The 141752-nt window shown below is 37.3% G+C and overlaps 3 protein-coding genes across 15 annotated transcripts; 1 reads left to right on the plus strand and 2 right to left on the minus strand.

Annotated features, from left to right (window-relative positions):
• Positions 1–10640: 10640 nt before the first annotated feature.
• Positions 10641–12809, minus strand: RBMXL2 (RBMX like 2). The gene has a single exon (XM_033206377.1). The coding sequence runs from the start codon at positions 12425–12427 to the stop codon at positions 11243–11245; it is 1185 nt and encodes a 394-aa protein (XP_033062268.1). The 5' UTR covers positions 12428–12809; the 3' UTR covers positions 10641–11242.
• Positions 12810–29639: 16830 nt separating this feature from the next.
• On the minus strand, positions 29640–81352 carry NLRP14 (NLR family pyrin domain containing 14). The gene is made up of 12 exons (XM_033204647.1): positions 81019–81352; positions 62504–62813; positions 61663–61731; positions 57505–59080; positions 54664–54828; positions 51677–51844; positions 43691–43861; positions 43094–43264; positions 41466–41636; positions 38838–39008; positions 30707–30877; positions 29640–29986 (listed from the first exon to the last, which is right to left on the minus strand). The coding sequence occupies exons 2-12, from the start codon at positions 62790–62792 to the stop codon at positions 29851–29853; spliced, it is 3258 nt and encodes a 1085-aa protein (XP_033060538.1). The 5' UTR covers positions 62793–62813; positions 81019–81352; the 3' UTR covers positions 29640–29850.
• Positions 81353–81436: 84 nt separating this feature from the next.
• On the plus strand, positions 81437–103082 carry ZNF214 (zinc finger protein 214). Of its 13 annotated transcripts, XM_033205146.1 has the most exons (6): positions 81437–81704; positions 82081–82143; positions 82673–82759; positions 88703–88802; positions 99055–99201; positions 100359–102324. In XM_033205146.1, the coding sequence occupies exons 5-6, from the start codon at positions 99075–99077 to the stop codon at positions 102050–102052; spliced, it is 1821 nt and encodes a 606-aa protein (XP_033061037.1). In that variant the 5' UTR covers positions 81437–81704; positions 82081–82143; positions 82673–82759; positions 88703–88802; positions 99055–99074; the 3' UTR covers positions 102053–102324. The 13 variants fall into 13 exon arrangements, with proteins under 13 accessions (XP_033061037.1, XP_033061038.1, XP_033061039.1 ...); XM_033205147.1 differs by lacking the exon at positions 88703–88802; XM_033205148.1 differs by lacking the exon at positions 88703–88802 and having other exon boundaries at positions 99059–99201.
• Positions 103083–141752: the final 38670 nt, after the last annotated feature.

Here is a 141752-nt window from a genome sequence, read left to right on the forward strand (position 1 = left end):
TCAAGTTATATCCTGACAACTGTCACTAGAAAGCAGCCATTATGAAGGAAGTATGCCCCACTATTCTGACACAGCTGAGCTTAACTCTGGATTTGATACCAAACAATACCATAGACTTTTTTTTTTAAAAAAAGCATACATATCTGTTCCATTCAAGATTCACTGTGAATCTTGAATTCTTAAATTCAAAACAACTGTCAAGTTAAACGATCATGTGCTAACTGTAAGGAAGCTAATGGTCAAAATAATTAAGAATCGTCAGTACCCAGCAAAGAACAACACAGCAAATACCCAGGATGTCCTCATGTCCTACCCATGTATCTTTTCCATGGAGGAAGTATGAAGTGGGAGTTATAAAAAGATATTAACATATTGGATGAAACTAGATCTTGTGTGGGCTTTATCTTTAAGTAATCTATATGCTAATTTTTAATGTATTTCTGCTTCTCATTACATATTATTCTATAATATGCATGCTTATTAAATAGAGAGTGAATACTCCTCATTTATAAATTTTTCCTAAGACTTTAGGCTGAGAACTGAGCTACTTAGATTGATACCAAAAAGGAGAGATCTGAGCTTTTATGCTATGGCTTACCTGGCACAGGTAACTTGGAGGCAGTATAACCTAGTGGGTAAAACCTTAGGCTCTAGAGGTCAGTTAATCAGATTAAAGTTATTATTCTACCAATTTTCTATTCCTGTAATCTTGGTCATGTTACTTAATTTCTTTAGGCTTCAGTTTCCTCACCTGTAATGTGGCTATAAGAATGATATCTACTTCATAGAGTTGTTAAGAAGACCAAATGAGGTAAATTATCTTGCAGGTAACATCAGTGATACCTGCTGAGAGGAATCACTCAAAGATATTAGTTATTTCTATGACTATTACTAGAACCAGAAAGGTAACTTAGAGAACAGATATGTAAAAATTATTTTAACTTCTCTCAACCTCTAATTTTTAAATTTGAAGAATACTAGGCTAACAGACTAAATGACTGCATAATTTTCACTAATAGTCTATTCTTTATTCTAATTATACCAACTACTTTTTTCACTGTACAGCCTCTTTATAGCAATGCTTCAATGTGAATTTAGACTTTAAATGTATTAAGAAATAAAATACATTAACATTGTAATCTATAGATTGAATTGATCTGTACTAAATGAGTGAAGAGAAGGCTGAGAACAACGCCAAGTACAAAGTGGTTCCCTGTCATGAGCCTCTTCATTCCTCCTCAATAGGTGAACATTTTCCTGAATACCAGTAAGCATCTGAAAAGTGGAACTGCATTTCCAGGCTGTCTAAATATACCCAGGGTGATTATTTTCCCAAGAACATTTCCTCCTAATTGAAAATATAAAAATGGTTTCTTTTTCCAGATCTCTGATATAATCTCTATATTATATAACAAAGCCCCACAAAACCTCTATTTTATTCAATATTTTAGTATCTTTTTTTTTTTTTTTTTTTTTTTTTTTTTTAAACAGACAGGGTCTTGCTCTGTTGCCCAGAGAGTGCAGCGGCACAATCATGACTTGCTGCAGCCTTGAACTCTTGGGCTCAAGGCATCCTCCTTCCACCGTAGTCTCCAATGTTTTAGTATCTTCTTAAAACTTGTATTGCACGTTTCCTCCATGTTATAAACAAGCATGGGATGGCACTCCCTTAGTTAGATTATGCCATATGACAAAAAAGATTGTGTTGCTATGGTATATAAGAACTGCATTAGCAGATTGGAGAGAGAGACTCTCTTGCTGCCCTTGAAGAAATAAACTGCCATATTGTGAAAGGATCTGTGAGAGGAGCACATGGCAAGGAATTGTGGGAGGTCCCTAGGAGCTGGTGGCAAGGAATTGTGGGAGGTCCCTAGGAACTGACAGCAGCTCCATTGCTGAAAACCAGCAAGTCCTATAACCACATGATAATGAATATATGATAAATTATTCATATATATAATAAATGAATGAACTGAGGCTTATTTAGATGTAAACACAATTTTAATCTTTAGGTAATAAAATTTATCAATATATAACTTGTGATACCTCCTTTACTGTTGAGTTTAGAAAAATTTTCCAAAACTCAATTATATCAAAACACAAATAGATCTTCTTCTAAACTTTTTATTGTTTCTATTTTTTACATTTAAAAAGTTAATCTGGCTGGGTGCGGTGGCTCACACCTGTAATCCTAGCACTTTGGGAGGCTGAAGCAGGCAGATCACGAGCCTGACCAACATGATGATACCCCGTCTCTACTAAAAATACAAAAATTAGCCAGGTGTGGTGGCACACGTCTGTAATTACAGCTATTCAGGAGACAGGCAGGAGAACTGCTTGAATCCGGGAGGCGGAGGTTGCAGACAACCGAGATCACACCACCACACTCCAGCCTGGGTGACAGAGCAAAACTCCACCCCCCCCCCAAAAAAGCACGTTAATCCACAATTTTGCAAGATGAAGAGTTCTATGGATGGATGGTGGTGATGGCAGCACAACCATGTGAATGTACTTAATGCCACTAAACTTGTGCACTTAAAATGGCTAAGATAGTAATTTTGTTGTATTTTACCACATTTTAAAAAAGTTTAAATCCTGTCTAAAAAAAGTTAATCCACCTGGAACTCATTTTGGTGTATAATGACCAAAATCATTAGGACTTTTTTCCAAAGTGGTTAGCCAATTAAATCAGCATCAGTTATTGAATTACTTTTCCCACCAATTTGAATGCTTATATATACTTGGATATACTTCTGCTCTTTTCAACTGTACATAATGTGCAGTATCTGATTATATGGGGATTTCCAGTTAAAAGCATAAGCAGCACCTCGCCTAAATCCACAGACCCTGGAGTCCAAGTTCCAGGGAGTAGGTTCAAGAAAGGAACCATAAAGCGCCAATCCTTGAGCTTTTGGTGACATCTAGTGGACTGTTAGCATATGGTAACTTCTGTTCAGTGTCAGGAAGCACGTTTTCCTCCACTCAGCCACTTAATCAACTAGGGCAATTTTAAATACAAAAAAAAAAAAAAAAAAAATGCAAGCCTTAGTATATTTAGGATGGCTCTCTCCCTCCAGGCTTTTCTTCCGTCCATCTCTCAGGTGCCAAACTGCAGCTCAGATAATTACTCCCATCTTCAGAAGTTTCAATAGTTTCCATGTAGATTAGCAGAGATGGGATATAAAATCAACAAGATGAGGACACTCCTAAAAGTAATTACAAATAGAAACACATGAACCTAGCTGTATTTAAAGCAGATAACATACACATACTAAAGAGGAGTTTCCCTGTTTCATGGAAAATCTTGAAATTCCACAACCTCTGGAAAGCCTTCTCCTAATCAGAATTGGTTTGCTAAGTACATTGCTCACGCCTTTTTGATAACATTCCTTGCTCTGTTTTGCATTTTAGGTAGTTTATGCAGAAAAATGTTACCCACACTAAACTCTGAGTGCCTGACGGATAAAGAGTGTCTGATTCATCTCAGATTCAAACAACCCTGATGCCTTTAAAAGTGACTTTCTCTGTGAACTTGGCTCTGAGACTTTAAAGGGGGTATCAGTAGTTATTCCCGGGGCATTAATCCAGCCAATCCTTGTCTTTTTGCCAACTTCTTCATTTTATCTGTTTTTTTTTCTTACTAGTTTGACCTTGAACTGATCTCATATTATTTGCCTCTCTTATTTGTTAATTCACATTTTATGTTTCTCATTTTTCCTCTCCTGCAAATCAACCTCAAGATATGCTCTCTTAAATTTGTGTCTGTTACTAATTCATCTGCATTCCTTCACCTTTATTTATATAGCACAAACTCCCAGCAAAAACTACTTTGATGTGAAAATAGAATAGCTATAAGAAAATCAGTCTCCATTCATTGAGGGTTACTATGTGCTACATGCTTTTTATATATTATCTCATTTAATTTTCATAGAAATTTAGCTCTTATATGTCCTTCACACCTTAGTTCAATTATCACTTAAGGATGCATTCTCTGGGTGTCCTACACTATAGTGGTCCCCAACCTTTTTGGCAGTTTTGTGGAAGACAACTTTTCCACGGACCAGGGAGTCGGGCAAGATAGTTTTATGATGATTCAAGCACATTACATTTATTCTGCACTTTATTTCTACTATTATTACATTGTAATAAATAATGAATTAATTATACAACTCACCATAATGTAGAATCAGTGGAGGCCCTGAGCTTGTTTTCCTGCAACAAGATGGTACCAACTGGAGGTGACGGGAGACAGTGACAGATCATCAACTATTAGACTCTCATAAGGAGCATGCAACCTAGGTCCCTCACATTTGCAGTTCACAATAGGGCTCATGCTCCTATGAGAATCTAATGCTGCTGCTGATCTCGAAGGAGGTGGAGCTCAGGCAGTAATGCAAGTTATGGGAGCAGCTGTAAACACAGATGAAGCTTTGCCAGCTCATCTGCCACTCAGCTCCTGCTGTGCAGCCCAGTTCCTGGCCCAGGAGTTGGGGACCCCTGTTATACTATACCAAGCTTTCAAAAATATGTCTCATAGTGTTATGTATCTCTCTTTCACAGTACTTGTCCTGGCTAAAATGTTGCTTTTTGTATGATAATTTAACCAGTCTATCTTACCTTCTGAACATTGTTCCATGTGAGAATTAATAACGTCTACTTTGGCTCACCAATATGTCTCCATTGCTTAGCTAAGAGACAAGGATTAATTTATCCAAAACTAATCCACAGTAGATTGGCACCTTGGAAAGGATTGGCCTTCTGCAAATTTCACTGAAAACTGGTTTTAGCCAATTTTTAATGCAATCAATCATGGTTAGCTGCACAGCTTGGGCCACAGTTACCCTTGCAGTTATAATGTTAGCACATTCCCAATCATGAATGTTGATGTAGCAAGTCCTGACTCTAGTTTGCTGCCATACAGCTTCAATTGCAAGACTTTGACTCCAGCCCTTTACCATCTTAGATAAAAGTATTATTCACAATAAACATGTTCTTCTCAGCCCCATTTATATTCTACTGTCTCTCCCTTCTCCAGCTGTTGACTGCAAGGTTCAGTGACCCATTCTTAACCTAAAGCAGACTGATGTTATTATCAAGTCCTCAACTCCTGCAAATCCATAACCATGAGCACTGAAGTGACAGGGTTATAGCTATTTCTGCCATGACATATTGCTATTATATCCAAACCCCTAATTATTCCACGGTAGGGGCTGGAATCTCCTATACTATGCAACTCAAAAGCCCCACAGCCCAAATGTGGGAGTTCCTGTCTCAAAGCTGATGTCCAATCCTGCTAAATCTGTGTATTCCCAGAGAATGCATCCTTAAGTGATAATTGAACTAAGGTGTGAAGGACATATAAGAGCTAAATTTCTATGAAAATTAAATGAGATAATATATAAAAAGCATGTAGCACTAGCAACTACTACTGCACTGTCTCTGTGAATCGTCCTTAATGAATACTAATCTGGCAAACAAGTACGATTGCATTCTTGTCCCTATTTTATAGATAAGGGAAAAAAACAAAGAGCAACATGACCAAGATCATTCACTAACTGTGATCTTGGTGCTGGTTTGCTGTTTGCCTTAGTTGGCGTGATATTAGCACAGTGTTTGCCATTTGGTGGGTACTACATAAATAAAAATTAGATTCAATGAACAAATGGATAGATGGACAACCAATCTCATGAGGTGAGCATTCGTGCTCCTATTTTATAGGTAAGGGGAAAAAAACACAAAGGGTAATTAAGTAACCCGACCAAGATTACAGTTAGTGAATGGTGGACGCAGGATTTAAATTCAGGTCTATGAGATTACATATCACTTATTCTAAATTACTACACTCTTCAACTCAGAGATTTCTTTAGGTGCCTCAAAGCCTAAGTCAACTGTAAATAACAATAAAAATAGCTACATTTTAAGAAAATGTAGGCACTGCACTAGGCACTTTATTTCTGGGGCAAAATTGAGTCTAAGACAATTATGCCAAAGAGCAATAATTCTAAACCCTACTAGATAAGAAGGAATCAAGCCTCTACAATAACATCAACCTGCCTTACTTTAGACTGGTTAGGAATGGGGCACTGAGCCCATGGCAGAAGTTCTGGTCCCCTCAACTGAAGAGGTGAAGAAGGAAGAGGCAGCAGAAAATTAATGGGGACTATAAAGAGTCAAATATATGTTCAAGATTTCAAGCTGGATGAGTGCAGCTTGAGTAAATACAATTAAAACACTCAAGTGTAATTTTTCTTAAGACTTTTGAGTACAGAAGCAATTTTACGAGGAATATAAATGATAAATTCCAAAGGAAAGTCTGTGCTACAGCTTTGTAGAATGCTGTAATACTACCACTTAATGAGCCCCATTGCATTCCAGGCATTGTGCTGGGTGCTGTATATGAGTCATCTTATTTAAAACTTCCACAAATATTATGAAACTGTATTATCACCACACATGAAAAAAACAGAAGGTCCAAAGTTTTAAGAAAGTTGTCCAAATTACACGAATAACAGAATGAGAGCTTATGTATATGACCAAAAGATTATCTCTCTACTATAACAAGCAGCCTTCAAACCTGAGAAAGCTTTACTATTTCTTCCTAAAGTTTTCTCTAAAACTTTCATAATAGGTCCTCATATTTTTTATTCCCCTTGAGCAATTCAATAAATATGATAGTGAGATACGTTCAACAAGGACATCATTGCTATGTAGTTCCTCTAATTTTCTGGGCTTGATATATTCATTCAATATCACTAACAAAATATTTATCAAAATCATTTTAAAATAATTCTTAAATGTGCTACACTGTCTAAGAGTAATTAGCTTCAGAATAAACTTCACCACAAATAGAACATGTAGGTTCTGAAAGAAATTTCCATGAGTATTGGATATCACGTGTGCACAGCAACAGCAATATAGCCTCATTTTGCTTGTTGAGTTCTTAAACACATTCTAAAGAGGAAAACATTTATGAGAACATAGTAACTATCCCCAGAGAGAACATTTATATGGAGGAAAAGAAGGAAAGTTACATCACTTTTAAAATAAAGGCTAAAAGGGAGGGGGCATGGAAACCACATAAAGGTTGAAAATGTTAGAGGCCCCAGTTAGGAGGAACACTAGCAGAAAAGCCTTCTCTATCTCACTTGGCCTGAGGCAAGGGGAAAAAGGAAACTATTGCCCTATGGGGGAAAAAAAAAAAAAAATTCTACGTCTAGCACTCCAAGATAGTCCCAGGAGCCACAGTAGGATTCAGGTTGTGATCAGAAACAGAAGATGTTCAGGCTTCACCTTGTGGGTGATTCAGTAATGCTGTCAGTTGCCACGTGGACAATTTGAATGCTCCTGAAACCATTTTGGAAGGGAATATGGAGGAGATGGGGTTTCAGGAGTAATCGGAGAAAAGTACATGATAGAAAATATAAAGGTTTTTCACTGAGATACACATTCCTTACATTTTACTCAGTGGGTGAGTTCTGGAAAACATGTGATAAGCTCTCTCTCTCTCTCTCATCACTATGAAAGTGATTATAAAGAGTTCTCAATTGACAAGACCTCTGGCATATTTTCCTACAAAGATAGCTCTAATAAATTAATTTCCAGTAAATACTGAGACTGTTGTATTATGAAAGCTCTACTACCTTTGTATGCTATAATCTCTTAAATTAACTCATTGAACTCCAGTGAGTCTTTATTTTCCTAATGTTAATACTTTTTTATTAATAGTTTCAATATTCAGGAGATTACTCTTCAGAAACAGCTTATTTGTTGATTGGAAAATGTTTTTCATCGCTGTTACACTTCAAAACAGACGACAGAGGGAAAAATTGCATCTTCCTCTAAGATCTGGTTCTCAGGTATTGCAGGTTCTACCCTTGAGATTATGGTAAACAAGCTGTGGGCACAGTCCAGGATAGAAAGGTTTTAATAACTCATTAAAATAGAATAAGGCATCACCCATATTGATGAAAGAACAAAGCCAGGAGAAATAATGATTGCCAAGAGTGTTGCAGCTGAGTTTCAGCATATTAATAACAAATGTTTTTCAGTAGTTACATGCTTGGTGGTATGCTAAACTCTATTTTTTAATATTAAAATTTGTATTATAAAATATTTTGAACTTACAGAATAAGAGATGTCAATGTACAGATGACAGAAATTTAAGATGTTAAACTTGTCAGTTTTGCTTAAGAGCCATCACTTTTAAAGACATAAAACATTGAGCTGAAGTCCACTCCTCATCCCATCTTTTTCCTTTCCTCTTAACTCTAAATATCCTGATTTTTCATGCTATCATTCAAATTCTATTTTTTTACTGAAGTCCACTCCTCATCCCATCTTTTTCCTTTCCTCTTAACTCTAAATATCCTGACTTTTCATGCTATCATTCAAATTCTATTTTGTTTTTTCCTATACCTGTATTTATGCAATTTGCCTTTTCCACCAAATATTAATAATTTGATATTTACCCAAAATGATACATGTAGACCTGGCTGATTAATATTGGCTTCTACCCTGAGCTTCATCATAAGAGTAAATCTCAGTTGATCCACTCCAGGTAGACTATTTTTGTTGTAAACATTCAAAGAGTGCCTTACTGACCAATCTTGTGCATATCTCCTTGTGAACATGCGCAAATTTCTCTAAGTCCATTCCTTGAAATGGAATTTCTGGGTCGTAAAGTATGCACCTTCCAACTTTACTAGGCATTACTAAAAGTATTTCCAAAATGATTCTATCAATTTACACATCTATCAAAAATATAAGTCCTTTGTCCATTTTTTTCTTGGTATTTTTTTCTTCTTACTGATTTTTAAGCATTCTTTTGGAAGTCATTTCAATGTAAATACATTCTTCCAATTTATGGCTTGAAATTTCACTTTGTTAATCGTCACTTTTATCATTAAAATACCTTAACAATAATGTGGAAAATGTTATCAATACTTTCCTTCTAAGTTTGTGCTTTTTGTCTTAAAATGGAATTCTCGACCCCAATGTGGTGAACATATTTCTTCATCTTCTTTTAAGTGTTTAAAAATTTCCTCTTCACATTTAAATCTTCAAACCATCTGGAATGTATTTTTGTGTATGCTGTTATGGAATCTCAGTTTATCTTTTAACAGATAGTCTTTTTTTGTTTTTTTTTTAGAAGTTCATTTTGCCACCAATACTTTTTAAAAATTACCTCTGTTGTATAATGTGACAGAAGTGGACTCATTTCTAAGATCACAGTTTTGGTCTATTGGTCTATCCTTGTTTGCTGATACCATACCATTAAATTGCTAGACCTTTGTAGCAAGTCTTGGTATCTGCAGGATGAGTCCTTCCTAACAACTGTTCATCTGAATTGATTTGGCTTTTCTTGTTCTTTATTCCACCATGCAAATTTGAGGATTAGCTATCTCTCCCAGTAGTGTCTCTTTTCTAAATACTTGTTTCTTAATAATTTGTTGGTGGTGAAATGAAGCTATTGATATTTTTTGTGGTTGGTTTACCAAATCTTTTATTATTCCATCATTGATCAACACAAATAAACGGTGTTATTAGGCAAGAGGGGAGGTGAGCTGTGTGAAAGAAATCATGAAGTGACCTCATTTAAAGTTGTATTGTTTTCCAAATTAATTTGATGAGGTTGAGAATAGTCATAATAAAGTCTTCCCAACCATGAGCATATCAATCTCTTATGGTTCTTCTTTTATGTCCTTTAATAACAATTAATTTTTTCATAAAGATCTTATTTTTGCTAGATTAATTCCTGGATCATATTTTAGCTATTTCTTGCATTTGATCTTCTGAGCCACTAGTGTGTCCTCTCCTTTCATGCACCTACTTTATTTTGTCAAAAAAATCATATTTTTAAAAGTTGTGTGTGTTGCATTCAGATCCCTTTAAGTACTTTTTGTTGTTGCTCCCTTATCTGTTTCCTCCAGCAACTATTACACTGAACATGGGTCATACTCCTTAACCCGATTCTTCTTTCTCTTGTTGCTACAGTCCCTTGACTGTAAAATTACCTTTCTCACAGATAAATTAGGGAATCCACAGGTGCTGAATGGAAAAGATGTTTAAGAGGAAACTTACGTTCCTCCTGACATACCTTGGAGAAAGACTCTAATCTTTTTCGGTTGAAGCCCTTCTCCCTACCTTAGAACTAGGAGACAACCCATCCAACCCCTCGCCTTTTGTGGACAGGAAAACCAGCCCCTTCATGCCAGTTTGAGATCCTCTGAGGTTGAAACGCCAAGCACTTTCAGGGATTCTCTGACCTTTGCTCCCCAGCTCTGAAGCTGCTCACTTTTGATTCCTCCACCCCTAAGGGAAGAAGCTCAATCCTCTCCACAGGACTCAGGGGCTGGCTCTAGAGCCAAAGGCAAGTAGCTTGGAGTTAGGAATGGAAGCCATTATGGTCCCCAAATCCACCACTGGTTTATTTTCTACTTGTTTCTTAATAATTTGTTGGTGGTGAAAATGAACGCTATCAATTGAAGGATTTTGGGTTTGCTTGTTTTGTAGCTTTGTGGTTGGCTGGCCAAACCTTTTATATAGTATTCCACTATTGTTCAAAACATAAATAGTACTTTTGGGAGTGAGGGGACAGGTGATCCTGTAGATTCCCAAAGAAAAGGCAAAAAGGCAAAACATGGCCAACATTATCCATTTACTTTTCAGATTTACTGAGTGAATATAATTTTCTTTACATAAACATTTGATCTAAATCACTTTTGTTGTTGTTGTTGCTGGTTGTTTGGTTTTTAATACTGGAAACAGAGATTCAGTTTGAAAGATACCCTGAAATCTTAAGAGTAGCATACACCAATCCCTCCCACTCTCCACCCAATATCTAGTTGGTTGAAATGAGCAGAATGATCCATTTTTCCATTTTAGGTGAGCAGATGTTTATGAAAGATCTTAGGACTGTTTGCCTCATTTATCAGGAAAATTTACAAGGGAAGAAGCCATTAATCGAATTTCTACTTGTAAATATAAGAAGACTAGTACTCAGGTTCATATACTCTTAACATGACCTTGTTGAAAGAAACGTTAACAATTCCAAAACTAAATTAAACGAATTTTAAGTTTTTTTCTCCTAAAAGCATAAAAATGGAGACGATCTTAACAGGGAATTCTTAAAAGGTAAAAACAACTCTTCCTTGTACTAGTCCTTGGGTAGTTACCATACAACAGGTTCTTCTTTTTGTTAGTTTCTTTGAAAAGGGATTTTTGGTCCCAAGTCTGTTCCTGCTTAGTATCTGCTCTGGCCTCCTCCTCTCTCCATGCGGCCTTCTAGACGGCCTCCGCCCCTAGGCACCCTGCAGCCCGACCGGCTGTAAGAATCACGCCGGGGAGGGCAGCCCCTTTCCATGGACAGAGACAGCCCACGATCTGGTCTGCCCACCCGGTCTCGGCCCCTCGAGTAGCGGTAGCTCCGACCATAACTGCTGCTGTAACTGTCGCGGCCGCCGCTGTAGGCATCTGGTGAGCAGCCCCGGTACTCCTCGTAGCGGCCTCCTCCTCCTCCGTAAGATGGCGGTGTCCCCCGTCCTGGGGCGCCACCGCGCAGGTCTCCGTAGCTGTCAAAGGGCTCTCGGTAGGAACCTCTGCTGGGATGATCCCCGTAGTCACGGTCGCGACACCCGTAGCCGTCTCGGTCGCCGTAGCCTCTCAAGGGACAGTCGTCCCGGACACTGGAGTGGCTGTATTCGCGGTGGGTGTACTCTCTGGGCGAGGGGGCAAAACCCCGGGGTTCGCGGTAGTCTCGGCTCGAGTAGCCGTCTCTGGACGAGTAGCCCCCATCCCGCGGGCCCAGGTACGGGTCGCGGCGCGGGGGCGGCGGCTCTCGGCGAGGTGGGCCTGAGTAGCCGTCTCGCCCCCGCAGGGCCAGGGCCCTCCCGCGCATTCCACCGCCGCTGCTGCGGGCCGGACCCGACGGCGCGGCCCTCTTCGGGGGTGGGCCGGCCCTGCGCGGCGGCGGCGGCCCGCGCTTCATGGGCATCGGGGCCCTGGAGGACCGCAGGTCGAAATCTCCCGCGTAGCCGCCGTCGTCATCTAGCCCGCCCCGGGAGGGGGAACGCCGCGGGCCGCCGCCACCCCCGCGGGTTCCGCGCAGGAACCTCGGGCGACCGCGGCTGCGGGGAGGCGGCGGGCCCCGCCGACTGCTCTCGAACGCCGGTTTGGTGGCCTGGGCCACCTTGATGGCCTTACCATCCAGGCACTTGCCGTTCATGTCTCTGGCGGCGGCCTTGGCGTCTGCGGGGCTTTCGAAGGTGACGAACGCGAAGCCCCTCGACTTCTTGGTTTCTCGGTCTTTCATCAGAAGCACCTCGACGATGCGGCCATACTTGCCAAACTCGGCTTCGAGGGCTTTCTCGTCGGTTTCGAGGTTGAGGCCTCCAATGAACAGCTTCCCCGGGCGATCCGCTTCAACCATGTCTGCCGGTGGAACGGTCGGTGGCGGTGGGAGGCGATGAGGCGGCGCCAGTAGAGGCCTTCGAGCTCGCTCGTCGAGGGCGGCTCCTACCGGTCGGGCGGCGCGTAGTGGCTGAGTCCCCGGAACCGCTGCCTTAGCCCGCTGCAGGGCGCGCCCCTACTGCCTGTGATTGGTCGGCTGTCTCCGGAGGGCAGATTCGCCGTCGGGAAAGTCGGCAGTTTTGTGTCTCCTTTTTAGTCTTTAACTTCCTATTCACCTGACCCGGGCTTAACGGCTTTCATTAAAGCCTCCTGAAAGCTCAGGGAAAAGCCGTTAGGTGGAAAAAATTTTTTTCTATTACTTTTAATGAGAACAATTATAATGATCCCAAACCTAAGCTACTCAAACCATTTTCAAACAGAAAAAAAAGTATGAATTTTAATTATTACTAAAATTATTAAGTTAAAAATCATTTTTCAGTTATTGAAAAATAGAGTAATAACAGTTTACAAGTTTAAATTTTATCTCACTGATCTTTTAAAAATAATCAGCTTTTAGCCGTTTTCGATCCTGTTTTGATTTTATTTGGTGCTATTGTCTTTATTCTTTCTACATTTATTGGATTTATTGTTTATATTATTCTCCTAATTTTTTAAATAAGGCACTTAGCACATTAAGAGTTTAAAAATATTTCTTATAATTGTTATATTTAAGTTTAAAACTTATTCTCTATGCACTGGTTAATATCATGCCTTGAGCAGTTATATATGTTGTTTTCACTGTTGTTCAGTTCCTAATATTTTCTCATTTTTCTTATTTCCTTTTTGGACCATGTGTTAAAGAAGTATGTTTGTAAATTTTCAAACATATGTACCTGTTGGTTATTTTTTAATATGCTCAGTACGATATCCATTGTTTTTCATTGAGACTTGCTTTGTGACCTAATATAGTGTAATTAATGTTCCATATATACTGAGCAGAAAGTGTATTCTCTAAATGTTTGACAAAGTTCTTTCTTATTTTGTGATATTTAAATCTTCCCTTTTCTAACTTATTTTTTATTTGATAGAATTGGCAAACACTAGCACTGTCTTAAAATTTACCATAATTGTGGATTTGTAAATTTCTCTTTGTTTTTATGTCTGGTTTTTCCTTCATGTAATTTAAGGTTATATTTTGAGATATATAAAAAATGAGAATTGCTATGTATTCTGGTGAATACCTTTTTTATGTAATGATCCTCATTATTCGTAAAAATCTTTTTTCCTTAGTCCATTTTGTGTGACGCTTATATCTTTCAGTACCGTTGCGATTTCTTCCTAAATCTTTGCTATCAGCCATGCCTTTCCCTCTTCCTTTTTTCCATCTTTCATGCCTTTTCTTGTAGTAAGTGATTTGTCTTTGTTTCTTTTTCCTCTACTATGGAAAAAGTTATGCCTTCTATTTCTACTTTTTTGAATGACTGCCCTTAATGTTTTTATTGAATGCTAACTTAAAAATGCTGTCTATAAATTTACTTATAAAATCAATTTACTTTATAAGTAAATACTTTATAAGTTACTGCTTGATTAACTTTTACATATGTGTATATCCATGTAACCATGACCCACATTAAAATCTATAACATTTCCATCACTCCAGATGGTTCACTTGTGCCACTTATTAATCAAACCTGAGATATGCTCTCCTGGCACAATAAGACCAGATATCCACACCAAGGTGTGCAGCAGGAAAAAGGAGGGCATTTATTTGCAGGGCTCCAAGCAAGGAAGACCAGGCAGCTACTCTTAAATTCTGACCTCCCTGATGGCTTACAGGTAAAGATTTTTAAAGGAAAATGTAAATTTCAGGAAAACAGAAGTTACAGGCAAAATCATAAGTCAATACATGGAGGTTACACATTGGTATTGGCCCAAAAGAGAGATATCTCTTGAAGTGGGGGGGCTTACAGGTCATAGGTAGATTCAAAGATTTTTCTGATTTGCAGTTGGTGAAGGAAGAGAATTTGCAATCAGCAGAAAAGAATGAGCTTTGGCTCCTGAGTGTGACTCCATCCAGGCCCCTCAGGAAGATATTTAGAACAAAGAATGATTGTCAGAGTTTAGTCCTCAGTTCCCTCTTATCTGAGGTCTAACTGCCTGTGGAATTGTTTGGTGGGATCTGGGTTTCTGAAAGACAACTCAAGGACATATGTTAAGACATTATATTTAGTGTCTATAGGGGAACAAAAAATCTCCTGACTCTAACTTCTATGGTTATTGTTTTAGGTTCCTATTACTTTCTTGCTTATTAATTTCCTTATTCATTTAAGAAATGTGATGAAGTTCCTTCACTTCATTCCTCAGGGCTAGCTAGGTGCATGGAATTTCCCTTAAAGGAACTCCAGATTTTCCTTTATTTCCATGTTTGTGGGGGAGGGGTTGCACAGGCCCCTAAAACAGGGTCTCTGCTCTGCAAAAAAATGATAAGATCAAGATCAAAGTTTGGGCAAAAATTGGAATGCTTACATGGGCTTTATGTGAAATGATTGTGTCTCTTTTACCTGAATGTATTTTGGGAATGGATATTGTGTCTGACTGGGGAATGCTTCCCTACCTAGTGTTATAAAACACAAGGCATATAAATTCCACCTTTAAGCAATATTGATTATATTTGCTAAATAGGAAGGAACAAGATTGTTCAAGCCCACACAGTGTAGAATAAAACCTGAAGTGCCAGGATGCACAAATTATGTGTACAATGGACCCGTGTGGAGGGTAGATTAGGGCTTGTGGCAAAAGCCTGGAGGGCCTCCAACCAACAACTACAGGGACTTTGAAGTGGAGAATTTACATCTGAGTCGATTACTAGCTCAATTTCAGACATTAATTGAAACTGCCTCATGACTGAAGAAAATGTAATAATCTTATTATCTTTTTTTTTTTTGAGACGGAGTCTCGCTCTGTCACCCAGGCTGGAGTGCTGTGGCCGGATCTCAGCTCACTGCAAGCTCCGCCTCCCAGGTTCACGCCATTCTCCTGCCTCAGCCTCCCGGGTAGCTGGGACTACAGGCGCCGCCACCTCGCCCGGCTAGTTTTTTGTAGTTTTTTTTAGTGGAGACGGGGTTTCACCGTGTTAGCCAGGATGGTCTTGATCTCCTGACCTCGTGATCCGCCCGTCTCGGCCTCCCAAAGTGCTGGGATTACAGGCTTGAGCCACCGCGCCCGGCCATAATCTTATTATCTTATATAAATTAGGATAGTTATTGTCAAAAGCACAAAAAGAATAAGTGTTGGTAAGGATGTGGAGAAATTAGAACCCCTGTGTAGTGCTGGTGGGAATATAAAATGGTACAGCCACTATTAAAAATAGTATGACAGTTCTTCAAAAAATTAGGAATAGAATTACCATAGGATTCAACAACCCTAATTGTGGATATATAACCAAAAGATTTGAAAGCAGGTTCTTAGATATTTGTACACCCACACATGTAGCAACAGTATTCACAATAGCCAAGTGGGAGCAATGAAAGTGTCCATTGACAGATTAATTAATTTAAAAATGTAGCATAGTCAGCCCTCCATATCTGTGGGTTCCGCATTTATGGATTCAACCACCTGAGGATCAAAAATATTTCACAAAACACTGTGTATGTACTGAACATGTACAGACTTCATTTTCTTGTCACTGTTTCATAAACGATACCTTGTAAAAACATTTCTATAGCATTTACATTGTATTAGGTATTATCAGTAATCCAAAGATGATTTAAAGTATATGGGAGAATATGTGCAGGTTATATGCAAATACTACATCATTTTATATCAGGGACTTAGCACCCTTGGATTTTGGTTTCCTTGGTGGTCCTGGAACCAGTTCCCCATAAATACCAAGAAACTATTCTATATACACATAATGAAATGTTATTTAGCCTTAAGGAAGGAAATTCTGACATATACTACAACATGGATGAACCTTAAGGACATTATGCCCTGGAAGCTCTCCAAAGCCAGCCTTTTCGGGATTTTTATGGAGGCTTCATGACACAGACACAACTGATTAAGTCAATCTATAGCTCATTTCACCTCCCTGGAGGATGGGGTGTGAGGCTAAAAATTATCCATCTCTAATCATGGCTTGGTATTTCTGGTGACCAGTGGCCATCCCAAAGCTATCCAGGAGCCCGCCAAGAGTCACCTCAATAAAACAAAGCGTACTCGTATCTCCCAGGAAGTTCCAAAGGTTTTAAGACCTCTGTGTCAGTAACTGTGAGCAGAAACGAAACATATTTCTTATGTCACAATAGGAATACACCACTAGGGGAGCAGGTAGATTCTTTTCCCCAGGACTGACTTTGGAATATTGTGAGGAGGTGTCAGATTCTATACTATGGATAGTACCCTGTGAATAGTTCTCAGATGACCAGCAGAAAGTTGTTTGGTTTATAAATAGCAGTTTCAAGGTAAATGGACAGCACCCTATTTGGAAGACCACCTCTATGTTTGAAGAACATAAAAACAAACCAGTTTGATGGGGAACATTATGTGTTACTTTCCTTATAGTGATGGAAGAATTGAACAAAGATAAAAATCCCCTGCTTGAGTTTTTACTGCTTTGTGGATGGTGACCAGTGGCCTGACCATATGGCCACACAGAAAGCAATGGAAAACTGCCTATTAAAGGCATACCCATAGGAAAACCAGCAAGGGAATTTGGGGAGGAGTGCATTAAGGTAGAACACATTGATACCCAACAGAAGAATACATTTGTAGGTTCAGCAGGTGACTGCAATTGACCAGTAGATATCCCAGTATGCTTGCTTGAAGTGGCCACCTGGGTCCATGAAATGAGGGGACACTGGGGGCCTGCAGCAATGTAGAGATGGATTAACTCTAGACATATTCCTCTTGCACCTCTGAAGCACAAAATACCACTAAAAACTGTTTTGTCTTCCAAAAATAAGAGACAGACACTGCAGATGGTTGTGTGTCAACAGTTCCTGGGAGAAGACCTTGAACAAGCTGGTAGGTGGGATTGATGCTGGCTATGAGTGGGTCTTGACAGGAATAGACACTGGACTTGGCTTTCCTTACCCAGTGATAGATGCAAATGTTCAGAGAACAGTCAAAGAATCAGAATATAAGATATTGCATCAATTTGTACTACCAAGTAACATTTCTTCAGACTGAGAAACACCTTTCACAATCTATAATTTCAAGAATGGGCAGAGAGATATTTTCCTCAGAGTAATATAATAATTCAATAGAGAATTGGAATGGGCATTTGAAACATTGGTTGCCTAAAATGGGAGAATATAAAAGCATGAAGAGCTGGCTTACACGCCTTTGCAAATGTGTGCTCACACTCAACAAGGAGACAAGAGTCTCCTAGATTCCTGGTTTTCTGGTAGATCAGCAGGATAGGGAGTGGGAGAAGATGCTGGTATGACTATGCAATTTTTCCCACAGGAAAGGTGACTGATGACTATACTTTCTTCCCCATGTCACCTTAACTTTGTTTTTCCTACTTCATGGCCACAGGCTCAAGGCTGCAACTGCAAGTGCTGAAGGCACTGATGATTCCTAAACAATAAAGTATAGCTGCATTCTAAACTTTATGTCAGAATTCCTATGGGCCTGATGGGGCAGATTGTGCCTTCACCTCATCTAGAAATAATGGGATTGACTGTGAATGCAATTATATTGTTTAATGGTAAAAATAGCCCATTTATATAACTATTTAACACTACCTATATGAATGGTAGTGGGCTGATGGAGAGGTACTTACTAGATTAGTATTGCTGCCTGCAATTAGACCAGCACAGTGGTTGAACCTAATGTCCCTTCCAAAGGTGGAAAATTTTGTATAAATGGAGAGAAGGAGAAATAGTAGATGAGGATAATGCAACAAATAAATGGGTTCTGTAAGGAGGGAAACTCAGTAGTACTTTAACACCTTGAAAGAGGCTCAGAGCAAAAGATGTTATTATCTTTTACTCAGTTATATCTGATGCCTCGAAGGGTGAAACCATCTATTGCTGACACCAATCCTGCTATTAGAACTAGGCAGGATCAAATGAAACCCTGCAAACTGGAGTGACCTCATCCCAGGAGACATTTTCATGAAATATGATAATAGACTGAACTAATTATTAAGGACTGAATGGGACTCTACTAGTATGCCACCATTTTTTGATTTTTATTTTTTAGTTACATCTACCATAATGTAATATTGTTTTACACTTGCATTGTTGGTAAAAATGATAATACCAATATCGATAGTCAAATGAATTGGAAAAAATGAGTTAAAAGCCTCCTATTCCTATACCACACTCCTTCCTCAAAATGTTGCTCAGACAGGTGATCCTTTTGCTATAAAGAATCCATGGTCAAAGACCAAGGGGTATCCTGTGATATAATAAAAATATATATATTTGGTCTTTGTCCTGGTTCGTGGTACAGAGCTTCTAAAACCCTTGGAGACTCCTGAGTGGTAGGACTGTCTTTTGTTATCCATAAAGAGCCCCTTTGACCATACCTGAGTTTATGCTAATGAGGTGATTTATAGTCAGGGCCCTGGATTACTGTAGGATGGGGGCTGTTCACCAGAGAAACGAACTCTGTGAATGGGGGGTCAGAACTTTAGCCCTACCTCCCACCCTGACTTCCAGAGAGAGGAGAGGCACTAGAGGTTGTGTTTAATCACTGATGGCTAATCATTTAATCAGTTACATCTATATAATGAGATCTCATACAAAAACTCCAAGCAGTGGGATTTAGGGAATTTTTAGGTTGATAAACGCATGGATGTGCTGGGAGGGTGGCATGACACAGAGAACATGGAAACTGTACACTTTTCCCCCTTCCCTGCCTTATGTACCTCCTCATCTGGATGTTCCCTCCTATCCTTTATAACAAACTGTAATCACAAGTGTATAGAGCACCCTTGACATAACTAACTCCATCTTAGAAAAAGACTCCACTTTATATTTCATAGGACACTTTGCCAACAAGGATGTTTTGTTTAATAAGCAAATTAAAAAAATAAAGATGGCATCCAATCACATAAAGACACAAACAAGAACTCTTCCACTATCAGTTCTCATCAAAGGACAATGTGACTATAAAAGATTAGCCCTCCAGCAGCTCAAAATGGCCATCTTGGGTGATACTATCTTGCAGTCAAAGACTCTGCCTTGGGCTGGGCATGGTGGCTCACGCCTGTAATCCCAGCACTTTGGGAGGCTGAGGCGGGTGGATCACCTGAGGTTGGGAGTTCGAGACCAGCCTGACCAACATGGAGAAACCTCGTCTCTACTAAAAATACAAAATTATCTGGGCGTGGTGGCACATGCCTATAATCCCAGCTACCAGGGAGGCTGAGGCAGGAGAATCACTTGAACCTGGGAGGCAGAGGTTGCGGTGATCCAAGATCATGCCATTGTACTCCAGCCTGGGCAACAAGAGTGAAATTCCGTCTCAAAAAAAAAAAAAAAAAGACTCTGCCTTGCAAGACCAACAGACCACCCAGACCACTTGGCTCAGACCAGGACTCTGTCTTCTTCACTTTCCCTGGACTGATTCATTAACCATATCTCCTATCTGACAGAGCAGGAGCATCACCATCTTGGACAAGGCCCTAATTCTAAAGTTCACCTTAAAAAAAAAAAAAAAAAAAAAAAAAGCCTAAATCCAAAGGGCATCAGCCTAATGGCTAAGGTCAGCATGACCATAAACCACAAATAACATCTCCAACCAGAAACATTTCAAACTCCTCCCCAACCAAAGACATGCTAGCCCCTAGATAAGACCCCTCTGACTAGGAAGATTCCAGCCTTGAGATAACCCCCCTCCGGGCCAGAAAGATTTCTGCCCCAAGACAACCTCCCCTCCTCCCTGAGAGATTCCAACACCGCCATAAACTTCTCCACACACATAAACATTCCAAGCTTGTGATAAGCCCCCTCATCCTAAAACCAATATATACTCTTAGTCTGTAAGAGAAAGTGCTCCTGACCACAATCGGCCAGGAGCACCTTTCATGTTTTAACTAAAGAAAACCTGTCTTTGACTGCCAAGCCACATTTCATGTTTCTTTCCTCTTTAACTCTTACATTTCTCTTTTTCCTCTTGGTGATAAATATTATTTTGCTTTTGTGAAATGTTTAACATATAACATTTAAATATTGGTTAAGCACACTACTATGTATGGTTTGCCATATTGACTGACTTGTGGAGTGACTTGAACCTGTGTGACCATAGCTCTGGCTAGGGAGTAAACAGGAAGTGCTATGGAGAATTGTCTCCATGGAACTCCAGGTGGCATTTGTGATTGAAATAGCATCAATAAAAGTCTGACATTGTGGAAAGACACACACATGCATGGACCTGGTCATTTCTAACCTTGCATTGCTCGTGACAAAATGTATAGTACTTTCTTGAGTCCTGTGAATGGTTCTAGTGAATTATTGAATCTGAGGGGATTGTAGGAGCCCCCAAGTTGGCTGGGAGACTACTGTAGTAATCAAGGATAGATAGTATATCATTTTCCAACAGCAATTCTTAATTTTCCAACACCAACCATATGTCCTACAATTCTATTCTGACACTAAGTACCAGGAATTAGTGCAGACCCACACTTTAAGGGTTTAGTCCCAATAAGGCTGCCCTCACTTCAGATGCCAGCTGCAAATGGGGTCCCCAGGATACCTAAACAGTTGGCAAGTTGTTAGATACAGTAAGAAATTCTTCTTCAAAGGTTTAGCTTGCTGAAGTTTCCTTGTCCTTTGTTCCCTGCTTTCAAAGCCAGACTTCCTTACTCTCTGTGTTCCCCCTTCCCTGGTAAACAACCTTCTTGCCAGTCCTATTCTATAGAGCCCACATTCCACATCTGCTATCCATGCTATGAATTACCCCTCCCATCGCAATGGCTTCTCACACTGACACTGATCTTCCTGCCTTCCCACCAATGTAACTGCATTCCTGCACTTTTCAAATTAGCCAACTGGGTTCAGCTTAGATTGTGGGGTCCAACCCTAGCCAATAGGGGAAAGACACAGAAACAGAAGTTGCATTAGAGATAATAAAAACCCCTGCTTTCCTTTGTTCTATGTGCTCTCGCCCTTGCTCTATACATGAGATACACCCTTCTGCAGAAGTAAATTTGCCTTGCTGAGAGACCCTTTGTCCTTTGTCTCAGTGCTAGTTCTTCTTTGTGGCACTGAGCATTTGCTTCCAACACAAGTCAACTGCAATGAAGAGGTTCTAACATATATGGGCTTCATAAATTCTAACACCCATGGTCTAGACCACTTATTTTGAAAAATTAAATAATAATTTAATGTATACTTATAACTACTTGAAATTGCAAAAATATAATCGATGAATATTTTATGTGTTTACACACTGTTCTCTGTGTGACCATGACAAAGAATGACTATTTTTTATTCCTTTTACAACTAATGGCAGAGAATTGTGGTAGATATGAATGATGAGTGAAGGTGTGAATATCGGTGAACAAAGAAGAGTACACCAAAGGAACGAGAACTAGGCAAAGAGGGGGCATTCTCTACAGAGTATCTTAGTGGCTACATTGGCCTCAGTATCCTCCAAGAGAGTAACTGGAACAGGTAACTCTAGATGGGAGTTTAGGGGGCAGAGAGGCTCCAAGATGAGGAAGATAAATGTATCCACCATAGAGAAAGAAGAATCACCTTCCCCTGGCCTCCCCCCAGAAAATCTGCATAGGGCTATGTCCTGACAAGAAAAAGTTGGAGAATGCAAAGAATTGTCTTGCAAATCCCTATCTCCTCAGGGTATAAGTCCCTAAGACAATTAAAGGAGACTCTTTCCAACTAGAAAGGTCAGGGAAATTTCCCTGCAGCAGAACCAAGTGCCTATGGCCTGGGACCCTTACTTTGTTTCCACTATCTTCAGGGATTGAGTTCTGGTTCAATGGTCCAGACATGTGGAGCAACCCCATGGCTCTATACCACCCCACAATTCTTCAGTAGTAGGGAGGGGGACTCCCAATTTGGATACCTACTAGTTTTTAAAAGTTTTAATCTATTTTTTTTTTGAGATGGAGTTTCACTCGTCACCCAGGCTGGAGTGCAATGATGCGATCTTGGCTCACTGCAGCCTCTGCTTCCCGGCAATTCTCCTGCTTCAGCCTCCCAAGTAGCCGGGATTACAAGCACCCACCACCATGCCTGGCTAACTTTTGTATTTTTAGTAGAGACAGGGTTTCACCATGCTAGCCAGGATGGTCTCAAATACCTGACTTCAGGTGATCCACTTGCCTCGGCCTCCCAAAGTGCTGGGATTACAGGTGTGACCCACCATGCCCAGCCCTCTAATTTCTTTAAAATGTAATTTAATCACTCTTTCCATTTTTTTTTTTTTTTTGACAGAGTCTCACTCTTTTGCCCAGGCTGGAGTGCAGTGGCATGATCTCGGCTCACTGCAAGCTCCACCTCCTGGGTTCACACCATTCTCCTGCCTCAGCCTCCTGAGTAGCTGGGACTACAGATGCCCAACACCATGCCCGGCTAATTTTTTGTATTTTTAGTAGAGACAGGGTTTCACTGTGTTAGCCAGGATGGTCTCGATCTCCTGACCTCATGATCTGCCTGCCTCGGCCTCCCAAAGTGCTGGGATTACAGGCGTGAGACACCACGCCCAGCCTAATTCAATTTTTAAACTTAATTTAATCTATTTTTTAAATTGTGGTAAAAATGCACATAAAATTTTCCATCTCATTTTTAGATGTATAGTCCAGTAAAGTACATTCACGTTGTTGTGCAAACACTCTAGAACTCTTTGTCTTGCAAAACTGAAACTCTATACCCATTAAACAACCCATGTCCCCCTACCCCACCTCCAGACCCTGGCAACCACCATTCTTTTGTCTCTATGAATGTGACCACTGGGCACCCCCTCTGATATGGTTTAGCTGTGTCCCCACCCAAATCTCATCTTGAATTCTCACATGTTGTGGGAGGGACCCAGTGGGAGGTAACTGAATCACGTAGTCAGGTCTCTCCCATGCTATTGTCATGATAGTGAATAAGTCTCACAAGATCCAATGGTTTTAAAAAGAGGAGCTTTCCTGCACAAGCTCTCTTTTCTTTTCTGTAGCCATGTGAGACATGCCTTTCACCTTCTGCCATGATTGTGAGGCTTCCCCAGCCACATGGAACTGTAAGTCCATTAAACTTCTTTCTTTTGTAAATTGCTCAGTTTCAGGCACATCTTTATCAGCAGCGTGAAAACCGACTAATACACCCTCATTTATTCAAACAGTATGAACCAAAAGAGTGGTTGACTTTTAATTCACATATATTTATATTACTTCAATGAACGGTAAGCATCCACTTTTCGGGAATTCATTTCTGTCTTTAGGAGAGTGGCTTCAGAGACTGGGACCTCGGCTCAGATTGGCGAAATTGCTCCCTGTGGACAAGGAACTGAGAACTAAAAGGAGGAATGCTAGTGGTTGTGGGCTCTTGGCGCTGTCCAGGGTCCTGCTTTCTCTGGTGATGGAGAGCAAAATTGGGGTCACCTCCTTTCCAGCTGCATCCACGCCCCTACCAGGTGCCCCGCACTGAGTTTTGAGGGCGTCTGGCTCAGGGACACAGAAGGAGGAGTGGAAGGTCTGGGCCTGAGAGCTGATTCATCACACACAATTAAAGAAATGTAAAAAGACAACCAGAAACATGGGGCACCCTGGGACAGAATCCCAGGACTCCCACCGGATGCGATTCTAGGGAGTCTCCAGAGAGCTAGGAGTCTCAGGCAGTGACTTCCCAGGCTGCTGGAGTCTGCAGGGCTTCCCATGATAACCAGATCACCTACTTCACCGAGTTGCTGGGAAGTTGGAAAATAATACAAGTGTTCCCTGGAAGAGTAGAATGGTTTTGCTTCTATTCATTCTTCATTCATTCATTCTTGAATCATAGCCCACATGTGCAAGAAGACACTGTGCTGTAGGCTGGAATAAAACAATGAAGAAAAGGCCCATAGTTTCTGTTCTCACAGAACTTACATTGTGATGAGGGAGATAAGCGATGGGAAATAAAATAATTACATATCTGTGATAGTGGTAGAAAAAAAAAGAAACACGGTGCTTTGGTAGGAAACGGGAGGGGGAGATGATGATATATAAGATGGAGTGTTCAACCTCTCTGAGGAGGTGATATTTCAACTGCTGTTTAAGGGATCATCCAGAGCCAGCTTTGTAAGGAGCAGGAAGAGGAGCTGAGTGGCCAGAGAGGATCAGCTATGCAAAGGGAAATTAATTGCCTTAATGCTTATAATAAAAGAGAGAAGGCTGGAAATCAGAAGAATCCAACTTAAGAAGTTAGTATATTAACAGAATAAATTTAAAGAGAGCAGAAATAATGCAATAACAATTAACAAAATATTAAAAAGAAAACAGATAAAACATAAAGAATAAAAAAACTAAAGTTAGTTTTGAATATTTGCTTTTTTGACAATCCAATTCGACTCTGTTTATAATTGCAAACCCTTTCTTCCCCAGAGCTGATTTTAGCATGAGAGGAGTGACTTGCCTGATGCACAAATTTAAGGAGATACAAAAAAACTTAGTAATCAAAAGAAATACTGTTTTTGGAGATAAAAGTTAATGCAAAAATATCCATAATGATCAAAATATCAAAATTTTCATTTGACCTATTCTAACCATCACCACTGTTCTACAGCAGTGACACTGTTGTAGAACCCCAAAATTTAAGTTCATATATCTGATGTGCAGTAAGTAAAACACTGACACATCAGCACTTAGGAGCAGAGAAAAGTTTATTCAATTTGGCTAAAGTGAGAGGGCAGGAGAGATGAGTTCTCAAATCTGACCTGCCTTTGAACATAACTGTGGGCTTTTATGAGTAAGGTAGATGTGCAGGAGGGGAGATCCCTGATGATCAAAGCTATCTGTATCTCTAGGGTGATCAAACTTCTGGATGCCATCAAGGAGGTCTGCATGACCTAAGGATCATTGTTTTTTAAAAGAAAAACGAGTTCATTAATCCTGCTGGTTGCCCCCAGAATTTAGGATACGAAGTTAAACAATTACTAGTGACTATATTCTCTCAAAATGACTCTATACTCCATGCTTGCTTGCATGGAGGAAGAAAAGAACAAAGACATAGTAAAATGAACACATAATGATTTTTATAACATAGGCTCAGTTATACCACAGGCATGTTTTTAACATTTAAGTGCTAATGCTTCTAAGTGTATTGCTATTAATTTAAGATAAACATTCCTCATGTTATGAAACTACCCCACAAAGAGATTGAATTTTATTCAACACCTTTTCAACATAAATTGAGGTAATTGGTTTTTCTGCACCATCCAATTAATGTGATAAATTATAATATTCCTAACATCAGCCCACTCTTGCACTTCTAAGTCACATTAATCATAGTATATTTTAATTAAATGTTGAAATGTTCAAAAATTTTAATACTGGGTCTTTGCATAGTCATAAGTGACATTCATCTTTAAATTTCTTGATAGTGTCATTAGGCTTGAGAAATAATAAAATCCAAAGCCCCCAACTGACTGAATGAACTCCCAGTTGGCCAAAGGAACCCTGGAAAAACCTCAGAAGCTGAGTTCCCATTCATGTCAGGAGAGATGGGAGGTCAGACATACCACATTATTCCCTTCCCTTAGCTAACTAACATTAGGCTTTCTTCCCTACAGTTTAAACAGAAACCAGCCCTTTCAAAAGACTCCACACTGATAATGTCAATGACTAGTTTATCTTCCCAGGTACACCAAAAAGACATAGATTAATTATTCCTTCACTCCTGAGACATCTGCTTCCTGTATTCCTTTTTTCTTCAAATGTTTACCTTATATAAAATGTAGATTTACTGGGCACTAAAGTCAGAAAACTATATAATCATTAATCTCACTGCCACATCCCCCTTTTAAAGGAAAATATATAAATACTAAACCTTTTGAGACCTTCTAAAGGAAAAACAGCCACAGATGCACCTGTGACCCCTATTTTTCCCAGATTCATTCTCAAGCTGGCTCAATAAATCCTGATGATTTGAGACTTATGCCTCAATCACTCATTTTGGTTGTCAGGCTCTATTATCAATAGTTTTCATCTTTAAAAAATCAATTAGAAAAGCTGTCTTCCTCTATAATGCCCTGAAATGCTTTCAGAAATATAAGAATTTTCCTTTTTCTGACAGTCTGGTAGAAATTATCTTAAGAAACATTTACCTTTGTTGGAATTTTCTTTGGGCAGCTTGGAAATCCTGTTGTCTGTGAAGGATGAGATGGTGACTACAGCCCAAGGCTATCATGTGAAAGAAGTCACCACTTTGGTGTATACTTTCTTTTCTGTGTTTGGTATAATAGCGCCGGTTAGCTTTCTCTAACTAGCAAGACTGTCCTCACTGGGAATCAATTCAGTAAAGCCACCTCTCTATGTATCACCTATGCCAAATGTCAGCAGCAGTATTACTGTTCTGTGTGGATATCAGCACCAGTAACATTACTTGCAAATTTTTACGAAAACCATTTGCCCCCTCTGACTGCCAAGGTCTATGCTCCAGTCCTCCACATTGACCCACGGGATATTATACAGTGTGATTTTCTGGCCCCTTTCAAGGCACACAGGTTCCAAAACGTTGGGAATATTTGAAGCAATAAGTGTTTTTGTATGCTAATGAGATGGCTGGTAGCCAGAGGCTCCTGGATAGTCTCAGGATGGGGGCTGGTTGCTAGGAGAACCAACCATGTGATTAAAGGGTTGGAACCTTCAGCACTCCCCATCCCGACCTCCAAAGAAGCAAGGGGGTGCTGAAGGTTGAGTTTATGACAATGGCCAGTGACTTAATCAATCATGCCTACCTAATGAAGCTTCCACAAAAAGATGTGATTCAGAGAGCTCCCTGGTTGCTAAACACATCCATGTGCTGAGAAGGTGGCACAAGCCAAATGCATAGGGATAGAACCTTCCGAACCTCGCCCTATGTGTCTCTTTCATATGGCTGTTCATTTGTATCATTTGAAATATTCTCTTATAATAAATGGGTAAACATACGTAAAGTATCTCCCTGAGGTTTGTGAGTCATCCTAGCAAATTATGGAACCCAGGGAAAAGAGAGTTGTGGGAACCCTGACTTATGACCAGTTTGTCAGAAGTACAGGTCACAACCTGGAACTTGCAATTGGTACTTCAAATAGGGCAGAGTCTTGTGGGACTGAGATCCTCACCTGTGGGACATGATGCTACCTCCCTGATGATAATGTCAGAATGGAATTGAATTATACGATACCCAGCTGGTGTTGGAAAATTGCTTGGTGTGTTAAAAACCCACATATTTTGGTGATCAGAACTGTGCAGGAATTGACAGTGTTATCAAAGAAAAAGTGTTGGTTTTTGCCTTACAATAAGCTAAGAGGCTTTATTTTCTCCCACAGACAAGGAGAAAAACATTAAGTTTGTGGTGAACTAAGGAAGGCCACAAATTCTTTGACACTACTCCCATCAACAATTGATTGCCCTAGAATCTGAGCTGGCCTGTACTACTTTCACCAATAGAGGATTATGGAAGTGACTTTATGCCAGTTCTGGGCCTAGCTTTTAAAGTAACTGACAGCTTCCTCTTGGCCCTTTCAAATCCTGAATCCCTACCCTGCAGAAACCACATGGAGTGGTCCTAAGACTAGAGGCAATGTTAGAGTAGGTAGTTAGACAGATATGAGAGCAGGGCAGGAGAGAGGCCCCCCAGGAATGCCAAGCAATTTTTGAGCCATAGTCAAGCAATCATAAACCTTTTCCTCTGAGATAATGAACAGGACAAGGGAGGGTCCCCAGAAATGTCTGGCTTTCATCAGGTGAAGGACAGGTGAGCATAAAACTATCCCTCTGAGACAGTAAGTGGCCACAACTGCCACCAGGAGGGAAAGGAATCCTGCAACAGATGGAAAACACCTGGAGCCAGCGAACCACAATCCCTGATAAAGTTTCAAGTGTGTGCAAAGGGGAGCAAGATGGTGGACTTTGACCTGTATATGACCTTCCTGTATATGACCAGTAAGGAAAAGTCATCCCAAAGGAGCATGCATACAACTTCAGTAAACACACTGTGCACGGGACCCCTCACAAGTGCTGGCAGGCCACTGCACACGGGTAATCAAGCAACAACCTGCCCAAGGGAGGGATCAGCAGGGGAGAAGAGCCTGGAAGATGAGTCAATGTATAAAGTCTCAAACCAAGGATCAAGAGAGACACTTGAATCTCTCAAGTGGCCTGCTTGATTTCTTTAAAGTGTACTTTGCCTTCTTTAATAAACTTTGCCTCTGCTTTAAACCTACTTCTGCCTCTCAGTTGAATTCTTTCCTCTGAGGGGGCAAGGACCAAAACTGCTGAGAACCACTAGACTTCTGGCTGATAACAGGAAGAGGGGTCTGGCTCAACCCAGCCTTTCAGCCCTCCCTGCCAAGGCAGCAGACGTATAAAAGTTATCTAGGACCTCCAGAGCAATCTGGTTGCCAGGTGAATACCACCAAGGGACCCCGAGTGATACCTTATGGAGTATAAGAAATGCTCAGCTGGGCCCTTTCTGAATTCCAATCCAAGTTATGAGATTTAATAAAATCATTATTGTTTTAAGCCACCAAGTTTTGGGATAGTTTGTTATATAACCAATAAATAGCCAGAACAGTCTTTCACACACAAAAAATTTTTATTGTGTCATGTTTTTGCCAAATGAAAGAATCTGTTTCTAGCTCTAGCCCAAATAACCTTATAATCCCTTAAAGGAAATTAATCCTCCTTATCTTTACAATAAGCTATAGAAAGTGTTCATTGTAGAAGTAGACTCCCATTTCTACTGAAATTAGTTATTCTCAACTATTAGTATACTTAATAATTTGCCTGGGAAATTATCAAAATGCTGGTTTCCAAGGACCCTTACCCAGACATTCTGATTTGGTAAGTCTAGTGTGGGGTTCAGGAATCTCCATTTTAAGACAGATACCCAAGTGATCTTGACACTGGTGATCCCAAGAACACACAGGGAGACACATTTTAATAAAAGGTGCCAGAGACAGTGGGGCTGTGAACTAAGCCATGTCAGTGAAAGTAAGGAAAAAACTAGGCATTTTAACTGATCTTCCCTGTCCGCGTCCTCCAGCCTCATATCCAGGCTTCCCTTACCTGCATTCTTAAGCTCTGTATCCAATTAAAAACATATTATACTTTTCAGAGAGTTTTATGCTTTTTATTTTATTTTAGCCTCTCAACCACTGTGTGAAGTACAACAGACATTTTACAGAGAAGTGGGTATCTGACAGCTGCCAAGTACACAATTTATGGGCATAGAGTATCTGAAGTTAAGCACCCAAGTCTGGGTATATATGTATGTATGTATGTATTTACATTTATATTTTTAAAGGAATGTCAGTTTCTTCAAATCAGAAACACCGCCACCAAGACCCATCTTCTTCATTATGATAGTTACAATCTGGCTTAATGATTAAGTGTGGATTGCTAACTCCCACAGCTTCCAGCAGCTTCTGGGCTTCCTCATCAAATGCCTCTTTGCACAACCTGAGAAAACAAGGGAACATCTCTTTTCCTGCATTCAATTTCCCTACAGCCCTCCACTTTCTCTGTAAAGGATTTATTTCAGGAGAAAAAAAACTGTTCTGTTAAAATAGAGAGAGAACATTATAACATGGATGAGGAGTGGGGAAGGGAACTGAGAGAGATATAGTGAGGGAGATACAGCAGTTGAAGGAAGATAGGAGAAATTAACAGAAGAGAAAGAGAAACCTATTGAAATTAAAAAGGATCCTCCAAGAGCCTTTTCCTATCCAAGCAAAATTAATATTACTACTGATAATAATAATGAAAACAACTAACACATTTATTGTTTATTGTTATGCTAGGCACCATTCTACGTACTTGGTCTATATTGACTCAGATGCTCATAATAATCTTACAGGTTGATTTTATCATTTCACCCATTTTACTGATAAGCAAATCAAAACAAAGAGCAATGGAGGACTAGCCTTAATTAAACATTTAGTAAGTGGTAGGGACAGAATTCAGACTCATCTAGGCTGGTTCCAGGGTGCTCAGTATTCAACTACTGTGCTATATTGTGTCTCTCAAAATTCAGTGTTCTATGAGGGAAAAACAAATAAGTGTCTAGAAAATACCCAAGGATACATAATTAGGTTGATTCTGAGACCTGTAGTAAATGAGTGGCTCCCCAAATCCCTCATTACAGGAAATGCTCCCCCTGAGAAACCAATGGAGACTTACCCTAGAACTTGTAGTTTACACTTAGGAGACTTCAAGACTTTATATAACTTCGTAATTCCTTCATACCCTAAGGTATTCTGTGTCAGATTCATTTTTATCAGTCTTTGGTTGCAGATAAGAGCAGAGGAGAGATCTTGACAGCAGAGAGATGTCAAACCACAGTATTCCAACCTGTAGAGAAGAGAGACAAAAGACAAAAATGAATTTATTCGATGACACAACAAAGCCCACAAGAGATCTGTGAACTCAGAATGGAGGATAATTCCAGAAACTTTAAAAAATGAGCACAGTATAAATTCAAGGACTATAAATACCTATAATATTCATTATTACCAGATATTTCCAGGCTGAACTTATCCCTTCCAAAATCATGAATTACAAATTCATAATTATTAAGGAATAAATAAAACATGCACTCACGTTACAAAATACTATGAAGCAGTTGAATCCTTGAACATCACTAAAAATACATCACTGTAACTAGATATAGGAATTTTGGTAGTGAGTGTTTAAAAAGCAAGGAATAGGCCAGGCATGATGGCTCATGCTTGTAATCCCAGCATTTTGGGAGGCTGAGGCAGGCAAATCACCTGGTGTCAGGAGTTCAACAAGGCCAACATGGTGAAACCTCGTCTCTACTAAAGATACAAAAAGTAGCTGGGTGTGGTGGTATGAACTTGTAATCCCAGCTGCTTGGGAAGCTGAGGGAGGAGAGTCACTTGAACCCAGGAGGTGGAGGTTGCAGTGAGCTGAGATCGCACCACTGCACTCCAGCCTGAGCTACAGAGTGAGACTCAGTATCAAAAAAATAAAATAAAATAAAATAAGCAAGAAATATAACAAGGTCTCTAGCATCATGCCATTGATGCAAATAAAAATGCAATTCTATGGCATATTTTGAATACATTAGGTCAGCTGCCTATAGGTGGGAAAGGAAATGGCTAATTGAGATAAATTAACCAACCCACCTATCCATCAGTCAAGGGCCTCTGCACAAGCTGATAATAGTATATACATGAACTGAGGAAGCATGTCAAACTCAGCCTTCTGCACCTAACATTCTCCTAAACAATTTGAATCTAATATTTACCTTATGCTTACCTGGCCATTGAACAACTGAGTGCCTATGTAGATGCTGAGCATACAAAACTTTTTTTTGTTAAGTGATAACATTTATGTGATGAAGAGATGGTCCCACTAATTATGAGACAGGATATGTAAATATCACACAAAATCTTCCTTAGTGGAAAAAGCATCATAAAACATAAAGTGTTATCATGAATTCATCAGGAAATATAATCATTTTATATTTTCAGTCACAAATTACAGTCTCAAAATATAGAAGACAGAAACGAACAGAACTGCAAAGTGAAAGACTCAAATCTAGAATTTTAATGAAAATTTTAACATTTTTCACAGTAACTGAGTTATCTGGGAAAAAGGTCATTAAAATTTAGATAGTTTAAACAGAATTAATAATCTTAATCAACTGATACAGAATACTGCAACTGCCCGGGCACAGTAACTGGCACCTGTAATCCCAGCACTTTGGGAGGCCAAGGAAACAGAGGAGCTTGAGACCAGAAATTCAAGACCAGCTTGGGTGACAGAGTAAGACCTCATCACTCCGCCCCCGCCCCCCACGCCGGCCAAGAAAAGAAAAAAAAATAGCCAGACATGACAGAAAAACCCCCTGTACTTAGAAAAACTAAAAACTAAATTAGAAATAACAATTTGTCATGTTCTTAAGTATGTTTAAAAAGTCGTATAGCAAATGAAAACAAACTTCAAAGAACTGTACTCATGCACAGTATGTTATCAGACAACAATTTTACAGACTGAATATAAAAAGAAAAGCCTCGACCGGGCACGGTGGCTCAAGCCTGTAATCCCAGCACTTTGGGAGGCCGAGACGGGCGGATCACGAGGTCAGGAGATCCAGACCATCCTGGCTAACACGGTGAAACACGTCTCTACTAAAAAAAAAAATACAGAAAACTAGCCGGGCGAGGTGGCGGATGCCTGTAGTCCCAATCGGGAGGCTGAGGCAGGAGAATGGCGTAAACTGGAGAGGCGGAGCTTGCAGTGAGCTGAGATCCGGCCAGCCTGGGCGACAGAGTGAGACTCCGTCTCAAAAAAAAAAAAAGAAAAGAAAAGCCTCATGTTTAAAAATTAAGGAGTATGTCTAAAAATAACCTGTTAGTTGAAGAAAAAAGTTCTAGGGAAGTTTACAAATATTGTGGACTCAAAAATAACAAAAATACTGCATAAAATATCAAAATTTTATGATTAAGTTAATGCAGTCATTTGAAGGGAAGTTGTAACCTTAAATATCTTTGTTGGAGAAGAAGAAAGGGATTATGTATGTCTAAGCATCCAACTCAAGAATTTAGCAAATGGTAAAATAAACCCAACAAAAGTACAAGAAAAAATAAGATAAAAACAGAAATTAATGAAACAGAATGTAGATGTACAACAGAGTGGATCAATGTGTTCTTTGAATACAAAAATAAAGAAGGGGTCAAATTCAATATCAGAAATGAGAAAAAACATATCACTATAGATGATTAAGAAGTTAAGCAAATAATAAAATATCAGATGCTTGCCAATAAGTTTTAAAATTTAGATGAAATAGATAAAATCAACTATATATTTAACAAAAGTACTCTATGAGAAAGAGAAAACCTAATTATTTAAAAAATTGAATCAGAAGTCAAAAATCCTACACACAAAGAAACTCCAGCTTAGACAGCTTTACCAGAAATTTTTACAAAATTCAAGGAAGAAGTAATTCCAATCTTACAAAAATCCTCTCAGGAAACTAAAAAATAAGGAACACTCCTGAACTCATGAAAATATGGTAATTTTGATGCAAAAACTTGATGAAGACTGCAAAAGAAATTATAACCTATGTCCATTATGAACAAAATGGTTAAGTGCTGTCAGTAATATTAACATTAATGAAGTAAAACACACAATAGGAGGTATGTCCAAGTTGGTTTGATTCCAAAAATGCAAAGTTCATATAATGCATACATCAATGTGATTCATCACATTTGACAAAATTTTTCAGGGCTAAGCAACTTTAGCAAAGTCTCAGGATACAAAATCAATGTGCAAAAATCACAAGCATTCCTATACACCAATAACAGAGAGCCAAATCATGAGTGAACTCCCATTCACAATTGCTACAAAGAGAATAAAATACCTAGGAATACAACTTACAAGGGATATGAAGGACCTCTTCAAGGAGAACTACAAACCACTGCTCAAGGAAATAACAGATGACACAAACAAATGGAAAAACATTCCATGCTTATGGATAGGAAGAAAGAATATCATGAAAATGGCCATACTGCTCAAAGTAATTTATGGATTCAGTGCTATCCCCATCAAGTTACCATCGACTTTCTTCACAGAATTAGAAAAAACTACTTTAAATTTCATGTGGAACCAAAAAAGAGCCCATATAGTCAAGATGATCTTAAGCAAAAAGAACAAAGCTGTAGCCATCATGCTACCTGACTTCAAACTATATTACAAGGCTACAGTAACCAAAACAGCAAGGTACTGGTACCAAAACAGATATATAGACCAACGGAACAGAACAGAGGCCTCAGAAATATCACCACACACGTACAACAATCTGATCTTTGACAAATCTGACAAAAACAAGCAATGGGGAAAGGATTCCCTATTAAATAAATGGTGTTGGGAAAACTGGCTCTGGACCCCTTCCTTACACATTATACAAAAATTAACTTAAGATGGATTAAAGACTTAAACGTAAAACCTAAAAACATCAAAACCCTACAAGAAAATCTAGGCAATCCATTCAGGACATAGGCATGGACAAAGACTTCAGGACTAAAACACGAAAAGCAATGGCAACGAAAGCCAAAATTGACAAATGGGATCTAATTAAACTAAAGAGCTTCTGTACAGCAAAAGGAACTGTCATCAGAGTGAACAGGCAACCTGCATAATGGGAGAAAGTTTATGCAATCTATCCATCTGACACAGGGCTAATATTCAGAATCTACAAGGAATTTAAACAAATTGACAAGAAAAAAAAATCCCATAAAAAGTGGGCAAAGGATATGAACAGATATTTCTTAAAAGAAGACATTTATGTGACCAACAAACATATGAAAAAAAGCTCATTTTCACTGGCCATTAGAGAAATGCAAATCAAAACCACAGTGAGATACCATCTCCTGCCAGTTAGAATGGTGATCATTAAAAAGTCAGGAAACAAAAGACGTTGGAGAGGATGTGGAGAAACAGGAACACTTTTACACTGTTGGTCAGAGTGTAAATTTGTTCAACCACTGTGGAAGACAGTGTAGCGATTCCTCAATCATCTAGAACCAGAAATAACATTTGATCCAGCAATCCCATTACTGGGTATACACCCAAAGGATTAGAAATCATTCTACTGTAAAGACACATGCACACATACGTTTATTGCAGCACTATTCACAATATCCAAAACTTGGAACCAACTCAAATGTCCACCAATGATAGACTGGATAAAGGAAATGTGGCACATATACACCATGGAATACTATGCAGCCATAGAAAAGGATGAGTTAATGTCCTTTGCAGGGACATGGATGAAGCTGGAAACCATCATTCTCAGCAAACTAACACACGAACAGAAAATCCAACATCCCATCTTCTCACTTGTAAGTGGGAGTTCAACAATGAGACCACATGGATACATGGAGGGGAACATCACACAACAGGGCCTGTTGGGGGATGAGAGGCTAGGGGAGGGATAGCATTAGGAGAAATACCTAATATAGATGATGGGTTGATGCGTGCAGCAAACCACCATGACACGTGTATACCTATGTAACAAACCTGCACAAATTCTGCACATGTATCCCAGAACTTAAAGTATAATTTAAAAAAAGAAAAAGAATACTCCTAGCAAACTAGGTGTAGAAGGCAATTTCCTTAAATTGATAAATTGGTGAACCACTGAAATTGTGCTTTAAACATTGGGAATAACATATGAAAGTTCATTATCCCCAGACATGTTAACATTATATCACATATATTAACAGCTACTAAGGCATGTAAAAAAGGAAAAAAAGAATATAAGAACAGAAAAGGAAAAAATAACTACATTGTATTATTCCTAAATTTTGTGATTGTATACCTAAAAAATACAAAAGTATCTACAAATTAGCAACTAGAATAAGCAAGAGAATGTGGCAGGCTTTGGATAAGAAACCAACTTTAAAAAAATACTATGTTTCTATGTATAAACACAATGAAAAAAATAACTAAAACAATCATTTACAACAGCATGAAATATAGCAAGCACTTTGGAATAAAGTTAATCAGTAACAGAATACAAGACCACTCAAGAAAAAATTACTAAGCTTTATTGACAGACCTAAATAAATGAGATATGTCTTTTTGGTGTATCAGGAGACTCACTGATAGAATAAATGCAATTTGATTCAAGACACCAACATATAGGTAGGTTGGGGGGCAGTACATATGTATGTAACTTGATAAGTTGATATTTCCAATTTATTTGCCAATGTAAAGGGGAAGGAGAGCCAAAATTCTCTTTAAGAAGATGGGAAGACTTGCTATAGTGGGTACCAGGGCTTATTATGGAGCTATATTAATTAAGACAGCATTGTTAGAATTGGGAATTACAAACAGGTCAGTGGAAGAGAAAACAGAACCCAGGAACAGATCCATGCACCAATGAAAATGTGGTTTATAACAAAGATGTCCCTACCAAGCAGAGGGGAGAAAAATTTCAATACTTTTTGCTAGGAAAAAAAATGAGTATATAGGAAAATTATAAAATAGAATGTTACATCTACCTATATTTTTAAAAGGTAGATTAGAGGCTGCAAAGCTTCATAATTTGCCTTTGATATTTCAGAGATAATAATAGAATTGGAATATAATGTATAAGATATAATGGGTTTCTGTAAATATTGTAAAGATGTTTTTCTCTCTCTCCCATTTGTATGATTCCTCCAGACCGAAGGTCTCCATGCAAGTAAAGGATAATTGGAGAACAGATGAAGTTCTAGCCACTAGGATGGGACAAACTGATTTCATTGGTGTAGGGGAAGAGCAGCAACAATATTTGGAATGGAACACCTTAGAACCTGGAGGTGTGGCGAGTGAGGAGAACAATTCATGCTCTATTTTTTCTCCTAGATCCAAAACTTCGGCCTGGCAAAATAATTATGTGGTCCATGGAGTCTACGCAGCAACTGCAGCTGACAGACTGACCCACAGCCTGGTTTGTTATGCCTGTCTATACACTATGGAAACAGAAAATCTAATGTAGACATAGCAGGTCCTGAATTGCTTTGCTCTGTCTGATGCCATCAATAGCAGCCTCCTAATATGGAGCCTTATCATATGTATACAAATACAATCACTAGCACAACCTTGTTTCAATTCGATACAAATCTGCAAGCTTCTCTTGATGCCAGAACAGCCTTGGAATATACCATGTATGAGAATGAGGCAGCTACAACTACCAGTGAGACTGCTCACCTAGCTTAATCAAACTAGTGCAATGGCTAACCAAATAAAATATAACAGTAAATCCAAAATTAGAGTGACCTCTACTCCTTTCAGTTACATGTTTGCTTGTCGGGAAGAGTGGACTGCTAACTGTCTCTTTACTGGGGAGGAGGACTGCTTTTGGCCCATCTTTATTTATTTATTGCCAGTGACATCAAAGAATGGCAGGTCATTTTAGACTCCCTTGTATGGGTTCTAATGCATAAAAGACCTAGTAGTCCTTCCTGGAACTTACTCAGTTGACTGAGTCAGACCCCTGTGGGAATGTTTGAAATCAGTACTACACATTGGCCTCATCCCATGCTTGGAGTTTTGTTATTAGCAGCCTTAATTAAATGGTACATGAGATTAATTGAACAGATTTGGTCCCAATCTCTGTTAATGAGAGTGGCCAGTAGAGTAGCATATTTATGTGAAAATTCACCAGAAGCCAAGATTTTACTGTGTAGAAACAATGGGTAGACATTTTGGGGAGATATTCTTCCATAGGTCTTTCTCTCCCCTACATGTTTGCTAACAAAAATAGAAGGCCCTGACAACTCTTTACCTGGGCCATTTTCCAGGGTTGCGTTTGTAATGAGCAACCTTGAGGGACAAAGAGCAGGCTTATTACTGCCTCCTGTAAAATCCCGGGTCTCTCAATCTCTATCTGGACCCTCTTCCATCTGGACCCTCTTCATCAGCCCTGTGAGACTTGGGGGACAAAAGGAACTGACACAGACATGCTAATACTCATGCTTTGCTCTGCTACAAGCAATAAAGTCCTTTGTCTCTGATAAGTCTTGTGAGTTTGGTTTTGTTTTTTGGCTAGCATCCATGAAACAATAACAGGTGAATTTATTAGGTTGTAAGTAGGATAAAATTAAATCTCAGACCTAACAGTTACATCATTGTCATTGCTATTATAAAAATATATAGTCAATGGAAATATAAAAGCTTCATTTTCTTGGAAGAGTCAGGGGAGATTTCTCTGGAAGACTGTTAAATTTCTAAAGGATGATACATGTCATTATGTCTGAGCTTCCCACACACAGAGCACAATTCTTGACCCTGAGGTCAATAATTCATGTTGTATAAGTGAAAATGTATTAGCCAGTATCAGTTCAAAATTAAACAAAAATCTAAATACAGAATTGAACATAAGAAATGTCCACAACACAGAATGTGATTTTATTAGATTACAAGCTCCTTAAGAACACAGTATTTTACAGATAGAAGATAATTAGTAAAAATCTTCAATTTAATAAAAAATTAATTCAAAAACAAGTGGACTATCTGAAGAATGATAGAACATGGAAGACCCAAACCAGGTACCACTTGAGTACTAAGCATCTGTCCAAGGTACTAAAGGGGACACAAAGAAATGTGAAATACGGCTTCTATAGTAAAGAACATGCAGTACATTCATCCATTTATTTGAAATTAGATTCTTTTTTCTGAGAGTAACTTACCTTCTAGCCCCATTTAGTTTGTATCCTCTCTCCATACACTAATTATCTTCTAGCTATACTAGCTACCAAATAGGCATCATTTTCTTAATGGAAAACTATGAACTCACCCGAGTCTCTGAATGCTACAGTTTGAGTATCTCAAAGCGTCACATAGAATTTTCACTCCATCATCCTGCAAATTGTTGTTCCCAAGGTCCAGGCTCCTCAGGTTTGGGTTGTATACAATAACAGAAGCCAGATCCAGACAACATGCATTAGTGAGAACACAGCCCATCAATCTGTAAGAATTACAATAGGAAAAGTGAATCCTTCCATTGTGAGGCTTAATAAGTTTCCTCCTAGGAGATACACCCAGGTATTTGAACCTCTTTTCTATCTACAATCCAGGACATACATGGGAGGGTCTAATTTATCAGTAAAAACAGATGGGATTTCTTAATGAGCAGAAGAAACCAGCAGGTAAAACTGTTGTCTTCCACAAACAGGTTGTTATCTACAGAGCTTTAAAAATCAAGGGTATAAACATTTATTTTTACCAATACTTAAAAAAAAATGAATATAAGCTTTCCCAAGGAATCAATAGATCTCTGTGCTTTCAGTTTTTAATATATCTTTAAGTGAAAAAAGTTTCCTAGAATCCATCTCAAAGTATTATCTTCAGAGAAGAAAGCTACATATAAAAAGATATTTATTCCAGGTCCTTTGCGTGGTATTCAAGCGCACTCACAATCTGACCTCAAGCTTTCTCTTTCCATACTTTGTCCCCACATTATTTTCTAACCACACACATGAATTTTTCTCCAACTAAACCATATTTGTTGTTGTTTCTCTTCTATTCTCTCTCCTTTCCTTCTGTTTAGCATATCCCCACATAACAGAATCTTCATCATGTTTCTAGCCTAAAGTAACTCTGTCTCCACTGAGAAGTCCCAACCTTAATCCCTGAGACTGTTGTCATATCCTTATAACACTGTATGGAATATATTGTAATTTGCTTTATATTTATTTCCCTGTAATCAGCATTTTACGTTATTTGGGGACAAAAGCATCACCTTAGTGACTTTTAGTTTCCTTAGCATCTAGTTCATACTGGTTGAAAATATTGGTTAAGAGAATTGACATGGTCTGCACAGAGGCTTTGGAAGGTAACTAAGAAAGTACAGCTTTGTTTACAGCATTGCTAAGGAGAGAAAGTTGGCTAGCAAAGACCTTGAGTATATAGGTCACTTAGAAATTGTATCTCTGTAGTTAAATGAAGACATTGGATTTAACAACATCCATTAAGTAAATCTTTGTCTTCCAGTTGAATAATGATGAACAAAATTCCAGAGAATCACAAAATAACCCATATTATCTACACTTTCCTAAAGTAAGTAAAGGTATTGATTGGACTCTACAGTGTAATTGCCTTCGTGTTTATAGTTGTCACATTAAACTATTAAACTCATTTGGAAGTTTAGTTATCATGAGTCAGTCTGGTCACGACAAATACTTCTGGGTCTACCAAAGAGCTTGACTTTACAGATCTGAAAAACTATGCTGGGGTTAGACCCTTAATGGCTCACAAAAGTTACTGGTCACTTGGGAGGCCCTGGTAGGAAAGGGAGCTGAGATTGCTAAGTGATGCCTCTGTCTTGATTCACGCCGGCCAAAGTATTTATGCAATGAAATACAAAATACCATACAGTCATTAAAATAATCAAGAAGATAATTTGAAATAAGTATTTAAATGTATTTCTTCTTTATTCTCAGCATGCACACCTTGATAAATGTATTTCTGAAATACTATCAAGTGAAAAGGAAACCCCAAATCACATCCATACAGCAATCAAAATTATGTATACACATGCAATGCATATGTATGTATACTTGCTCACAGACTGAGAAAACATAATATTAATGAAAATGGTTGGAGTTTAAAAATGTGTAGGACATTGTTAAAAATCCCCTTTCCATTTATTTGAAAGTTTACTTAATTATAACCTGAGTTTAAATATAAATCTAAAAGAAAAACTAGTAGATCACAATTTCAGCTTCATGGATAAAAGTAAAAGACACACAGTAGATTCACTAGGGCACAACCAAGGAAAGAATAAAATGGCTACTGTTCAGCAATGGATTGTAGGATGTTGTAAAAATCCCCTTCCCAATTTCTTTGGAAGTTGACCTAATTATAAACCTGAGTTTAAATACAAATCTAAGAGAAAAACTAGTAGAGAACAATTTCAGCTTCTGGATTAAAAGTAGAGGACACACAGTAGATTCACTGGGGCACAACCAAGGAAAGAATAAAATGGCTGCTGTTCAGCAGTGGAATGTAGGATGCTGTAAAAATCCCCGTCCCAATTTATTTGGAAGTCGACCTAATTATAAACCTGAGTTTAAACATAAATGTAAGAGAAAAACTAGTAGAAAACAATTTCAGCTTCTGGATTAAAAGTAGAAGACACACAGTAGATTCACTGGGGCACAACCAAGGAAAGAATAAAATGGCCACTGTTCAGCCTGATGCCTCTGGTCCTTATTACCTGAGGAAAGTTTATTAGAATTACTATGGTAATTATTTTCAAAAATCTGATGAGCAGACTTCCCCAGCTTGTCTCAGGCAGAAGAGAGAGGGAAAGTCAGCTGTATATTCTTTTCTCTGATAGATACTCAGTTCTCAGCCTTTCTTTCAGTATCTCCCCAGACACTGTTGTTGAAACTACACAAAAGGAAAGCAACAGAAAACCTACTCCAAGTCCTGAAGATTACAGCTTGGATGCCGAAAGACATCACACAGAAGCTTCACTCCATTGTCTTGTAGCCAGTTTGATCCTAGATCCAGATGTGTCAGGCTCTTGTTGTGTAGAAGAGAAGTTGACAGATATTCACTGCTAAGTGAAGTGAAATGGCAGTGCCTCAGCCTACAGGAAGGACAATGTGAAGAAAGATGGAATTACTGCTGTACTGTCCAGAGATTTCTCTCTTTGAAAAGATTTCATGATTTGATCCCTTATCTATTTGTCAACATTCCATTTCAGATGAAACACCCTCACTGCCAGCCTGTCTCACTTGGGAAACAGATTTACATCAAATTGGGCTACAAACTAGACTCATATTCTTCAGCATTTTTCTTACAATAAATCAAATGCTAATCTCATTACATTACACATATACATAGTACTCTACTGCAGAAGTAGCTCCATGGACTAGAAGAACAGGTAGATGGAGTAGAATAAGAGTAGTCACAATAAAGTAAGTACTCTTTGTATGTAATAGAAGCGGCATTTTCAAACAGTAAGGAAAATCCATATTATGCCATTATTGCTTTGGTACAATAGATCTGATACATGGGGAAAAATAAGTTTAAGCCTTATAACAAAATAAATTTGGAATAATTTAACATGTAAATGTTAAAAGTAAACCATAAAGAGTATGAGATGATATATGTGTATTTTTTAAAAAAGAAAGGTATTTCCAATTACGACAAAACTTCTTGAAGTCGTGAGGCAGAATTTGACATCACAAAAATTTTTAAATTTATCTATTCTAAAAATGACCATAAAGTTAAAAATAAAGCAACATGCTAAAAAATTGTTTGCAATATATATAAAATAATAATGTATATGTGATATTAATAACTATAATATATAACATATATAATAGAAAACATAAGGAAAAAACAGCCTATGAAGAGGAAATTCCTAAATATAAAGGATCAAAAACACTTGAAAAGATGCTCAACATTTAAATTACTTTAAAAGTTACTTTTCAACTATTTAATTAATACAGGTCAAAAAGATTATAGATGTCCAATGAGGGTGTTAAAGTGCAGGTCCCCAGACTGCTGCTGGAAATATAAACAATCTATCTGGAAGGCAACTTAACCATATTTAATCAAATTAAAACCTTGGCTTATTAATTCAATGTTTAGAAAATTATCTAACAAAAATGAATAGAATAATCACAATGTGATTCAGACATACAACAGAGTGCTGTATTTCTGTTCTGAGCTCAGATTATAGAGTAGGATAGGTGGTAGGCTTTAGTTCTGAATTCATCATTTTCTTGTGAGATATTAAGTAAGGTGCATTATCTTCCTAAGGCTCACATTCCTCATCTGTAGAAGGAGGCCCCTCAAAATAGGGTGGCCAATTTGACAGCATCAGATACTATTTTGCAGAATAAGCATGTTTAACACATGATCCAGGGTAGAGTTAGGACACAATAAATGTCAATTATTAATATCATTTTCACCTTCTTCTTCATTAAGGATAACAGGGAAAAAGCAAGGAACAGACTGTGTTCATAACATTTTACTATTTTAAACATATTTCAAAATGTACAATATGTATTGAGGATAAAACTTGAAGACACTTACACAAGGCTCTGCAGAGTACACTGTGCATGTTGCAGGGCATCACTCATAAGCTTTACTCCACCATCTCCTATGACATTGTCTGCCAAGCACAAATGTGTCAGTCTTTTATTGCTGATGAGAGCCAAAGAAAGATCCTCGCAGCCAGCCTCTGTGAGACCACAGCTTTCTAAGCTGAAAAAGAAACAGAGATGAGAAGGGATCTGTCAATTCCCAAAGCTCATGCTTCTCTTCTCCTTCACAGGGAAATCAGTGGTGCTTGTAACCCCCATATCTTGACTATAAAATTAACCTCAACAAACCTATTTAAATTACGAATTCCATTGCAGCTGTTTGCAGGATATAAAACATGGAAGGGGAGAGGGGAAGCTTAGAAAAGAATGAAAGTAAAGAGCTCAATCAGAAAAAAATGATAGGTCTAAAAGTGAAGTAAAAGAGAGGGAAGTAGAGGAAGAGAAGGGGGATACATGTAGAGCTTATTCAGGATTGACAAATGAGTCAGTTAGTGTCAAGACCCAAGCAGTTCCCCCATCAGATCATAACTAAGCTACACAGAACCAAGCAAAATGACTCTATGGAAAACAAAACAGAAACACTCACGACAGTCTCTCTAGATAACACTTTGGATGTCTTAAGGCCTCACACAAAAGCTGTACTCCATCGTCCAACAGATTATTGGTTGACAGATTCAGAAATATCAGGCTCTGGCTTCTGATGAGAACATTAGATATACTTAGACAACAAAATACAGTTAGGTTGCAGGATTCCAACCTGGAAAACAACACAGAAAAACAAGAATGACCATTCCTTAGAGAAGAAGTAGAACCAACACCCACCGAGCCCGAAGGTAGGAAGTTTCCTAATCTTTGGGATCTTGCCTGAAAATCCAACTTCTCTACATGGAAAAAAAGTTGTTTAACTAAAGCATAAGGCTCTGACAGAGTTAAGGAGGGAAGGGAAAGAGATTGTTTATCACATTCCCACCCCCTTAATTCCCTATAAAAATATATTTGAGAGCATTCAAAAATATCTTTAAAAGATAATCGTTTTTAGTCTGGGAGGAATTTCCTCAAACTACAACTTAGAAGATATGGCTTGAAGGATGACTGTATTCTTCTATACTCTGACTTCTGAAACAGAACAGAAATAGACAGGAAGTTGGGAGCAAAAGCTGTGTCTCCCGTGAACTCATTTATCTATGAGCCCATGTTTTCTGAGGAATCCAGTCCTTAAGAGTGAAAAACAATAAGTAAATCATAAATAAAACAAAACCATTTCTAAAGATTAAGAGAAACAGAAAAAGCACATGTAGAGAGACTCATATTTAGAGACAATTTGTGCCTTGTACATGGTTGGGAGTAATACTAACCCATTGTAATGAGCCAGGCAGCAGCAGCAGCATTTCTGATATTTGGAATTTCTCTGGGTATTCCTTACTTACCAACTTGAGTCACTCAAGAATTGTTTCTTTTCATCAAAATCCGGGTATATAGAGGAAGGAACAGGAGAAGCTTCCTCCTAAGCCCAGAATTAGATCTTAATAGATGACCTAGAACATAGCCTAAGGCTGAAAAAGCTCAGCTTGCCCAAAACCACAATTACTTTTGCACCAACCCATAACTAATAATCGTCTTAAGTTAAAAACAGGCAATAGTACTTGGAAGTTTCTGGACATAAAGGTACAGAAAGAAAAATGAAAGAAAATATATCCCACTTATGAAGCAAAAATGGTACTGAAAACATTTTTTAAAGTTTCTAACTGTAGATACAAATATTAAATAGTTGGTAGTTCATTTTCTGGTATCCTTCCCATGAGTTATGAGTTTCTTGAGATTTTTTTTTTTTTTTTTGTATTAGTGCTGATAGAATTTCAGCTATGGGACTGCCTAACTCTTTATGTATGAAATCTTAGCCTCATTAAAACAAAATGTTCCCTCTTTTCCCTGCAGCTGCAAAGAAAAGCAGAGAGTATTACAAATCAGAAAATCTTTTATAAGGATAATTTTGTTTTATTATAATAATTAAATGTTATAAGAGACCTGGACTTTAGAAATTATTGCTATGCCTTGTGAAAACAACCCTTACTTACTATTAAGTCTGTACTTTTTATCAGTTGTCTTACTTTGTGTCACTGGTGTAATATTCACATTGATATTCCTGAATTCCTAAATTTTACAAATATTGAAAAGATTTTTTCAAATCAGAAAAAAATCATTAACACTCTCCTCTCACATGTATAAAGTAATAAAAAATATAACTCTTTCCTAATTTTCTAGAGTTTGGAGGTTTTTTCTCACCTGTATTAATATGTAACATCAGTCACCAGTGATTCAATCAAAAGGGAAGCCAAAAGCTGAGGATTATGGCTCCAAACTGACCCCTAAATATAAACCAGCAAAACGGGAGACAAATTAGCTTATCACTTATATTTAGGTCCTTCTTAGGAGCCTGCACAACTTCCTCTTAATAGTGCTACCAGAATGACACCTTAGCTAAAAATTTCCAAAGCCCAAAACTCCTTAAAAGTAAGCAAGTTATGAATGTTTTTGTTGTCCTTATTGCTTGCTGTCTGTAGCACTGACCGGCTGTTATTGGGTATAGGTCCGTAAGATGGTACAGATGCTGTCGACTTAGAGAACCCATGTTCCATCTACCTGGAATATGCTCTTGGTTTGAGAGTTGGTCAGGGTAGGATTTTAAATGATGCAAGACACTAGAGCTTTCTTTATGAGTTGAGCCCTGTTGGAGTAAGTTCTCCTGTCCTGCTAGCAAACAAGAATCAGAAAACTGCCATTACCTGAAAAAGGGGCCACTTCTCAGTAAAGAGGAACTGCTACTCCTGAAGATGAACTCCCAGGAACTCAGAGACACTGTGTAAATGTATTTTTCCCTTCTGAAAATGTTTGCTGTGTAATTTCCAGGTTGCTCAAGAACTTCATAATTTATTTTTGTTTTTTGAGTATGAGATTATTTTTCTGATATATATTAGAAATTAAGAGATAACAGGAGAGTTGTTGCTGAAGCTATATGGTTTCAGGACCTGTTTGTTTATAAGGATCAATATAAATGTACTGCAGGTGACAGAGGAATGATATTTCCAAGAGAAGGAGCATTTCCACTAACAGGATAGGCTTCATGGGCCTATTCTAAATCAAGGTGAATCATTAGATAAACTGATTGGCCCTGTAATTTGAGATTTTGATTTTACCACAATGAGAAATAAAAATACAACATGCAGAGATAAACCTACACATCTACAGTGGATTCATTTTTGACAAAGGTGCCAAGAACATACATGGCAGAAAGGACAGTCTCTAGTAAATGGTGCTGGGAAAACTGGATATTCATATGTAAAAGAAGGAAACTAGACTATCTATCCACATATACAAAAATCAAACCAAAATAGATTGAAGACTTCAATCTAAGACTTCAAACTATTTAACTATTAAAATTAAACATAGGGGAAATGCTCCAGGACATTGGATTGGTCAATGATTTCTTAAGTAATACCCCACAAGCAGAGGCAACCAAAGCAAAAATGGACAAATGGGATAATATCAAGTTAAAAAGCTTCTGCACAGCAAAAGAAACAACCAACAAAGTGAACGGACAAGCCAAAAAATGGAAGAAAATATGTGCAAACTACCCATTTGACAAGGGGTTAATAACGAGAGTATATTATATAAGGAGCTCAAACAACACTACAGGAAAAAAATCTAATTATCCAATTAAAAATGCACAAAAGATCTGAATCGACATTTCTCAAAAGAAGACATACAAATGGCATATGCGAAGGTGCTCACCATCGTTAATCATCAGAGAAATGTAAATCAAAACTACAATGAGAAATTACCTCACTCCAGTAAAAATGACCTATCCAAAAGTCAGTCAATAACAAATACTGGTGAGGTTGTGGAGAAAAGGGAACCCTCTTACACTATTAGTCGTAGTGCAAATTAACACAGCTATTAAGGAGAACAATTTGGAGATTCCTCAAAAAAAAAAAAACAAAAAAAAAACAAAACAAAACTAGAGCTACCGTATGATCCAACAATTCCACTGTGGAGTATATACACAAAAGAAAGAAAATCAGTGTATTGAAGAGATATCTCCACTCCCATGCTTACTGCAGCACTATTCACAATAGCCAAGATTTGGAAGCAACCTAAATGTCCATCAAAAGGTGAATGGATAAAGAAAATGTGGTACATATACACAATGGAGTACTATTCAGCCATAAAAAAGAATGAGATGCTGTCATTTGCAACAACATGGATAGAACTGAAGATCATTATATTAAGCAAAATAAGCCAGGCACAGAAAGACAAACTTTCCATGTTCTTATTTGTGGGAGTGAAAAATGAAAATAACTGAACTCATGGAGACAGAGAGTAGAAGGGTGGTTATCAGAGGCTAGGAAGGGTAGTGGGGGAAAGAGGGGAAGAGGGGATGGTTAATGGGCACAAAAAATAGTTAGAAATAATGAATAAGACTGAGTATTTGCTAGGACAACAGGGTGACTATAGTAAACAATAATTGTACATTTTAAAATAACTAAAAGAGTATACTTGGATTATTTAATACAAAGGATAAATGCTTGAGATGATCGATACCCCATTTACCTTGATGTGATTATTATGCATTGCATGTTTGTATCAAAATATTGCATGTAACCCATAAGTATACACACCTACTATGTATCTACAAAAATTGAAAATACAAAAGTGAAAGTAAAAAATGCAGAATCCTCTCAGAAGAAAATACAAATGATGGCTTTTGAGATCACAAAAGGTTCTATATTTCTTTAATGAGAAATCTAAATTAAAGCATTTCCTAAGTATCCTACAATTCTCCTGTAGACATATTACTTACACTAATATTTTAAAGTATATATATATAGCAATATATATATAGCTAGGGCTATAGATATAGATATAGATATGAGTTAAATGAGTTAAATAAATGACCAGCATCTTTATAAACCAGAAACTTATAAATCTGGGAATCAGCCAAAATTATAAATATTTTATACTATCTGGGTCAAGTTTTGTGGTATCACATTATTTAGCTATATTGTTAGTTATCAACAGTGGTTATATTATTCCTAATATTAACTTAAATACAATTTCCAAACTTGCTGATTTTGAAATGTTGAAGTAATATAGCATTTTAAAGATTAGTTCACAGTTTATCTAAATGTTTCTAAAGAGGTTTAATTTCAAAGTGGGAAAATAAATTTCAGTCTTACCACACAATTTGTTCTTTATATTAAAATAAAGACAGCAAAAATCAATATATTGCCTTATAATCCATGTTATTTCTGTTCAAAAAGTTATGGTCTCAACCTTTAAAGGATATTTCACTTAAACTTTATTTGGTATGATTATGAAGCTGTGTATACATATATGTCATGGTTTATTAATGAGTAAAAGAAACACTTTGAATGGAGAAGAAGACTGGTAGTTTAATCTCTACTTGCTGGGTAGTCTGCCCAGGTGGCAGAACCTCGGTTTTAAAGTGTGTATGCTCATTTCTCCAAATTCTGTTTACATTTATGACTCATTAGACACTTCATGATTATAAACAATTGTAATGAGTCACAAAGGTTCCTCACTCCTGAAGAAGCAAAAATTTCTATTGGTCCATATGCTATCTACCTGTTAAGTAATATTTCACTCTAGTTGATAATGAGACACAGCTGTGGATATTTGCCATTCTCAGGCAAGTTCCTCTTAGCCAGCTTATTTTTTTTCTTTCTTCCTTCTTTTTGACATTTTTTAACACAGAGTCTTGCTCTGTTGCCCAGACTGGAGTGCGGTGGTGCCATCTTGGCTCACTACAACTTCCGCCTCCCAGGTTTCAAGGAATTCTCTTGTCTCAGCCTCCTGAGTAGCTAGGATTACAGGTGTGCATCATCATGACCGGCTAGTTTTTATATTTTCAGTAGAGATGGGGTTTTGCCACGTTGGCCAGGCTGGTCTTGAACTCCTGGCCTCAAGTGATCCAAAGTGGCCAGCCTCCCAAAATGCTGGGATTACAGGCATGAGACCCCACACCTGGCTTTATGTAACTATTCTAGATGCCCCCCTTCTGAAATATTAGTCTTCTAATTCAAAGTATATGAAGATATAAAGAGTGCTCTGCATTTATATGCCATTTTGGTACCCTTCAGATGGCTGTGCTGTGGAAGCAACAATCATTCCCTTACCTTGCTTATGAAGCCCCAGTGGCAGTGCATATGCAAACTAAGAAGAGATTCTGGTCACAATCAGAAATTATTGGACGATGCCAAAGTTTCTGTTTTTGTTTTTGGCCTCTCCTTGCTCAGCAAATTTTAAGAACTCACCTTAAAGCGTATTTTAAGACCCATTATAAGGCCTATACTGTGGAAAAATCTATCAAGACAAAGAGAATATATCTTTCTCCTCTTCTTGAGGGAAGCCTTTGGTAAATATTATAGTAAGGTATTCTCACAAAAATTAGTGATTATGGGTCAGGTGCGGTGGCTCACACCTGTAATCCCAGCACTTCGAGAGGCCAAGGCAGGCAGACCACAAGGTCAGGAGATTGAGACCATCCTGGCCAACATGATGAAACCCCATCTCTACTAAAAATACAAAACTTAGCCGGGCATGGTGGCTTGGGCCTGTAGTCCCAGCTACTCAGGAAGCTGAGGCAGGAGAATCGCTTGAACCCAGGAGGCAGAGGTGGAGGCTGCAGTGAGCAGAGATCGCACCACTGCACTCCAGCCTGGGTGACAGAAGGAGACTCTGTCTCAAGAAAAAGAAAGAAGAAAATTAGCGATTATGTATCCTTTCAGTATGTTCATGTACAGGGGCTCATGTGAGCAATTTAAAGTTTTAAAAGATATTTTGTTTATAAATTAGCCAAGTTCTAATAATAACTGGGGATCATATGTTGCAGGCTGGCAAAGTCCTACTGATGTATCAACACTACTGATGTATCAACACTGCTTACATCATCTAGAAACAGAGAGAGTATAACACCAAAATGCAATTCTAGAAACTTGTGCATGGTCTATACACAAACCAAACTAATGAGGACATTCATACTACCTGTGACTCTTATAACATGAGATATGAAGCAAACAGAAAACTGGACCTTCTCCCACAGGAAATGTTAATAAGACCACTGATTACTCCTCAGTGGCCACCCACACTGGCAGAACATGCGGTCCCACATAATGGAGTATTAGATTATTACAAAGCTCTGATGACTTTTGCCAAAGCATTGTATTCACTGTTGGAAGGAGCCCTACTAGTTGACTCAGAAAGATGATTTTCTATTTGAAATCCTGGCAACCTGGTCTGTATCAAGGCTTACCAGCAGACAACCTTACTCAAACCTCAAATGGAAGGGATCTTATCAAGTCCCACTGGTCTGCCAAGCGCCAAGCTTTTTTTGTCTTGGATCCACAGCTCCCACTGTAAGAAAACATCTTTCCTCTTTTCCTCAATTTAACAGCTTTTTGCTACTAATACATTTTATTTTTAGACATAGGAATCAGTGACATACTTCTCACCTGAGTTTCAGACCAGAGATGTAGATTACAGAAAATTCCTCATAATATCTTAAAACTACTTAGTAGGTAAAACCTTTACTCTGACCTGCCCTGCTAACAACTGAACTCAATCTATGTTTGAGAATTACCCAACGACTTTCCAGATGTGCTGTAAGTGAATTCCATCTTACAAAAACTGATAAGAGTTTAAAAAATGTCAAAGAAAGTCTTATTCCAGACTTCACTTACTTTTCCTACACCTGGATTGTAATTTGCTTCCTACAAGTACAGATCTACTTTGTCCCTTCATGCATCAAGCTTCAGTCTTGGCCACCTTGAACTGAGTCCAGGGCTTATAAAAACTTCTAATGTAAAACTTACTGTAACTATTTGTTTTGTCTGGTTTTGTCAGAAACCTATTTCATTGCCTTTCATTGGAAAATAAAATCTTTCTTAAAACCTGTCACACAATGTGGAGAACAGTATGATTGCTAATCCTCTCGCTTTCATCAGCCAAAGAAGAGTCACCACTAAGATCAATAGTGTGTGGTAGCCAGCAAGCACCTCGAAAGAGAACCATTTCCATGCTGTTCTTTCTCAGCCTTCTGGGCTGGTCACTGAGTTGCAGTTCTAAATTGAAGGGGAGTCACCATCAAAAATCAAATAAAAGTGAGTCTGTCCCAGCACTGCCCCCAATTACTTAAAGAACATCCCCCAGTGTGTTATTTTCTATGAGAATTCAAAGATACAACAAATCTATTCTAGCACTTAAATGTTAGAGGTGTTAAATGTTTATAAATTCTGAATCTGCTCTTATTCCCTCCACCAGCAGATTTAGGAGACACAGAGAACCACACAATGAGAAATCTTCCTGGGGAGATAGGAGGAGTGAAAGTCCTACCAGAACAAAATCAGCTTGATTCTACTGATGCTTGCTACCCCATATCATGAAAGTAGATTTAAGCCAGTCCTATAAATAGCAAATCCAGGCTATAAGAGTCTACTTGGATAGACAAAAACCTCAATTATAAAAACAAAACAAGAGAAAACAACTCAAAGCTTACCTGAGAGTCTGTAGTTTACACTCTGGGTGTTTCAAGCCTTCACATAATGACTTTACTCCATTATCCCCTATATCACTCCCTTTTAGGTCAAGATGCATCAGATTCTGGTTATGAATCAAAGAAGTAGAGATATCCTGACAACCATCAGGGAAAGTGATACATTTCAACCTTCAGAAGAAAAATTTGCAGGAGGTATTACAAAATCATTTCTCTCCTTGGTTACAGGATCTCTTTCTTTTCAATCTAATTCTTGGATATTACATGAATATTCTTTTATCTTATTTTCATCCAAAACAATTGAGTTATAACTTCAATTTCTATTTATGTCCTGATAATTGACACTTCCAAGTATTTTTTACCTTAAGGGAAAAGAAGGTGATAACATCATGAAAAGCAGAAGAGGAGCCTCTTAAACTTGTAATCCCAGGAATGACTATCAAAAATTATCAGGGCCATTCCAAGTACTAAAATAACATTAATTCACAATAGCCAAATCTTTAAATAATCCAAGGTTAATTCACAATTAGCATCAACTGTTTGATGTGCAGTAATAACAAAACACTGTTGCAAAACATACTGTGTCATCTTGGGGACTTTGCTAGTTGTAGGAGGCAGGTGTACAGAGGCAGCCCAAGCAAAATAATGAAGTTAAATCTGCCAATTTTTGTCCTACTTTCTACCTGCTAACTCAGTCAATGTCAGATATTTCTGATTCTTCTATAGTGTCTCTGCTAGTCCCCAATGCCCTTCTGTTCACTGTCCAACACCTCGCTTTGTAACACCACCTTTCCTCCCTTCTGCCCACCACCCACCCTCCACCCTCACTCCCCTCACCCCAGGCAAGTACACACAGGAAAATAAGGATTTTACCCATTTACAGCACTAACCATCCTCATCTAGTAAAAGTGCCTAAGGCACTCAGTAAATATAAATGGCACCATCTCATTTATTAGGGAAAAGGGACCACAGTAAGACCACATTAAGGTGGCAGACTGAGAACACTCATCATGGCGTCCTCCCACTGATGCAACCCTCCCATTCTAAGAAAGGAAGTCAATTAACCCAGAAGGGATTGGCTATTGTGAAGATCTGAATTGATGACATCCTGTGAAGGGACAATATGGGGTAAATGTTTAGGGATGAGTGGAAAGGACTTCCAGGAACCCCTTAATCATAACATACATCTAGTTGCCTTACTACATCTATATGGAAGACCAGACCTACTCTAGATGCTTGAAATCCAATGTCAGAACTCACTAAAAATACTGAGATTGGGAGGAAAATATTGGTGAGAAGCCTGTCCCCACCCCCTGCCCATAATAACATCTATTTTTAGTACTAATGGAAACAAAGATCTATCATTTGTTCAGCATTCAGTTCATACTAAACGACAAATGTACCTTGCACACATTTACAGGCACAAAATACAGAGGAGATTAGGATCAGTTTCAGCTCCTAGTGGAGTCCTTACAGAAAAGGGTAAGACACATGTGAACATTCAACATTTTAAAGTGATTATCTAGAATCAAATTAAGATTAAATTTTAAAAAGACTGACAGCAGCAAATGTTGGCAAAGATTATCCTTATTCTTAATAGGTTAAAAACTGGAAACCGCCAGGGGTCTATTAATAAGAGAATGAATAAACAAATTATAGTATTGTTATACAATGGAATACTAATCAGCAGTAAAAAAGAAACTACTGAAAGTTGCAACAACATGGATAAATTTTAGAAGACCTTTTGTTGAGCACAAGAAGATGGATACGGCCAGGTGTGGTGACTCATGCCTGTAATCCCAGCACTTTGGGAGGCCAAGGTGGGTAGATCATTGAGGTCAGAAGTTCGAGACCAGCTTGGCCAAGACGGTGAAACCCCGTCTCCACTAAAAATACAAAAATTAGCCAGGTGTGGTGGCACGTGCCTGTAGTCCCACCTGCTTGGGAGGCTGAGGCAGGAGAATGGCTTGAACCTGGGAGGCGGAGGTTGCAGTGAGCCGAGATTGCACCACTACACTCCAGCCTGGCAACAGAGCAAGACTGTCACACAAAAAAAGAGGAAAGAAAAAGAAAGAAGATAAATTAAAAAAAAAAATACTGTGGAATCAATCAAAATGATTCCAAAAAGACACAAAACTGATCTCTGGTGACAGAGATTAGAAAATGATTGTCTCTGGGACTGGATGGGGTGAGAAAATTGAACAGAAAGGGACAGGCTGGGCATCGCGACTCATGTCTGTAATCCCAGCGCTTTAGGAGGCTGAGGCAGGAGGATCTCCTCAGCCCAGAAGTTTCAGACCAGCCTGGGCAACACAGTGAGATCCTATTTCTATGAAATAAAATTGAAAAAAAATAGCCTGGCATGGTGGTATATGCCTGTAATCCCAGTTACTTGGGAGGCTGAGGTGACAGGATTGCTTGAGCCCAGGAGTTCCAGCTGTGATGGCATTGTTGCATTCCAGCCTGGGCAACAGAGTAAGATCCTGTCTCAAGAAAAAAAAAAGAAAAGGGGTATAAGGGAACTTTCTGAGATAAATGAAAATATTTTCTATCGTTTTGGATGTGTTGATTACAAAGATGTTTACATTTGTCAAAACTCAACAAACTGAACATTATTTGTGCACTTTATTAAATGCAAATTTTTCCTCAATAGAGAAAAATTTAAGAAGATAGTAAGTTCCAGAACATGTCCTTGAAAGTGCATTGGTAACCTGCCTAGAATGTTTTAGCTCTGTGCTCTTCACTTAGAAAGTTCCTAATCAAGCCTGAAAAACCCATGTAAACAGCTCCTATGCCCTGTGGAATCACTCTGAGAACAAGTTAGTAATGATCTCATGTCCCCAGAGGATTCCATTGTTCCTGTTTGAGTATTTTACACAGTGGCTTGTAAGTATTTGTTAGCATTGGCTTCCCCTAATGAGTATGAGTGGAAGGTGGAACACAGAAAGAAATTAGAATTACTCCATTAAATTTTCTCATACCAGACTTACAGTAGCTTTTGTAGTTTACACTTTGGGTGCCTTAGTTCTTGATGCAGGATATTCATTGCTGATTTATCAAGGTTGCTATGGCACAGGTCCAGTTCTCTCAAATGTTCATTTGTATGAAGCACAGAACAGAGATCTTGCCACCAGTGAGTAATGCTATCACCATCCCTTTGCATAAATAATTGAAAAAAGAAAAACAATGCTGATTTTATTTCAGCCTAGGCAACTCTCAGAAGATAGTATTGGGGTAAAAGTAAGTGTATTTTGGAACGGCAAGAGCATACAGTGCAGCTCCACCGTGGGCACAGTCCACAAGGAAGTCTTCCTCTGGGCACTCTAGAGGCCTTATTTGTCCAGTAGCTCTCCCACTTCCCATCCACTCCCCTCAACACACACAAAATAAAAACCAGAGAGGCTTTACTTTAGATGAAGCAGCTCAGGAGGGATAAGAGAGAAGTATTCAAATACTTGAAGAGCCAATATCAAAAAGAAAAATAAAATTTGGCCACAAAGAATATGATTAGGATTAGTGGGTAGACATTAGGTGTAAAGTGGTATAGATTAAAAACCACAAGCCTGAGGCCCAGGTCTACCACTTACTAGCCATATTATTTTAAGAGAGTTGCATCAATTCTTTAAGTTACAAGTTTTCATCATCTATAAAATGGAAATGTTGTCTCCTTTCACAGAGTTGTGGAAATTTAATAGTGCATTTTAAAGGGTACACAAAAGCACACTGTAAACTTTAAATACTTTATGATTTAATTATTAGAAATATTATCAATAAACTCATGAACAAATAAAGAGTAATAAAACAGGGGACAACCTGGTGATTATAAGCTCAACAATGGAGCAGCTCTGAGACCCAATTCAGCTCTGCCACTCACTAAACTGAGTTATTCTGGAAAATTTACTAACCCATGAGAGCCTCAGCTTCATCATCTTGATAAATGAAGATAACAGTATCTATTTTTTAGGATTACTGTGAAGATTCAATAAGGTAATATATAGAAAATGCTTAGCAAATGTCTCATGCTATAAGTGTTCCTAGTAATCAGTAACTGTTATATACATATGTGTATATATTAAATATTATATTAAAATATATAAAAGTCTAGTATGTTGCCTTATATATAATAGCTACTCAATAAATATTCATTCCCATATTTTAAATTGGAATGAATGACAATTCATAGTGATGTTCTATATCACTTGAGGTCTTAAATTTATAAAAACAAGATTCATTCAAGCATTCAAGTGTTTCCTCTGTGCGAACACTAGATAAAATGGTGAACCAAACAGAGCTCCTGCTCTCATAAAGCTTACAATGTAGTTATATTATAGAAGAGACTGAGGTCACCTACAGTTTTTCTTTCAAAACTTTGGGTTCTCTGGCTCCTTATTTTAGCAACAATGCCAACTCTAGTACTGGATAACTCTACAACATAGGCAAGGAAAGCTAGCAGGAGAACTGGCAATCTAGTGGCCAGAATACTGTTCTAACATTTACTATTAGGCATAAAAGACGTTTTAATGCCCTGTTAAATCACATATTCTTTAAACAGAACTCTGAAGTCAGAATTAAGAAAATTGACTGAAGATTACTCACAATTTTCCAAGGTAGGTAAAGGTCATAGCATCAGGGCCCACAATTTCTACTCCCACAGTTTGCAAATAAATGAAATGTATGCTCTAATAAGAAAGGAGTGCTTCTGAATTGTATATAATGGTACTGAAACAGCTTGGATAAAGTTAGCAAACCAAGAAATTACAATCAGATGTGTGAATTCAGTCAAGTTATATGCCTTCTTGGTACCACAATTTTGTCCTAAGTAAAATGGAAATAATAGCACCTACCTAATAGGACTATCAGAAGACTAAATGAGATCAAGGACTTAGAAGACTGTCAGGTTATGTGACAAGCACTCAGCAACTTAATTATTATTTGATGTGTGCTCGAATCAGGAAATTTTCTAGGTATATGTCTCTGAGTTTTGTAATCTTAAAAATACATAGAGATGGTTGCCAACAACATTAAATTGGATATTATGTTAAATATCCAATTCACTATACAACTATATAGCACATGGGAAGTCCTCAATTAACTTTATATACATCTAGGAATGAATTCCATAGTTCAATTCTTTCCTCAGATTTAGACAGGTAGTCAGAAAAGGCAACTTGAGAAAGGAGGTAGAGTAGAATATACATAAAACACTTAAGGTTCATTTCTTTTTTCAAAAATGTTTATTTAACACCTACTCTTTCTTACTAACCTCCAATGTCTTCAGATAGGCATTAAAGGGCTGAGACCGTTCACAAACTACAAAACAAAGGCCAAAATTGTCTGGGCAATGGGGAAAGTAAGCTAGGTCAGTAGAGTGCAGAGGAATGTAATACAGAGAAATAACCTGTGTTTACCAGGTTCAGAAGGAAATTTCTGGTCCCTTATTATTCTGGATGACATTATCTTTAGAAATTAAACATACTTATTATCATGGATGCAAGTTTGTGCCATGCCACATTCCTCCTTGAAGACTGAAGTGCTCATTCTCCCTGAGTTGTTGGGATTGTCAACAATTGAGAGTCCTCAGCCCAGTCCCTCTCCTGGTATTGCCTTCAGGCCAAAAAAGCCATCTCAGGAAAGTTTTTGCCCACTCCTCACCAGTAGCCATGATTGGTCAATAAGGGGTTTAAATGCTTAGCCTCCCTGCCCCAAGATGGGACAACTCTGAAGGGTTATCTCAGCTCTGGGACCTCAGCTAAATAACTCCTCCCTCTGACAAAATCTACTTCTTCTCTGCCTTACAGGGCACTTCCAGGAAATGGCCCTAATACACTTACCAAGTGTTAGTTGGGAGGCTTGTTTTCAACGTCTTCTTCTCAAATACCGTAGTTACAGACAGCCTGATGGTCCTCAAACACCGGCAGTGCTTAAGGCAGAAGGAAGATACAAGCAAATGCATTTTCTCACAAATATTAATGGCAACCTTTGGGAAATATCTCATTGCCTGGCTTATAAATGCTTTATCTTGAGTCTCATACAGATAGTGAAACAACTCCAGAAACCCCAGCTGTGATGGAGAATAGTCACTGTTTCCTAATACTTCCATACACTGAAGTAACTTTGATTTTATCTTCAGTGACATTTTACAGTTAAAAGTCCTCTCCAGTTGTTTTACTCGATCTTCATTCAAAAGGCCAAACAAAAAGCACTTCATCTGTCTCAGTTGGGGGTCTTTATAACTTGTGCTTTGAAGTAATGACTTCAAGTCTTCAAAAGGCTGGCAGGAAGGGTTCCCAGCTTCCCAATTGCCTTTCAGCATATAGAACATAGCTGCAAAAAACTCCTGAACATGAAGGTGGGTGAACACATAGCAGTTTTCATACTCTGTGTCCTTTTGAATAATATTGCTGCCCAGAAAACTTGAGACATCAGATTTAGTTAACCCAAACCTTCTGAGATTTTCTCTGTAAAACACGTAAGTCATAGTCCATATTCCTTTGGCAGCGACATGGCACAGCCTTCTCAGCTGGACTTGGTTGGGTAGTCTAGGAGAGCATCCGTCTACTGGTGTGAACAAGCTAGAAATATAGGAGGTAAACAGAGCTGTGGTTGTTTGGCAGGTCAATGTGACATCACCACCCTTCTCCATTTGCTGCTTCAGACAAGTACAAGTGGCCCGGCACACTAGTGGGACTTGGCACATGCTAAACAGCATCTCATTGCTTTTTAGTGAACTAAATGCTTTCATGGCCCACCTCTTATCTTCAAAAAACTGGTAAATATACTCCTCTCTTGCACCCTCAGACATTCCTGGTAGCTCTACATAACGGTGATTCTTCAACAACTGCTTTAGTCTCTTAGAAGTTGTGAGTCTTGTTGTCACCAGTAAGGATGCCTCAGGGAGCATCACTTTCCTTAACAAACTACTCATGAGGAAGGACACTGGGTGTTCTTGGGTCCAGTCTTCGCACAGTGCAAACTCAGGTTCTTCAAAGGCAAAGTTCAGTTCATCAAAACTGTCAATAATAAACAGGAGGCTACTTGGCTGGGATATGATCCCTTCAATGGGGCCTTCTGTCGTGGGCCAGTCCTTTGATATCAATTGAGCAAAGCTTCTCTCTTTCAGCTGGTTAATTTCTCTCCCATTGAGATAAAAAACATACATAAACCTCTGCTGGTAGAGATTGCCCTCTGCCCAATCTAACATTGCCTTTCTCACCAAGGTTGTTTTCCCAACTCCAGCAGCTCCCTGAAGCACCACGGTCTGTGGCTGTTCACCAGTTTTGACATCTACATCAAACAAGTATTCCAACAGTTTTCTATCTTTCTCCGCAATTCCATGATGGAAATCTTCAGGCTTTCCAGTGATGCAAAATTTTTCCTTTATTCTAATTCTGTATTCTGTTCCATCACCTAAGTCAGAATGGCAAAGGTAAAAACAAAACAAAAACAAAAACAAAAAAAACACATAATCAGAACAAATTCTATGAAATGTAATGTCAAGAATACCAAACTTGCAGTTAGGAACAAGAAAGAATGTAGGCTGAAATCAGAGCTGGTTTTGATTTTTTAAAAATAATATAAATCAAATAAAAATTTTCCTATAGATTTAAAACCTGTATTATATACTGTAATAAAAACCAGAATTGATGCAGAAAAATTAATTTGTGATGGGAAATAAAACCGGATATACTTTAGAAATATGTTTTTCTTCTTTGTACTTTTCCTTCTACAGAGAAAAAAGATGACAGACGTGGAGAACAGAAGTGTCATCCAGATAAAAAAAGAGTAGAGGCAACCATTAGCAATAATAGGAAAGACCCCAAGACAGATCTGAATCTACAGATCAAAATAATTTTCTTTGTACAAGTAAAAAGTTAATAGAAATAAACATTGAATCATGGCTCAAATAATATTTTGAAAAAAAGAAAAACATCCTAAGTGAAATAGAATGAAAATATAATTAATCTTTACCTGTTTCAGTCTGATCTCTCTTTCAGGTCTCTATTAAAAATATAGGATCTCGGGGAAGACCTCTCTGAACCTCATCACTAGAGTACTTCCCCTTTTTATATATTCTCAAAACAGTATATTTTTCATTCACAGTACATGTCACTAGCTATAATTACTTTATTGTTTAAATAAATGATGCACTTGGCTGGCGGCTTCATCATTGCATGTTCAGTGTCTAACACATCTCCTTGCACATAAGAAGTCTCAAATACATTTGTGCAATAAAAAATGAGAGAATACAATCATATAATTGAGTACTTTACAATTTTGAATAAGGTATAATTATAGGTACTAATATCCCCCCAAATAATAACAAGAAAAGATATGAAGTTTCTAGGAATTATGTACAATATGATCCTCTCCTGGAAATAAAATGAACAAACTTTATGTATCTGAAAACCTATACCATATACACCAATATATTAATACTGGTTATTTCTGAATAGTAAGACTGGGGATGGGGAGTGGGAAAGAGAAACTCACTTTATGTACTTTTAAAGCATTTGAATCTTTTTTAAAAAAATAGCTCATTTTGCTTACGTGAAGTTTAAAAACAAAGATAAAACATAAACAAATGATAATTTAAAAATTCCAAAAAGCAAAACTAATGATTGGCCAGGCAGAGAGAAGAAAAACACTCTTTACCCAAAACTAAAACCTACCATGAAACTATAGTAATTCAAACAGCATGTTGGTACAGTCACAGAGAAAATAATCAGTAAATCATTGCTGTACTTCTTATTTTCTATTTTGTACTTACAGTATTTTCCAAAGTTCCTATAATGAATAGTTTACTTTTATCACAATTTCCAAATAATAATTTGAAGACATTTATTAGCTATCTGTGTGCAATTATCTGCACATAAGAGGGAAATAGCCATTAGGTTTGAAATAATAAAAAAAAAATTATTAGCCCATGAGTTTTTTTCTCATACCACAAAGATAAACTTCTTTATATTGAATCAGAAATGAAAGTCACAGTGGGAAGTTATATTCAAGTTCATTTAATATAACAAGCAATTTTTATATTTTAGTGCTTGGGATGAAGTTTTCAATTATTTCTTGAATGAAATAATGTGGCTTGTTAGAATGTGGCTGGGTTAAGAATAAAGGTTTCTCACTTGATCTAATTTTCTTTCTACTGTAATTCCATTTATATAAATTGGAATTAAATTGTGTAGAATTCAAAACCAAGTAGGGAAATGGCGTTAATAAGCCAGTGGTCTGAAATCCCCAACCTTTTGGGCACCAGGGGCCAGTTTCATGGAAGACAATTTTTCCATGGATGTAGGGGGCAGGGGTGAATCAGGATGATTCAACTGCATTACATTTATCATTAGATTCTCATAAGGAGCATACAACCTAAATCCCTTGAATGCACAATTTACAATAGGGTTTGTGCTCCTATGAGGCTCTAATGCAGCTGCTGATTTGACAGGAGGCAGAGCTCAGGTGGTAAGGCTTGCTTGGCCTACCATTCACCTCCTGCTATGTGACCTGGTTCCTGAGGGGCCGCCGACCAGTAGGGGTCTGTGGCCTAGGAGCTGGGGACCCCTGTGTTAACTATGACTGAGAAGACTCAGTTCTAGACATGAGTTTTTATATGAACCAGTTGGTCACCACTCCTAGAATTTAATTACAGTACCATCTTTAAAGAAAGTAGGTGTGATAAATGAAAAGTTTCCTGCCAACTCAGTGACTTTTAGTACATAAAATATAAACACTAATATACCTTCGTGCATCAGCCCTTCTTTTAGCAGGCATTCTAAACACTGTTCTCTTGAGGATCTGAATTAACAAGGCCCTGATTCTGACTTTGGCCAGAGTGTTTTGCTAATTCTTTTTGGGGGACATTCAGGGAACAGGTGGGGTATTAGAAGAAGTTAACAAGATTTGAACAAAAGTCCTCTGGGAGATAAATCCCCATCCTGTATCAAAACTTTGAATGCCTCCCAAATCTGATGAAAGGCCTAACTACTCACCCAGCACTGCCTCCTGGTCTTGTGTCTCTCCAACTTTAGCATCATCTGGTCCTATACTCTGGGCTGACCCTGCAACAGGTTCCAATAGGATCATGATATTTAATGAAAACAAAGTGAGTTTTCACGATGGCTAGAACAAAGGCCAACATTCTCATCAGTGGTCCAATTCTATGATTATCTGAGTTTAAGAAAACTAAAGCTGCCAGAGCCTCAGACTCCATAAGCTTAGCTGAGAGAAGAAGCAATGTGATACAGACAACACTGAAGTAGGAGACCTCTTGCCATGGCCCCCACCCTGTAGCTCCAGGGCAAATAGTGTAGTGTAAGCCTCAGTTTCCTGAGATACACACACACACACATATATAAAGCCTTGTATATGAGTAAGGAATTCTAGATGTCTATAATATTTCATACCTGAGAATGACTATAAATACTGGCTTGGATTATGTCCAATAATAATTTTCAGCCCATTCCTCATATTTCAGCAAATACATTAAATCATATTTGATTTCTCAAAATGTTGCCTAACTTATAACTCGTAGTTTAGGTGAAGGCACTTTATGGGACAATTCCTATCACTCAATTCCTTTGATCATTTCAACTGGTACAAGATGGAGGAATTGCCCCCAATTAAGAAGCTAGGCTGAGTAACAGTACTCAAAACCCATCTGCCTTTCCTTCCTCAAATAATCCAGCAAGCTCCCCATACACAAGACCACCATGGAGCTTATGTCCCCCATCATGGTTTAATCCCTAAATCCCTCTTACAGAAACATTCCACTGGACTCCAGGAAACACTTCCTTCCTGCCTAGCCCCAGATCTGCCCCTAGCATCACTCACAGTTGATCTCTTCTTTTGCTCTCTGACACAGATCCTTCAGGTTCATCTTGCCAAAGATTTTGAGAGTTACACTCCAGGCTTTCTCTCCTGGATAATATTTCTTCATCAAATTGGCCAGGTCATCCCGCCTGGCCTTCTTCACTTCATTCCAGGGTATCAGGCCATGCTCAGGTTCCATGGTCTCCTTTAGGAATAACTTGAATGTATTTAATTCCTCTTTGTTTAGCTCCTCCAAATACAATAGCAGCCCAAAATCAGGAAAGAAGGAAGATGATGATGAATCTGCCATCTTGTCCAAATATTCAGGCCTCTGTGGGGGGAAAAAATAACCAAAAGCACATGGAATAAATGGGACACATGAAAAAGATTTGAAAATGAAATACTTATATAGGTTAATTTAACAAACATTTGCAGAAGCCCACTGTATTAGGCTTGGTACTGACCTAGTGTCCTCTGTAATACATCTTCTTTCACAAAGCATTCCTCTAATATAGACCACTATACTGTATATTTATTCTATCTTCTTAGGATTTATTCCCAGTCCTACCACTTATGAGTGATATAAATAAATAAATACAGCATGACTATAATTCCTCTCTTTGAACCTCAATTTACTCTTCTACTAAGTGGAGATAACAGAGCCAACCTCTAATTTTAGTGTGGATTAAATAAGGTAGGGTTCATATATCACTTGGCACAGAACTGGCTCCTCCTAAATATTGCTAACTGTCCGTCCTCATCCCTTCTATCCCCCACCAACATCTAATATACATCTCAGCCCATAAAACATTGTTATTGCACCCCTGCCAACACATTATTATTCATCAAACAGATGCAATAAAATATGCTACCATCTACCTCTTCTTGTCATATCATCTCTGGTCATAAATCCATACATAATTATTAATAGTCTTTCCTAGCACACAAGCTCCTTTAGTATACTTTCCCCAACACCACAGCTATTCTTGGTGAGTTCAGTGTTAAAGCTCATCCAAAACATCCTCATCTCATGTCTTTGACATCAACTCCCATGACCTTACTGCTCTCCAGCAGTTTACTCTGATGCTCTCACCCCAGGCTTTATCAATGACTACTCAAACTTTCAAATTGCAAACTCCTATAACCCATTTTCTATCAATATCTTCCAGTTAATTGAGTGGTTTCATGCCCTTACTCGGTGACAGTTCTTCAAACACCATCAAATCCTTTTGAGCCCTGCGTTTTCCCCTCATCAGCCATCTTAAGGGCCTTATTCAATTTCTTATTCAACATGGGTGCTCCAGTTAATCACTTAATCCATACTCTCCAAAGCACCATCAAGTTTTCTTAATCTCTTTTGGTGATTTGCCTGAAGAGATAGAGCTAGTAAGTGGTGCAGCTGGAACTCAACTTAGATCTTTCACTAAAATTCCTGCCTTTTCCAGTCTTTCATAATGTCTCCCCCGATTCTTGCTAATATGATTGGAAAAGAAAGATGGATGGGGGAAATAAAAGTAGATAGAAGGGGGAGTTTTCCTTTTAAACAGAAGGTGAATTATCTCCAAACTTATATAGTAAATCTGGATTTTATCCTACAGTAATTGGTGAGCTATCAGCTGTTTTAAGGTTGTTTGTTTAACTACATGGTACAAACATTCTAGATTACAGATAAATCTGACAAAAACAACTCTTATAGTAATTTTTTAAAAAGCAAAAAGGAAAAGATTTGAGGAAACTTCAAAAAAGAACTCTGAAATTTCTCCAGGACATACAGAATATGGTAAGTGAGGGAAAGCAAGGCACAGAACACATCTTCTACTTCCTGTCTAGAAATCTACAGATATCACTGCATGTGGGTTCATTTTTATCTTTGTCTTTCCTGTAACAAATGAGGGGAGCTCTCTTCCCTTTCTATAGCTTATTTCTCCACCTCTTATCTAAATCTCATAAGCAATTGTTCCCAAAGGGATTTAATCCATTAGAAATCTATCTTCTTGATCTTCAACTTCTTCCTGTCCACTAAGTCCTACTTATTAGTACTTAAATGTGCCCAAATTTAACTTAGTCTTTTACAAACTTTCCCTTTACTCCAAATCCCTTTCATCTTCATAGTCAAACTCCTTCAGTCTTCTATACTCTATCACCTATTATACCTCCTCAGTCCACTGCGATAGAACTTTTGCCACCACAATTCCACTGAAATAACTCATACCAATAACTTCCCTGTTACGAAATTCAAGGGGCATTTTGGGATTCAATTTTCCCATCTGTAAGCAGGAGTAGCAAGAGTACCTATCTCTGCAAAAACTGAAAAAGCTAATGCATGCACCTAACTTTAACAAGGTGCCATATGTTAATAATACTATTTTAACAAAGCCTTACATCTTGATATTTACTTGCCTCTTTGCTGTCGCAATCCCACACTTTTTTCATTTTCCTCCTCCTTTCTGGGTGTCCCTTTGAGCCGAGATCTATATGAGTCTGAATCCTATTAGCTTTCTACTATATGATATCTACAATCATAATAGAGTACAATATACTGTAGTCTCCTTCCCAAAGGTTTTATGCTGTTCTTGAAGAAATTTGTTTTGTTTTGTCTTTTTACCTCTTTAGAAAAAGAACACATGTTTGGCACTGTTTCTCTTATAGGAAGGCATTCATTCATTCAAAAATGCCCTGAACTAAAATGGGAACCCATGGTCTACAAGGATTTCAATTTGCAAATTGATGTAAACTTTTGCCTATAACAAAGCATATTTGTTCAAAATAATTAGCTCATATTAATGACTATATTTGTGAGGACCTAGTGTGTATAGGTTCTTTATAAAAATTTTCTCTAGACTTTAAAACAGACCTGAAAGTTTGATTTTATCCACATTTACAGATACGGAGTCTCAGAAATTAAGAAACTTGCCCAGGTCATAGAGTTGACAAATGGCCTATCATACTACAAAGCTCACTCTCTTTCTACTACATAGCATTGCCTTTTAATTTCACTTCAGTTTCCTAGGCACTGGAAATTCAGTTATACAAAATCTGTGTGGCCATGTTCTGTGAGAGCAGACCGTGTGCTGAACATGACTGGAAGAGGAAGACCTCTAAATACAGTATGACTATCATTTGGGTCAGAGTAGTTCTAGGAGAACGCAAAGGGACAAGGGATTCTCACCTAGAGAGGGTACAAATATGGAGGTCTCAGCGAAGTAAGATTTGACCTAGGAAGTCGGGTGTTTCCACCATTTTCATACAGTCTGGATTGATTTCCTTTCTCGGTCGCTCTAACTAAATCTCCTATAGCAGTTTCCCAACCTCAGTAATACTGAAATTTTAGGCTGGATACTTCCTTGGGGGACACTATATGTGCATTATATGATGTTGAGCAGCATTCATGGCTTCTACCTATTCGATGCCAATTAGAACCCTGGATCTTCTACAGTTGTGACAAACAAGAAATGTCTCTATATATTGACAAATGACCCCAGGGCAGCAAACTGCCCCACAGTTGAAAAAAATTCAAGAGTCTAACCACTACTGCTAAGTGTACAACTTCTTTTTTTTTGGAGATGGAGTCTTGCTTTGTCACCCAGGCTGGAGTGTAGTGGTGGATCTCTGCTCACTACAACCTCTGCCTTCCCTCCTGGGTTCAAGCAATTCTCATGCCTCAGCCTCTCAAATAACTTGGACTTCAGGTGCCTGCCACCATGCCTGGCTAAATTTTATTTGTTTATTTATTTATTTTTGGGTTTTTAGTAGAGACAGGGTCTCACCATGTTGGCCACGCTGGTCTCCAACTCCTGACCTCAAGTGATCTGCCCACCTAGGCCTCCCAAAGTGCTGGGATTACAGTGACAGGCATGAACCATAGTGCCTGGCCTAAATGTACAAATGATTTAATTATATCATAATAATTAAATCAAGGAAAAAGAGTAGACAGCCAAGAAAATACATTCTCATTGGATTGCAATATATTATAGAAGAGATACCATAATTGGGAGGAAAGAATTCAGTGTCGTTCACTAGGACAACTTGTAAACCATTTTGAAAAGAATTAATTAGTATCCTCTTAAATCATCCCAGATATAATTATATCTGGAAAGCATCATTAATACTTCAAACCAGGGAGGAGAAAACAGCAAAGAACATTCATCACAACTTAGGAAGGATGGGACTTACCAGTTTGGACACAATAAGGGAACTGACCAAGAACCACAATGAATATTTGAAGACATATTGTTAACTATGCTGAAATTAAAACCTCTTGTCCTTAAAATTCAAACACAAATGGCCAACCAAAAACAGCAAAATGTTTACAGGGAATATGGCAAATAAGCAGCTGAAGTGTAAATTAATAAAACCACTTTAAAACTGTTTGTCTTAACTACTAAAATTGGAGATGTCCACCCAGGCCCAAATTTTGGCTTCTAACCCGTACCATTTGCCAGTAAAAGGAATCAGGGATCCTCTGAGAAACTGCTGATTCTAGGGCTAGGATAGGGAATAGATACGATGAGCTTACAACATCTCATAGTGCCAGAAATAAGGAAAGGAAAATAATGGGGTATGCAAAGAGACTGAAGATACAACCAGAAAGAGTTCCCAATGGCCAAAATAAGCAACAGTATTGGATTATAGCCCAAAGTACAAAGGAAATATCCATGAGTCCATACAGATATAGATAAATGTCCCAATATATGAGAGAAAAGAGACAAATATCTCTTAGAAAAGATTTCCAAATACTTTATGTAGGATATGCTCCCCTCCAGGAAGTGGCTCTTAATCCAACTGCACCCCACCTTCCAGAGCATTGAGTGTGTTTATTGATTTCCTCAAAGAGAGGAGTATGGGAGTAGGTGGGGAGAGTGGAGAAACTTTTTAGTGAGAAGCCTGACAAACACTCTCCCAACATCAAGCCTACTATTATCAGCCATAAGTCACTGTGATAGTATGTACTATTGACACTGTGGATGGCATGTTATCATGTGATATTCCTTCCCCAAACCCAGCATCCTAGTCTAGCCATAAGAAAAAATTAAAGTGAGGGACAAGCTACAAATTACCAGACTAGTACTTCTCAGAACTATCAAGGTCATCAGAAAACAAGGAAAGACTGAGAACCTTTCACAGACCAGAGGAATCTACAGAGACAAAATGACTAAATGTAATATTCAGGAATAGAAAAAGAACAATATGGAAAAATTAGTGAAATTCAAATTAAGTGCAACTTAATTGCCTTATTGTCTTCATTGTGATAAATATACCATTGTAATGCAAGATATTAAAAATTGGGGAAATTGGGTGACAGGTATACAAGAAATTTCTGTAACTCTAATAAATACTATACTAAAATGGTTATTCCTTAAAACTGGAAATATACATACACTATGAAATAGCAATTAAAGTTCTTAGAAAACATCCAATAGAAATATGTGTGTAGGTATAGCAGGAGATATGCAATAACTACAACAGCACTGCTTGCAATTCCTAAGCACTTGAAAAGACCCAAGAGTTCATCTATAGTAGAACCAATCAATACACTGTGGTAAATTCATACAACAAAATCCTAAACAGCAAAGAAAATATATTATTGCAGCTATATGCCGCTAGAATAAATCTCATAATTAGTGAAAGAAGCCAAATCAAACAAGATTATGAAGTAGCTATCATAAAAGTCGGTTTCCTAATACCCCTGTGGAGATGAGGTGGAGGGGGATGAAGGGGGCCTTAGGTCCTGGTAATTAATGTACTATTCCTTGACCTGCTGATGGTTTACATGAGTGATCACTTGGTAATCATTTACTAAGGTGCTTGCTTATACTTAGTGCAGTCTTTTATGAATTACAGTTCACATTAAAATATTGTTTTAAAAAGGTTCATATCCCTAAAATGACATGATACAAATAGATCAGAACAGTAATAAGGCAAATTTATTGTGAATAGCCTATTCATAGAAGGGGGAAAAAAGCAAAACGCAAATGGCTAACAAGTATTGCAGAAAATTTTCAAACTTAAGCATTTAGCACAACTAATGCAAACCAGGAAACAGCCCTTCTCAAAGTTCAAAATGACAAAAATAAGCTTTAAAAAACAGTACCATATAAAAGTAAGGAGTTAATATGTTATTGCTACACTCTTGAAAAACTGCATGTCTGCATGTCTACTGAGAATTTTACAAACATGCATGAGTTTTCAAGCAGTATCTTCTTTGGTAAATTATCCACTGGGAAAAAAAAATCCTAAATACAGAAAATAAAGTTTTGTGCATAAGAGTATTTGTTTAGAATAGTAAATAATTGTCAGTAAGGATTCAATTATAATAAATGTATAAAAATATAGCACACACTTGATTTTTTTAGTCATTAAAATGACCTCATCATACAGCAAAACAGATGGCAGTTATATGAAGATTACAACTAAGCAAACAAAACCTCTACATAAAAAAAAAAGTACTTAAAATAATTGTCACAAATTGTCCTAACTCAAAACACAACAGAGTTTAGGACAATTTGTGACAATTATCTTTCATCAGAATACATTCCTTAAATAAGTGGAGAAATAAAAAGGTAAAAAAGCAATATCCATTTGTCAAATTCCAAAGAGTTAAAGAAATGAACGCCTGGCATCTGTACTTGAATTTGGCGTGTTAGCAATAATTGCTAACTTGCATAGAGAGAGCAATTTTGGGTCACTGCTGGAGTGGAGGGAGTAGGGGTGCTAAAGCACTAAAGCACTGTAGGCTAGAGGATGACCAACGCAGGGAGCAAGCAGTGCTACCTTACTAATATTTCTTGAACTTTGCTAGGGAGAGGTGGAGAGACAGATACTGATAACCTGGAGCACCAGTGAGAGCAACTGGTGCACCTGCAGAGCAGTTTTTAGGCGGTTTGTTTCGTTTTCAGTAGGGAGAGGGGCTAGGAGGAGACCCAGAGTGAATGAAAGACGGCAGAACACAGGTGGCAGGAATAGCTTCAGACTGAAGGACGAACACCTGCTCCTGGGTAGCGAGGCGAGGGACTTGCCTGTATTCGTCAAGCCTGGTGAAAGTGGGATATTCATATCGTTTTAATCCAGGAGATTCTAGAAGCGGGCACCGCAGGCAGTGCCTGCCAAATTCCAGGAGAGTTGGCAGGCATTCATTTCTTTATCTCTTTGGAATTTGACAAATGGATACAGGCCACACTAGGTCTCCAGCCAAAGGCTACTTGCAGGTGATCGTGGACTCGCACCGTCAAGGTCGCTTTTCCACTCTGGTCGTGTCCGGCGCCATGCCCAAAAGTGTCCCACCCTGGGATGTCCTGGCAACTCATCCTCTTGGGCCCTGAGTCCATATTCCTTTCATTTTCCACGCAGAATGTGGGCGCTGGATGGACTCACACAGAACCCAACTTCCCATTTTAGAGAGGACAAAGTACGCATCCAGAGAAGAGGAGAGTCATTCCATACCTCGGTCTCACCAGGCGTCGGTGTCAAAGGGTAAAAGCGCCGAAAGCCAGGCCTCAAAGGGACAGGAAAGTATCAACAGGCACTTGTTGTTCCACGACAAAGGGGAACGCACTCTGGCCCTTAATGCCTCATCTCCCTCCTCCCCTGCGAGAGGAGCAAACCCTTTAAGAGGGTTGCGGACCAGCCTGGGTGGTTGGACCCCACCGCCTGACCTAGCGAATCTCTCTTCCCATTGGCTGGAGGGCCAAGGGCGTGCTGCTCCCACTCTCCACCTCTATGCTCTTCCGCATTTACCGCAGAAGATTCAGTGTTCAATATAGAATCCTCTGCTCTCAGCAAACCTGTGGACGCAGGTCCTTCCTCCTTGCCTTCCAGATGTGGGGAAGAGGAAGTCGGGGAATTGAACCCTAGCTTTGAAGGACCTTTCCCAGACTGGCTGACTCCCAATAAGCAGTGTCCCTTTATTCGTCCATCTAATATCCGTACAATTATTGAGCATCTTATTTGTGCCTGTCAGTTTTCTGGGCCCTGTCTAGCAGTGAATAAAATATCCAAAGTCTTGCTCATCTAGCCCTCATCCGTTGAAGGGGCGCAGATAATCAATTGTAGTATACTAGGTGGTGATCACAGCTGTGGAGAAAATCAGAGTGGGGCAAGGAATACAGCGCTGGGGGTGAGAAGTGGGGGATGGGTCCTATTTCTCTTTGAATAGGAAGAGAAGACACTACTACGGTGATGTTTGCAGAACGTGAAAGTGTGAGCAATGCAGATATCTGGGAGGTGGAGCATTCCAGGAGGAAGAAATAGCAAGTGCAGAGACCCTCAGTTAAGAACCTACTCGACATATTTAAGGAACATCTGAGTCAAATTGACCACAGTAGTCACCAAGGCTCTGTGTTGATTTATGGATAGTGCAATTTCATTCAAATCCCACATGACTAGAACTGTTCTAAGATGAATTCATGGCCTTGGCCCCTGAAGACAGTCTTAGAAGCTAATAGATCTAGGAGCTTCAGGATTGAGAATTGCCTCTCAGATGAGAAATCTCTGGATGGCATGGGTAAATGGATGCTCTGTTTGGATTGCTTCCTTTTTCTAAGGATTACCCATTTGGGACAAGTTTTCATATTCATATAGCAGCAAAATTTGGGTGATTTATCCTTATTGAAGGTAGCATTTCTCCAGCTGGACTCTTCATGGAGAACTTCAAGCTTTATTGACAAAGGAGGAGCCAGTATTCGTTGGCATTAAGAAAATATGCACTCTAGGCAACTGATACTAAGGACTCAGGCATGCTAGTTAGCAAGATGGGTCCAACAACGTCAATAACAGCCAGAAATCAGAGGTTTAGATTATAAAGATTCATATAAAAACTACCTCAAAAGGATAGCCAAGTGTAGGGTGAGAGAAAAGGCAAACTCTTTTTAGTTTAGTTCCAACATACTATGTTAAATTGCTATGATATGCTAATGTGCTGAATATTACATTCACGAATATGTACATCTTAAGAGAAACTACACATTCTAGAAGGTTTGGTTTTGAAATTGTTTCTAACATGCACAGAAAACCATGAAATAGAACATTTTTGCTGTCCCATGAAGGATATCTGTATAAATATTCATACTGTTATTATCTTGTTCTATTTTTGTTTCAGAAGGACGTGCGCCCACAGGTTTGCTGAGCACAGAGGATCCTATATTGAACACTGTATCTTCTGCGGTAAATGTGTGGAAGAGGATAGAGGCGTTTATATGTAAACTTATATTTGGAAGTGTTATTTCTTCAGAGGGATCTTATAAGAAATCTGGACTTTTGAAATTATTGCAATGCCTTGTGAAAGTGATCTTTAATATCTAAAAGGTCTGCAAATATGAGTGACTGTAGTACTTGTTCATTCGTTGCTCTTAATATACTTTAAATGACATCTCTGTGTTGTAAAAAGGTAAAAATGCTTGTAGTATTCTTTTTTTTTTTTTTATTATACTTTAAGTTCTAGGGTACATGTGCATGACGTTTATATCATGTATAACTCCCCAATGCAATCCCTCCCTCCTCCCCCCTCCCCATGATAGGCCCCAGTGTGTGATGTTCCCCTTCCCGAGTCCAAGTGATCTCATTGTTCAGTTCCCACCTATGAGTGAGAACATGCGGTGTTTGGTTTTCTCTTCTTGTGATAGTTTGCTAAGAATGATGGTTTCCAGCTGCATCCATGTCCCTACAAAGGACGCAAACTCATCCTTTTTGATGGCTGCATAGTATTCCATGGTGTATATGTGCCACATTTTCTTAATCCAGTCTGTCACAGATGGACATTGGGTTGATTCCAAGTCTTTGCTATTGTGAATAGTGCCGCAATAAATAAACGTGTGCATGTGTCTTTGTAGTAGAGTAATTTATAATCCTTGGGTATATACCCAGTAGTGGGATGGCTGGGTCATATGGTACATCTAGTTCTAGATCCTTGAGGAATCGCCATACTGTTTTCCATAATGGTTGAACTAGTTTACAATCCCACCAACAGTGTAAAAGTGTTCCTATTTCTCCACATCCTCTCCAACACCTGTTGTTTCCTGACTTCTTAATGATTGCCATTCTAACTGGTGTGAGATGGTATCTCATTGTGGTTTTGATTTGCATTTCTCTGATGGCCAGTGATGATGAGCATTTTTTCATGTGTCTGTTGGCTGTATGGATGTCTTCTTTTGAGAAATGTCTGTTCATATCCTTTCCCCACTTTTTGATGGGGTTGTTTGCTTTTTTCTTGTATATTTGTTTGAGTTCTTTGTAGATTCTGGATATTAGCCCTTTGTCAGATGAGTAGGTTGCAAAAATTTTTTCCCATTCTGTAGGTTGCCTGTTCACTCTGATGGTAGTTTCTTTGGCTGTGCAAAAGCTCTTTAGTTTAATTAGATCCCATGTGTCAATTTTTGCTTTTGCTGCCGTTGCTTTTGGTGTTTTAGACATGAAGTCCTTGCCCATGCCTATGTCCTGAATGGTACTACCTAGATTTTCTTCTAGGGTTTTTATGGTATTAGGTCTAACATTTAAGTCTCTAATCCATCTTGAATTAATTTTCGTATAAGGGGTAAGGAAAGGATCCAGTTTCAGCTTTCTACTTATGGCTAGCCAATTTTCCCAGCACCATTTATTAAATAGGGAATCCTTTCCCCATTTCTTGTTTCTCTCAGGTTTGTCAAAGATCAGATGGCTGTAGATGTGTGGTATTATTTCTGAGGACTCTGTTCTGTTCCATTGGTCTATATCTCTGTTGTGGTACCAGTACCATGCTGTTTTGGTTACTGTAGCCTTGTAGTATAGTTTGAAGTCAGGTAGCGTGACGCCTCCAGCTTTGTCCTTTTGACTTAGGATTGTCTTGGCAATGCGGGCTCTTTTTTGGTTCCAAGAACTTGTCACTTTGCTTCTCTATCACAAGCATAAAGGTAAAATAAAAGTGGTAGTATTCCATTTTTACTAAGAGTTTGAGAGATTGCCTTATAGGCCCCTAATTTTTTCCTGTCTGTACTTACATCAATCCCTCCCAATAAACAATATACATTGAACATATCAATTCTCTGGTATGTATCCTTTTACATTTTTTCCTCATGCTGCATAATTAAATTAAGTCATATACACAAATACAATGAGTAACAAAATTTGAATTACTCTTTTGTTTGTATTTTTACTCTCACCCAATAAATAATTTTACTTATTTATTTACTGGCCATTGATCTTTCCTTACTCCACACCTCCCCACCTAGAGAATGGATCCATAAAAGATAAAGATTTTTATTTATTTCATTCTGTTTTTTATTCTCAGCACTTAAAGCAGTGAATGAATCAATCAACAGCACCTCATTAATGAAAGAAGAGAGTAAAGTGAAAACAAGAATGGCAAGTTTAAGAAATAACAATTAGTCCAGAATGGCTAATATGGGATAAGGCAGCAAAATAGTGGAATATGAATCAGAAAAATAGGGGGTCAATGAGAAAGGTAAGAAGAGAGATATCATGTAGTGCCCTATAGGCCACTGTAATACCTTGGCTTTCACTCTGAGTAAACTAGGAAGCCAACTGAGGGTTTGGGGCAAAGTGAATAATAACTATTATGTTTTAAGATAATCATCCTGGTTCTATATGAAGTATCCTGGAGTAGAGCAATGACAGAAGCAAGCAGACCAATTAAGAGGCTATTATAATAATCCAGATGAGAGAAAATGATGGCTAGGGCGAAGCTGGTAGCAGTCGTGGTGGTGAAAGTAGTCATATTCTGAGTATTTAAGACAGAATTGCAAAGATTTGCTGACAGAACAGATTGGGAGGTAAGAGAAAAGAAAGGGGTCAAAGGGAAATCTAAGATATTGACTTGGGAATTTGGAAGAGAGATTGAGAAGATTGTAAAAAAATAAAAAAGCAAGTTTGTTAGGCATTTCAGGAGTACATTTTTGGTAAATTTGGGATGCCTATTAAACATTGAAGTCAAATTGACAAGGAAGGAGTTTGGAATTAGAATTCAAAGTCTGAGGAGGAGATATAAACTATAAGTCACTAGCTTATAGGTGGAATTTAAAGCCATGGAAGATCATTCAGGGAGTGAGAATAGAACATTCAAAGACTGATCCCTGAGGAATCACTCTACTGTTTAGAAGTCACAGAGAGGGAGCAGACCCGGGAGGGGGCAATAAAATTGTTTTCAAAAAAGCGTGGAAAAGAACATCTGGAGAGGAAAACCTGAAGAGTATGCTATCTAAAACTCCAAGTGAAGAAAATGTTTAAAGGTAGAGAGATTAACTGTACCAAATGCTTGAAATCAATTGTGCCAAATTCTGCTGATAGAACGAGATGAGACTGAAAACTAACCATTGAATTTAGCAACATTGAGACCATCAGTGATATTGAAAAGAGCAGTTTCAGTGAGATGGTAGGGTGAAACCCTAATTGAAGTAAGGCCAAAAAAGACTGGAAGGAGAAAAAATGGAAGACAATAGACTACTTTCTAAGATGTTTGGCTCAAAAGGAAGGACAGAAATGATACAGTAGCTGAGGGAGAAGTGGGCCTGCTATAGACTAAATGTGTCCTCCCAAATTCATACCTAAAACCTAAATTCATACCTGAAACCTAATCCTCAATCTGATGGTATTAGGAGGTGGAGACTTTGGGACATGATTGGGTTGTGAGGGCAGAGCCTTCATGAATGGAACTGGTGCCCTTATGAAAGAGGTTCCAGAAAGCTCCCTGGTCCCTTCTGCCATGTGAGGTCTCCACAAGAAGACAGCCATAAATGAACCGGGAAGTAGGCCCTCACTAAACTGAATCTGTTAGTGCCTTGATCTTGGACTTCCAACCCCCAGAACTGTGAGCAATAAGTTTCTGTTGTTGTCAACCATCTAGTTTATGGTATTTTGTTATAACAGCCCACACTAACTAAAACAGGGCCATAGAAAATTTTATTGTTTTGTTTTGGAGAAATGACAGCATACTTGATAATGGGAAGGATATATTATAGAGGGAAAAATTGACATTGCAAGGGAGGGGAATTACTGGAGTTAGGTCATGTGAGCAAGAATGGATGGAAACTAGTGACTACACGAACAGGCTTCTAGCTGAAAAGGGGCACTGATGCAGATAGGTGTGTGATGCATTGTGTGGATGGGCAAGGGTATGGAAGTTCTCTTTGCTTATATTCTCAGAGCAATTAAAAACACATTCAACAGTTGAGGATGAAGATGGCAAAACTCATAATCAGTTTTGAAAATGTTCTATGGACACAAAATATACTATCAATTCTAGGGTTATAAGGTTTCTATATATACCTTTGAAATTCAGATTATTAATTACACTATTCAAACTGTGCATGATTTTATTTTATTGTATTCTAGTTCTGATTCTAAAACACATATATTGAATTTCCCCATAGAACTGTATTTTTTAAATCAAGTACTCAAATTTATGCATTTTTGCTCTATGTATTTGGCGGGTTTGATGGCATCATACTTCTTCATAAATTGTACCTTTTATCAAAACATAAGGTCAATCTCTTTATTTAGTTCTTAAATTAACTTTCAATTATTTGAAATTTTTGCTCATTTGCCTGGTATCTTTTTTTACTCACTTCACAGATGTTTCTTGAAAACAGCATATGGTTGGATTTTTTTACTTGAGTGACTCTGAGAGTTTCTTTCTATTGAAAAACTCAGTCCATTCACATTTAGTACAATGACTAATAATTTATTACATTCTTTATACATGCAACTTTTGGTTTATTATTTACTTTATATCATAGCTTTCTCTGTTTCCTTGTCTATAATTTTTTGTGGGGTATTTCTGTTTTGGGTTTGTTATTTGTTTGGAGTACTTTCTTGAATTGTTAACTCAGGGGACATCTGAGTGATACAGGCTCTGAATTCTTGAAAATCCTTAAACCTTTCTTTCACTACATTAGGGAGAGATGATATTTTGGCTAATGTATTGAAGCCCCTTTAGCCTACTAGTCTATACTGCTATTGAACATTTTTTTAGCTTCCAACATTACAAAAGAGATGTCCAATGTCATTTTTATTTTTAGATAACTTATCCTTTTAACCTAAAAGCTTTCCTCTTTATCCTTACAGTATAGAAATTATACCTTTTTATGTCTAGTGGGTCTTTATTCACTAATCCAGACTGAAATGTAGTGAGTTATTTGGTCTACATTCATGCCTTCTCAAAAATTTTCAACACAAAGGCATTTTCTATTATTCTGTTAGTCATTTGTTTCTTCACTTTTATAAACTTCTCTTTCCTTTTTCTTTCTCTTTCCTTTCCCTTCTTTTTCTTCTCCTTTCCTCTTTCTTCCTCCCTCTCTCTTTCTTTCTTTCTGTCTTCCTTCCTTCCTTCCTTCCTTCCTTCCTTCCTTCCTTTCTTTTCTTTCTTCTTTCTTTCTTTCTCTCTCTCTTTCTTTCTTTCTTTCTTTCTTTCTTTCTGTCTTCCTTCCTTCCTTCCTTTCTTTTCTTTCTTCTTCTTTCTTTCTTTCTTTCTTTCTTTCTTTCTTTCTTTCTTTCTTTCTTTTGTGTCTGCATATTAGGTCTTATAGATCTACTATTTAAGCCTATGATCTTTTTTCATGATTTCCATCTGTATCTTTTCCCTCTTCTATGCTTTCAGGTATTTCTTTAACCAAATCATAAAGGATACATTTTGGCTCAAAAAGTGACCATTTTTCCTCCTCCAACTCAGTTGCTAACATGCTTGATTAGAAAAAAATAGACTTTTTTCACATTTTACTCACATATTTTTCTCATTCAAATGTACAAATGTTCTAAGGTTATTAGAGATATTTATAAAAATACAGTGTAAAATAGACTTGCATGCATGCACATACACACACACTCATGAAAGATTTGTGACAGATATGGATACAAAGCAGCAGGGGTAAGAAAGGAGGTCCACAATAGCCACACAGATTCCAGAGACCTCTCTCAGTCACAAGGTTGTGCTTTATGGCCAGCAAGTGAACCACTAAGATATTTTGATTTCAGGGAAGCCACAGCTCATTCAAGTAGGGGTCTTTTATACTACAACTGTCATGTAGCTGAAACCAGGCTATGGGACCAGGTTCAATAGCAGAAACCAAGATAGCATAACAGAAACCAGATGCAAACCATTCATCAATACATTTTCTATAAACAATATTGGCAAGCTGTTACAGATTTCCCTCTTGGTATTTTTTGGAAAACTACATTAGCACAAAACTGCATTAATTCCTATGTAGTATATTCTATTCTGGTTTGGTCAAGGATCGATACCATGGCTCCAGGGATCCCTGGAAATATTTGTAGGATTTCAATATACCATTTGAGACTTACAATGAAATTATACACTGTGAATTAGAATTTTTCATCAGGCTTGGAAAATTATAAATCATTATTTCTTCACATATTGATCTTTGCTCACTTTATCTTTTCTGAGACTTTAATTGTGTATGTTAGATATTTTCATTGTGTTGCCTATGTTTCTGATATAGTATGGATATTTGTTACCACCGAAATCTCCTGTTGAAACGTAATCCCTAACATTGGAGGTGGGGCCTGGTAGGTGGTATCTGGGTCATGGGGGTGAGTCCCTCATGGCTTGGTAATGTCCTTGTGATAGTGAGTTCTCATGATATCTGCTTAAGTGTGTGGAACCTCCCTCCCTACTCTCTCTCTTGCTCCTTCTCCCATCATGTGAGACATGCCCACAGCACCTTCACCTTCCATCATGATTGTAAGCTTCTTGAAGCCTCCCCAAAAGCCAAGCAGATGCAAGCACCATGCTACCTGTAAAACTTGCAGAACTGTGAGCTAATTCAACCTGTTTTCTTTATAAATTATCTAGTCTCAAGTTATTTATTTATACAATGCAAGAATGGCCTAATACAATTTATGTTCTTTACTTCTCTGTACTTTAGCTTGGAGATTTTTATACATAAATATAAATAAAATATATTCATATAAATATTTATATATGAATCTATTTTATATATAAATGTTTATATATTTATATTTTATATGTAAAAATAGGTTTAAATATAAAATAATTTTATAGTACAAATATTTTTATATAAAAATGTTTTTATATAAAAAATCTCCAAGCTAAACATATGAAATATATATATTTTATATGTAATATAATTAAAATTATATGTAATATATTATACATGTAATATAATTATATATGTAACATAATTAAAATTATATATTTAAAATTTTATAAATTTATATAATTTAATTTTATATACTTTATAAATCTTAAAATATCTATTTTAAGATTTTATATATATAAAATTAAAATGTAAACATATATTTAACATTTTATATGTGTATATAAAATTTTATCTTCTCATTTAGGTATCTGTATTCTTTCCTCTTTTTCTCTGGTTGATCTGATCTGCTGTCATACACATCTATTACATTCTCAATTTTATTTTTATTCATAAAATTTAAATTTGATTTTCAATTAAAATTCCTGATCTTGTCAACTCTTCTCCATTACTGAACATATTAATCACAATTAAGTTTAAATATATATTTGTTAGCTCAATAATTTAGTCATCCATGAATTTGTTTCTATTGTCTTTTTTTCTGCCCTTATAATTTTTGGTTGAATTATCAGACATTGTATATGAAACACTGTAGTAGTTCTGAATGATAACATTCCTCCTGAGAGAGTTCCTCTCATAGGCAGTTAGAGAGGGGGCAGATAATAACAATCCAGTCAAGTATGGAGCTGACTCAAAGTTGAATTGTAGCTCCATCTCTATTTATTGCCAGTTTGCTTCTGTACTTATTCTTTTGCTCTCCAGGAATTCTAGTTGGGTATCTCTTTCTTGGTGGGTTTTGAACTACAATTCTTATTTCCTCTGATCTGTGATGAGACCTCTGAAAATTTTCTGTGCACTTCAACAGTTTTCTTCTTATCTTCTTTCCCTGTTCATCTTAAGAATTCCGCTAATGTCTGGGGAGAAAACCACCAGGTTTTAGGTTGGCTGCTTAAAGATTCCCTTTTCATCAGGATCTTGGCCCCTACATTCCTTGCTGTCTTGTCAGACTTGACTCTAATTTGTGTTCTTAGTTATGTGACATTGACCAAAATTACGGAAAATTCTATGCCCTCAAGCATAGAATTCTTAGATTCTTCAATTATTTGCTATGAAGAATCTGCAACATCTTGGACTAGGAACTTGCGCTATACCTCTCTTCCCATGCAAGGCAGTTTCTTCACTCCTCCCCTGGGTACATCTCTAGGCATCTGGTGACTGCTCCCAGGACCCCCATCAAAGATGGTGCTTTGGGTCTCCACATGTTCAAGCCAGGGAGGGTCCATGACCAATGATTTTCAAAATGTAGCTTCCAGAGTCATAAAAAATGCAGATGCTCATTGTGTGGTGGATGGAGGCAGATAGGCTCTGGGCTGCCCACCCCTGCTAAACCCCAAACTGTAACTGGGTAGAATTCATTCCTAAAAGTCTTGTGTATGCTATACTTGGTGATCTTCGCTATTCATATTGGCCTCTACCCTTTAGCAGGTATATTTCTTCAGATACACATCTTGTTTCTCTGAACACTGGATCCTCTTAGCTTTTTTTTTCTTTTAATTTTGATTAGTTCATTGAGGTTCAGGTTCTCAGGTTAGAAGCAGTGTGGCAGAACAGCCCCCTTCCAGTGTTCCTTCTTACTGGTCAGTGTCTCTGCATTCAGTAATTCAACTATCAATTGTAGCTTTTTAAATAGGTTGCAATTTACAGGTGAAAATACTTAAGGGCGAGCGGTTAAACAACCTGCTCAACACCACCTAGTGGATAACAATGATTGATAGCTTTTAACGTCAGTTTCGTCAGACAACAAAGCCCACATTTAAAAAATGCTATGCTATACTCTCTGAATGCTCAAACCAGGTAGGGTCCACGCCCAATAATTTTCAAAACGTGGTCGCCAGAGTCATAAAAAATGCAGGTGTTTATTGTGTGAATTCAAGCAGATAGGCGCTGGGCCACCCATCCCTGCTAAACATCAAACTGTAAACATACAGTTCACATAGTACTTCCTATGTGCCAGGGGCTGGTTTAAGCATTTAAATTACACTAACTCATTTCAATCTAACAAGTCTGTGGAATAGTTACTATTATTATTGGCTCTCAATATTACGCCGATTAAGCTGATGCTTAAAGGTTAGGTAGTCCAGCCAAGATCTCATAAGTGGTGTTGCCAGATTAGAATCCAAGGAGTCCCTTGCTTTTAATGACTATCCTACCAAAAGTCCTTGCCTAATAAAATGTTTGAATATTACTGATCAAGCCCAAGTTTGAGGGACAGGGCCCAAAGATGTGAAAATATTTTCCTAATATAACACACTCGGGTAAATAACAGAACAGGCAATTGCAACTCTGTGGTCCCAGGACACTGAGGAGGGGCTCCTTTTCATGGCTTCATTTCAGCTCCACTGTGCATTTCCCTTCTCTGCCTGGAGTCTCCAGAGAAGCCTGGGATTTGGCAGGAAGGCAGGAGGGAGGAAAGCCTCACTGGACCAGGAACGAAGAGGGTCTCTGGCAACAATAGGACGGAATTTGAAAAGCTCTAACTTCGAGTTTAGAGCGATGCTAGCTAGTGCCAGGGCTAGTGAGGTGCCCATTCCGCCGAGGGCGCGGGACAGCGAGGACAACTACGGCTTGCCAACCAAAGGCGACCTGCCAGCGTTTCCTCGGGGTGGGTCGCGGCGGTGAGGGTAACAGAATTCTCCGAAGCCAGTCGCTCCGTTTCCAGCCACGCCCCCTTTCCCGGGGCCCTAAATGCTTCGGTAGTACTCCTATTCTATTAATGCTGGTGCGTCCTCGCTTCATTCCCCGAGCGCCCGCAGCCCCCGAGCGCCCGCAGCTCCCGAGCGCACTGCTCTCCTGCGCCGGAATGCCAGCTGCCAAAGATCGGGAGGCGCGGGATTCTTCTGGCCAATCAGGAGTCACGTTCCACCGCGCTGTCTCTTCCCGCCCCGCCCCTCCCGTATCCACGGAAACACTGCAAGTGTCTACTCCAAGACCTAGGACTTCCGTTTCGGTCCAGCCGGGCTGCGGCCATTGTTTGTGTGGACTGAATGTTTTGGCCATCACGGTCCACTCTCACAGGCTCCGTTAAGTGACGTGAACTCTTGGGAGGACTGAGCCAGAAGCGGACAGGGCAAGACGAGCTGTGTTTGAAGGAAGAGGGGCAGAAAATCGAGGGTCAGGGACTGAAAAGCGACTCCGGTTTAGAAACCCCGGAGACACCGGTGTAGGTGGGTACATCACGGCTTCTCTCCCACGTTAGGACTGAACAAAGGCAAGTAGAGGAGGGCAGAAGCAGCTTGGTCCCTGGGGTATGGGTGCCCGGCGTTCGGTGCTGGGGCAGAGTTCTGGCCAGGGATCTGGATAAGCAACGGAGGCCGCGCGCGTCTTCACTGCAGGGGCAGAGGACCCCCGGATCTGTGGCCAAGACCTGGAGATCCCTCTCCTAGAGAACCGTTTGTGTGTCTGGTTCTCTGGTGCTTACACTTGGACAGCCCAAGTGACGCGTTGGGGGAGCCCAAACCTGTCCTGCTCTTAGGGTACGCATGAAACGTTTTTTCCCTAGAGAATAAGGGCTCTTAACTAATTGCTTATCATTTTGCCCAGGAACCTACCTGTGATCAGCAAGGAAGGACTGGGTTGGCAAAGGCTCATGCCCCCGTTTTACAGGTAAGGAAACTGAGACCTTGAAGATCTAGAAGTTTGGTCCTCTTTAAAGTTCTACAAGTGCTTGATGACAGAGTTGAGACTTTGATCAGGACCTGGGAGCTCCAGTTCTGGGATACTTCTCTAAGACTGCCGGTACCTTTCTGATAGTAAATCCAGTATTCCTGTTTAGGAAGTAGGGGAGGACAACGGAATGATTTTCTCCTTAAACTGAACAAAATAAGAAAAATACCTTGAAAATAGATACTATTTAAGTTTGCTAGTGCTTTTCTATTACTATTAGTAGTAGTAGTAGTAATCTCAATAAATGAGTTGTATCTTTTGAAGTTTCTAGAGGGTTGCAAATAAATTTCAAGGTGCCAGTGTTCATAGCTCTCCTTTCTGGTCGTTGAAAGGAAACAAGAACATTCATAGGCTTCTTTTTGACCTCTTGCTAGGAGATTTGTGCATCGTACCCAGTTAGTATATGGGGAATTTAATGAGTTTGGGAATTTAAAGTCATACCGGGTTTTCAATCCCCCTTCCTCCTCAGCTCAGCCATCTCAGCACTACCCTTCCCGAGAAGAGGAACACAAAGGAGGAAGGAATGTACACTGTTTTCCTCATAGTCTGATCCCAGGTGAGGATGATTGTCCCTGGATTCTTCATGGATGGTGGAGGTAGTGGAAGTGGCAATGAGGATGGATGGATGACTGGACAGAAAATGTTCCTCGCTTGCCTGAGAAATTTTTAAGCATGCAGACTTGACCCTGCCCCAACCCAGTGTCTTTTCCCAACGTTTACTCATTCATTCATTCAGTCACTCAAGTCTACTTTATAATTCATGCTGTTCTTGGTGTTCTGAGATAAAGGAATAAATGTCATGGCCAGGCACAGTGGCTCATGCCTGTAATCCCAGCACTTTGGGAGGTCAAGGTGGGTGGATCACTTGAGGTCAGGAGTTTGAGACCAGCCTGGCCAACATAGTGAAACCTTGTCTTTATTATAAATATGAAAATTAGCCAGGCATTGTGGTGGGCACCTGTAATCCCAGCTACTTAGGAGGCTGAAGCAGGAGAATTGCTTGAACCCGGGAGGCTGAAGTTGCAGTGAGCCAGGATGGCGCCACTGCACTCCAGCCTGGGCGACAGAGGAAGACTCCCTTTCAAAAAAAAAAAAGAAAAAAGTCTTAACATTGAGGGGAACACATTATGTGAGATTAATAATAATTTCTAAAGTTATCCACATTAAACAGTGCCAGAATGAGTGGCACTTAAAACACAACAACAGAAACTCAGATTTGAACATTGAGTAGGAACATTGACTACTCAGATTGAGTAGGAAGATATCATTCTAAATAGGAAAGCCATCATTTAGTCTCAAGTACAATTTGAGGGAACAAATAAGGAAACCAGGCTAGTGACAAGGAAATGTAACATGAATGTATAAAGCCACATTGTGGAAGGCAATTAATGTTTAAATTTGTTATTTATTCTTGTGCATCTCTTCACATGAACCATATTGACAGATAGCCATTGTTGACCTCTGGGTATATTTAGTTGTAGTCTTTTATCTAATACTTATCGTATATACATACTCACTTGTCTGCACAAATACTGATATGTATGTATACATGTTCATTTGTACATGTATGTACACATGTACAAATGTGAACATATATGTCTGTGCACCCATATGCACACATGTATATAAAAAGATTAGTGTATATAAAATATTAAATTAAACAATTTGAGTCATGACAAATAGGCTTCATGGAAGGAAATGTTCCCAGTATATAGAATTGTATTGTGCATATACTAAGCACTCAGTAAATATTTATTCAATGTATGAATAGCTGTTATTTGTATACATTTTTCACTTAACATATAATGAGCATTTTTCCAAGCATGCTTTGGTAGCATGAGTTTTAATGACTATATAGTGTTCCATTCTAGGTATATACTATGCTTTATTTAACTTTGCTTTCTTTCTTTTTTTTGAGATGGAGTCTCGCTGTGTCACCTAGGCTGGAATGCAGTGGTGTGATCTTGGCTCACTGCAACCTCAGCCTCCCTGGTTCAAGCAATTCTCCTGCTTCAGCCTCCCAAGTAACTAGGACTACAGGTGCACGCTGCCACACCCGGCTAATTTTTTTATATTTTTAGTAGAGACATTTCACCATGTTGCCCAGACTGGTCTCGAACTCCTAAGCTCAGGCAATCTGCCCACCTTGGCCTCCCATTAAGTTTGCTTTTTATTGGGGAAAATTTAGGTATTTCCCAATATTTTGTTGTTATAAATATCTTATAATACTTAACATAATTTGTTAAGTATATGTCTTTTTATATTCTCAAGATATACTCTGAGAAATAGGAAAACAGAATCAAAGGAGATCAGCATGTTTTAGGCTTTTGAAAAACTCACGTTCTCTTTTAGAAATGTTACATGAACTTGAACTCCTACAACCATTTGATTAATGATTCTATCTTACTGAGCCTTTGCCAGCATTAAGTATTAATTTTTAAATTTTGCCTTGATTTGCATCCTTTTAATCCTCAGTAGGGTTGACTTTTTTACATATATTCATTGACTCTTTATATTCCTTCTTTGATGAATCGCCTTTTGATATACGTCACTGTTTTCCTACTGAAGTTTTTGTTTCCATTTGATAGTAGATATTCTGTGTGTAAAACATATAAATCATTTGTCATATGTTATAAATATTTCTCCTAGTTTATCATTTGCCTTTTACTTTAAGGACTTGTTTATATAAGTTTTAAATTTGCATAAAATGAAATCTTATTTCTTTTGCTTATATGGTTTTGTGCTTAGAAATCTCCTCTTCACTTCCAAATTTAATATGTAATTGCTTTAATTTTCCTGTTTATTGTGTTAAGTATTTTAAACTTTTAATTTTTAAATCTATCAAGAATTTATTTTGATGTGAGAAATGACAGAATTTAAACATTCTTTTTACTTCCTGGTTATTTAATTTTTCTGCTAACATTTATCTTCTCTACTGACTGTGGTGCTACCTTTTCATATACAAAATTACACATATACATATGTATATGAAGATTACTTTTGAGGCTCTCTTGTTTTCTGGACCCTCTTCTCAATTCTTATACTGGTATCAGAATGTTTTTATTGTTGTCCTTTATATGTAGTGCATTTAATAGGCAATGAAGAAGAATGTAGCCTTTCTTTTTCACTCAGTGAAGATAAGAAGGAGAGAGGATGACTTTTTCCACAGAATAATATTCTGATGATTCCATTTTGGACAAAAAGATGTAAAAGGAACATATATATAATAAGTTTTCAATAATAAGTATATGTTAATCTTTCATTATATTTAATCAGTATAGCACATTGGTCATAGTACAGGCTCTACATCTACTACCTAAGCTTATTGCATGTCTATCACTTCTTAGTACTGTGAACTAGATTGAATCACTTAGCCAGTCTTTTATCTTTATATTGGAGAAATAACAGCTACTGTGTAGGGCTGTTAAGAATGTTAAACAAGATCATACATGTAAAAATAACTTACAACAGTGCTGGACATGAAGAACTCACTAATAATTGATTGTGTTAAGTTAGCTATTATTTGAACTATAATGCATATCTGATATAATTTTTTTTAGTCACAAAGACATAAGAACTGAGACAGAGAATCAAGCTTAATTTTTTTTTCTGCCATATGTCATCATTTATTCCAACATCATTAATTGAATAAGCTATCTTTCCCCCACAAATTTGATATAACCTTTGTCATGTGTAAAATGCACTGTTGTAGTCGTGTCCATTTCTGGATTTGTACCCGTTTCCATTGATCTTCTCTACTTCTATGCCAAGTCATGTTAGGAATTACAGAGTCCTTGTTAAAGTTTTAGTATGCCATTGAATTAGCCTTTCCTCATTATTCCACTTTCAAAATGATTTTCTTTCAAAAGCATTTGAAAATCAGTTTGTTACAGCTCCTCCACCCCGCACATCAAAATCAAGATTAATATCTTGATTAAACCTGCTTGAAAACAGAGATAAGTTTAGTTAGAACAAAATTATATTTATTTCTCCTAAGATTGAGCAGAGTCGTCTTGTTTTTTCAACTTTTTTTGTGTGTGTGTATTTTTTGTTTTTTTTTTGGTTTTTTTTGAGTCGTCTTGCTCTGTTACCCAGGCTGGAGTGTAGTGGCACACTCTTGGCTCACTGCAACCTCTGTCTCCCGGGTTCAAGTGATTCTCATGCCTCAGCCTCCCAAGTAGCTGGGATTACAGGTGTGAGCTGCCACGTCTGGCTAATTTTTGTATTTTTAGTAGAGACAAGGTTTTACCATGTTGGCCAGGCTAGTGTCGAACTCCTGACTTCAAGTGATCCGCCCCGCCTTGGCCTCCCAAAGTGCTGGGATTACAGGCATGAGCCACCGCGCCCGCCCCAACCCTATTTTTAGCCCTCAAATTCTAAGACTATCTTTATATAGGTTCTGAGTATTTTTGGTAAATTTATTTTTAGGAATTTATATTCTTATTGCTATTATACATTTCACTTAGGCAGAGCTTACAGTGAGCTGAGATCATGCCACTGCACTCCAGCCTGGGCGACAGAGCGAGACTCCATCTCAAAAAAAAATATATATATATATATTATTTATATGTCTGAACTCTTTTTCTATACTCTTAAATTTTATGTAATTTGAACTTTATTGATGTATTTCATATAAGCAAAAGAATATATGAAAACATATGTACAATTTAAAATATAATAACATGGATATCCACCATTGAACTCAGCATATACTGTTTTTTCTTTTTAAGACAGACTGTTTGCTTTCTCTCCCACCCTGGAGTGCAGTAGCATGATCTCAGCACACTGCAACCTCCACCTCCCGGGTAATATATATATATTTTTTTTCTGTGACAGGGTTTCCCCATGTTGGCCAGGCTGATCACGAACTCCTGGCCTCAAGTGACCTGCCTGCCTCAGCCTCCCAAAGGGCTGAGATTATAGGCATGAGCCACCATGCCCAGCCTAAATCAGCATATACTTTTAAAAGCCCCCTGATGACTCCAACATTTATTTCTCACCCCTTTCCTAAAGGGGCAGCCACTATCTTAAATGTTGTTATGCTTTAGTTTTTTTTTTTTTTTCTGTGCTTTTAACTACATCTACATTTCTAAACACAATTGTTTAGTTTTGCATATTTTTGAACATTATATAAATGGAATCACTGTATGTATTCTTCCATGAATGGCTTCTTTTGCATAACGTTAACTTTTACAGTGCATCAATGTTGATTCACGTAGTTGTTCATTTTCATAGCTGTGTACTGTTTCATAGTATGAACAACTTATCTATTTTGTTGTTGACTTTTTGGATTGTTTTTAGTTTTTTGCTGTTACAGCATTTATTATGCTGTAACTGTTCTTGTACAGATCTTTTGGTATACACGTGTAATCACTAGTTTATAATTCTAGTAGCAGAATTTCTGGGATCATGAATTCCCTTATAATTGCCATTAGTTTTCAGCTGATTTTCTTGGCTCTCTCAGATGTGCAGTCATATCCTCTACAGTTAATTTTGTCTAATTGCATTATCATGTAGTTTCACAGTAGTTTAAAAATTGTGGATTTGCAGTATCCTTGTCAAGTTTCCAGTTTTAACGAGAATGACTTTAATGTTTTACCTTTGCGTTTAAGATATGTTTGTATGTCTTTTGCTTTGTTTTGTTTTGCATGCTTTGTCTGTAGTTTTAAATGAAGGATGCATGTTGAATTTTAAGAAGTATGCTTTTTGGCATCCATTAAAATAATCATATGGCTTTTCTTATTTGATGTTATTATAAAAGTTTAAAGTTAATTACTTTCCTAATTTGAGCCTTCCTTTACTTTCTGGAATAAACTACCACTTTACCATGCTATAATATGCTTTGGTATTATAACAGATTGAGTTCCAAAGATGGCCTTACTTATTGTTGGGGTGATCAGACCCAACACCAGGTCATGGGGGTGGCAAAGTCTGGCGGAGTGAAAGGATTGAGAAAGAGACAGTGAGAGAGAAAAAGGTGGGACACCAGGGGATCATCACTATTATATGGAGGCTGAGAAGGCCCCAAGCTCTGGGAGCCCACGCTATTTATTGGTAATCCAACAGAGAAACAGGTGGTGAGAATGTGGAGGTCAAAAGGACATGTTGCATTAAGCACATGATTTACAGCAGCAATGGCTTAGCATTTATATGGAACATGTTCTGCTGCTTGAGATAATGGGAATAGGAGCCTAGGAGGGCTAGAAGCAAGGAGCCAGCAAGTCTAGACACGTTCCAAAGGATATTATGCAAGCCCTGCCTCAGTTTCCCTCCCAACACTCAGCTTTTTCCCAACACTTATAATTTATGCTATTTTTCATGCTCTTCTTACAATGTGACTGACATTGTTTCCACTGAAAGGTGGGGTCTGGGTCCCACCCCTCTCAAATATAGTCGTGGCTTGTGATTGCCTCATCAGTGGAGTACAGCAGAAGTGATAGGATGTGACCTCCAAGGCTAAGTCATGAAAATAATGCAGCTTTTGCTTGACTTTCTTTAGGGAAACTTGCACCATGTTGACAGATAGCCCCCACCACTTGAAAGGACCACTTGGAGAGAAACAGATCTCTCATCAACATTTAGACCAGCCTGCCAGCCATGTGAGTTAGCCACCCTGGAACTGAATCCTTCTCAGTCAAGCCTTTTGATGACTGCAGATCTAACTAACAACCCAACAATCTTGTGAGATCCAAACCAGAACTGCCTAGCTAAGCCACTCCTGAATTTCTGACCCAGAAAAAAACATAAGAAATAGTAAATAATTATTGCTGGTTTAAGCTACTAAATGTTGAAGCAATTATTTATATGGTAGTAGATTATGAATTCAAGTGCTGCTGGATTTTACTGGCCTTAAAATTTTATTTTATTTCTGATGTCTTGAATAGTTTTTCAAGTTTCTGATGCCTTGAACAGTTTTTGATGCCTTGGAATAATTTCATAGCATCAGATAATCTATTCTTTGAAACTTTGAAAGAGTTTATTTGAGAAAACTTTTGTTCCAGTTATTTTTAAAGGTTGTAGTTGCCATTTCCCTAACCTTATTTTTATTTTTTTTCTATTTGTGCTCCTTTTTCCCCCTTTGATTAACTAGCTTGTGATTTATCTACTTTGTTATTAATATTTTTCCTTTCAAAGGACTGGCTCTTGGATTCATTTAACAGTGGTAAATGTTTTCAAATTCTATCTTTTTTTCATTAATTTTATAGTTTTCCCCTTAACATTTCGGTGCTTACTTGATCTTGTGTCCCCATTGTATATGGTATTAAGTTGGAATCCAGTTTTATTTAACTCATATAGTTAATCAGTTTTCATAATGCTATCTGGTAAATAATCCATACTTCTGTCTTTGATTTTTAATGCCACCTCTATTGTTAATATGTTTTTGTAGATAAAGAAGCACATTGGTTAGTCTCTGAGCCCTCTACTCCGTTCTACTGGTCTGTTTGTCTGTTCTGACTTTACTACTATAGTTTTGGTGATATGTCAGTATCTGGTAGTCTTCCCATTTGGTTTACTTGTCTTTACCAACTTATTTCCTTTGTCAATTTTAAGGAACAGAAGTCTATTCTGTTCCTCAGAATAGCCATCTGGAAATTTGACTGGAATGTATTGAATTTAAGTTACTGCATCCAAGAGCATGGAAGCATGCTTCTCCTTTTATTTAGATAATCTTTCTTCTTTATTGGAATGTGAAAGTTTTCTTCAAAGAATTCTTTGTATTCTTGGTTAAGTTGGGTTTTTTTTTTTTTTCTTTTTTTTTCTGGTGTGAATGGTATCTTACTTTCTAGTAGTTGATTGCTGAGTCAGTTAAACTATTTCTTTATTGTATCTGATAGTTTTGCTGAACTCTCTTAATTTATAGTTTACTGTATACTCTTTTCTAGGTAGATGGCCATAACTATGCAAATAATGACATTTTATATTTTTGCTTCTAATCCTTATACCTCTTAGTTCTTTTTCTTATAGTATGTGCCAGAATCTCTAGTGCTATGTTGAAAGCAGCAGTGATGGTGGTCATTCTTGTTACCATTGTAAAGGGAATATATGTGAAGTTTCTCCATTAAGCTTCAAGTTCTTGATATTTAACCTTTGCCACTGTAGGGAGTTTATTTTTTCCTCTAGTTTGCTAAAAGTGTTTTTAAGAGAATATATGGGTGTTGTACTTCCTGAACTTTATATCATATGATTTTTCTGCATCAGTTGAGATTATCATGGATTTATTCTGTTTTCTATTAATACAGTGAATTATGTTAATAGATTTTTCTCATGTTGAACGATCCTTGCATTCCTATAATAAACTGATCATGATGCATATATTTGATATATTACTGAATTTAATTAGCTGATATTTTATTTAGGATTTTTGTGTATTTACAAAATTTACAAATGTGCCCATAATTTAATTTTATTTGTATCATTCTTATCTGGCCTTGGAATCCAAGATTACACTAGCTACATAAAATAAGTTGGCAATTTTCACTCTCTACTTTTGAAAACAATATATTGTAATAGTAATTAAGTTAATTACATGTTTGCTAGAACTCAACTATAAAGCTCTGAGAGCTTTGGGATTAGGGAGAGGGAGGAAGAGCGTGGCTGCCATTTTAATTTAGTACTTATTAGTCTATATAATTTTTTATTAGTCTTTCATCTATTTCGCCATTTTATTATTTCCCTTTTTGTATTTTACTGGGAGTTGATCCCTTTAGGTACATATTTAGGTGTATTTGCCTGTAGCTGATAAATATCCTTATATATATAGTTCACAACACCTTTGCATCATTGAAAAATCTTATGTCTAAAGTTATTTCCTTATTTTGCCCTGTATTTTTTTCATAACCGTCTTATTAGAAATCTGACTTTCATTGATCTGACATTAACTTTTTAAAAACATCTTTTGGCTTTATGCATTTTCTCAATCATTTATTTGTTTCTTATATCTTTGACATCCACTTTATTCTTCTTTTTTGATCTTTTTTTTTTTTTTTTAAATGGGAGATGGTTTTTTTTTACACTCCTGAGCTGAATGCTTTATTTCTAGACTTTTTTTTAACTCTTATTTTAGGATTAGGGGTATATATACAGCTTTGTTATATAGATAAATTGTGAGTCATGGGTGTTTGACATTCAAATTATTTTGTCAACCAGGTAAGGCATAGTACCAGATAGGTAGTTTTTTGATCCTCGCCCTCCTCTCACCCACTACCTTCAAGTAGGCCCTAATATCTGTTGCTCCCTTTGTGGCCATGTGTTCTCAATATTTAGCTCCAACATACAAGTGAGAACATGCAGTATTTGGTTTTCTGTTTCTGCATTAGTTCACTTAGGATAATGGCCTGCAGCTCCATCCATGTTGCTGCAAAGGACATCCATGTTGCTGCAAAGAACATCATTTTGTTCTTTTTTAATGCCTGTGTAGTATTCCATGGTGTATGTGTACCACATTTTCTTTATCCAGTCTATTTTTAATGGGCATTTAGGTTGATTCCATGTCTTCGCTATTGTGAATAGTGCTGAAATGAACATACACATGCTTATTGTCTTTATGGTAGAACAATTTATATTCCTTTGGGCATATACCCAGTAATGGGATTGCTGTATGGTAATTCTGTTTTAAGTTCTTTGAGAAATCACCACACTGCTTTTCACAATGACTGAACTAATTTACATTCCCACCATCAGCATATTTAACTATTCCCTTTCCTTTGCTATCTTGTCAGCATCTTACTATTTTTTGAATTTTTAATAATAGCCATCTGACTGGTATGAGATGGTATCTCACTGTGGTTTTGATTTGCCTTTATCTGATAATTAGTGATATTGAGCATTTTTTTCATATGCTTGTTGACTGCATGTATGTCTTCTTTTGAAAAGTATTTATGTCCTTTGCCTACTTTTTAATGGGGTTGTTTTTTGTTTGTTGATTTGTTTAAATTCTTTATCGATTCTAGACTTTGGATCTTCGTCAGATGCATAGTTTGCAAATATTTTCTCCCATTCTGTATGTTGTCTGTTTACTCTGTTGATAATTTCTTTTGCTGTGCAGAAGCTCTTTACTTTAATTAGGTCCCATTTGTCAATTTTTGTTTTTGTTACAGTTGCTTTTGGTGTCTTCATCATGAAATCTTTGCCAAGTCCTGTGTCCAGAATGGTATCCCCTAGGTTATCTTTCAGGGTTTTTACAGTTTTAGGTTTTCATGTAAGTCTTCAAACCATGTCAAATTGATTTTTGTATACTGTGTAAGGAAGGGGTCTAGTTTCAATCTTCTACATATGGCTAGCCAGTTATCCCAGCACCATTCATTGAATAGGAGTCCTTTCCCATTGCTTGTTTTTGTCAACTTTGTTGAAGATCAGATGGTGGTAGGTGTGAGGCATTTTTTTCCGGGCTGTATATTCTGTTCCATTGGTGTATGTGTCTGTTTTTATATGAGTACCCTGCTATTTTGGTTACTGCAGCTTTGTAGTTTGAACTCCGGTAACATGATGCCTCCAGCTTTGTTCATTTTGCTTAGGGTTGCCTTGGCTATTTGGGCTCCTTTTGGGTTCCATGTGAATTTTAAAATAGTTTTTTTTTTTTTTTCTAATTCAGTGAAGAATGTCATTGGTAGTTTGATAGAAGTATCATTGAATCTGTATACTGCTTCAGTATGGCCATTTTGATTATGTTGATTTTATCCATGAACATGGAATGTTTTTCCATTTGTTTATGTCATTTCTGATTTCTTTGAGCAGTGCTTTGTAATTCTTGTTGTAGAGATCTTTTATGTCCCTGGTTAGCAGTATGCATAGATATTTTATTCTTTTTGTGGCTATTGTAAATGGGATTGCATTCTTAATTTGGCTCTCAGCTTGAATGTTATTGGTATATAGAAATGCTGCTGTATTTTGTATATCGGTTTTGTATCCTGAAACTTTCCTGAAGTTGTTTATTAGCTAAAGGAGCTTTGGGGCAGAGATTCTGGGATTTTCTAGGTATAGAATCATATCATCTGCAAACAGAGAAAGTTTGACTTCATGTCTTTTTATTTGGATACCTTTTATTTCTTTCTTTTGCCTGATTGCTCTGGCTAGGACTTCCAGTACTGTGTTGAATAGGAGTGGTGAGAGTGGGCATTCTTGTCTTTTTCTGGTTCTCAAGGTAAATACTTTGAGCCTTCACCTATTCAGTATAATGTTAGTTTAGCTGGGTTTTTAAAAAAATATTTATTTATTCATTTATTTAAGACAGCGTCTCACTCTGTCTTGCAGGCCGGAGTGCAGTGGTACAATCACAGCTTATTGCAGCCTCAACCTCCCAGACTCAATCGCTCCTCCTACCTCAACTTCCTGAGTAGCTGGGACTACAGGTGTGTGCCACCATACCTGGCTAATTTTTGTATTTTTTGTAGAGATGGCGTTTCTCCATATTGCCCAGGGTGGTCTCAAACTCCTGGGCTTGAGCATTCTGCCCAAAGTGCTCGGATTACAGGTGTGTGCCACTTTGCTCAGCTGCTCTAGCCATTTTTGTTTCCTTCAAGTATTTCATTTGGATCTTGCACATTTTTTGTGTAATTATTGTCATTATTACGTTTAGATTTTTAGGAAAAAAAATATTAAGAATTGTTATTTTTTTCTTTTAAATTCAAAGATTACTTAATAATTTAGTATGTTACTTGGGTTTCAGAAGTGTGGACTTTTAAAATTCTATTGTTAATAATTTCAAATTTTATTACATTGTAGCTAGAGAATGTATTCTGTATTATGTTGATGCTTTGGAATTTATCATGATTTATTTTATGGACTAATACATGGTCTATCTTATAGTGCTATGTATTCATGAAAATAATGTGTATTTTGTATTTTGGTGGTGCAGAGTTCAACACAGATAAAATAACTGAAGCTTATTATTCGTAGTGTTTAGTCTTCATATTATTAGTGTTTTTTTGTTTGCTTGCTATAATTTTTTGAGAGGGACATATTAATATCTATCATCACAACTAATGGTATATGTATTTCCCCTCACATTTGTGACACTTGTCGTTTGGTACGTTTTGAAATTTTATTTGTGGATGCAATTTATTTTGGATATTTTTTCTTACTGTTCATATAAAAAAACATTTTTGTCGCTTATGGTATTTTTGCCATAAATTTTACTCATCTGAAATTAAGTTTGCTATTTCAGCTTGCTTTTGATTCATATTTTTGTAATCTTTTTCTATCCTTGTATTTTTAAATGTTTTTCTTTTTAGTGTATCTCTTCTAAACCACATGCTAAATCTTATTTTTTAATCTATGGGTCTTTTAATCTGTAAGATTAAATTATTTAAATTTATTATAATTATTATTATATTATTTTGCCATCTTTTCTTATTTTCTGTTTTCCCATGGAGCAAGTTGTCTTCTGTTTTTATTTTGTTTTTCATAGATTCCATTTTGGTTCTTAATGATGGTTGTGCTTAACTTAAAATCCACAATGACTTTTATTTACCCCTACTGACTTTTTAAATGTATTAATATCTAACTTAAAACCCACAATGACTTTTATTTGCCTCTAGTGACTTTTTAAATGTATTAATATCTAGGTCATATTTTTAGTAAGACGTGGACTTTAACACACTCTTATGTCCTTCTCTTTCTCCCCTCATGTTTGTATTGTCAAGAATTGTAGTTCAGATATGTAGGCATTGACATACTTTCTATGTCTCCTTTTTTCTTTGTTTGCTCTCCTACATTTTTTGTTGTTAGTTTTGTTTTATGATAACAATAAACTTTACCAAGGTACTTGATCACCTTTCTTGTCATATTTCATGCAGCCTTTCCTGAATTTGTTTCTCTTCTTAATTGACTTATTAGAAAAATAGGTAAGTGTATATGTTTAAAATATATTTAGGTTACTTATTAAAATAATAGAAACTATGTGTGAAATTGAAATCTATATAGATGAAAAGGTGGTGATGAGAAGAAATTTAAGCATAAAACTGTCAGTCAATCTAAGAGACAGGAAAGGAAGAATTAAAAACGATATGTTAGAAATAAGTCTATATTAGTAATCACAATAAATAAACATGGATAATAAAATAGCTGAATCATACTGATTGAGTGAAAAACAGAAATCTTGTTCTGTGCTCTTTACAAGAGACCTATTTAATTTCCCAATAAAAGGTCAATCATGTAAAACAGGTTAAGATCCATCAAGCAGATGTATTAAGCATGAACTAATATATAGCTAAGCATCCATTTCAAATTGTATAAGCAAAATCTGACAATATTAAAAGAAGGAATCAAAACTCCAGATGTATAGAGAATGATTTTAACTGACCTTTCTTGAAAAGGACCTTAAAGAAAACTAATAATCAGAGCTATGTGCATAGATGAGAAGACAAAAGAGATATCAAGTTTATATAATATTGTTGGAGGGTTACTTATATACCAAAAAAGGAGTGGAAAATTACCAACTCCTGGGAGAAATACTACATCCTAGTTCATCAAGGAAATGGAACAAGAATGAACCTGGACATTTGTTGTGCCAGAAAGTAAGGAAAGCTCTCAAACACCAAAAATGGTCATATTACAAACCTAGGAGCCAACCTGAAGGGATTCCTACTAGTCTGAGATGAGAGAATCTTGCACATCTAAAAGAAAAATGATTGCAATTTAATTGCAACCTATCCACTATGTAAGAATCAGTGAGTATGAAAACATTGAGAAGCAAAATAATACAAATCTCATTGGTCATAGTTGGTGATTGCTTTGCCCCATCTCATTACTCTGAAAATTGATTTTTAAAAGACAGTAAGTTTGGGAGATAATCAAGCATTTTATCTTATCTTTTTCATTAGGATTACATTTCAGGATAACCAGAAAATTTGTAATGGCAAGTTTTTCATTATAGAAGAATTATAGCATATGTATGCACAAGGAATGGTAGAATTACAGAATTAGACAACCAATTTGTAAAACCTAATGAAATCACAAATCCAGGAAATGATCATCATTTATTGCTAAAACTTTTAATGAAAGGTTTAAGAGAATCTTGGAATGCAAGGACTGGGCTGACAGCACCTGAAGCCGTTGTTCAGTTTAGCTAACTAAAATGTATTATAGGAAGTATATACGCAGGTATTCTTGTCAGAAAAAATGAACTGTAGTCTAATCAAGTCTCTGGAACAAAAGAACCAGCTAACAGGAAGTGAATAAAGAACTTAAACGCCACAAGAAAACAATTAGCCAGATCATTTTTAATCCTTCAGAATTCATTAGTTTGGAGTATATCTCTTATAAGCAGTATGCCACTTTATTTTAAAACTCAATTTTAGTATCCTTTTCTCTATCAATAGGCTTACTTGTCATCTTAGTTTATTGTTTATATAATTCTTTTTTCTGTTTAGATTTATTGTACTTGCTAATATTGAATATAGGTGTCTTGCTTTTATTGTTCCATTGGGGAAAATATTTGTAACATTTAAAAAAATATTTTCAAGGGACATTTTATAGTATTTTTTAGTAAACTGAAATACAGATGCCTGACAATTTCACTTCTAGAAGTTTGTCATACAGAAATATATCTATTTATCATATAGAAATATTTGTATTTATCATATAGACATTATCATATAGAAATATTATTACAATAGAACTAATTATATATTTAAGAGAATTCTTTTGCTATATGTTGTAGCCAAGAAACTGGAAGCGATCTTAGTGTCCATTAATATGGGAACAGTTAAGTCTTGGACATCAATAAAATGAAATGCTACATAAGTTTTACAAATAATATTAGTTATCTATTATTGCAAAACAAATTATTTAATACTTAAAACAGCAAACATTATCTTACCCAGTTTCTGAGGGTGAGGAATCTGAAAGAAGCAAAGCTGTCTCAAGGTCTCTCATGAAGTTGCAGTGAAGCTGTCAGCAGGGACTGCAGTCATCTGAAGGCTGCACTGTGGTTGGAGGATCCACTTCTAAGATAGTTTACTCACATGGCTGGCAAGATGTCTCATTTCTCAGTGAAAGCAGAAGGTCCCAATTCCTCACCACAGGTCTGCTTAGGTTTTCTCCTGACATAGCATATAGCTTTTCCCAGAGCTAGTGATCCTAGAGAGAGCAAGAAAGAAGCTGCAGTGACTTTTATGACCCAGCCTCCAAAGTTGCATACCACTACTTCCTTATCCACTTTATTTCCTATTCATCAGAAGTTACTCACTAAGTTCAGCCCATATTCAAGGGGTGGGGAATTAGGCTTCACTTCTTGAAAGGAGAGGATCAAATAATTTATGGGCATGTTTAAAAATTACCATAAATAAGATAGGTCTACCTGTACTGAAGTGGGAAGTTGTACACTATGTATTAAATGAAAAAAAGAAAATTGCAGAATTATGGTGTCTTTATTAAGGAAAAAAATCAGTGAAGTATGAATGTGTGTTGTGTATACATGGAAGAAGTTTAGAAAAAACACAGTGAAAACTGGTTATAGTGGTTATTTCTTAAATTATTTGGGGGAAGGTAGGCTTTTAATTTTTACTTATATTATTTCAATGTTTTAAATATTTATGAACTTATTTTCAGTAAAAGAAATTAGACTCTTACTTGCTAATGTTTTTAAAATAAATATTTAAATTTTTTAAAAAAATAACAAATCCAATAACTACAGATTGAGTTTTATTTTTATTTTACTTTTTATAAAATTAGAGATCAGTGAGTCCATTTATTTTCTAGACAGATACAACTTTCACAGTTTTCACTCCTGTAGTTTGAGTTTCTGAGCATCCCAAATTTCTTTTCTTTTTTTAATTTATATATTTAAAGTGGATTCATTATATTTAAAATTTATTAAATCTATTTTATAAACATTAAAAATAGGCCACTAGATATTTAAATATATGGCTCTGAATGTTCTCATTCTTGAGTTCTTATTTGTGGTTAATGTTTTGTTGTTTAGACATGTATTTTCATGTAGTTTATTTGGAAAATAGTAGTTTGGTTGCATATTTGTTACCCTTGAATATTTCAGTACATCTTTCCTTTACCCTTCATTAACACATTATGACAGTATATGGAAATCTCAACTGAAACACTTCATCAGACGTTTTTAATTTATCTCACTTTTATTTAATAGGTAGTGCTGGGTTTAAAAACCTCTATGATGTAACTACATAATCTTGTACAAGTAACTTAGTCTTGCTAAACGTTAGTTTGCGTATTCATTTAGTGTGAATAATAATACCTTATTGGATTGTTCTGAGAGTAAATGAGATAACATAGCCCTATTCATAAACATTCAATAAGATTTAGCTACAGCTAAGATGGTACTGCTGCTGCTGATGATAGTATTTGGCTTTCCTTCCATTTTATTGTAAACTCCTTAAAAGTATCTGTTTCCTTTATTCTTAGTAGGTACTCAATATTTTAAATTGAAATTTAGAATTGAGAATGTGTGATCAAATAGATACAATGAAAAATTTAAAAAGAAATAAAATGGATTTGCCACATAACCAATTTATGATCTGTTCTTTCCACTAAAAGAATTACTTTAGGCAGTTTTAATACATATATTTATCTCTTCTCCATTCTAAAATGCATAATAGTAGTAGAAAGCTACTTACAACATGGGATTTCTGTGAGGAGTAACTGAAATATAGGTAAAAAACTTAGTAGTTAGTAGACAAGTGCTATATAGGTGTTTCTTTTGATAGTGATGATGTTTCATGATTGGATATATTATTTAGCTATTTGACTACTATTGTTATACCTCTCCTTACCTTTCTTGGTTTTCTTCTTTGTTGAAGTTCTTTTTGGCTTGCTACTTATGTTAATCTGCTAAATGTCTTTATCTTTGTCTATCTTCTCACTTAGATTTCTTTTTCCTAGAAAGCCTGATCTTTGACCAGATGGCAGTAACGTTTGAAGATGTCACTATTATTTTTAGTTGGGAAGAGTGGAAATTCCTGGATTCTTCTCAAAAAAGGCTCTACAGGGAGGTCATGTGGGAGAACTACACAAATGTCATGTCAGTAGGTAAAGTTATCCCACTTCATAGGAAATAGTCAGAGTTTCTTCTAGGAGCATTTTTGTTGAGTATTTTGTTTTTTTATCTGGGTGTTATATTGAGGTGTTGGAAGAGATAGTCTCAAAAATGTTTCTTAAATCAGGTCACAAATAGAAGATAAAGCAAGACAGATTCCAGGACACTTAGGTTGTATCATTAATAGATACTTGTGATTATTAGTTTTAGTTATTTTCTGCATTACCCTTAAAACACATATCTCCATATGTAGTCAATTTTGTGTGGTCCTAAATATTTTCTCTCTTCATGCTATTTGTATAAGTTAGCTTTTGTTGTATAACATACTGTGCCAGACTTAGTGGCTTAAAAACAAACTTTATTATTTTTTATGATTCTCATTGACTGGATAGATCTTTTATCATGGAGAGATTTGGTTGTGGCTGACTGGTCTAAGATTAAGCTGCCTGGCCTGACTCACATGTGGGGCAGTTGGCTCAGTATCAGTGGAGGTAGTGGGAATGTGTTGGTCACGTATCACTCTTCAAACAAGCCAACCCAAGCACACTTACATGGTGGGGGTCACAGGATTTTCAAAAGCATCGAGAGAGGGGAGGGACTTTTCAAGTCTCTGCTTGTGTGACTTTTGTTATTTTCCCAGTTAACAACGCAAGTTGTGTAGCCAAGCATAGAGAGAGTGTGGAAGGAGAATACCAAAGGTGTAGGTAAAGTAGTGAGTTAATGTAGTCATTTTTTTCTCAATCTACCATGCTATTCTAGAACAGAAAAATACGAACAATATATTTTGTTTCTTATAATAATATCCAAAATAAAGTAATCTAATTATATCTCAGCCTTTAAGACTATTTCCATGAAGCAGTTGGCATTATTCTCATTTCTAATAGTGCCTGGTAAATAGAAGTTAAATCTTTCTAACAGTGCCTGTTCAAAATATGCTTGTGGAATGAATAAATAAGTGAATGAATGAATACATACGTGAATGAACAAAACAAATGAATTTCAGACCCAAATGGAGCAGCCAGAGTCATAACCTTCCTTTCCTACCCCCACCCACACATATATTCCTATCATTTAAAGATCATTGATTTAGATAGTTGGAAATTTTTCAACACAACTTTTATCTCATTATGGGATTATCTTATTTTTCTAGAAAACTGGAATGAGAGCTACAAATCCCAAGAAGAAAAATTCAGATACTTAGAATATGAAAAATTTTCCTGCTGGCAAGGCTGGTGGAATGCTGGTGCTCAGATGTGTGAGAATCAGAACTATGGGGAAACTCTTCAAGGGAAAGATTCCAAAGACCTAACACAGCAAGATCGCTCCCAGTGTCAGAAATGGTTAGTACTTTCCACGCAAGTACCAGGGTGTGGGAACTATGAACTGACTTTTGAAAGTGAAAATCGCAGGAACTTAAAATATAAAAATTTTATACCTTGGCAGTCCTTAGAAACAAAAACCACCCAAGACTATGGTAGAGAAATCTACATGAGTGGTTCACATGGTTTTCAAGGGGGCAGATACCATCTTGGCATATCCAGGAAAAACCTCTCCATGGAAAAAGAACAGAAGCTCATAGTTCAGCATTCTTATATCCCAGTGGAGGAAGCCCTTCCACAGTACATTGGGGTGATATGTCAGAAAGACCTACTGAAAGATTCAATGGAAGAAAACTACTGTGGACGTAATAAATGTAAAGAAATTTATTGTTGGAACTCACGGTGTATTTTCCACAAGAGAAATCAACCTGGAGAAAACCTCTGTCAATGTTCCATCCATAAAGCATGCTTCTCTCAGATATCAGCCTTGTATAGACATCCAAGAATCCACATAGGTAAGAAGCTGTATGGATGTGATGAAGTTGACAGTAACTTTCATCAGAGCTCAGGAGTTCACTTTCATCAGAGAGTTCACATAGGGGAGGTACCTTACAGCTGTAATGCATATGGTAAGAGCTTCAGCCGGATCTCTAGTCTTCACAATCATCAAAGAGTTCACACAGAAGAGAAATTCTATAAAATTGAGTGTGATAAAGACCTCAGTAGGAATTCATTACTTCACATTCACCAGAGACTTCACATAGGAGAGAAGCCTTTTAAGTGCAATCAGTGTGGTAAGAGTTTTAATCGGAGTTCAGTACTTCATGTTCATCAGAGAGTCCACACAGGAGAAAAACCATATAAGTGTGATGAGTGTGGTAAGGGCTTCAGCCAGAGCTCAAATCTTCGAATTCATCAGTTAGTACACACAGGAGAGAAGTCTTATAAATGTGAAGACTGTGGTAAGGGCTTTACCCAACGCTCAAATCTTCAAATTCATCAGAGAGTGCATACAGGAGAGAAACCTTATAAATGTGATGACTGTGGGAAGGACTTTAGTCACAGCTCAGATCTTCGCATTCATCAGAGAGTCCATACAGGGGAGAAACCCTATACTTGTCCTGAATGTGGGAAGAGCTTCAGTAAGAGTTCAAAGCTTCACACTCATCAAAGAGTACATACTGGAGAGAAACCCTACAAATGTGAAGAGTGTGGCAAGGGATTCAGTCAGCGTTCACATCTTCTCATTCATCACAGAGTCCATACAGGAGAAAAGCCCTATAAATGTGATGATTGTGGAAAGGGTTTTAGTCACAGTTCTAATCTTCACATTCATCAGAGGGTCCATACAGGAGAGAAACCTTACCAATGTGCTAAGTGTGGTAAAGGTTTCAGTCATAGCTCAGCTCTTCGAATTCATCAAAAAGTCCACGCAGGAGAGAAACCTTATAAATGCCATGAATATTATAAGGGATTTGATCATAATTCACATCTTCACAATAATCATAGAAGAAGAAACTTATAAATATTGTTCATTTAGTTAACAGCTTCAATCAAAGTTTACCTAACCTTTAAACCCTAAAGTGCTGCTGATAAGGAAATCTTATAAATAACACAAGTAATCCCAAGCAATATTTATAGTTTCCCCTATCTCCCACTAAGAATTATTTGCTTCAAAAGGAGATCTTTAGAAAAATCCCTATATATTTAAAATTATTGTGTATTTTTCTTTACCTACTATAAATATAATGCAGTCATAAAATATATTAAACATTTAAGGAGAAAACTCTTCATTCTGTTTCATTCTAGTCTTTTTTTCTGTGCATTTTAGTGTGCGTGAAATTATATTGTGTGTTCAACTTTGTATTTTCACTGACTTCAAAACACTTAAATTTTGGTTTGAATTGAAACTGGCTGGCCATCTGTTAACAAACAACATCTCTTAACTCCCCTAAAAAGTCCCTAGGAAGTAACAGAAAAGATGGAAACACACAGAACTTAAAACTCAGTTTTGGCCAGTAGTATTCAGTTGTTTATGGACAAAAGCCACCTAATAAAAGATAGGAAAGCATTGTACGACCTTGTGTCTGATACAGTGTTCTCTGAGTTGTTATCTCTGTCAACCAGAAAACCCAGGGACTGTCCTTCTGTTGCAGGGGTGCTTCACTTTGAGGTGACCACAGTGCACTCTTATCCCTTCCCTTTCCTGGTTTTCCATGCTTAATAATAGGTTCAGATACCAAATAACAAGGAGTACAGAATTTTCTCTAAGTAAGGTGTGAAGGGTATGGACAAAAGTGCTAGAAATGGAAGATACTCTATTGGTTCGGAATTGGAGATCCAAGCAGTAGAATTTTATTTAATCTCAGTAGAACGGAGTGGTAATAGAGAAATATCTGCAAGGACAGCATTGAACTCAGAACTCTGTGCAACGATGAACCCTGAAGCTAATTATGTAAGAAGAGAGTTTGGGCATTAGGTCAGAATAAAGTTAGTAGGAATACACAGTCCTAATTATTGATATACAAATAAGTAATACCAAGAGAAAGAAAAAATGGCCATGTTTAGGAAAATTGGAATTGCAATACTGAAGAAAAGAATATCATCCTAAAGACTTGGAAATGTATTGCCCTGAAAATTAGCTGCTGCAGGCTTCAGAGGAAATTTCCAAAAATGTTGGTGTCCTCAGTGGCATAACAGAGAACCTGAACTCAATAAAACTAGAGTAGAAAAACACAAGTAGAGAAGAGTCTCTAAAGTAAAAAGAGAAATAGGTACAACAAAGAAGGACTTCAGGGAGCTCTGAAATGCTGTATCAAAATAAATGCAATAAAAAGTAAACACTGAAGACTATAAAATAATTGATAGTTAAGGAATAACTTGATCTGATCTTAAATGTATCTGAAAAGGATAATGAGATGAAAACTAAGAAAAGACAGGAGTATCAGAGGATAGACGTCTAGTATGAGAATTATGGGTTTCTCTAAGGAAGGTGAAAGAACATTTGGCATAGAATCAATGATCAAAGACATTAAGAAACTTTTTCTGAGTTAAAAGTATACGGTCACTAAATTTTAGGCAAAACCAGTATTAAAGCAACCTTAGAAACATCTTAAAAGAAGCAATTAAAAGCATGCAGAAAGAAAAATTCTGGTTATCTGTAAAACCAAAAAGGGGGGGTGGATACAGACCTCTGCAACAGTAACCCAGAAGGCAATGGAACAGCACCTTCAGAATTTTGAGATTTGGAAAGTTTATTATCACCAAACAGTTTTATAACAAAAGTGTCTTTCATATGTGCAGGAAACAAATATTTTTGATAAGCAAGAAAACAGTGTAGCATACATGTGCCTTAAAGAGTTTGTGAATGTGGAAATCATGGTATAAAAAGACTAGTGATAAGCACTGAAATCAATTAAACATGCAGTTGTCTGAATAGTTTCCACAACTTCAAAAAATTAAATGTACAAGAAAATATATAAATGCTGAGTGTAAAATGTACAAATGCCGAGTCTGGGTAGGAGAGTAAAGTCAGGACACCCAGTTCATATAAGCAAAGAATAATTGTTTTAGTATAAGGGTGGGTGTCCCAAATATTGCATGGGACTTACACTAAAATTTCATACATTTGAAATTCAAATTTAACTGGTCATTTCTGTTTTTATTTGCTACATCCAGCAACCGGAGAGAGAGCATAAGTGCCACATTTCTGATCTTAAATAGCAGGGACTCATAATAACATTTTCTTTTTGACTGACAATTTAAGAAAGGTCTTTTTTTTTCAAACCTAAAATTACGACTTTAAAAAGTTCATATAGCTTTCAAAATGGGAGAAGATAAAAGCACAAGTTATTCAGTCTCTATAGCAATGACTACCAAAACAATCCCCAAGAAGATGGCCTAAAATATTAAAATAAATGGATCAAGATGATTAAAGCTGAATGTATCGAAATATATTCAATGCTTCATTTTAAAATGTTGAAAACACTGGGTTAAAAATTTCTAATTATGTGCTATAACAGATGAAAATGCAATATTGCTTAAATGTGAGACCAGGTGAAGGTTTATTAGACAAACATAAAAGAGTACCTACAATATGTTTTTAAAGGTTAAAAATGCACTAAGTTAAACTCATTAAGTTGGGTAAAAATATAAAATCATTAGTTTTCTAAACTCTTGTATAATTTAGAAAATGTAATGGTCAAAAAAATCTGGTTTTTCATAATTTAAAGAGGAACAAATAAAAATGCAGCATGAAAATAATAAGGGGAAATATAAAAGAGGACTTGACTAGAGAAGTCTAAATTTCCCTTAAGGGAATGTTCCTAATTATATTTATTTCAGATCGCATGAAAATTCCAATGAATTTGAGATAATGATGTTCTAGTCTTTTAAGGAAAATAGACATTGGAGAAGAGCAAAGATAATTATAAGAAAGATTAATGATATTGCCCTAACATATACTAAATTGTATATTGGTATATGAAGTTGTAATAATGGAGAATTTAATTGTATATTTGAAAAAAAAAAAGGATTCTAAGTCACTAAATAGTTTAGAAATATACCAGTGTATGGATTATATATGTGTATTTTAACATATAGTGCATATGCTTATAGAGTTTACACAAGATAAAGATCTGTGAATAGGAGGATTATTCAGTAAATAGTGCTGAGATCATTATTTAACTCTTTAATAAGACTTTCATTTCATGATCTATATCAGAATAAAACATCGATTGAATACAAGTTTTTAAGCTGTATTGCATGGACCTCCATGTGGTTTCATGAAAACTAGTATCTTCAGAAGCAAAAGAACTGCAAGTTTAGCCACATTTTATCTCTTCATATGCAAAAGTAACTTAAGATTTTATTTTTATAAAGGAGGTTCCACTATAAAATATTTAAAATTCTCTAGAGTGGATTTTTAAACACTCAGAAAAAATACATAATTTGACCACATAGAAATTTTTAAACTGTGGGTGAAAAACATGTAAGTCAGAAAAAAATAGAAATATTTGCCATGATTATGACAGTATGAACTCTTTTTAATTAAATGGACACCTAGTTTAAAATGTTGACAACATAAACGGATTAAAGCAATGAAGTATCACTTTTATTAATAAAAATGACAATAGCAATTTTCAGCAAGAGTATGGAGTGATGTATACTTATGTTGAGGGTAAATTGATAACGACTTTTTGGAAAAACAATTTGGCCAATCCTGAGCCTTAAAATTGCTGTTACTCTTTGCTACAGTAATTCTATAGGAATATGTTCTATGGAAGTAGAGTTTCATACTGTTAGGGGGCTTGTAAAGAACAGAGATCCACTCAAGTGATCTCATGTAAAGAACAGGGTTATATAACATCACATGGTGGAATCTCATATGCACATACACAGATCCCAGGATGTTATCTCACTAAAAGAAGTGAGGGAGCAAGTGAACCATGGAGCTCTCCACGGAAAAAGAATTCCTTATAGAGGGTTGAGCAAGTGCAAAGGGTCTGAGGCTAGGAATGGACCTGGAATGTACTGCAGCACTATAAGGGAGGAGGAAAATAGGGAATGAAGTTAAAGGTAATAGGGGCCCTTGTAAGTAATTGTAAAGGCGTTGTCTTTTATTCTAAGTGATGTAAAAAGTCACTGGAGGGTTTTAAGTGATATAATCTAACAAATTTAAACAGGCTCATTCTGAATGCTGTGTTAAGAATTGACAAAGTAGAGGCTAGAGCCAAAGCAGGGATTCCAATTAGGAGATATTGCAGTTACCCCTAAAAGAGATAAAGTGTCAACATAGTGTTAACAGTGGAGGTGACAGAAATAATCAAATTTTGGATATATTTTGACCATGATGAATATATCAGAAATTAATTTTAAAACTGGACTTTAAGTAGTATTTTAATAAGGTAAAAAGGAGGCCAAAATCCTTTACTACTTTACAGACAGGAAGAATTGCTTGTAAAATCTTACAGTTGAACACAGTGTTTTAGGGACAGTGAAATCAGTCTGTCTAGATTAATGTTTTAAGATTAAAACATTAACCTCAAATATCAATGTTGAGGTTTAAGCTACTCTTAAGGGACTAGAGAGTTTTGTTTTCATCTGGATAATATAAAGTTCAAGTTGTGCCATGGGAATAGTCATGCCCAACTTTGGGGAGTCAGGGTAGGCTTTCCAGAGAGAGGTTCTCATCTTAGTCCAGAATAAATTGCAATAACCTGAGGGGGTGGACAAGGAGGAGTTAAAAGTGTTTCAAGCAAAGTGAGAAAAATGCAGTTTTAGGAATAAATACAGCCTAGTGGTTAAGAGTAAGGCTTCCTGAGCTGAGATCAGTTTTCGGGAAGACAAGGTATATTTCTACCTAATGTCAACAAACATAATCTTTGACTCAGTGTGAACGGGGAGGAATACAGACTCTCGTCGGCAATTCTGGTGAGAAAAGTATCAGAGTCAGGAAGATCCTGTCAGAAATTCCTATCAAATTGAATGATTAAATCCTAATATCTATTGAATATTAATATGGGGTATGCAGAGGCTGAAAAACTATGATCCAGTCAAAAAGGCAATGCTATGGTATGTTTCTGTTTCTGTCTAATCAGGCCCTAAAATTTGGAATACAGACCACAATCACTGCACCCATAAGATATCCTTCGTTGAACTTTAAAATTAATTGTCAGATGAATTAGAACTCTAACATTCTTTAAAATAGTTTCCTGGTGAACAGTGACAGCACAGTGGCTGAAGGATTCAAAAGGCTCACTGGGGTTTCACCCAGAATCTGTCCTTTACTGATGGGTATGGGATTGGGATAATCTTTTGACCTCTCTGAGCTTAAACAGCCCCAGCTATAAAATACAATGTTGAAATAAAATGAGTCTTAAGGCTACTGCCCAAACAATTTATCTTTTCTCTAAAATAGTGCCTATTCACATAATAAAGTGTTAATTTTCACAGCACACTGATTCTCAGAAGTCTTAAAAGTTTAATGTCATTAAAATTTCACGACTGCTTTGAGAAAGGTGTGACAAGGCACATTCTATAGTCAAGAGAAATTGTGGCATAGAAAAGTTCATGATTCACCAGAGGGTGAGGTTCCTACGAGTTTCTTATCACAACATTTTTGTCAGTGGATCAATACATAATTTGGCTTTAGTAATTAATATGTGATATTAGTATTTATTAATAAACATTAATATATCACAATATATAATATATAAATATATATAACATTTATTATATTGATTTGTTAATATTGAACTCACAAGACAACAGCACTATAATGCCTGAAGGTAGCTTCTCTTTCACATGTATTTTTTCCTAAGGTACATCACAGCCCTCTTGTACTTAAGAACATTAAACAGCACCTTAACACTATACTTGGGACCATTTTAAAAAGCAAAAATCAACAAAAAGCACAAAAATCCTAAAACAGCACTAAATATATTGTGAAAAGTATGCTTTTTATGATAGGAGAGCTAAAACAAGAAGGTACATCATTGCTTTGTTCAACCTCAGCTGGTCACATGCACCTTGGGCAACTTGAAATTTGCTCTGCTCTGCACCTGTGTAAAATGACTGGGGAAAGCGCTACAAGTATTGAATTTGGTTATAAATAAATTGTAGTGAACAGGTGAATTTACAAATATGAAATCCATTAGTAATGAGGTTAAACTATATAAAATCTAGGCAAGCCAATCAAACATAAAAGCATAAGAAGAACAAAAAATAGGATAAGGAAGAAAATGTAATCACAGAACACTGCTTGTCTCCATTTGGACAATATGGCATAGTCATAAAAATGTTATCACTGAAAATAAACAAAAAATTGATAGAAACTATATTAGTAGGATCAGGGAAGGGGAAGTGAGAGGGAGTATGAAAACACCAAATTTCCATCTCCCATAATAGAAAAAAATCAGAAGGGAGTACCTGAAATTGTCAATCTTACTACATAAGCATAGTGCAGTATTTAGAAATAGCTGGTAGATACAAAAAGAATCAGCTCAAAGTGATTCCTCTGAGGATCAGAGGCTAAAATGAAGTAGGAAATAGTGTTGCCAGAAAAAGAGATCCCAATCCAGACCTTAAGAGAGAACTCTTGGGTCTAAGCAGGAAGGAATTCAAGGTGAATTGCAGAGTACAGTGATAAGAGAATTTGTTGAAAGCTACGCAGATACAGAGTAGGTTGTCCTCAGAAAGGAAATGGAGGAATGTGCCTTCTTTGTTTTAAACTCTTGTTGTATAGGGGTCTTATCTATGTAAAAGCCATTATGTCTATGTGGGGGTAGGCTGACAGCATGACAAAATTTAGTACTTTGTTATTTTTAAAAAGTTTTCTTTGGCGTTTTAGTGCATAAGTACATCAAAGCATGACTATATCTTAAAAGCATACATTGTTATGTGATATTAGGACATCTGGACATTCTGCCATCATAGGAGTTTATTCTTGCAAGCATTAACTGCTTCCTTAGCCAAAAACATGTTAGTTTTGAGATGGAGTTGATTTAAAAATAGTATTGCCATAGCTCTCCTGTGCTCCTGTTTACTTAACAATAATGTGACTAGTCAGAACCTTAATCTGGGTCAGATGTCCCAGAATGAAAGCATACATAGTTGGATGACTAGTTCAGACCTCAGAGCTGGTACATGTTGTTAGAAATGTGTTCATTGTAGAAGCTGAAAGAAAAGTCCCAATGGTTGATTCTATGGGCCCCTTGGTGAGGAACAGCTTTCTCACAGCATGTGACATAATTCTGTGGCACAGCACAATCTGTCAGTCCTGTCCTCGAAATCTAATATAGCTGAGTATTTTTCCCTCTGAGGACAATTTACACATTTTATTTATACTTTACTGTTAGTGTAAAAAGGTTGATTTAAGACAAAGTTGATATCCTGTCATATTATTTATAGCATGTTTATCCTATTGATAGTTGCGGAAGCATCACAGATTCTTTGACCATTATTAGCAGTCTTGGCTCTTGAAATACAACTTTGACAATATATTAATTATGCCACTTTGCTAACACTGATATTTTGATTATCTATTGCCATTTTACATAACAGCAACCATTTTATTTGCTCACAATTGTGAAGGCTAGGCTGAGCTGAGCTACTTGGTTCTGCTGGTCTTGCCAGTGTGCATTCGTGTGATTGCATTAAGGAACAAGCTGGGCTGTGCTTTTTCTCTCTCCGTGTAGTTTCAGGACTTCTCCCTCTTCACATAGTTTCTACATGGCATTTCCAGCAGAGTTCCTGGATTCTGCCTGGGTTTCTCAGGGATCCTAGAGCTCAAGAGCAGAAACTTCTAGTCCTTCATGAAATTTAGGTCCAAACTATCACTTCTGCCATATTCTATTAGAGAAAAAGAGTCACAGGACCACCCTAGATTCACAGGAAGGGGACTACACAATGTTATGAACACCAAGAGGTGGTTCATGGGGAGATGCCAGTAGAGCCAGTGGCATGCTAACAAATTGACAGGTAACTAGTTGTAGTAATAATAAGCTTGCTCTGGCTAACCAGTCAATCTAAGAGACTATATTGGAAATTAAAAGTGGTATTAAAATATTAGCACATGAGGAGTTACAATTAATCCTACAGAAAGTCAGGGGCAAAGTAGAATTTGAACACAAAATCATGAAAATATGAACCATGCAATGAAAATATGAGAATTCTAGAAGTGTAGAAGTAAAGATTCTAAAGCATTGTTTAGTTTACTTACAAAAGTTGAACTGAGATGAGATACTGACAGCACAGAGGGAAAAGGAAGGCTGAGCCTGAGCTCTTAAGGAGGAAGTAAAAAAGCAGTTGTGGGTGTGTAGGGGTGACTAGGAGTTTGGTGGCAGTAAGTGCAGGAGGCCTGAGGGGCTCTAGGGTAGGGCCCTCGTCCACTGCAGCAGGAGGGGGAGCACTGGAGTACCAGCCCCAAGGGTGTGTGCTTCCCTAGCCCCAACCCTGCCATGGGCAGTGTCCTAGAGGAGCCAGAGGCAGGGAGGGTGTCCAGACCTTGGGCCTGTACACTGGCTGATGCTGTACATCCTGGAGGGACGCAGGGAGGCTGGGGGAAAGTGGAACCGCAGATAACAAGGACCCATCCATTTCGACCATGAAGAAATGCAGGCAAAGAAATAGTAAGCGGTTGTCCACAACTCTACCATGATTATTATAAGGTTTGCGACCTGAGACTCTATGCCCTTTCCCACAGGCCAGGCAGCTTGTCCAGGATTAAAGTCAGGGCGTTGATGAAAACACTCTTCTCACATGGTGAGAGGCTGGAAAGCTTTGAAAAGGAGTATATAATTTTGGTATGGATATCAAGTGTGATGCTAACCTGATTTCTTGCCTATGCCTACATATTTTGCCAATTTCCATAATGCCTTCTCCAGTCACTGGCTTGTGATTCTTTTTCATAAACAAGCTCTTCTAATTTTGCTTGATTCTCATTTTTCCTGGTCTGCTGAATTTTTGCAGGTGTGTCACACTAATTTAAATAATTTTGGTTTTATAATGTGAATATATACCTGGTAGGAACAAATATATTCTCATCACCTTTCTTTTTCAAAGTCCACTGTGTGTGTGTGTGTGTGTGTGTGTGTGTGTGTGTGTGTGTGTTGGGGATCTGCAATTGACAAATTAGAATTAGGTAATATCCACCTAATAGCTGTTCATATATAAAGACAACAGAAAGACATTCTTAAGAATTTTTGAAAGATAGTATTCCATTGTATACTGAACATTAATTTTCCTTTAAAAAACAGATAATACATTAATGTGGCTGTAAATACAAAAGATACAGAGGTTGTAAGGTGTAAGTCTCCCTCTCACTTCTATTTCTCACCTACCCAGTACCTATCTCTGGAGGCAGCCATTTTTTTCTGGTATCTAATGAATTCTTTCAAAGCATTTTTAATACATGCATGAGCAAATACATATGCATATCTATCTTTTTTAAATAAAAATAGTAGCATATTCTATACACAGTTCTGTGTATAATACTTTAAGAGATGAGGTTTTTCACCATTTTTTTGTGAGTTTGCCACTGGAAAGATTTCCCTTCACCATTGTTCTTTAAGGCTATCCTTGAGTGAGGCTGAGGTACAGCAGCAGTATGATTTTGGCTCCAACATACTGTTAATGAAGTAATCCATGGGCTTGCTGCCTGATACACATGGAGACCAATACCATGGCACAAACTTTCGAAAATAGAAAAAGCTTTATTGCAACTTGACCTGCAAGGAGACAGGAAGAAAAAAGGCTCAAATCTGTCTCCCTGAGCTAGGGGCAGGGTTGGGTTTTATAAGCATAGGGCAATGAAGCATGATCTGATTGGATCTTGCAATAAGGTAGTGCTGGGAGGCATTATCTGATTGGATCCTGCCATGGAGGTGATGCCAGAGCTCAATTTCATTTGATCCTGAGTTATGACATACAGTGTCTGCTTCTTAATTCAGTTTCTGCTCCTAGGTCTGAGCATTTAGATTCACCCTATGGTTGCAGGTTTGGTTCATCTAGGCATACTCAGGTTACATGACCTGAGGGTCCATGGGAATTGAAAAATAACTCACAACCCTGTTACATAAAAGTTGAACCAGATTTGTCTGGTGCAATTGCAATATTGAGCCAATTCTTCTGTGACCTAGGCCAGTGTTTTCACTTCCTCTGTCAGCTGGTCACAGGAAACTACCTTTAGGGCCATGGATACAAGTTTATGAAGAGCCAAGAGTGCAGCAGAGCTAGGGAACATGAGTCTGGGCCACCTATTCATGAAATTTTAGGCCTCTGAATCAATCTCAAACATACCATTTCCCTCCTATGATGGACTGCTATAGTACCTATCCAATTTTATAACTTGGTTGATCTGACAATACCCAGCTGATGGGTGGGTGTGGTGACCTAGTCATTTGATGTTCTAGGTAGGTGTTCAGTCTCCACTAGGGCCTAGTAGTATGTCAGAAGCTTTTATTGAATAGTTATCTTCTCCAGAAAGAATGGCCTTGCTCCAGTGCCCATGTCTACTTCTTTTAGAGAGAGGTGTAAACATGGCTAGAAATAAGTAGGTTTGGGAAAGTGGGATGTTTGATCAGAGTGCTAATGTTTTTTCCCAGAGGTCAATTGTATTTGCTTGGTGCAAAAGTTTTTACCATTATTTTTAATGGTAAAAACTGCAATTACTTTTGCACCAATTTTTTTTTTTTTTTTTTTTTTTTTTTTTTTTTTTTTTTGAGACTGATCTCACTCTGTCACCCAGGCTGTAGTGCATTGGCACGATCTGGGCTCACTGCAACCTCTGCCTCCCGACTTCAAGCAATTCTCCTACCTAAGCCTCCCGAGTAGCTGGGGATTATAGGCACCCGCCACCATGCCTGGCTAATTTTTGTATTTTTAGTAGAGATGGGGTTTCACCATGTTGGCCAGGCTGGTCTCAAATTCCTGACCTTATGATCTGCCCGCCTTGACCTCCCAAAGTGCTGAGATTGCAAGCATCAGCCACCACACCCTAGATTCTTAAGAGGATTCTAGGATCACATAGCTCAGGTAAAGTTCAAAATTATCAACACGTTATATTTATTCGGTTATTATGAGTGTTTTGTAGTGAAAACACCTTTAGCATATCTCATATTCCATTTTACCACAAAACCCAGGAACCCTAATGATTCTGTGTTTGAGTCATCTCTAGTTCAACTCTGATGGGGAGGCTGAAGAAAAAACACAGGCCAATTTAGTTCTGTCTTGTTTGCTTTATCTGGGATTTGGTGTGATAGGACACCTAAGTCTTGCCCTCAACCAGTTCACTTTTGAGGGTAGAGAGATGGTCATTGTTAGCATTTTGGAGGAAGGCATTGTATGTCAGTTCTACATATAAGAGCTGGTTTCCCCTCTTGGTGCCTGGATAGAAAGCTGCCAAAAAGGCTTTATTATATGCTGTTTAAAATTCAGAATTTAGGAGATAATAAAGGGAAAATCAGTTACATTAAGGTCTAGTAAAAGAGGCTGATTACAGAGCCCTTTTCTGATGTTCATCATACTCTAATCCAGATACAAATGAGAGTGGCTTACTTTGCCAAGATGTGATTGATTTATTTAGTCAAGCTGAGTCTGCCGTCCCCATCTTCTACTGCAGTGCTTAGTGCTCCTCATTCTGCCGCCTTCAGTGTGTTCTCCCTATCGATGTGAGGAAGTCATGGGTATAATTCTCTACAAGGTAATTGAACAGATTATGCATTGGTTATGATTATGAATTGCTGTTGCTCCAAATTTTTACTTAACATTTAATCTGACAAGATTCGGTCTCCTACAGAATGTTCTTAGATATAATTGATAGATAAGGTTTTTCTTTTCTTTTTTTTTTTTTGAGATGGAGTCTTGCTCTTTCGCCCAGGCTGGCCTGCAGTGGCGCGATCTCGGCTCACTGCAAGCTCCACCTCCTGGTTCACGCATTCTCTTGCCTCAGCCTCCCGAGTAGCTGGGACTACAGGCACCTGCCACCACGCCTGGCTGATTTTTTGTATTTTTAGTTGAGACGGGGTTTCACCGTGTCAGCCAGGATGCTCTCGATCTCCTGACCTCATGATCCGACCGCCTTGGCCTCCCAAAGTGCTGGGATTACAGGCGTGAACCACCACGCCCAGCCGATAAGTGAAGTTTTAAAAGTGATCAATCTGGAGCTGTAAGGCACGCTCTGATTATAATTACTTTTCTTTTTCTTTTCTTTTTTTTTTTTTTTTTTTCAGTTCTCCCACTCTCCTAAGAAGAAGAAACGGCCAAATCCCAGGTAAGGCCTTCCTCCCTCCATGCTGAAATGCCATGTAATTTGTCAGAGGTGGCGTTGGTGCAATTTGAAAGAAGGCATATTGTGATATGTCAAGATTTATAATAGAAGAACAATTGACTGGTTACTAGAGACTACAATGGATGTTATTACTTTGGTGAGTGCTTTATCATCTACCTGCATCTTTGCATTTTCAGAAACTTGACTGTGACTAGTTTCTCTGAGTTAATAAGCTGCAGGGCAACTGGCTCATTCTAAACGAATTCTTGAAAAGATCACAAAAGATAGATATACATACCAGATGCATACGTGTGGATTTCTTTTTATTTCTTTTGCTTTTATCTTTTTTCAACTTTTATTTTACATTCGGGGGTACATGCGCAAGTTTGTTACAAATGTATATTACATGATGCTGAAGTTTGGAGCACAAATTAATCTGTCATCCAGTTAGTGAGTATATTACCCAAAGGTAGTTTATTTCAACTCTTCCCACTCCTTTCCTCCTACCTCTTGTATTCCCTAGTGTCTATATTTCCCATTTTTATGATCATATGTACCCAATGTTTAGCTCCGTGTTATAAATGAGAACAAGTGGTATTTGGTTTTCTGTTTCTGTGTTATTTTGCTTAGGTAATGGTTTCCGGCTGTGTCATGTTGCTGTGAAAGACATAATATCATTCTTTTTTATGGCTTCATATTATTCCTTGGTAAATATGTACCACATTTTCTTTATATAATCCACCATTGATGGTCACCATGTCTTTGCTATTGTGAATAGTTCTGCTATGAACATATTGGTGCATGTGTCTTTTTGGTAAAATGATTTATTTTCCTTTGTGTATGTACCCAGAAGTTGTATTGCTGGGTCAAATGGTAGTTCAACCCTCATTTATTTGAGAAATCTCCAAACTGCTCTCCACGGTTGGCTGAACTAGTTTATATCCCCACAAACAATGTATAATTATTCCCTTTTCTCTGCAGGGAAACAGAGAAACAGATGCTGCGTCACCAACATCTGTTATTTTTCTGACTTTTTAACAAAAGTCATTTTTACTGGTGTGAGATGGTATTCCGTTGGGGTTTTGATTTGCATTTTTCTGATAATTAGTGATGATGAGCATTTTTTCATATATTTGTTGACTGCTTGTTTATCTTCTTTTGAAAAGTGTCTGTTCATGTCCTTTGCTCATTTTTTAATAGGGTTTTTGTTTGTTAAGTTCCTTATAGATTCTGGGTATTAGACCTTTGTTGGATGCATAGTTTACAAATATTTTCTACCATTCTCTAGATTGTCTGTTTACTCCTTTGATGATCTCTCTTGTTGTGCAGAAACTCTTTAGTTTAATTAGGTTCCACTTGTCAATTTTGGGTTTTGTTGCAAGAGGGCTTAGCCATAAATTATTTCCCAAGGCCAATATCAAGAAAGGTATTTCCTAGGTTTTCATCTAGGATTTTTGTAGTTTGAGGTTTTATATTTAAGTGTTTAATACATCTTGAGTTAGTTTTGCTTTATAGTGTTAGGTAGGGGTCTAGTTTCATTTTTTTTTTTTTTTTTTGCGTATGGCAAGCCAGTTATCCCAGCATCATTTATTGAATAGGGAGTTTTTTCACCATTGTTTATTGTTGTTGACTTTGTCAAAGATAAGATGGTTGTGGGTGTGTGGCTTTATTTCTGGATTCTCTATTCTGTTCTATTGGTCTATGTGTCTGTTTTTATACCAGAATCATGCTATTTTGGTTACTGTAGCATTGTAGTATATAGTTTGAAGTTGGGTAATGTGATGCCTCTGGCTTTGTTCTTTTTTACTTAGGATTGCTTTGGATATTCGAGCTCTTTTTTGGTTCCATTAAGTTTAGAATAGTTTTTTCTAATTCTGTGAAAAATTATGTTGAGAGTTTGATAGGAATAGTGTTGAATTGTGAATTGCTTTGGGCAGTATGGCCATTTAAATGATATTGATTCTTCCAATACATGAGCATGGGACATTTTTCTTTTTGTGTCATCTTTGATTTCTTTTAACAGTGTTTTGTAACTCTCCTTGTAGAGATTCTTCACCTCCTTGGCTATCTGTATTCTTAGGTATTTTATTCTTTTTGAGGCTACTGTAAATGGGATTGCATTCTTGATTTGGCTCTCAGCTTAAATGTTATTGGTGTATAGAAATGCTACTGATTTCTGTACATTGATTTTGTATCCTGAAACTGCTGAAATTGTTTATAAGCTCTAGGAGCCTTTTTACAGAGTCTTTAGTGTTTTCTAAGCATAGAATCATATCCTCAGTGAAGAGAGATAGCTGTACTTATTTTCCTATTTGGGTTCATTTCTTTCTTACCTGATCGCTCCAGCTAGGACTTCCAGTACTAAGTTGAACAGGAGTGGTGAGAGTGGCCATCTTTGTCTTCTTCTAGTTATCAAGGGGAATGTTTCTAGATTTTGCCTGTTTAGTATAATGTTGGCTGTGGGTTTGTCATAGATGGCTCTTATTATTTTGACGTATGTTCCTTAGGTGCCTAGTGTGTTAGGGCTTTTTATCATGAAGGGACATTGGATGTTATCAAAAGCTTTTTATGTAAATATTGAGATATTTTTCCTTTTATGTTTTTGTGATGAATCACATTTATTAACTTGCATATGTTGAATCAACCTTTCATTCCAGGAATAAAGCCTACTTCATCATGGTGAATTATCTTTTTGATATGCTGCTGGATTTGGTTTGTTAGTATTTTGTTGAGAATTTTTGTGTCTATGTTCATCAGGGACATTGGTCTGAAGTTTTCTTTTCTCATTGTGCCTTTGCCAGTTTTGGTCTCAGGGTGATGCTACCTTTAGAGAATGAGTTATGGAGGAGCCCCGCTCCTCAATTTTTTGGAATGGTTTCAGTAGGATTGATACTATGTCTTCTTTGTACATTTGGTGGAATTCGGCTGTTAATCCATCTGGACCAGTGCAGTTTTTTGGTTGGTAGGGTTTTTATCACTGATTCAATTTTGGAACCTATTACTGGTCTGTTCTCTTTTTAACTATTTTTTACTTCAATAAGAGAAATGTAAAAGACTGTGAAAACCCAATGTAATCTTACTATCTGGATAAAATGGCTTCTAAAAAGTTAGTTTATGTAATTTTTCCCTGTTTGTGCAGGTAGCAACATACCAATTTATATTTTAGTTTTCAAACTATGGAATCATACCATACACAATAAATTTCACCTTCATTTTCCCCATAAAAGTAAATCATGGGCAGATTGTCAGTAAATTTAGATTTATCACATATTTCAATATATGCACAGTATGACTTAGTCTCTTACTGATAAATATTTGACCTAATTCCATATTGTTATTACAACCAAGGCTGTGGCAAATATCTTCATGCATATATTGAATAAAGGAGGTCATATACACATTTAAAATGTTAAGGGACAGCCAGGCGTGGTGGCTCACACCAGTAATCCCAACACTTTAGGAGGCCGAGGTGGGCGGATCACTTGAGGTCAGGAGTTCAAGACCAGCCTGGCCAACATGGTAAAACCCCATCTCTACTAAAAACACAAAAAATTAGCTGGGCGTGGTGGCGGGTGCCTATAATCCCAGCTACTCAGGAGGCTGAGGCAGGAGAATCACTTGAACCCGGGAGGTGGAGGTTGCAGTTAGCTGAAATGGTGCCGTTACACTCCAGCCTGGGCAACAAGAGTGAAACTCCATCTTAAATAATAATAATAATAATAGACATTGTCAAATTATCTTCCTGAAATATTTTACCACTTCATACCACCAAAGATAGAGTTTGACAGTATGTTAATTTTTATATCCTTTTACCAATACTGAGTACTATCACATGTTTTAGGCTTTTAGTCTCATAAGAGAAAAAATGCTGTATTGGTGTTAAACTTTATAATTCTTTAAATATTAGATAAGCCTATCACATTTATATGTATTTAACATTCATTTGGACATTTTCTATAGCATTTTGGATTATATCCTTTGCCAGATTTCTACTTGATGCTTTGTCTTTTCCTTATTTTTCCTTATTTTTATCAGCATTTTATGTTAGAGATATTAGCACTTAATTTGCCATATGTAGTGGAATGATTTCTCCCAGTTTAATTTGGTTTTGTTCATATTTTCTAATATATAAAAGCTTTAACAGGTTTAAAACAATGTCTCTGGGTTTGCTATTTCCACTTCACAATATTTTTAAAAAGATATATCTATGTTCTTTTAGTTTTTAAAAATTATTTTAGTTCTCATATTTAAAACTTTGATACATTTGGAATTTATAATCTTATAAAAAGTAAACTAAGATCAGTTTAATTTCATTTTTCAAATGACTGGATGATTTTGATAGATTACTTAATACCCAGGAATGAAAAGGAAAACTGAAACTATTTGTACACTTAGTTTATTAAACTAAAATGTTTAATAATTCAAACATTGAAAACTAATTTTTCTAGAGCACTGACTTATTAAAACTTTGATTGAAGTATTTTAAACAATTGCAAGTGAATTTAGTATTGTAGAGCCTTCTGAATCACTTCCAAACCATTAAATATCAAACTGGTATTCATAATGATTCCAGAACATTGCTATAGTTATACCTAAACCTGTTCTAAAATAACATATGTTTACTTCATTTATTATTTTAATTTTTATGTAATTGCTGTAGCAAAATAAGCTATATTTTTAATTTTTCTTGGAGTTTTAGTATTATTTTGATTTCTTCCAATGACTGCAGTAATTTTAACAGAGCAAACACAAAAGGCATACATACATAGCTTCTGAGATTTGTTATTAACTGATTGATTCTTGACAAAGGAACTTAATGCTTCTTCCAAAATAATATAATCCTGAACCGCCGATCATTGGGCTGAACTTCATTTTTAGCGTTTACATTTTGTGTGTGTGTGTGTGCTTGTTGCTTTTTACTGTTAATGATTGACATAATTTTCTAGGTTACATTTCAGGAAGTTGGTTGAAAAACAAAATCAAATAAATAAACTTTTAAAAAATACATTTTATATCTGTAAGTCTATCACATTTATAGCTGTCATGTAGGTTTTATTTTCTTGCCCCGCTATCCCCAGTCCTCTCAGCAATATATTTTAAAATTATTTTCTTAGTCAATACTTTATAAGTCATTGTATGTCATTATATTTTGACTTAGTCTGTTAATAACATTTAAAAGCAACAAATTTTTATTAGTATTTTCTTATAATTAATAGAGCTACCTGTTAGGAGATGAAGAATCAATTCAGCTGAGTTACTTCTCTTTAGGACATTTAAACATGCTACTTAACCTCCTTCTTCTACTTGGATGTTATGTGGAAATCACAGCACTGATTACGCTTTACTGTTCCTAAAACAGTTCCTCCTTTTAATTGGACTATTTGGCTTATTCACAGTATTTGTCTTTCCTGCTCACACAGACAGAAAGAGCAAGTACTTATAAACAGATATAAGTAACAGAAGAAACACAATGTCCATATAGATAAACTCTTCTTTTTTTAAATTTTTTTATTATTATACTTTAAGTTCTAGGGTACATGTGCATAACGTGCAGGTTTGTTACATATGTATACTTGTGCCATGTTGGTGTGCTACACCCATCAACTCGTCAGCACCCATCAAGTTGTCATTTATATCAGGTATAACTCCCAATGCAATCCCTCCCCCCTCCCCCCTCCCCATGATAGGCCCCGGTGTGTGATGTTCCCCTTCCAGAATCCAAGTGATGTCATTGTTCAGTTCCCACCTATGAGTGAGAACATGCGGTGTTTGGTTTTCTGTTCTTGTGACAGTTTGCTAAGAATGAGGTTTCCAGCTGCATCCATGTCCCTACAAAGGACACAAACTCATCCTTTTTTATGACTGTATAGTATTCCATAGTGTATATGTGCCACATTTTCTTCATCCAGTCTGTCACTGATGGACATTTGGGTTGATGCCAAGTCTTTGCTATTGTGAATAGTGCCGCAATAAACATACGTGTGCATGTGTCTTTATAGCAGCATGATTTATAATCCTTTGGGTATATACCCAGTAGTGGGATGGCTGGGTCATATGGTACATCTAGTTCTAGATCCCTGAGGAATTGCCATACTGTTTTCCATAATGGTTGAACTAGTTTACAATCCCACCAACAGTGTAAAAGTGTTCCTATTTCTCCACATCCTCTCCAGGACCTGTTGTTTCCTGACTTTTTAATGATTGCCATTCTAACTGGTGTGAGATGGTATCTCATTGTGGTTTTGATTTGCATTTCTCTGATGGCCAGTGATGATGAGCATTTTATGTGTCTGTTGGCTGTATGGATGTCTTCTTTTGAGAAATGTCTGTTCATATCCTTTCCCCACTTTTTGATGGGGTTGTTTTTTTCTTGTATATTTGTTTGAGTTCTTTGTAGATTCTGGATATTAGCCCTTTGTCAGATGAGTAGATGGCAAAAATTTTCTCCCATTCTGTAGGTTGCCTGTTCACTCTGATGGTAGTTTCTTTTGCTGTGCAGAAGCTCTTTAGTTTAATTAAATCCCATTAGTCAATTTTGGTTTTTGCTGCAGTTGCTTTTGGTGTTTTAGACATGAAGTCCTTGCCCATGCCTATGTCCTGAATGGTACTACCTAGGTTTTCTTCTAGGGTTTCTATGGTATTAGGTCTAACACTTAAGTCTGTAATCCATCTTGAATTAATTTTCGTATAAGGAGTAAGGAAAGGATCCAGTTTCAGCTTTCTACTTATGGCTAGCCAATTTTCCCAGCACCATTTATTAAATAGGGAATCCTTTCCCCATTTCTTGTTTCTCTCAGGTTTGTCAAAGATCAGATGGCTGTAGATGTGTGGTATTATTTCTGAGGACTCTGTTCTGTTCCATTGGTCTATATCTCTGTTTTGGTACCAGTAGCATGCTGTTTTGGTTACTGTAGCCTTTTAGTATAGTTGGAAGTCAGGTAGCGTGATGCCTCCAGCTTTGTTCTTTTGACTTAGGATTGTCTTGGCAATGCGGGCTCTTTTTTGGTTCCATATGAACTTTAAAGCCGTTTTTTCCAATTCTGTGAAGAAAGTCATTGGTAGCTTGATGGGGATGGCATTGAATCTATAAATAACCTTGGGCAGTACGGCCATTTTCACGATATTGATTCTTCCTATCCATGAGCATGGTATGTTCTTCCATTTGTTAGTGTCCTCTTTTATTTCACTGAGCAGTGGTTTGTAGTTCTCTTTGAAGAGGTCCTTTACATCCCTTGTAAGCAGGCCTGATGGTGACAAAATCTCTAAGCATTTGCTTATCTGTAAAGGATTTTATTTCTCCTTCACTTATTAAACTTAGTTTGGCTGGATATGAAATTCTGGGTTTAAAATTCTTTTTAAGAATGTTGAATATTCGCCCCCACTCTCTTCTGACTTGTAGAGTTTCTGCCGAGAGATCTGCTGTTAGTCTGATGGACTTCCCTTTGTGGGTAACCCGACCTTTCTCTCTGGCTGCCCTTAAGATTTTTTCCTCCAGTTCAACTTTGGTGAATCTGGCAATTATGTGTCTTGAAGTTGCTCTTCTGGAGGAGTATCTTTGTGGCGTTCTCTGTATTTCCTGAGTTTGAATGTTGGCCTGCCCTACTAGGTTGGTGAAGTTCTCCTGGATGATATCCTGAAGAGTGTTTTCCAACTTGGTTCCATTTTCCCCCTCACTTTCAGGCACCCCAATCAGACGTAGATTTGGTCTTTTTACATAATCTCATACTTCTTGCAAGCTTTGTTCATTTCTTTTTCTTCTTTTTTCTTTTTGTTTCTCTTCTTGCTTCATTTCATTCATTTGATCTTCAATCGCTGATACTCTTTCTTCCAGTTGATCGTGTCGGTTACTGAAGCTTGTGCATTTGTCACGTATTTCTTGTGTCATGGTTTTCATCTCTGTCATTTCGTTTATGACCTTCTCTGCATTAATTAGTCTAGCTGTCAATTCTTCCACTCTTTTTTCAAGATTTTTAGTTTATTTGCACTGGGTACGTAATTCTTCCTTTAGCTCTGAGAAGTTTGATGGACTGAAGCCTTCTTCTCTCATCTCATCAAAGTCATTCTCTGACCATCTTTGATCCATTGCTGGCAATGAGGTGCGCTCCTTTGTAGGGGGAGATGCACTCTTATTTTTTGAATTTCCAGCTTTTCTGCCCCGCTTTTTCCCCATCTTTGTGGTTTTATCTGTCTCTGGTCTTTGATGATGGTGACGTACTGATGGGGTTTTGGTATAGGTGTCCTTCCTGTTTGATAGTTTTCCTTCTAACATTCAGGACCCTTAGCTGCAGGTCTGTTGGAGATTGCTTAAGGTCCACTCCAGACCCTGTTTGCCTGGGTATCAGCAGCAGAGGTTGCAGAAGATAGAATATTGCTGAACAGCGAGTGTACCTGTCTGATTCTTACTTTGGAAGCTTCCTCTCAGGAGTGTACTCCACCCTGTGAGGTGTGGGGTGTCAGACTGCCCCTAGTGGGGGATGTCTCCCAGTTAGGCTACTCAGGGGTCAGTGACCCACTTGAGCAGGCAGTCTGTCCCTTCTCAGATCTCAACCTCCATGTTGGGAAATCCACTGCTCTCTTCAAAGCTGTCAGACAGAGTCGTTTGCATCTGCAGAGGTTTCTGCTGCTTTTGTTGTTGTTGTTTAGCTGTGCCCTGTCCCCAGAGGTGGAGTCTACAGAGACAGGCAGGTTTCCTTGAGCTGCTGTGAGCTCCACCCAGTTCGAGCTTCCCAGAGGGTTTGTTTACCTACTTAAGTCTCAGCAATGGCGGGCACCCCTCCCCCAACCTCGCTGCTGCCTTGTGGTTAGATCACAGACTGCTGTGCTAGCAATGAGGGAGGCTCTGTGGCCGTGGGACCTTCCCAGCCAGGTGTTGGATATAATCTTCTGGTGTGCCCGTTTGCTTAAAGCACAGTATTGGGGTGGGAATTACCTGATTTTCCAGGTGTTGTGTGTCTCAGTTCCCCTGGCTAGGAAAAGGGATTCCCTTCCCCCTTGCGCTTCCCAGGTGAGGCGATGCCTTGCCCTGCTTCAGCTCTCGCTGGTCGGGCTGCAGCAGCTGACCAGCACTGATTGTCCAGCACTCCCTAGTGAGATGACTGCAGTACCTCAGTTGAAAATGCAGAAATCACCGGTCTTCTGTGTCGCTCACGCTAGGAGTTCGAGACTGGAGCTGTTCCTATTCGGCCATCTTGCTCCGCCCTCAAACTCTTCTTTTAAAAGCTTAAAAATCAAGTTATTATAAATCTGTGGTTTTTCACAGACTCAGCTTATTCTGATATACCACAATTGTTATTTTATTATTACTGTTTATTCAATAAGCAAATTGTAAAATTTGCTAGCAGGAGTCCCTTTTGATTTATTCCTTTATCCTTTCAACATTGTCCCTGATATTCTTGGAAACAGTATTGCTACTATGTCACTCAGAGTACAGTATCATATAGCTGGACAAAGAAAGGGGGACTGGGGGCTGAGAGACAATAAATTGATAATTGGCACATATATCCCTCCTTATGCTGTACTGATCCAAGATTTGTGTTCCATTACATGGCAACGTGTGCTTGTTCCTTTTGGTGGATAAGAGCTTTAAAACAGTATAAAATTTAGGCAATGGGGGACACAGTAATTTTATTACAATAGTGAGCAGAAGTGCTGCTGTTGTTAAGCAGCAACATTATCTTAGCGGTGATAGAGCTGGAAAACATGTTTCAATGTTATGAGTTTACATTTCTCATTTTTATTCATCTTATAATTCAACTAATTCCAATTAGTGTTTTAAAATTAAGTGTATAGGTGGATTATATTAACCATGTTTCCAACATTTTATTATGAACATTTTCAAGCATAAAGTTGAAAGAATTTTACAGTGAATACCTTTTTTTTTTGGCAGAGATGGAGCCTTGCTATGTTGCCCAGGCTAGTCTTGAACTCCTGACCTCAAGTGATCCTCCTGCATCAGCTTCCCAAAGCACTGGAATAACAGGTGTGAGCCACTACACCTGACCTTCTATTCACCTTCTACCATATTGGATTTATCGTATCTGTCCCTCCATCTATTTTTCTGTTATCCATCAATCCATATTATTTTTCAATCATTTCAAGTGAAACTAGAGACATCAGTATGCTGTCTCCTACATATTGCAGCATACATATTAATCATATTAATCAGAGTCCAATATTTGTTTTCAACTTGGCTACTAAATGTCTATTCACTGAGCTTTGTCAAATGCCCTTTTCTAATCAGTCCCCAACATCATCCACCAGAGGTAATCTCTGTTCTGAATGTTTTCCACCATAGATGAATTTTGCCTGTTCAAGAACTTCATGTAAATGAAACCACAGATTATTTTCTCTTCTAAGGTTTCATTCACTCAGCATATTTTTGACATTCATCCATGTTGCATGTATAGGGGCACATTCATTTTTATTGCTGAGTATTATTTTTATGAATATATCATAGTAAATTTATCCACTCTCCTACTGAACACTTGGGTTCATTCATTGAACACTGTTTCACCTATATTAGACATTTCATATAAATGGGAGAAAACATTATTTTTGAATCAGTTGCTGGGTAGTAAATGTTTAGTAATGTTAGTTAGAAAAAAAAGAGACATTACACTGATGAAGGTGGAATTCACCAACAGTGAGCTATTGCCTTTTCCCAGATTTGAGTCTCTGATCTTTATGATTTCCTTTTGCTGTGGCTTAGATGTGTCCCTCAAAGTTCATGTTTTGGAAACTTAAAACTCAGTGCAACAGTGTTGAGTATATATATTTCAATTCTGAGTGATTAGGTTGTTAGGGCTCTGCCCTCATGAATGAATTAATGTTATCTTGGAAGTGAGTTTGTTGTCACAAGAGTGTATTCATTATCACAAAATATCACAGACTAGGTGGCATAAACAACAGAAATTTATTTTCTCACAATTTTGGAAGCTGAAATTCCAAGATCAAGGTGTCAGCAGGTTTGTTATTTTTTTCTGAGGCCTCCATCTGTCTTCACATGTTCCTTCTCTATTTGCATGCATACCTGGGTCTCTCTGTGGGTCCAAATCTCCTCTTCTTATCAGGATACCAGACAGATTGGATTATGGCCCACTCTAATGGTATCATTTTAACTTAATCATCTCTTTAGAGGCCCGATCTCCAAATATAATAGTTTCTCCTTATCCACAGGGGATGCATTCCAACACCCCCAGTGGATGCTTGAAACCTCGGAGAGTACAGAGCCTTATATACATCAAAATTTTAAAAATCTAATAATAAGGTATCTGCTAAGTGACTGTCAGGTAGAGTTTATAGTACAGATATGCTGGACAACGGGATCATTCACATCCTGTGCTGGACATGGTGGAACAGAGCAGGAGAGCAAAATTTCATCAGACTACTCAGAATGGCTCAGAATTTAAAACTTACATATTATTTATTTCTGGAAATTTCCATTTAATATTTTTAGACTGTGGTTGACCACACAGAAAGTGAAACCATGGAAAAGGGGAGACTACTGTGCAGTCACATTTGAGGTATTCAGAATTAGGGCTTCAACACATGAATTTTGGAGGACACAATTCAGTCCTTATCAACTTCACATAGAAGAGAAGGCAATACAACCACAAAAACAGAGATTGAAGTGATATAGCCACAAGCCCAGGAATGCCAGCTAGAGAAGGTGAGGAACAGATTCTCCCCAGACCCTCTAGAAAGAGCACGATGCTGCCAACATCTTGACTTTTTTCTCATTAAAACTGATCTCAGATGTCTGATATCTAGAACTTTAAGAATATAAAGATGTGTTGTTTTAAGCCATTAAGTTTGTGGTAATTTGCTATAGCAGTCACAGGAAACTGATAGAAGAAACAGAAAACATATACATGTGCATTTCTCTCCACAAACAAGATACTGATTTTTCAAGCCAATTGTAATCACCCAGCTGGACCTTGGGGAAGAGTGATGATTAGTGGAGAATAAAATAATCTGTAAGTTACCTCTCCAGGTGAGAACCAAAAGTATTTGCTAGCCAGAGAGGAAGCAATTTCTTCTTAAATGGAATTATTAAATAAAACAACAATAACAAAAACTCCTCTAAGTTTCCTTTGTCTGAGGATAAGACAAAAGTCAGCTAAGTTCCCTCAGTACTGCAACATGATTTTCACATATCTTCTGTATACTGATTAGCTCATATGCTCTTCTGAATTCAATGTAGGTGCTTCTTCATCAATTAAACGCTGCCAGTTCTCTGGATTTATTCTCATGTGCCTCAACTGGGCCCTAATTTTCATCATAAGATGTTAGCATCCTTGGTCTCTGTTTCAACATTTCATATTTTAAGACATTAATCGGACTTTTTGGAAAATAATTTTATGATACTCAGGCCACTTTTACATGAGATTTATTTTGTTTTTACTTTTAAGAAATAATTCCTTTTAAGGAACTCAAACAACTCTATAGGAAAAAAATCTAATAATCCAGTCAAGAACTTGGCAAATGATTTGAATAAACATTTATCAGAAGATGACATACAAATGGCAAACAGGCATATGAAAAGGTACTCAACATAATTGATCAGAGAAATGCAAATCAAAACTACAATGAGATATCATTTCACCCAGTTAAAATAGCTTATACACAAAGGACAGGCAATAACATTTGGTGAGGATTTAGAGAAAAGGGAACCCTTGTATACTGTTGATGGGAATGTAAATTAGTACAACCACTATGGAGAACAGTTTGGAGGTTTCTTAAAAAACTAATAATAGAGCTACCATCTGATCCAGCACTCCTACTGTCGGGTATGTATCCAAAAGAAGGAAATCAGTATATCAAAGAAATATCTGCACTTTCATGCTTGTTCCAGCACTGTTCACAACAGCTAAGATTTGGAATCAACGTGTCTATCAACGGAGGAACGGATAAAGAAAATGTGGAACATATACACAATGGAGTACTATTCAATCATAAAAAAGAATGAGATCCAGTCATTTGCATCAATGTGGATAGAACTGGAGATCACTATGTTAATGAAATAAGGCACAGAAAGATGAACATCACATGTTCTCACTTACTTGTGGGATCTAAAAGTTAAAACAATTGAACTCATGGACATAGAGAATAGAAGGATGGTTATCAGAGGCTGGAAAGGGTAGTTGGGTGCTGGGAGGCAGATGGGGATGGCTAATGGGAACAAAAAAAAATTAAGACCTACTATTGGATAGCACAATGGGACTGTAGTCAATAATAACTGTACATTTAAAAATAAGTGTGTAACCGGATTGTAACACAAAGGATAAATGCTTGAGGGGATGGATACCCTACTCTCCATGATGTGATTATTTTACATTGCATGCTTGTATCAAAATAACTCATGTACCCTATAAATATATACACCTACTATGTACCCACAAAAATTCCAAATTAAAAGATTTTTAAAAATCCTTTCAATGCTGAGGGCTATTTTATGACATTGGAAATGCAGAGTCGGCCGGGTGCGGTGGCTCAAGCCTGTAATCCCAGCACTTTGGGAGGCCGAGACGAGCGGATCACAAGGTCAGGAGATCGAGACCATCCTGGCTAACACGGTGAAACCCCGTCTCTACTAAAAAATACAAAAAAACTAGCCGGGCGAGGTGGCGGGCGCCTGTAGTCCCAGCTACTTGGGAGGCTGAGACAGGAGAATGGCGTGAACCCGGAAGGCGGAGCTTGCAGTGAGCTGAGATCCAGTCACTGCACTCCAGCCCGGGCAACAGAGCGAGACTCCACCTCAAAAAAAAAAAAAAAAAAAAAGGAAATGCAGAGTCTGAATTTCTTTACAGATCAGCTCTTTCTAGCCTCTTGAGCTCTACAATTTTATAGTTCACACTACTCTACTAATACTGTCCTGGTAATCATTTTATGGGAAAATACAATGGAATTATTTTAGTTTCATCTCTGTCAAAATTTCTTTGGCATTTGCCAGGGAAGATTTCTACTTTCCTTGAAATTCTACCTTCCATTGATTTATATAAGAGTTTTGGAATTTATGAAAGTAAAAGATCTTCTACTCTAATTTAAAATCCATTATTAAAATCACTCATGAATTTTACTTGCAAAAATCTCTTGCAAGAAGAAAAGCTTAGATACATTCCCAATTTAGTGGTAGAGTTTACAGTGTTTATAGTTATTCAATATTGAGTTAAATATAAAAAAAATCTGTAAATTTATAGGAAAAAACTGCTACAATATTGATCAAAAAAAAGTCTCATAGGATAAACTTAGTCTAAAGGGGGCTGATGAATTATATGGGCCAAATTTGGCCTGTCACCTGTTTTTGTAAATAAAATCTTATTTTAACACAGTCATACCCATTCATTATGTATTGCTTATGGCTGCTTTCATAAAAAATTTAGTAGTTTTGACAAAGAGTGACTATATAACCTATAAAGCCTAAAATATTTACTATCTCATTCTTTACAGAAAAAAAAGGGGGGAGGGGTTACTGATGCCTGGTCTATAACTTTAAATTAACAAATATTATTATCTCAAACATTTAATGTGGCTTCCCAGATTATAGTAGGCAGTCTCAAGGTTCCAGATGAGTAGTCTTGGGAAGACAACTATTAAAACAAATCTCTGAGTAGTACAGGGAAAAAATTTTCCTCTAGTAAACAGACTTGGCAAAAACAACCTTACAGTGACAATATGTAGTTTAAAAATGACTTTAATTTAAAATTTGTTAGCTATTCTGTAAGTACTCTTTAATATTTTCCAGTTTATTCCTAAGACAATGGCTAACCCTGCTTTATGTACTCAAAACACCTGTATCAACGTTCTCTTCCCAGCTTGAGTTCTTGCTAAATATTATTTTGACTTTATGTCTATGGTTTTGATAACAATTTTAACTAAGACTGAATCAGAATGTGTGAACTTATAATATCATTTCATAGGTTTCTTCCTAACAATTTTCTGTATCTCTAATTCCTATTTCTTGGCTTCTCCTCTTAAAGAAAAATCTAATAATTCTCACTTTTCTTCTCTGCTCCTTTCTAAAGACATGCACTCAAAGAACTCAAAGATTTTCATGTTTTAATCTATCCATTTTATGCTTTCTCTATGATAGGCATTTATTAGTTAGCATTTACTAAGCATCTACTATCTTCCTGGCATTCTGATTGGTGATGGTACAAAATAGTACAGAAAAATTTATTATCTTCAGGGAGATAGAGGAGAAGGTATTACCAAACTGCAATGAAAAGACTGCAATACAAGCTAGCCCAAAGAGCTATGTAAATGCAGAGGAGCAACAACTCTGCTATGGAGGAAGAATAATCTCTCATAGAAGGAGATATGATTAACTCACTGTTGACAGATGTGATGGAAAAGATTTAGGATTATTATACTTACACATTTTTTAACATCTGCTATGTTCAGACACTGTGCTAGGCAGTCAGGATTCAGGCAAGAGATGATTCTTATTAGTTAAGGAGGCAGACTTCCCTAAGAAATACACTCAAATGTAGTATCCAAACTTAATCCATTTTTTTTCATGTGACAGTCCAGAGCTAATATTTAAAGCTGGCTGAAGGGGTATTTGCTCCACATGACCCTTCAGATTACTCTGGATGTCTGCACTCTGTCATCTTCAACACTTGGCTTTCAAGATTGCTCTAGTCATTGTTCTACCAATCACTTGCAAGGGAGAAGAGCACGATAGAATTCCCCCACAGGGCTGTATGGGGCAGCTCTGAAAGCTTCATTTATCATGTTTGGTGCACATCACATTGTTTAGAACTATCACATGTATACATGTACCTGCAAGGAAGGAAGTTTGGGAATATCTAGTTGTGTGCTCAGTAAGAAGCAGAGCATATGTTGTAGTAGGTACCTGCACACTGACACAAGTGAGATAGGGTAAATTATTTTAAAAACTTTTCAGGATGGAAAATTTCAAAAACAGGGAGAACAGTATACTGAATGCCCACTTATTCATCACCAAGCTTAAATATTGTCAATAATTTGTCATTCTTGTTTAAATTATCTCATTTTTATCTGTATTTTCAAGCAAATCTTAAGCATTACTTCATCCGTAAACACTTTAGTGTGTACTGTTAATATACAAGGATTAAAAAATAACCAAAATACATTTTATCACCTAACAAAGTTAATAGTAGTAAATACCGAATATTTTCTAACATTTAGTCCATGTTCAATTTTTCCCAATTGTTACAAGAATATCTTTTTACAGTAGATTTGTTCAGATCAGGATCTAAACAAGGGCAAGACATTGGACTTGGTTAATATGCCTCTTAAGTCGCTTGTCATCTGTAACTTGTTCTCATGCATTTTGTTAAAGAAATTGGATCATTTTTTTCTATACAGATTTTTATATTTTTATTTCACTGATTGCATTTTGTAGTATTATCATCATCCTGTATTATTCATATTTCCATATTTTTCTGCACTTATAGATCTAGAAGCTTGAATAGATTGAGTTTTAATAAGAATATGTCATAGGGGTTGATATATATTTCAAAATACCAATGCTGGCCAGGTGTGGTAGCTCACGCTTGTAATCCTAGCACTATGGGAGGCCAAGGCGGGCGGATCACTTGAGGTCATGAGTTTGAGATCAGCCTGGCCAACATGGTGAAACTCCATCTCTACTAAAAATACAAAAAATTAGCCAGGTATGGTGGCAGGTGCTTGTAATCCCAGCTACCCAGGAGGCTGAGGCACAAAAATTGCTTGAGCCCAGGAGGTGGAGATTGCAGTGAATCAAGATTGCACCACTGAACTCCAGCTTGGGCAACAAAGTGAGACTCCATCTCAAACAATAAAAAATAACAGACTACCAATGCTAATATCAGTTATGAAAAGATGAGAGCATTATTATGTAGTTTAAAGCTCTTTGCAATTTTTTTCTTAGGATATAATCCATCATGTTTAGTAAGTATACTATATTTTAAATATTGAGATAATTCTGTGCTTTTACTACCAATATATAGTTGGGTTCATTAGTTTTAACTAATTTTTATTTTAGCTATTTTCACTTTACTGATGCAATTATGTTTAATTATATAAAACATTTATGTTATTCCAAAGTCAAAATTTAAAATGGAGTACATTCAAGTTATTTGTACACATAGGTTGAAAATTTTCTTGTTTGCTTTTGGAAAAAAGTTATCTTTTTAGTAAAGCTTTTTCTCTGTGGTGGCAATCATACCTCAGTAATCAGAGATTAAGATAATCAGGAAAAATGTGGGTTTTCTTAATTCCACAACGAGTAGCTCAAATGTATATTTGGAGAAAATTTGATACAGGAAAGTAAACAGAAATTGTAATGGCCTTAAAGTGACAGTGTACTTGACATGTTCTTTCACAATTTACAAGTTTATCCTTGGAAGCAAAGTCACTGTTACTGAGATTCTAATTGTCAATATGAGGGCTCTTTCTTTCTTAAAAGCATGAGGGCATGGAATAAATTCACATTTTGGTTTTCTTTTTCTTTTTTTTTTTTTAGGAGCAAAACTGCAAATTTATTTTTGGTCACCTAGCTTCAGGGGAAGAAGGTGGGTAGGGAGAGGTCTGTCGGCCTCCAGCAGAGGAGGCCGACAGAGTCCCCCGGTGGGGCTCTCCGGCGGGGTTCCTGATGCAGTCCCGACATCCTGACAGGAGTGGGGCTGGGAAGTCCGCCACATTTTGGTTTTCATTTAGAAATGGAAACCTGAATAAAATCCAGTGATTCAACACCAAAGTACCCAGTTTATTAGGAAGAATCAGCACATGGCATAATAATGGAAAGATAGGCCAGTGACTAATTCTCATGCAAAGAAATCATAGAATGTAATGAACAATTAGAGAGGCATTTGGAAGACCAGAAGCAGCTTGTTTTATTCAAGCCTTGTTTTATTAAAACATTTACCCAGAAAATAGGGACATGAATATAAGTAATTGTTTTTTTTGAGATGGGGTCTCACTCTGTTGCCCAGGCTGGAGTTCAGTGGCATGCTCATGGCTCACTGTAGCCTCAACCTCCTGGGCTCAGGTGATCCTCTCACCTCAGCCTGCCTGGTAGCTGGGATTACAAGCATGTGACACCATGCTTGGCTAACTTTTGTGTTTTTGTAAAGATGGGATTTTACCCTTTTGCCCAGGCTGATCTTGAACTCCTGGGTTCAAGTGATCCACCCAGCTTGGCCTCCCAAAGTGCTGGGATTACAGGTGTGAGCCGCCTGTGCCCAGGTTTAAATTTGATTTCAAACCTTGTTACATACCAAGGTGCCTGTTCAAAAAAAAAAAAAAAAAAAAAGCCCCATATATGTGAGCCACACAGAGAGGTTAAAATGTAATTCAGAGTAATCAGGAGATGAAATGTATAATAAGATAGGACACAGAAAAATGGAAAAACATTCCAAGCTCATAGATAGGAAGAACCAATATTGTGAAAATGGCCATATCGCCCAAAGTAATTTATAGATTCAATGCTATCCCCATGAAGCTACCATTGACTTTCTTCACAGAATTAGAAAAAACTACTTTAAATTTCATATGGAACCACAAAACAGCCCATATAGCCAGGACAATCCCAAGCAAAAAGAACAAAGCTGGAGGCATCAGGCTACCTGATTTCAAACTATACTACAAGGCTACAGTAACCAAAACAGCATGGTACTGGTACCAAAACAGATATATAGACCAATGGAACAGAACAGAGGCCTCAGAAATATTGCCACACATCTACAACCATCTGATCTTTGACAAACCTGACAAAAGTAATGGGGAAAGGATTCCCTATTAAATAAATGGTGTTAGGAAAAGTGGTTAGCCATTTGCAGAAAACTGAAACTGGACCTCTTCCTTACACCTTATACAAAAGTTAACTCAAGATGGATTAAAGACTTAAATGTAAGACCTTAAACCATCAAAACCCTACAAGAAAACCTAGGCAATCCATTCAGGACATAGGTATGGCCAAAGACTTCAGGACTAAAACACCAAAAGCAATGGCAACAAAAGCCAAAATAGACAAATGGGATCTAATTAAACTAAAGAGCTTCTGCACAGCAAAAGAAACTATCATCAGAGTGAACAAGCAACTTACAGAATGGGAGAAAATTTTTGCAATCTATTTATCTGAAAAAGGGCTAATATCCAGAATCTTCAAAGAACTTAAACAAATTCACAAGAAAAAAACAAACAAAAGGATATGAACAGACACCTCTCAAAAGCAGACATTTATGCAGTCAAAAAGCATATGAAAAAAAGCTCACCATCATTGGTCATTAGAGAAATGCAAATCAAAACCACAATGAGATATCATCTCATGCCAGTTAAAATGGCAATCATTAAAAAGCCAGGAAATAACAGATGCTGGAGAGGATGTGGAGAAATAGGAACCCTTTTACACTGTTGGTGGGAGTATAAATTAGTTCAACCATTGTGGAAGACAGTGTGGAGATTCCTCAAGGATCTAGAACCAGAAATACTATTTGACCAGCAATCTCATTACTGGGTACCCAAAGAATTATAAATCATTATACTGTAAAAACACATGTACATGTATGTTTATTGCAGCACTATTCACAATAGCAAAGACTTGGAATCAACCCAAATGCCCATCAATGATAGGCTGGATAAAGAAATTGTGGCACATATACACCATGGAATACTATGCAGCCATAAGAAAGGATGAGTTTATGTCCTTTGCAGGGACATGGACAAAGCTGAAAACCATCATTCTCAGCAAAATAACACAAGAACAGAAACTCAAACACCACATGTTCTCACTCATAAGTAGGAGTTGAACAATGAGAACACATGGACACAGGGAGGGGAACATCACACACCAGGGCCTGTCAGTGGGTAGGGGGCTAGGGGAGGGATAACATTAGCACAAATACCTAATGCAGATGACGGGCTGATGGATGCAGCAAACCACCATGGCACGTGTATACCTATGTAACAAACTTGCCTGTTCTGCACATGGATCCCAGAAATTAAAGTGTAATAAGTAATAAAAGAAATGTCAACTTCCCATATACTTAAAAAAGTAAGTATCTACCTTAAGAAACAAAAAAGTACACCCAAATCAAGCAGAAGGAACAAAATTATAAAAATGAAATTAAAAATAGAAAAATAATCAATGAAAATGATAAACCATTAGCCAGACTAAGAGATAAATGGAGAATACAAGTTATGCTATCAGGAAAGAAGGGACTACAGATCCTATAGATGTTAAAAGGAAAACAAGATAATATTGTGAACAATTCTTTCCATAGAATATTATCCCTATAGATTCCACAACTTAGATGATATAAACATTGTTTTTTCTTTCCAACTTTTATTTTTTATTTTAGTTTTGGGGAGGATACATACAGGTTTGTTACATGGGTAAATTGTGTGTCACTGGGGTTTGATGTACAAATTATTTCATCACTCAGATAGTAAGCATAGTACCTGATGGGTAGTTTTTCAATCCTCATCCCACCCTCCACCCTCAACTAGGCCCTGTGTCTATTGTTTTCTACTTTATGCACATGTGTACTCAATGTTTAGCTCCTACTTATAAGTGAGAACATGCGGTATTTGGTTTTCTGTTCTTGCATTAATTTGCTTAGGATAACGGCCTCCAGCTCCATCCATGCCGCTGCAAAGGACATGATTTTGTTCTTTTCTATGGCTGTGTAATATTTAATGGTATATTCTTGAAACACCAAGTGCTAAGGCTCACTCAAGAAGAAACAAATAGCTCTCAATAGCTCTATTTCTCTTAAAAATAGATTTCATAATTTAAAACTTTCCAACGAAGGAAGCTCAAAGCCTAAAGACTTCACTGAAGAGTTCTATCAGATATTTAAGGAAGAAATAATACCAGTTTTACCGAAATTCTTCCAGAAAATAGAAAATAAGGAACAACTTTCCAACTCACCTAATTATACCAGCATTAGTCCAATCCAAACTAGACCAAGACGTACAATTAAAAGACCAGTATCCTCCCTGAAGACAGAACTAAAATACTAAAAAAGAGTCACAGATGACATGATTGTCTATATAAAAAAACCCAATGAGATACAAAAAACTACTAGAGTGAATTTAGCACCCTTATAAGAAGCTAAGTCAATATGAAATAATTTTGTTTGTATACACTGGAATGAACAAATGGAAATTCAAGTTACAAAAACAATACTATTATAATGTACTAAAAATGTTAATTACATGGAAGTATATCTAACAAAATCTTTGTAAGTTCTGTATGCTGAAACCTACAGAAGACTGACAAAAGATATAAAAAACTTTAAGATACACCATGTTTATGTATTGGAAGACACAGTATTTTTAAAATGTGAAATTTCCCAAAATTGATCTTTAGATTTGTCTGTAAATAGCAGTCCTAGAAACATCTTTTATTTAGGTGCCTTTAAACATTGTTTGAACAGAGTGAGCACATTTGTACACTAAAAACATGTTTCTCAAATTGATGCCCATGTAGCACTTTGGAAACATCTTTTATACATGTGTTTAAAAACAAGTTTTACATCATTGCATAGTAGTGAATACACTGAAATAACACCATTCTCAACCTGGTACACAAGTGGCACTCTCAGAAACACTTTTACATGTGCGACTTTAAACTCTTTATAATATGTATTACAGTGTTCAATATACCTTTACTGAAATAACACTGTTCTCAGTTTGGTGTGGAAGTTTCACTCAGATATTTCTTCTGTATCTTTGTCTTTCAACACGATTACTCACATTAATGTGGTGGCCACATCTGAGTTCACCACAAATGATGCATCTGAAGATCCATGTATAAAAGATGATGTAGGAGTTCTACTTGTACAGCTTGAGTAGTAGCATTTCAACAAATGGATGTATTCACTATGATGTAATGCATGTAAAACTTTGTTTAAATACAAATGTATAAGAGTCTTCTTAGACTGTTACTCGGGCACTCATTTGAGAATGTTATTTCAGTGAGTGATTACATTCAACACACACGAATGTATGTAAAACAGTGTTAAAAGACACATATACAAAAGATGATCTTTAGATTTAATGCAACCCTAATAAAAACTCATCTTGATTATTCTGTAAAAATAACCTAAGTTTAAAAATTTATATGGAACTGCAAAGGAACAAGAAAGCCAAAGACATTAAAAAAAAAAAAAAGAAAAAGAACTAAGAAGACTTACATGATCTGATTTCAAGGCTAAATATTCATTAATCAAGAGGCTAATGTATGGCCGGGCACGGTGGCTCAAGCCTGTAATCCCAGCACTTTGGGAGGCCAAGACGGGCGGATCACGAGGTCAGGAGATCGAGACCATCCTGGCTAACACAGTGAAACCCCATCTCTACTAAAAAATACAAAAAACTAGCCAGGCGAGGTGGTGGGCGCCTGTAGTCCCAGCTACTCGGGAGACTGAGGCAGGAGAATGGCGTAAACCCAGGAGGCGGAGCTTGCAGTGAGCTGAGATCTGGCCACTGCACTCCAGCCTGGGCAACAGAGCAAGACTCCGTCTCCAAAAAAAAGAGAGACTAATGTATTACTGAAAGGATAGGCACAAAGATCAGTGAAAGAAAACAGACTCCAGGAATGGACTGACATAACAGTTCATTGACTTTTGACACATGTTCAAAGGTAATTCAATCTATAGTCTTCTACAAATAGTACTGAAACTGCTGGATATCCATAAGCAAATGAAGGTTGGCCCATACCTCACATAATATACAAATGTTAACTAAGAATGGATCATAAACCTCAATGTAAAACCTAAAACTCTAAAACTTCTAGAAGAAAATTGGAGAAATGTTTTAGGTATGACAGTGAAAGCACAATCAATGAGAGAAACAATTGATAAAATTAACTTCATTAACATTATAAACTTCTTTTTGAAAGACACTGTTTAAAATGAAAGGACAAGCCATAGACTGTGCAAAAAATGTTTACATAAAATACATATCCAATAAAGGACTTCCATCTAGAATATATAAAAAACTGTCAAAACTTAAGAAAACAACTCGATTTAAAAATAGCCAAAAGATTTAAGAAGACATTTCATCAAAAATATATGTATAACAAGCCCATGAAAATATAGTCATTCAGAAAATGCAAATTGAAGCGATACTGAGGTACTATTACATACTTATTACAATTGCTAACATAGTGGTATGGTAAATGTTTAGCTAGGTCTCCAAAAAACATTAAAAAAAAAAAAACCCTGATTAATAGCATTTGTCAGTTTCTGTGGTGTAAATCTTGGTTGATTCCAAGCTATAACATAATTTCACTTAGCTCACAAAATTCCTGATAATTTAACAGTTACTTTTTGTGAGCCAATGTGAACTTACTCTAGTACACCATAGCTAAAGCAAAGCAAAACTGGGAATATCCAATGTTAGTATGTGGAACGTCAGGTACTCTCATCCATTATGGTCAGAATGCCAAGTGATACAGCCATTTTGTAAAATAGTTTGACAGTTTCTTATCAAGATAAACATACACTTACCATAGGACCCAACAATCTCACACCTAGGTATATACCAAGAGAAATGAAAACACATCTTAACACAAACTCTTATAAATATTTGTGATTTTTTAATACTTAACGCCAACAATCCAAATGTCTCTCAACTGGTGAATGAATAACAGTTATTCCTATATATGAATAAATAACAAAATTAAAAATAACACATATATGAATAACTCAGATGGTTCATATATTGAGTAGAATATATGTAACCACATTTTAATAGTAATTATATTTTATTGCTACTCAGCAATAAATAAGATGCAATAACATGTTTGAATCTCAATTAGGTAGGCTAAGTGAAAGATGCCAGACTAAGAAACCTATATACCATATGAATCCACCTATATCACATTCTGAAAAAGGCAAAATTATATACAGAGAGGCCAGATCAGTGGTCATGAAGGCTGGGGTTGAGGGAACAGCTTGACTATAAAAGAACAGGAGAGAATTTTCTGTAGTGGTAGAACTGTTCTATATATGGATTATGGTGGTAGTTACATGACTATATGATTAAGTCAATTGAATTCACTAATTAAATGTATGCTAAGACTCTTTAAATTAGACCATGCCCAGGAACGGTATATGAGTAGACTAGACATGGATGCAGCTGGAAACCATCATTCTTAGCAAACTATCACAAGAACAGAAAACCAAACACCGCATGTTCTCATTCATAGATGGGAACTGAACAATGAGATCACTTGGACTCGGGAAGGGGAACATCACACACCGGGGCCTATCATGGGGAGGGGGGAGGGGGGAGGGATTGCATTGGGAGTTATACCTGATATAAATGATGACTTGATGGGTGCTGACGAGTTGATGGGTGCAGCACACCAACATGGCACAAGTATACATATGTAACAAACCTGCACGTTATGCACATACACCCTAGAACTTAAAGTATAATTAAAAAAAAAAAAAAAGAAATACTAGGCACTAAGAAAATGGGTAGAACTGTTAATTTGCTTGAGAAGGGCATCAACAATTGGTAGTTTCTGAATATATTATTTCTCTCTGAAGAGAAACTTAGAATACAAGGGCCCTTCAGAAACAAGGACTTATGACATACAATATGACACAGGAAAAATATAGGTGATAGCCGATGCAAGGCCAGTTTTAGAAACATTATGTATACTTACAATCAGCATCATTGGTAAGATTAGGCCTAGATGTCAAGCTTAGATCAGAGGTTTGCAAACTTCCATCAGAATTAGAGGGCTTGTTACAAGAAAAATTACTGTCCATTTTCCAGAATTTCTGCCTGATTAGGTCTGTGATGGGGCCCAAGAACTGGTATTTCTAACAAATCCTAAGAGATGTTGATGCTGCTGGTCTGGGGACCACCCTGTAAGAACCACTTACACTACAAGGTGAAGACACCAAGCATTACCAAGTGAGATGGCCAAACTTAACAAATACACTTCCACTTGCTGTAGATAACATAATAGGGTACAGAAACCAGCCCAAGGAGTTGGACTTCCAAGGATGTGACTCATAGATATATATAGAAGGACTGAAGTTCACACTAAGTCCCTTATCAGATCAATCTGGATCCCATACCAGATACCTTCTATTTTCCCTTCTAGATCCACTCTCCACTTTTCTCCACTCTGGGAGGCCGGCCTAAATGGGTGACATCAACGGGCTCTTTAACTCCATGGCTATAGCCAGTGGGAGTCCCTAGCAGGAGACAGGAGGGTTGATTTTGACTGCTGCTTTCCTAGACCTCAGGTTGCAGCTCTTACCAAAGTGCCCTCTTTGCATGACTCCTAGCTTCTAGTGATGACTCCTTTGTCTTGCCTTTTTAGGCCTAAGGATAAAAACAAAAAAAACCCTTATTACTAGCTTTTGGGTATTTTCCTATTTCTTGTGGTTTCCCTAAACTTTGCCCACACCTTTAAAAATAGTCCCATAATATTCAACTATTCTTATTCTAAAATTGAGAATGACATCTGTTTCCTGCTGACCCAGAGGAAAATGAAGACTGGGACCAAAGCAGCTCTACAAAATAGATCCTCTAAGCGGGATTCAGCATTAGGCTGCAGAAAAGCACATGGATAATCAGAGTATCGATCCATGGCAATCTATGGCAATGACACCTGGATTACAACTCTCTAAAAATGAAATAGCTGGACAGCCTAGTAAGGTGCTTATGATGTATTTAAGTAGAAGAAAGAGAGTTTGGGTGAAGCACCTGCTTTACCCCTAGTATCCTCATCATTGGCCTCACCTCTAGGTGATTGTTGATGCTGCTCAGTGTGAATCTGGTGGTTCTTGACTCATACTTGTTTTTTGCTTGCTCGGACTGACTTCTGCAGCTCCTTCCTTCCTCTCTTTGTAGGCCGGATGCTGGTCTTTTCTTCAACTCCCATTGCTCTTCCTTTTTGCAGACTGTGCATTCTTTGTCACTCTCTGGAGCTCATGCGGTCTTGTGATTTTTTGAATCCTAACTTGTGCTGTTCCCTCCTGTAACTTGACTTTTTAAACACTCTCAATATATATTGTCAAGTTGACCCTCCAGAAAGTAATTATTTGCATTCCCATAGTGGCATGTGAGTTACATTCCTTGAGAGTCCCACTAAAATTGAGTGTCATTGTTCCTTTTATATGTTGTCTATCAGCCCAATATGTGATCTTTAAGTATTTTAGTATTAGTGAAGATGGAAAATTTCCCTTGTTTATTGGTTGAGACTGGCATTTAACTTTTTAGACCAGTTTTCCACAGCACGGTCAAATTTTCAAAAAATATATCAATGTATATCATATATTCATATATGTATACATCTGTATATGATATATATGTAAATATTGAATGTTTCCACTCTAATTTGAAGTGACAGTTTATTATATGCTAAATTCTTATAAACATCTAGGTCTAATTATAAACAATTGTCTCACGCATGTCAATAGACTAGTATCACACTATGTTACTAGTAATGTTCTCATTACCTTGCTTTTAAAAAAACGGTCACAACTATTTTCTTACTTCTAGAAAGTAAACTATATAATCATTTTGTGAAATAAATCCTCCCCATTGAATATCTGATTAGAATTTTTCATTTGTCGTTTAATGTGTAGAGACTCAAAATCTCAATAGCAGTCTTCCCATCCAGACATAGCTTTCCACTTATTCAAGATTATTTTTGAGAAAAGTTGGTTTATTTACCTTATCTAAATTCATTTATTAAATCTAAGTTTTTCAATGAATTTTATTAGGTTGTCATGATGGTCAACCATTATCAGCAGCAAATGATTTTCTTCTCCTTTTGAGTTTTGTCTTGTTACTTCAATTAGCATTTTCAGAGTACTAAATGTGTAGTTAACAATTTTATCTATTACCCATAGGCTGAAGCTCAAACTTCTAAAGTGGCTTACAAGACCTCTCATGATGTGCCCCTTGAGTCTCTCTGTAGCTTTACTTCTATGTGAAATGAAAGCTCCATTCTTTCCCAATGCTGTATTCTAGTAAGTGAACTTTGTTTCCTGAATATGCCATGCCCTCATCCCTTTATAGCTTTGTGCCCCTTGTTTTTCCTTTATCATCTCTCCTAACATTTCCACACTTGTTAGACACAACCTGGTTAATCTACAGTCTTCATGTTTCAGGTTAGATATCTACCTTTGATGGTATATAGTAAAACTCAAATATGTGATGATTAATATTGAGTGCCAACTTGATTATTGTTCCTGAGTGTGTCTGTGAGGGTGTTGCCAAAGGAGATTAACATTTGAGTCAGCGGACTAGGAAAGGCAGATAGACCCTCAATCTGGGTGGACACAATCTAATCAGCTGCCAGTGTGGCAAGAATAAAAGGCAGGAGAAATTGGAATGACTAGACTGGCTTAGTCTTCTGGCCTACATCTTTTTCCTGCTGTTCTGGATGCTTCCCACCCTCAAACATCAGACTCCAAGTTCTTCAGCTTTGGGACTCTTGGACCTTCAACCA

The sequence above is a fragment of the Trachypithecus francoisi genome, unplaced genomic scaffold (genome assembly GCF_009764315.1).
Source record: "Trachypithecus francoisi isolate TF-2019V2 unplaced genomic scaffold, Tfra_2.0 Lachesis_group8, whole genome shotgun sequence".
NCBI classification, from domain to species: domain Eukaryota; kingdom Metazoa; phylum Chordata; class Mammalia; order Primates; family Cercopithecidae; genus Trachypithecus; species Trachypithecus francoisi.

Coding starts and splice junctions, on each gene's coding strand:
- RBMXL2 (XM_033206377.1), bottom strand. CDS start 12,427: ATGGTTGAAGCGGATCGCCCGGGGAAGCTGTTCATTGGAGGCCTCAAC.
- NLRP14 (XM_033204647.1), bottom strand. CDS start 62,792: ATGGCAGATTCATCATCATCTTCCTTCTTTCCTGATTTTGGGCTGCTA. Junction 61,732..62,503: donor AGCAAAAGAAGAGATCAACT/GTGAGTGATGCT, acceptor AACCTGTTGCAG/GGTCAGCCCAGAGTATAGGA. Junction 54,829..57,504: donor AGCCTCCCAACTAACACTTG/GTAAGTGTATTA, acceptor ATTTATGCAAAG/GGATGGTGATAGCATTACTC.
- ZNF214 (XM_033205145.1), top strand. Junction 99,202..100,358: donor CACAAATGTCATGTCAGTAG/GTAAAGTTATCC, acceptor TTATTTTTCTAG/AAAACTGGAATGAGAGCTAC.